Source organism: Oncorhynchus nerka, linkage group LG13 (genome assembly GCF_034236695.1).
Source record: "Oncorhynchus nerka isolate Pitt River linkage group LG13, Oner_Uvic_2.0, whole genome shotgun sequence".
Classification (NCBI taxonomy): domain Eukaryota; kingdom Metazoa; phylum Chordata; class Actinopteri; order Salmoniformes; family Salmonidae; genus Oncorhynchus; species Oncorhynchus nerka.
Window position 1 is genome coordinate 39,160,097 of NC_088408.1, and position 144,179 is coordinate 39,304,275.

The following is a 144,179-nucleotide window of genomic DNA, read 5'->3' on the forward strand; positions in this document are numbered from 1 at the left end:
TAAGTGTACGTACATTTACGACTTAAACTGATATATACTTTGCCACAAAGTTGGAAGTACACATATATATATATATATATCTCTGAAGACCTTTATGTTGCAGACAACCAGTGCAGAGCCACAGGTAATTGTGCAATAGATCGCTGCCAGATGGTAAACTTCCACCAGTGATGCAGTAATTGGAACTCTGCTTGTGCAGGCTAATTTTCTCTGGCTCGCAAGAGCTCTTCCAGAAGTCCCCTGTTCTTCACTGCAGTTGTCTCCGCCATCGGGTCTGGACTACTGCTTTTTCTGCTACTCAGTAGGCAGTCTGACCATTTTGAAGGGACAAAGGTTCATAGAAGTGCTGATAACAAGACAACAATTGAGGTATCACTTCAGCTGCAGTCATTAAAATCATTTCGAAGGGAATACTGTCTAGCAGTGCCATCCACCACCAAAACACTTAATCTACACAGTTCTGCAATATCCTGTATTGAAGGCCTATATTTCCCCGCTCTCCCCTGCTCCCACCACCTTCCTTGAAAATAACACCAATTCCAACCTCTATTGCAAAGAGAGAAAAAAAATGCACCTCTCCTCTCGTTCTTAGGCGCTGCAATTTTGCCAGGGAAATATTTATCTTGGGTGATCCGCTCCACATCACAGGAGTCGAAACACGACATCCCCTCCAGAAAGAGTTAATAACATCAGTGTACTCTTCCGGTCAAGGCGAAGGTCACAGCTGACATAAATTCACTGCTGTTCTATTTCAGTTGATCTCTAATAAAGGGCAACAGCCTTGCCCCTTCACACTCTACTGTCAGGGTGGCAGACCATGGTCAGTCCCGAGTTCCTCTGAACAGGAAATCTGTTAAGGTGTTCTGTCTGCCATGTTGTAACAAGTACGTTGGTTGTTGATGACTCAGGCGGCGGTGCCACATACAAATGTAGCTCTGAGCTAAGTATACCAACCAAAAATGTGTCACGATAGACTCAGAAACTGCAAAGGTTTTATCATGAGTTTTACACACTGAAATAGCCTGGATGTGCGGAGAAACTTACACTTAAGAGTAAAATGGATGACACTTGTCAATGGCCTATACGCCATACAAGAGCCATATCAAAGTGACATAATATGGCACATGCCATTGTTTTTATTGCAAATATATGGCAACATTTAATATGATAATAAACAACCCTGAATGAATGGCTTTGAGTTTGTCTCTTGGAGAATGCGGGCAGTCGATTTTGAAGAATCAGGACTGGGGCTGGGTATGCTAACTAGAGTCATTTGAGGTTTATGATGCAGAGGAAGGTTGTTCCCCCTTTAAGATGCCAATAGGCCTCCCACTACATTACATTCACAACAGTTGAAAAGACTGTTTGGTACACTTCAATGTCAACAAGTTTCCAGAGATGTGTATAAAGATTGCTTGAGAGTATTTTCTCACATACCGTAATGCACCATTCTCAAAGCAGATTTCCCAGAGAGGAAGGGACACAAATTGACAGAGACATGGAGGTGTAAGTATATCCATAGCCCACAACAATAACATACACACCACACAAACGCTAACTTGCTCTTAGCCAGATTTCAATCTCTTCCGTCTTAAAAGCCAGTCCCGAAATACGTCCCAGAAAACAGAATGCCTGGCAATTTGCCTGACAATTTACAAAATATAAAAGGTGGCAATTTGTCTGCTTTATTTTTGAAAACAGCCACCACAATGTACACACACCTTTAAAGTTTCTGTACTGCGGCAGCCGCCTCTGTGCCGAGGTTCCTTGACAAGGTAATCAGTAGCTGGCTCGGCTTCAAATAAGCCTGGGCCTGAGCTGTATTAATACAGCAGTAGACATGTTCAAGGTTATTACTTCTGATACAGACGGCTCGCTACTTTCTCAAGTGACTGCCAGAGTTGGAAAGTAGGTATATATAGAGCCCTCAAACTCAACTCTGTACCTCGAAGCCAGTTCCACTGCCATTTTTTTCTTTTCTTTCATTGTTGCTCTCTAATCAGGGACTGATTTAGACCTGGGACACCTGGTGGGTGCAATTAATTATCAGGTAGAACAGAAAACCAGCAGGTTCCATACCTCTGAGGGTAAGAGTTGAATACCCCTGGTATAGAGTATGTACTGGTGAAAGAGAAAAGTGAAATTCCCTTATTATACTCTCTCCTCACCTCTTCAGTAATCGAACCAAGTTCATATCATGAAACTCTGGACAATGGAATTGAATCTGTTCTCTACGAAATTAAATGAAGTCTCTTAGAATCTATATTGTTGGAGATTAAGGTTCTATTTGACAGATTTTTTGGTGTACCAGGAAAATCTATTTTTGTTCGATGTCAATAGCTATACCATGTTACTTGATGGTTTTAGCTCTACAGCGCTACAATACTTTGGTTATCAAAACTTTGATATTTTATCATGTGAATGGCTTCAGTTTGTGGACAGCAGTGCTAAACAGTATAACATACCCAAGTGATCTGTTCTTTGAATATCGCTTCAAGCTAAAATTACTCAAAATCAAACCCATAAATGAATTACCTTAATAATCTTCAATAGGCGCAACCACCAAGGGGCCAGGCAGTCTAACCTCACTTACACTGCCATTCCTGGCTAGAGGGCATAATTGACCTGCTTGGCTTCTGAAGGCATGAGATACACCCAAATTAATGGTTGGTTAATTGTGTCAGTCTACAGTCAACAGTTCTAGTCTAGCACTGTAGCCCCTGGCTCAGTATTCTATTTTAAAAGGGTTGTCTTTCAGAAATTAGTATATATCAACGGTATATATGATATTTTCTGATTAGCCTTTTATTAGGCCTTTAGATATTCCTTTTGGACTTTATGTTGCTCCCGGAAATCCCTTAGCTGTTGAATACCATCAGCACACTCTTTCCAACTGTCCCCCCACGAAGGGGAGAGAATCAATACATGTAATGTATCCAATCAATTACCAGAATGTTTTCTTTCACCTTAAGTGACTCCTAACATTTAGCCACTCAGTGGCATGGAGGCTGGAGAGTATATGGTGCTTGTAGAGAGGTTTGAAAAACCAAACTGTGAAATGTTTATCAGTATTCCCACCTCTCTTCTGTTTAAGACTTAGGTTTCAATGAAAGCACTCGGAGAATCACACAAAATCCCCAAGGCCCAAGATGGGTTACCATTAAATTAGCTTCAGGGCCATTATCAATGTTTCCATGTCTCCAATCCATTTAAAGCAATGCTCCTGTAATATGAGAATGCATAAATGTGCATCGTAACCACAGACTGTAAGCAGCCTGCTCTCTCTCCTCTGATGCCCAGCAGGATAGGCCTTTAGAGACATTACCTCTCCTCCATACACAATGCAGCCCCTTTGGCCCTGCGTGGAAAATAATGAAGACTCAATGTCCACGGACCAGCTGCTTCCAGTCTCCTCCTCTAACCGGGCCATTCCGGGGTGGTGTGCATTCCGGCCATCAGAGGAACAGCCAGCGAGAAGGCAATATGAATCACTCCTATCCAGAGGGAACACATAAAGGTGAGAATGGGAATGTTTTCATTGTCAAGGGGCTATTTACGGTGATGGCGTTCGGGATGCTTATCACAGGGGTTGTTGTTGTTTCTGGCTCTCTCCAATGAAAGACACCTGATAGATGGCTCCACTTATTGTGATTAATTGTCTGACTATGGGGTTTTATGAAGCTTCACCGTGTCAGATGACAAGGCAGTAAACCGAAGGTCATGCTGATTTGTGTCGGAGCAACATGTATATGAAGTAAAACTCTACACATCACTGGGCTCTGTTTACTGGCCAAATAGTGCTGACCTCAGGGGTCAATGGACTCCAGAAGCTTGTTCTAGGGGCCTTAGGGTGAAGTAGTGACCATGATGTGGCATGAAGTTTAGCTCATCTCTCATTCACTCACTGATTCGTATTTGAAAAAAACTAGAGTCGATTGATGCCCACTTGCGTCACACGGTGATTTTGAATATTGAATAACTCACCATGTGTTTATGCGAGAGATTACCGTTTGTTGTAGTGGCTGCAGCTCAGTTCAGTCTTTCCGCCGATTTAAAGTTTTCTCCTATTCCATAACATGGGGCTTGTGAAAGCGGCCTTTTTCTACACATGAGAGGATCCGAATGAGAAAATTGTGAAGAAATCGTCTGTAAAACCCAAACTGTGTAAGTTACAAACTAATATGTCACCAATATCGAAAGCGAAGACTCTCACAAATACAACAGTGCTGGTTGTTTGGCTCTATGACATCCAAAAGCTTTATGGCACGGACATCCTCATTTTGCAGAGGTCTTCTCACAAAACCGACTGTTCAGACCAAACCGTTGGAGCTACACAATGTCACTGGCCTACACACAATACCACATAATGTCAAAGTATAATTATGTATATACATGTTTGTTTTTTACAAATTCATTGAAGCTGAAATGTCTTGAGTCAAATAACTATTCAACCCATTTATTATGGCAAGCCTCAATAGGTTCAGAAGTTTACAAAAATCCTTAACCCTTGCGTAGTCTTAACATTCTGTATACCCCATTGTCCTAAAGGTAAAAAATGACCCGATTTCACTAAACGCCTAAAATAAAGCATCTTAATTGAATTCTAAACCCTAAATCTATTTTGCATGAAGAAACAACCTGTCATTCTTCACAAATGTTGTGAATATCTGTCTGTTTTTCCCCTCTTCACCATGCAGAAAGACTGCATTTAATCAGTGGACACCACTCATTTTATTACAACACCTGGCATAATTGTTTTCTCTACTGAAGTAGAAGTTTATTATTATTGCTAAAGGTACTGCATAGGTGTAAACATAACATTTCCAGCAAGAGGTAGCACTTGTATAGCCTAAGAAAGTAGCAGAAATGTGCAGAAGGTAGTTTTGAATGTATTTTTGGAAGGGAAACAATAACAGTAACTTTTTTGGCAACATAGTGATATATTCTTATATACTGTACAATGAGGAATTCAACTACAAAATACTAGTCTTCTCCCATTTTATGAACCATTGCCCCCAACCACAAAGTGTATAAACAACAACAATAAATAAGAATAAAATAAGATAATAGATACAAAACAAAAACATGAAGAACATAAATCAATCAACTCTAATTAGCACATGTAGGACAGTATGCAAGTGTGTGTGCATGGACTTTGCAGATGTATTTCTCATATGTGCAGCACATAGTATTTATTTTACAGTCCTTCTTTTGGGGCAGAATTGGCATGTCCTCCTCTTGCCTGCCCCAGCTGCAGCCTCAGGTGGATCAGGACAAGATTCAGCCCCCTGAACAGCTTTCACAAGCGCTGCAGAGGCTGCTGTGCGGGGGAGGCGCTCCCTTCATTGAATGTGTGGGGTTACAAGTGCCTTTCCCAGGAACACCCTCCTCTTGTTCTGCTTATCAGGCATCCAGGTATGGTTGATCTTGTTCCATATCACAAAGGCATTTTATGAGGACACATCAATGATGATACTTTTTCTAATGTTGGGGCCACTCTAGGAAAAGTCATCAAATTTCATGTTGAAAAAATGTAATTTAGGGGGTTATCTCTGCTGTTTTACATAGTGGCGGGTCATTTCTTAACCCTTAAGACAACACAAGGGTTATCAAGTCACATAATGAGTTGCATGGACTCACTCTGTGTGCAGTAATAGTGTTTAAAAGTATTTATTAATGACTACCTCATCTCTGTACCCCACACATATACTTATCTGTAAGGTCCCTCAGTCAAGCAGTGAATTTCAAACAGAGATTCAACCACACAGACCAGGGAGGTTTTCCAATGCTTCACATAGAATGCCACCTATTGGTAGATGGGTAAAAATACAAAAAGCAGACATTGACAATCCCTTTGAGTATTATGAAGTTATTAATGACACTTTGGATGGTGTATCAATACACACCATCACTACAAACATACAGGAGCCCATCCTAACTCAGGGATTTCACCACGAGGTCAATGGTGACTTTAAAGCAGTTACAAAGTTTAATGACTGTGATAGGAGAAAACTAAGGATGAATTAAAAACATTGTAGTTACTCCACAATACTAACCTAATTGACAGAGTGAAAAGAAGGAAGCCTGTATAGAATAAAAAATGTTTTAAAACTGCATCCTGTTTCCAACAAGGCACTAACTGCAAAACAAATGTGGCAAAGTAATTTACATTTTGTCCTGAACACAAAAGTGTTATTTTGGGGGCAAATCCAAAACAACACATTACTGCGTACCACTCTCCATATTGTCAAGCAAAGTGGTAGCTGCATCATGTTATGTGTTTGCCTATAATTGTTAAGGACCGGGAGTTTTTCAGGATAAAATAGAAACTGAATGTTGCTAAGCAGAGGGCAAAATCCTAGAAGAAAACCTGCTTCAGCCTGCTTTCCACCAGGCACTGGGAGATTAATTTACCTTTCAGCAGGACAATAACCTAAATAACCAGGCCAAATCTACACTGGAGTTGCTTACCAAGAAGACAGTGAATGTTCCTGAGTGGCTAAGTTACAAGTTTGACTTAAATCTACTTAAAACTCTATGGCAATACCTGAAAATGGAAGTCTAGCAGTGATCAACAACCAATTTGACAAAGCCTGGGTTTTGAAGATATATTTTTTTTAAGAGAAAATGTTGCACAACCCACGTGTAGAAGCTCTTTGAGACTTACTCAGAAAGACTCACAGCTGCAATGGCTGCCAAAGGTGCTTCTACAAAGTATTGAGTCAGGGGTGTGAATACCTATGTAAATTAGATATTTCTGTACATCATTTTTAATAAATTGGCAAAAAAATTCTAAAAACATGTTTTCACTTGGTCATTATGGGACATTGTGTGTAGATGGGTGAGAGAGGAAAAAACCATCCATTTTGAATTCAGGCTGTAACACAACATAATGTGGAATCAAGCAAAGGGTATGAATACTTTCGGGAAGGCACTGTATATCAGGAGGTCACCAACTGCTGTTTCCCAACTGTCCACACAGGTGAGTATAGGCTACATTTGATACATCCTTTGGAGATCTGTGTGTCTGGGAATTGAATGTCTGCAGGATTCAGTTCTAAATTCGAACTCCAAAAAAAACAGTCTAAATTACACTTCTTTGGCCTTTAGGTTACATGAAATACCAATGGTCTCATTATTCGGGGAGATAACAAGAGACAGGAGGAATATTTAAGCACGAATGCTAATGGTCACACTGCTTAAAGCAATCAGGCTTCGGGGTATTCAGGGTAACAATTCATCCTTATGACTCATAGCTATTGTATGAAACAATTTGTAAGTCGCTCTGGATAAGAGCGTCTGCTAAATGACTTAAATGTAAATGTAAATGTAAACATACAGATTTACATGTAAAATAATTCAAGTACAATAATATAATAACGATAGTATAACTGGTGCTTATATTTATATATGCTCTGGAATATATCAGGGATAGGAATTTTCAAAGGATTCAAGATTCACATTATATACTGCTTTTCTAGGACAAATAAAGCATGTCAAAATATATAATTTTGTCCTTGATCAAGGAATCTGCCCATTTATTCGAATGACACATATGCATGATAGGATTATGTATATAGCCGTATAACACATAATATGGAAAGACAAAGGAAAGGAACTGTGGAGGGCTTAGAATTTGTGTAGCCGACAGAGCCAAGAAGAGAGCCTGCAGCGATTCGCCAAAGACATTTCTGTTATTATTCGCTGGCATAAATATTCATTAAATACACACGCAGGGGACTCATGGATCCACCATTGATGAGGTCATGTTATTCAAACAGGAAAATGGAGGACATGAGTGATACCAACAGCAGGGGGCTTTGTTTATAAGGTGGGAAGTGTTTCTGTTCCTGCCATCTCCTTTACCTTGTGAAGAATTAGATTTTCTGGGCCAATATCCAGGCAGGAAAAACTTTGAAACAAAGTTCTTGCAGATACACTCAAGACAAATTCTTTGGGATGATACGTGTAGCTACTCTCTGGACTATCTTTATTCATTATTTGTGACTGTTCTGTGCGTGTTACTGTTCATGGGAGACTTGTCTAAACACAGGTTGGCTTGGACGGCAGCCAAAAATATGCTGGTACGTTGATTGTTTGAGTCAAGTAACGCTACGGCAATGTTACCCAAACAACGTGAAAATGTTTAGTAGACACTGAAATATTGCCCGAAACCACCCATGTGTAGGTGTACATGGAACATGAACAGAACTTGTGCCATACGACGGGCATATCTATAGTTCTGACGTACTTATCCAGAGAAAGGATGAGAGAATATTACAATATATGTTACTGATAAATACTTTGAGTGCACTGAAGTGGGATATTATTGCATAGCTCTTCATCATTGCTTTAGCTAATTGTGCTGGCCCTGTAACATGATTTCTTACAAATGAGAATATAAGGAAGAGCGGGGTTATGTGCCGGAAGATGCATTGTCTTCCCTTAAATGCCCCATTAGGCCTGAGCTAAAGGATTATGAGAGTCCTCATTAGTTAGCCTATTCCTCACATTGACATACCATCTCTTATGGGTATCTTTGCTGTCGAGGCTTTGTGAACTGTGTTTAAACAAGAGAGTTTAAAGGGGGGAATGTGGAATTATGAATAATACCCAATAGCGCCAATCTCTATTTTACTCTAATGTGGAAATGTAGCTGTAGTGTAACTAAGACATCATTCAACTGTCTTTGTTCTGGTAGCAAACCCGTTGGAAACCTCCTATGACTACCCTCTCATTTTGAAAGTTACTAAGATGGGGTTTAAAGGCAGATAATATTCTTTATTTACACTGAACCAGCCTGATCACACATTAACCAGTTATAAAGATTTGAATATGAATAAGCATCATGCACTCCAACTCCTAAAGCATTAAGTTCAGCAGTATTTTTTTACCTCTCTGATTACAAACTGACGCAGACACTTGTATCATTTCAAAAAGACGTACAAATAAGGATTAGTTTCCCAATAGCATGGAAGGTCAAGGAGGCTTAGAAGGATTAACATAAGTCATACAGAGTATCAATAGTATTATATTATATGCACTGCATGACCAAATGTATGTGGACAGCTACTCATCGAACATCTCATTCCAAAACCACTGATGTTGGGCAATTAGGCCTGGCTCGCAGTTGGCGTTCCAACTCATCCCGAAGGTGTTTGATGGGGCTGTGTTCTTTCACACCGATCTCGACAAACAATTTCCGCTAAGGCCTCACTTTGTGCATGGGGGTATTGTCAACCTGAAACAGGAGAGCCTTCACCAAACTGTTGCCACAAAGTTGGAAGTACAGAATCGTCTAGAATGTCCTTGTATGTTGTATAGTTCAGATTTCCCTTCACTGGAACTAAGGGGCCTAGCCCGAACCATAAATAACAACTCCAGATCATTATTCCTCCTCTACCAACTTTTACAGTTGGCACTATGCATTCGGGCAGGTAGCGTTTTCCTGGCATCCGCCAAACCTAGATTCATCACACCAGAGATCGCGTTTCCACTGCTCCAGAGTCCAATGGCAGCGAGCTTTACACTACTCCAGCCAATGCTTGGCATTGCGCATGGTGATCTTAGGCTTGTCTGTAACTGAGGACAGACTATTTAAATGCGCTACACGCCGAATCCACTCATTTAAAGGGGTGTCAACATACTTTTGTATATACACTACCGGTGAAAAGTTTGAAAATACCTACTCATTCAAGGGTTTTTCTATATTTTTTACTATTTTCTATATTGTAGAACAATAGTGAAGACATCAAAGCTATGAAATAACACATATGGGATCATGCAGTAGCCAAAAAAGTGTTAAACAAATATGTTTTACATTCTTCAAAGTAGCCACCCTTTGCTTTGATGATAGCTTTCCACACTCTTGGTTTCTCTCAACCAACTTCACCTGGAGTGCTTTCCCAACAGTTCCCCAATATGCTGAGCACTTGTTGGCTGCTTATCCTTCATTCTGCGGTTCAACTCATCCCTAACCATCTCAATTGGGTTGAGGTCGGGTGATTGTGGAGGCCAGGTCATCTGATGCAGCACTCCATCACTCTCCTTCTTGGTAAAATAGCCCTTACACAGCCTGGAGTGGTGTTGGGTCATTGTCCTGTTGAAAAACAAGTGATTGGGATGGCGTGTCGCTGCAGAATGCTGTGGTAGCCATGCTGGTTAAATGTGCCTTGAATTCTAAATAAATCACAGACAGTGTCACCAGCAAAGCACCCCCACACCATCATGCCTCCTCCTCCATGCTTCACGATGGGAACCACAAATGCGGAGATCATCCGTTCACCTATTCTGCGTCTCACAAAGACACGGCGCTTGGAACCAAAAATCTCATATTTGGACTCATCAGAACAAAGGACAGATTTCCACCGGTCTAATGTCCATCGCTCATATTTCTTGGCCCAACTAAGTCTCTTCTTATTATTGGTGTCCTTTAGTAGTGGTTTCTTTGCAGCAATACGACCACGAAGGCCTGATTCACGCAGTCTCCTCTGAACAGTTGACGTTGAGATGTGTCTGTTACTTGAACTCTGTGAAACATTTATTTGGGATGCAATTTCTGAGGCTGGTAACTCTAATGAACTTATCCTCTGCAGCAGAGGTAAGTCTGAGTCTTCCTTTCCTGTGGTGGTCCTCATGAGAGCCAGTTTCATCATAGCGCTTGATGGTTTTTGTGACTGCACTTGAAGAAACTTTCAAAGTTCTTGATATTTTCCATATTGACTGACCTTCATGTCTTAAAGTAATGATGGACTGTCATTTGTCTTTGATTATTTGAGCTGTTCTTGCCACAATATGGACTTGGTCTTTTACCAAATGGGGCAATCTTGTGTACACCACCTCTACCTTGTCACAACACAACAGCTCAAACACATTAAGAAGGAAAGAAATTCCATAAATTCACTTTTAACAAGGCACACCTGTTAATTGAAATGCATTCTAGGTGACTACCTCATGAAGCTGGCTGTGAGAATGCCAAGAGTGTGCAAAGCTGTCATAAAGGCAAAGGGTGGCTACTTTTGGTGGCAGGTAAGCCTAGTGGTTAGAGCATTGGGCCAGTAACCGAAAGGTTGCAAGATCAAATCCCTGAGCTGACAAGGTCAAGATCTCTCATTCTGCCCCTGAAAAAGGCAGTTAGCCCACTGTTCCTAGTCTGTCATTGTAAATAAGAATTTGTTCTTAAGTGATTTGCCTAGTTAAATAAAGGTTAAAAAAAATCACTAATATATTTGGATTTGTTTAACACTTTTTTGGTTACTACATGATTCCATATCTTCACTATTATTCTACAATGTAGAAAAACAATGAAAAACCCATGAAAGAGAAGGTGTTTAAAACTTTGGACTAGACTGTATATTGGGAGTGCAAATGCTTTTTTTTTTAGGTTGGATCATGTTGTTGTATAGTATTCTTTATGTTTTAATTCTGTAATGCATTGATTGTTGCTGCCTTCTTGGCCAGGTCTCCCTTGAAAAAGAGACTCTGGGTCTCAATGGGCTTTTCCTGGTTAAATAAAGGTTATATAAAGGTAAAAAAAAAATATATATATATATAGTATCTTGTCACCATCTTAGGCAGCCACTATGTCTGACATTGACTGGTCAGTGGTCGGATGAGGTAGCGGGGTAAAAGGGAAATTGCAGTTTTTACTGTCTTGGGCAGAGGATAAAATCAGCCACTGTCAAGGTTGAATAATTAGTTGAATTCTGCTTTTTTACTTTGGATCCTTAAGTAGTGTGTAATATTCCGGTGAAGGACCCTCTGTAAAATGACAGAACTGGCTCCATATTTTTATGAGCGTATATGAGCCATTGCCACAGATGATTTTCTTGCCAAAAACATTCTGTATTTCCATCCCACCCATTTGTAGGTCAGCCCTGCATTCTCATAACTCACATTGAACACAGAAATTTGCCATTTCACAATAATACCCAATGAGCCCTAATTACTTTTCTTCTTTTCTTTTTTTAGCTAGAAGCAACGAAAAGGACCTCATCCCTGAGAACAATTCTGATTGAGGTAGTGGCTCTGAAACACGTGTGTAATCTCAACCTCATCAACGGCCGACATTGATCACTGCCTATGAGAGAATACAGGTAAATCAATCAGCCGGCCAGGATAAAGATAGCATAGACACCCAAGATTAAACTCTCATCAATAAAGAAGCATGGCGATCGATGGCCCTGGCCCAAACTTCTTCAACAGCACGGTAGTAGCAGCAGAGTGCTGCAACTTGCCCTTGGAAGAGCGGGTTCTCAGGGGTATGATTGCTGCTCCCTGTCTGTTGTGTCACTGCATTCTTGCAATCAATAAAGCCGTGATAGTTAATAGATATCGGACTGTAATGGCCAAGGATATTTCCTCTCGTTTGGTTTTTGGCAGCCACACCAACATTTACACATTTGATGGTTGAATTGAGTGTGTATTAATTGAATGGAGTACCAGGGGTAAGGAAAAGAGCATTAGCAAGTTCAGTCCAAACCATCAATTTATTACTATCTAGACAGAGAGAAAAACAAGCACAGCCTGACTGCTTTCTGGGTGAACAGGTTCCATCCCCTCTCTCCAGGTTTATATAACCAAAGTGTACCTTCAGGCAAAACTTTCCGCCTAGTCTAATAAGTGTTGTTGTGGATGAAGGATGGCACCCTGGATCAGCCGTACAGGAATGGAACCAGCCTTATACACATACAATGGGTAACTAATGCCTATGAATGCCAGTATAGAAAATGGGATTATTCATATCAATGGAATAGTTGGTAATGGACAGAGCACATGCCTGCTTGTCCTTCAGCAATGTGTGCCTCCAACTCCTCAGAAAATATCTTCCGTTTCAGTCCGTGCGCTGCGTTATTAAGCCTGTGCACTCCTCTTGTCGCGGATATTTATTGGGAAACCAATTAATTTGAGTGATTAAAGCACTGGCTAACTAGACTGAAGTTAAGAAGATTGAGGTTAAACCGTGTTAATTTATTTTGCGTATCCTTATTTCTGGCTCCTCATACACAAATGATCAGAAGCACCCTGCTGCTTAAACACTGATTAATTCAACACAGATTATTTCCCAACCTTAATTGTTGCGTCCGAAAACTGTTTGTGAAGGATGGACAATGCCGTTTTTTCCCCCTTGCACATTTCTCCGTGCCAAATTGGCAACAATGACACGATACTGTAGAGGTCCTCCTCCGCCTCGCAACTCAAGGATGAGAAGACTGAAGCCTCACAGCAGAATTGATCATGTCACTGTCTGATCCAGACAGCTAGTCTGAGACACTTGTGTTGAAACAGATGACATGTCAGCTTGTAAGAGGCTGGAGATAAACAGCTTGTGATGCCCCTAATTGTTTCCGATTTCATCCCAATTTAACAACCACAACATCAGTCTTGACAAAGTGCATCTCAGAGATGAAATAGGACACTTGCCTCCAACCCAGAGGGCTAATTATAAAATGCTACTACACTTTTTGGCATCCTAGCTAAGCTTCGTTATCACAATGCTGGAGTGATTTTGGAATCCAGAGAGAGAGAGAGCGAGAGCTCTAAAAATCCTGGGCACTTGGCTGCTCTGACACCCTCGTTGAACCCATCCCCATTAATGCCGGATTACTGAGGAGAGGCCATGTTTCCATGACAGGGGAATGCGGCGGAATATTTGAGCCGTGATGATATCATCTCCCACTTTTTAATTGCTGTAGTATCTCTACAAGCACTTTCAAGATGCGCCAAGCAGCTTTTTTGATGCCCAGGGAAAAGTCAAGGTTCAGCATAAATAGTTGTTACCACATGCTACCACAGCATTAAAGTTTTATGCTCTTAAAAATCTATGGTCCCCTCTTCTTCACTGCCGTGACTTTTGAAAAAATGTTAACTGTTTAAATTAGAGTCTTTTGTAGTTATCTTGGATCAAGTATTTACTGTGGTACAAGCCTAATGTAAAATGTGGCATAATTGTCATATCCTAGTATTTATTTTAAGAGTAATTCTGTGATGCAACAACTGTCATTTGAAGCCAAAATGTAAGCGGATGACTGCTTTCCCTTTGGAAAAGTCTATTAGAAACTGCTCTTGATGATGTCATACTGTGTAAATTGTCAGATGATTAGACGCATGTATACTGTACATTTTTCCATAATCAATGAGGTATCTTTTTTTATTTATTATATTGCTGAGACCTTAGCAATGCCTGTTGCATGCAACATATCCATTGTATTCCTATGATGGGGCGATAAGTATCATTATCGAATATGGTCGACTGAACCTCATTCGACAGAGATAATGAGTCTCATGGACGATGTATCCTCAAAAAGCCGACACAATTATCTGCCGCTTGTTTGCTCGGTCACGTTCTGTAATCGTACATTCAATGATTCCGTCTTTTTTGTTGTTATATCCCTATGTACAATTTCTGTCTGCCCATTCCTCCAGCAGACACATTCACTTCATGTTGTACTTCACTTGCTCAGTAAAAGTATTGTTAGACTCTACATTATACGTAAAACATTTAAACGTACGTGCAGAAATGCTCAAAGGTTAAAGCCACTCGTTTTTTGAACGTTTTCTATTCCAACGCTGAGCTGCTTCCAAATAGTACACTGTAGGTCCAGTAGAAACATGGGCTTTGTCGTTTCAGGTGACATTCCTTTGGAAAGGAAACCCTATTCTGTGTCCCTTTCATTTGAAACAATGTCCCTGTTTGCTATAACTGGGGAGAGGAGTCACCCCCAGAGAGGTGACGCCGGGAAGAAGAAGCAAGCTATTTGTCATTTGCCACCAGATATAGTGCAACCTTGGCAAAGTGCAGCATATGAGTTACAAGGCAGATCATCACAAGCTAAAGTTTTTGTGATTTCAATTACACTGGTTAGGTCTTCCACTGGAGAGGTTTCACTCCAGCCAGCTGGTCTGCACATGCTCTGAAGACGCGGCTAGGGATGCCGTCTGGGCCAGCAGCCTTGCAACGGTTAATACGCTTAAATGTTTTACTCACGTCGGCCACGGAGAACAAGTGCCTACAGTCCATGGGAGAAGTCTGCATTGGTGGCACTGTGTTGTCCTCAAAGCGGGCGAAGAAGTTGTTTAGCTTGTCCGGGAGCAAGATGTCGGTGTCCGCGACGTGGCTGGTTTTCCCTTTTGTAAATCCGTGATTGTCTGGAATCCCTGCCATGGACATAACCCGTTTTAGTATGGACATTGCCATTGAGGGCTTCCCCCATGCTTCCGCCATTTTAAAGTAGTCAATTGGATGTGGATTCCAACTGTTGTGGTCATATGGGGATTCCATCTGGTGGGGTCGTAGCCTCAATAGTGCTGCCCATGCTGTCACAAATGTTATAATGGCACAGATATAAAGATGAGTCCTCTATCTATCTCTATGGCTTGTACTGATTCATAGTATGCTCCTTGGATATGCATTCAAACAATTTGCCTCAACTTTCTTTGAGATTTTTGACTTGGGTTAACATTTAATAATTACATTCATCTACTGTAGACTATAATCCCCTAATCCGTATTTGTCCTATCTCTAATCTCCCTCTGATCCTTGAAGAATGAAAGTAGGCACAAATTACAAGATCAGGAGCTATAGTTTTTTGAAATATTGGACGGAATGGCCTTTTTGTTGCAGAGGGAGCAAGCAACACAGGGGAGCCAATGGAAAGGCAGCAGGTCGTTTTTGTTAATGAACAGATTCATGTGAATATGTTTTATGGTGAAAATGATGTTGTTGGAAAAGGGAAGAGCTTGGTTTGGCTGCATGCTCCCTCACTGTGTTCTTGCCTCTTTTGAAAAAATAAGCTTTGGCAGAATGTGGGCATTCGTGGGAATTCTACAAAATTAAATTAAGACCACTAATCCATACTGGCTCCTTCTGCTGCAAAACCTCAAAAGAAGAATCATTGCTGTTGAATGGAAAAAAATATATTAAAGTCCTAGTGCAGTCAAAAAATGTGATTTTACTGTGTTTTGTATATATTTCCACAATATGAGGTCGCAATACTACTGTGAAATTATGAAAATTATGATCATGCCCTTGTTGTGTAACATACATTTTTGCCTGTTTTGTTGGGATGGAGTTTTGACATCACCAGGCGGTTATATCAGTTAATACACCAATAAAAGCGAGAGTTCCAAACCTCTTTACCAATAACAGCTAGTTTTCCGTTTTCCCTTCCCCACTCAGACCACTCCCACAGTTCTAGCTAAATTCTTGCTTGAGAAATTGCTCTTTGCTAAGAAGCTAATTTTGTTTCTTTTTGACAATTTTAATTGAAAACAATCATACTGTGATTGCACTTAATTGTTACCCAGAAATGATTTGATGTTGAGATAAAAACTGTTGCATTGGACCTTCAACCACTAGCTGCTAATTTCTAGGCAATATTCTATTTTACTCTTAAGGATTACCCAATTCTTTTAATTTTCGGCCAAAATGACATAGCCAAATCTAACTGCCTGTAGCTCAGGCCCTGAAGCAAGGACATGCATATTATTGGTACCATTTGAAAGGAAACACTTTGAAGTTTATGGAAATGTGAAAGGAATGTAGGAGAATATAACACAATAGATCTGGTAAAAGATAATACAAAGAAAAAACCAACCGTTCTTTTGTATTTGTTTTTGTACCATCATCTTTGAATTGCAAGAGAACGGCCATTATGTATTATTCCAGCTCAGGTACAATTTAGATTTTGGCTACTAGATGGCATCAGTGTATGTGCAAAGTTTTAGACTGATCCAATGAACCATTCTGTTCAAAACGTTGTATCAAGACTGCCCACATGTGCCTAATTTGTTTATTAACTGACCTTTCGGTTACCATATTAAGCATTTAACCCATTTCCTTTTAGAAGACTAATACAGCCATAAAAGCAGGCTTCCACAGTGGTATTACTCAAAATGATTAGCAAAATTATTAACATGTGTTGTGGTAATGTATTCAACTGACTGATAGTGGGCCTGGTCCTCTTTGGGAAGGCAGGCAGAGGGAACGTTTATTATTAAAGCCATATTAACAAGTCACAGGAAATGATTTTGGAAAGGAAGTCCTCCCCATACATCATATTGTCAAGCTATGACAATATGCGCAATAATGCTACGAAAAAAAAATTCATGTCTTTTTTGGCAAGTATTTGTTATTCATTTAATTTCCGTACATGCTGTTACTGTAGAGGAAGGAGGGATTGGCTGTGAAAGGCCCTGTCCAAGGAGGAAGGAGGGAGTGGCTATGAAAGGCCCTGTCCAAGGAGGAAGGAGGGAGTGGCTGTGAAAGGCCCTGTCCAAGGAGGAAGGAGGGAGTGGCTATGAAAGGCCTGTCCAAGGAGGAAGGAGGGAGTGGCTGTGAAAGGCCCTGTCCAAGGAGGAAGGAGGAAGTGGCTGTTAAAGGCCCTGTCCAAGGAGGAAATGGCTGTGAAAGATCCTGTCCAAGGAGGAAGGAAGAAGTGGATGTAAAAGGCCCTGTCCAAGGAGGAAGTGTCTGTGAAAGGCCCTGTCCAAGAAAGCAGGAGGAAGTGGCTGTGAAAGGCCCTGTCCAAGGAGGAAGGAGGAAGTGGCTGTGAAAGGCCCTGTCCAAGGAGGAAGGAGGGAGAGCTGTGAATGGCCCTGTCCAAGAAGGAATGAGGGAGTGGCTCTAAAAGGCCCTGTCCTCCCCCTCTGACCAACAGATCTTATTACTGCTCTCTGAGTGGATACGGTTGAACCCAGGGAGCTCTCAGGATCGAGAAGTATTCACTGGCAATTTCAAGAGGAATTGCGTGTCCACTTTGGTTTAGGGGAAAAGCCAGTCAAGCGTTGGCTGACAAGGCCCATTTTGAAATAAAGTGCCCACGCAAGGAGAAGCTGAAGATGATCTGTTTTTAAAGGCCTGACAGACATCCGTTAACAAGGTTGAGGGTTTTGCTGTATTTTTTTCCCTACGTGGATGTAGACCCATCCGGCCATAAAGACAAATAGAGAGCTTAAGACTAGTTTATATGAGGCTTTCCCTCAGCCGAATGGATCTCTGATAACCTTCACTTTGTAAAGCAGTTCATTAGTGCAGAGAGAAACATTAAGCATGTCTGGGGCACAGGCGCTTGTCTGATCTATGACACTGTAGTCCTCTGGATTCCTGTGGGTAATCAGTCTGCACTGGATTGGTCAGGGTATACATTTTGCACTGGATTGGTCCTGGGTTTCTTTATTAGACTGTTAGTATACAGCACAACATAAATCATGATAACATACAGAGGTCAATGTTGACCAGAACAGGAATTCATCAAAATCGTTTTTCGTTAAAGGCAGACTTAATAGCTGTACAGTATACAACCAAACATGGACAAGAAAGGTGACGTGTCATGGTTGGACAGTGGGAGTTTGCAGTTTGATTTTCTGAGTTTGTTTCACTTTTGTCCTTAGTTAACACTGGTTTAAGTGCTGTGCAGCATCTTAAATCGCATACAAAATTTCAAAATAGAGTATTTTGTAGCCTGGGGCGTGAAACACTCTTTCAACTCCTCTCAAGTCCCTGACTCTTCTAGGCACTACGCCACCGCAGGAAAGAGGCACGCTCTATGACTTATTGACAGATCATTTAATAAAGTGAGATAATAAGAACCTGGGCAGACAGTGCCTGAGCCTCCCTTTCAACTGCATGAACTGTGTCCTCTTCTCAAGGACAGAGGCGTTGCCTATTAGAGGGCCCAGACTGGTGCCCTGTCAAAGTCTGGAAACTTTCATCTTCCTGACAACTACTATGCATCAGCAACCTTCACACCCTGCCAGGGCCCGGACACAGTTCAGGACACAGTTCATACTATTAGCAATATCAGCAAGAAAAGAAAACACTCCCAACCTTGTAGGGGTTTCCAACCCCTAAAACAGTGACATAGTGTCATAGAAATGATGCTCAAAATCTCTCTCCTGACATGGTGCATTGTTTTCCAATTACATCGCCCCTAACAACCAAATAAAGAAAATTGGGAAGGGATGGGAAATCAATAATCCAAACATGATACCTTTGGAAGAAAAAAAAGTACCTATTCAACCAGAAGGACAGCCCAAATGAAAAGCTCCCAGACAGACCTCCATGCTGACTTTATTGGTCCCTAAAAGACAAACAGCACAAAGGAGAAGGCCAGTCTATTTCCTGTCAGCTCCCCATTGCACCATTTAATTTGCTCTGTGACAGTGGACCCACACCCAGGGCCACGGGCCAGGGCCCACTCATTTACTAGAGTATTAAATGTCAATATATACTCACAACAAAGGTATGCCACCTCACGTCCAAACCTGTGGCTTCATTCATTTAGGCCTGATCCCCAGCAGCATGCCTCTGTATACATGGGCAGTCCGGAGCCAAAGATTCTCATTACCACAATCTGTTGTCCACTTATTCTTTGGGGGAAAGATCAAGAGCTCTGCCAACACAGAGGGAGCTGGATTGTGTCCTCACAGGCCCAGACATCTGCTGGATTCTGCTCTTTTCTTAACTGAGAAATTGGTTTTAGTCACTTTCCCAGAGTTCCAATGAAGTTGAACCTAAGAATATGCACTGGGGGGAAAAAGGCTGTCTTTGAACAAGAGGGTAATAGAAATAGTGTATATACATTTGGAAATATTGGATTATTAAATGGAAATGAATATCCTGCTGTGTTTTTGTCTCTCCATTCCTATTCCAAGTGTGTAAATCTGCTATAAAAATAACTCCCTGATAATTTTAGCCACCAGGTGACATTGTCTGCGTCCCTTGAGTTCACAAAAGCTACCAATTAGCCATAGCAGGTGGAAGAGAAATCATACGGCCTCTCTGTGATTGCCTGAATCGTACTCCATATCAGTAATGTCTTTTAGAAGAGAAAAGGGAAAGAAAGGAATGATCAAACATTTTCCACACCCCATGTCATTTGCTGACAAAAAAAGGTTGTGGACATTAAGTTAATAGGCTTGCATGACAACAGAAACTGGGAGAGAGTAGAGGGAACTTAATAGCTCATTCACACATCTGTGGTCTGTATGCAAAGTGTGCTGCTCTGTTCGGTAATGCTATAGCTCATATCTCATTCCTTTCGATGTTCCCGAGGTTGGCAAGTCACTACACCTCCTTTCTGATCACTGCACTGGATTGGATTTAGCCCATCTCTTCTGGGATTCTCCTCTACCCCTATGCAAGCTAATATGTTTGCCATGTTTAATGATGCACAAAATCTTCCTGAGTAGAAGGTATTTATCTTTATCAGGGTTTCTCTCACAGTGCTCTGTCAGTTGGCAGCCCACAGTATGAGCCATTTACAGACCCTCCCGGGCAAAGCAGTACAAGACCAGCATCAAGACAAAGCAAGAGCTGGCAATCATTAGCAACGAATTCCCGCCAAGCCAATAGGGTACAGAAGTAGCACAAAGGCACTGATGTTGAATAGATGACCAAATGGTTGACTATCAAGCCATAACTTACTTCCTTAGTCCTCTTCATCCCAGGTGGCACATAAGGCTGCAACAATCTTCTACCACTGGAGTCTGTCTTTAGCCACAGCGTGTGTGCTGTCCAATGAGAGACGCATCTCTTCCAGCTCAGCCACCACTGTCAGATGCCATGTAGTTTGTGACCCTCACCGCTCGTGCTTTCCTGTTGGCGTCATAATAAACAGAAGAAAAAAATGTGTTTTCAATTTACCATGATTAGGTTAGGCTACACGGATTGCTTACCTTTTCATTCTAATCAAAGACACTCATAATACACATTCATCAGTCAGCCATTATAGACCGGTAGTTTACAATGACTATCCCACAATTTCATTAAGACGAGACAAATGAATAACACACACTGATAACATAGTCAAGGTCAAAATGGCTGGCTGGCTGACTGGCTGAAATAGTGGAGACCCTCAAGTAACTGGCAAGAGATACCATTGTTTGGATGCTGGATGATGAACCAGACAGTGAGACTTGACCTTGGCACTTCTAGCTGTTTACCATTCTTTTGTGCCACCAAACTAAAACGTCAAGATCCTCCCAAACATCCTCCACTTTGAACCACACAACAAAAGGATTGTTTTTGTTTAAGCTCAGAGACATACAGTAATGATCTTGTCTATTTATTGGAAGGAGGAGGAGATGTGGATTTCAGTGATGTGCATGGGAGGTTGATAGAGTATGTGGCAGGATAATGTGAATGCAATCAATAGTCGTTCCAGGTTTTGGGGGTTTGAACTTCAACCTTGTTTGGCAGTGTAAATCCTATGCAGACTAAATCCCCCAAAGGATTAGGATGTTTTGGATCGTCATCATAGCAAGCTCATATTAACAATACTGGGGCGTATCGGCACGGTCTATCAGCTGTTCACACTGTCTTCAGCTAAACACTTTGGCAAGACGTCAATCTGAATCCCTATGCCCCAGATGCTATATAGACATACTGTATCAAATGCAGTACCAAAGCCTTCCAGCCATCTTATAGATGGGTTGGTTGTTTAGCAACAAAACCGAAGCGTGCGCAACTATGGGACAAAACACACTGGGTTGGCTTAGATTGTTGACAACATGTAAACTATAGTTCTTCTCCAATGTTTATTAAAAACATAAATACATTTGCACAATGACCGCTTGTTGTCTCTCAAATACAGTACCAATCAAAAGTTTGGACACACCTACTCATTCAAGAGTTTATTTTTACTATTTTCTACATTGTAGAATAATGGTGAAGACATCAAAACTATGAAATAACACATATGTGATCATGTCATCAAAAAAGTGTTAAACAAATCAAAATATTTTTTTATATTTTAGATTCTTCAAAGCAGCCACCCTTTGCCTTGATGACAGCTTTGCACACCCTTGGAATTCTCTCAACCAACTTCACCTGGAATGCTTTTCCAACAGACTTGAAGGAGTTCTCATATATGCTGAGCACTTGTTGACTGATTATACTTCACTCTGCGGTCGAACTCATCCCAAACCACTTCAATTGGGTTGAGGTCGGGTGATTGTGGAGGTCAGGTCATCTGATGCAGCACTCCATCACTCTCCTTCTTGGTAAAATAGCCCTTACACAGCCTAGAGGTGTGTTGGGTCATTGTCCTGTTGAAAAACAAATGAAAGTCCCACTAAGCCCAAACCAGATGGGATGGCGTATCGCTTCAGAATGCTGTGGTAGCCATGCTGGTTAAGTGTGCCTTGAATTCTAAATAAATCACAGACAGTGTCACCAGCAAAGCACCACCCACACCATTCCAACTCCTCCTCCATGCTTCACAGTGGGAATTACACATGCAGAGATCATCCGTTCACCTACTCTGCGTCTCACAAAGACACGGCGGTTGGAACCAAAAATCTCAAATTTGGACTCATCAGACCAAAGGACAGATTTCCACCGCTCTAATGTCTATTGATATGTTTCTTGGCCCAAGCAAGTTTGTTCTGCTTATTGGTGTGCTTTAGTATTGGTTTCTTTGCAGCAATTCGACCATGAAGGTCTGATTCACGCAGTCTCATCTCAACAGTTGATGTTGAGATGTGTCTGTTACTTGAACTCTGTGAAGCATTTATTTGGGTTGCAATCTGAGGTGCAGTTACCTCTAATGAACTTATCCTGCAGCAGAGGTAACTCTGGGTCTTCCTTTCCTATGGCGGTCCTCATGAGAGCCAGTTTGATCATAGGGCTTGATGGTTTTTGCGAATGCACTTGAAGAAACTTTCAAAGTTCTTGAAATGTTTCATATTGCCTAACCTTCATGATGGACTGTCATTTCTCTTTGCTTATTTGAGCTGTTCTTGCCATAATATGGACTTGGTCTTTCCCAAATAGGGATATCTGCTGTATACCACCCCTTTATAATTTTTAAATTTTAAATTTATTTAACCAAGTAGGCCAGTTGAGAACAAGTTCTCGCTTGCAATTGTGACCTGGCCAAGATAAAGAAAAACAGTGCAGCCAAAAACAACAACAGCTTACACATGAACAAATGTACAGTCAATAACACAAGAGAAAAATCTATGTACAGTGTGTGCAAATGTAGAAGAGTAGGTAGGTAAGGCAATAAACAGGCCATCGAGGCGAAATATTTACAATTTAGCATTAAGGGACTAACTCTTCCTGGTCAGTAGGATACTCCATATTACATTGTTTAAGGGATATGTCAGTGGAGACCACCCCTTCCCGGGCAATAGGAGACACCATATTACATTGTTTAAGGGACTACCTCTTCCTGGTCAATAGGATACTCCATATTACATTGTTTAAGGGATATGTCAGTGGAGACCACCCCTTCCAGGGCAATAGGAGACACCATATTACATTGTTTAACACTGGAGTGATAGATGTACAGATGAAGATGTGCAAGTAGAGATACTAGGGTGGAAAAGAGCAAGAGGATAAATAACAATATGGGGATGAGGTAGTTGGGTGTGCTATTTATAGATTGGCTGTGTACAGGTACAGTGATCGGTGAGCTGCTCTGAAAGCTGATGCCTACCTTGTCACAACACAAGTGATTGGCTCAAAAGCATTAAGATGGAAAAAAAATCCACAAATTAACTTTAAACAAGGCACACCTGTTAATTGAAATGTATTTCAGGTGACTACCTCATGAAGCTGGTTGAGATAATGCCAAGAGTGTGCAAAGCTGTCATCAAGGCAAAGGGTGGCTACTTTGAATAATCTCAAATATTAAATATATTTTGATTTGTTTAACCCATTTTTGGTTACTACATGATTCCATACACTTTATTTCATAGTTTTGATGTCTTGACTATTATTCTACAATGTAGAACATAGTAAAAATAAAGAAAAACTCTTGAATGAGTGTTGACTGGTTCTGCACATCGTTACAGTTGTTGGTTAGCTAGCTAGTGAATTTGAGCCGTATTAGCATTGACATGAAATCAGTCAAAACACCTAAACAAAATACATGATATCAATAACAAGATTAAACTAGCTGAAATTAGTCTCTAATGATTCCCCACCTGGCAGTTTCTTGTCATTGTCGGTGGCTATCTGACCACCCCGAATCACAACAACCCACGAACTTCTGCTCCATTGAAGCGTGTGCATCGTTTTCATGACTTTGTCAGATAACCCATCTATAGTTACAGAAATAGATTATCTTCTGTTATTAGCATTTTGAGAGTATTGTATTTGTCAATCATCACCTCATCTTACTGTTTAGTATAGCAATCAGTGGGTTTTGTTGTTCCTTGTGATGTTTGCCGTTCTCTGTCTAGCCTTCACTTCTTCCTTTAGCGGCCTGTGCATGGTTCACAATAATTCAGGATTTGAGTTGGCTACACGTAGCATGTATGAGAGACATCTTTTAATTACAATGTCATGTACAGTATATGAGGCTTGTTAGGCATGCAGCCATCATAATCCTCAAGCTCAGTCATTTCAACTGTGAAGAAAACATGTGTTGCATGGAAAAACCCTCCAGTGCTCGGTCACCCTCACACTTGGGTTACAATTAAAAGTTGTTGAAGATGCAGTTGTTCAAACTCGACATAATATGACCTTGTACAGTGCATTCCCCCGGAATCATTCATACCCCTTGACTTACTCCACATTTTGTTGTGTTACAGACAATTCAAAATGGATGAAATATAATTTCTCACGCATCTACACAGAATACCCCATAATGACAAAGTCAAAACGTATTATTGTTATATATATATATTTTTAATGTATTGAAAATGTACAGAAATATCACATTTACATAAGTATTCACACTCCTGTTAGAATAACCTTTGGCAGCGATTACAACTGTGAGTGTTTCTGGGTAAGTCTCTAAGAGCTTTGAACACCTGGATTGTTCAATATTTCAAGGAGATTTAAGTCTGCTTACTTATTGACTCAAGACATTTCAGCTTTTCATGTTCTATTAATTTGCAAACATTTCAAAAAACAATTCCACTTTGACATGGGGTATTATATGTAGGCCAGTGACAAAAACAAATCTACATTTCATCATTTTTCATTTCCGTCTGTAACACAACAAAATGTGGAAAAAGTCAAGGGGTGTGAATACTTTCTGAAGGCACTGTATGTAACCAAAGCCGTATGTACAAAATGTATAGCACACACTTCACCACTAACAGCAGGCACTTCCAACACAAAACATCCACGGAGATTCTTTGACATCTGCTACACGAGGACACATCGAATTCCAGCTAAATATTCATTGTTCACATTTCAAAATTTACATCTGATTCAAAATGAAGCCTAGATATGCCATGCATTTCAGATTTGTAATGCAGAAGATGTCTTGTACAAGAAGCTTCCTCCCTCTCTCTGTAAGACTGGAGAAGACTGCTGCGGTATGATTATTAGGCTCTTCTCTCTGACTATGGCGAAAATACTTTGAGGCAGACGGCTTATTATGCTATTCCCTTTCATGTCTTTGGAATAAACTTATCACTTTAATGCTCTTTTCCAGATCTCTCATTGATTCACATCCCCTCTGGCTTGTCAGGAAACTTCCGATGGAGATGAAAAGAGAAAGAGAATAAATGCTCTTGGATATGCAAGCCTCCTTAATCAGCTGGAGAAAAACAGTCAAAGTTCACCGAAAGGTCAGGACCTAAGAGGAAGTCGTCCACAGTAGCTTCCTCGACATAAAGTATAGCCCAAGATTGACGCTGCTTAACAGTAAAGGTGGCCACAATATTATACTGACAAAGTCTCGCCTTCCTTATAACCGGTGACCTCATGAACTTGATTTCTCAGGTAAAGCCATGACTTCTGTCTTCTGACACATGCACTTTGCAAACAACAGGGAATAATATATTTTTTAAGATATTTGTTACTGTAGTTATTCCTCGTTTTCTTCAAAATGACGAGTGAAGGTGATCGGAAGAACGTGGAACAAGTGAGCCATCCATCCACATCAATGGAGATGTCCAATAGTCCAACTGACACAGTCTAAGAGCTGGTGTCCATTTACTTATCAGCAGGCTGTTGGTTTCATGGCAGACCGAGGCCAGGTTGATATGATTTCACATTTTCCACATAAGAAAGGGACACTGCTCTCTGTACCTGCCATGTTTTGGTGCTCTGATCCCGGCTTTGATGAGGTCATGAATCTGTCTGGCTTACCACACGCTAAACAATGGCTTCAAGATGAAGTCAACGTCAAGGTTGATTGACATGGAGAGCAGGATTTCCACTCAAAAGTTTCCATGCAGATATAGTAATGTCATAAAGCTGAAGAATTTTCTCTGTGTTGAAGCAATCTTGTGTGGGGGCTCTCTCTCTCCGCACATCCGATAGTTCCAGTTCTGTAACATCAAGGGCTGGAGCTGCCAATTCCCTCCCATGCGGCCTTGGAGCTGGAACGCCAATACCAGGTGAAAACGGCAGAAGTTTTCCATTAATCCTCGCAGTGGGCCTGTCTGGGCTGGGGAGGCTGGGAGGACATAGGACTGGGTCACCTCCACAGGCACGGCTGGGCTAGCGTTACTACCTCAAGACTGGGAGTTGACAGGAACGCTACTGTCTCCAGGGAGAAAGACTGGCCCAATTAGACAACCAAGCCACCTCTAGAATGAGCCGAGTGGAAGAGGAGAAGTACTTTATTGCCCCACAAGGAAGAGATTGAACGTGTGTGTTAATAGATTGGTTGATGGTTATCCTTTCAGTACTTCAAAGTACAGTAGAGGCAGACGCAAAACCGTTTTATGAGTGATGGCTTTCTTTGGACATTATTGCTATTTTAGCCTGTCACAGGTTGAGACAGGCTATAATTCAGGATGGATTATAGCCTTTGAGACTATAATGCTTGTCCAATTAAAGCACTATAGATAATCCTGTTGATTTGAACCTTTTATTTTGATATAAAGAGGAGTATAAAATACCTGTGATGACTCATCTTACTGCCATGAAACAGAGGAGTACAGAAATTAACAATAAATTGCACATCTGATCTGAAATCTCTTCTGTTAGACAGGCTAACTGTGGTATTAGTGATTCTTTTTTAAATATGTTTTTCCATAATGATCATACATTTTAAGGTCCCAGTTCTAGTTTCAGACACATTTGTCCTTAGCTCATATTATCAATTTGTAGCTAAGTTATGTCTCGGAAATCAATTAAGCGTGCACAGGTTACAATAAGGGGTTCAATTAACCAGAGCCATATGCTTGCTCACTCGTAAATAATCAAGCGACAGATCCTGGGACAGCCTGGAACCAGAACAAGAGCAACACAAAAAAAAGCCTAAATGAGGTGCGATTTACAGATCAATCAAAAGGCTTTTATGAAAATGCTCAAAAAAGGAAAGATGCTCAAAATCGACCTGTGATGAATACACTTGTGTATGTGTGGGGGAATCGATGTCAGATGATTCATTTCTGGGGTCATAATGGCAGTGAGCAGGCTCCCCAGGGAGTCTCAACCTTTTTATTTGCAAGCAATCCTGTGTGTTCGATCCCCCCTCTCCTCCGGGAAACCACCACAATACACCCCCTTGACTGGGATACAGCCGGTGACACACAATTTATCAAGAAACCAATAAAGGCTGTTAACGCAAAACGACATTTTCAACACCAATATAAATCACCCTATCAACTTCTTAACGGTGAATATAATGGTAACAATAGGTGTCAATGTCTCTCTCTAAATTAGAGAATGGTGACACCTGTCTGCCTTTGATTAGGCCTACATCAAAGAAAGCAACCCTAATCCACATAACAGCCACTTTGTGCCTGTAGTCAGTGGTGACCGCGTGTCTAATGTTCAGTCTGAACTGGGCTGGGGGGTTTCAAAAGGCAGAGAGATAGAGAAATCCAGTCAGTTCTGGCGAGAGATATTACACTGCTGTACCATATTTATCTTCACTCTGAGGCTTTTTGCCTTAACATTCTACAAAGCACTCATTAAGCCACTGTAAATTGCGGGTACTGCACTCCCTCTCTTTGGTTGCAGCCTCTTCCCCCTCTCTCCCTGGGCTCTATGTGATGTGTCACTTCTCTCCTGTCTCTCTCTCTCTCTCTCTGTTCTCTCTTTCTCTTTGGCTGCGGTTTCTTACCTCTCTCCCCGGGCTCTGCGTAGGGTGTGTGGTGTGTCACTTCTCTCCTTGTGCGTGGACTATACTACGCTGCCCGGTCACAGCCAGGCCACGTAATTGAACAGCTCTACTCCTGAACTAAATTTGATTCAAAGGGAAATAAGGCTGTGCTCCTGGGATAGCTTCAAAAGGAGCTGGGCTGGGTCGGGTCATGATTCTGCAGGTCTGCTGGGCGGTGGAGGTGCAGGGAGGTGTACCATGGAGGGAAATCTGGACAGGCACCATGCCTAAATCCAAGGTGAAATGTCAGTGATGTCGAGGCCTTTGAATTGGTTTCCTTTATATTGAATATAGCTATAGTTTGGACATTCCTGGGCATTTTTGGAGATAAAATATTCCCTCAGAATAAATGGGTCAGTGTCCACTCTCAAACCCCTTAGCTCCTCCTGTGGCTGACCCTGTGCATTATTCTTCAGTTATAACCCACACACTTAAAAAAAAGAAAAAAATGGGACTTCAAACATGTAACGGACAGATAATCAAGATATCTTCTCTCATTGCATCTCGCTGCCAAAGTGGCTCATTGAATGCAGACACACAGACGAGATTGCGAGAAGACTATCTACAGAACTCCTAAGTTTCGCAATATTGCTGTGATGAGATCTCACTCTGGGTGCTAGTCGGCCTTTTTTCTCCCTGTGTTTGCGAGCGTTGAAATGAGCACAGGGTTTAAATGGCTTTCTGTGCCCGCGGAGGTCTGATACAATTTTATCCTGACAAAACATTTGTCATTTCTTTACCGGCGAAGCTGATCTGGCAGGCTTTACTGTAGCTCTCCAAACACCTGAGCAAGCCACCATGAATACCAATACATCACTACACCTCGCCTGCCTTCCCCATGTCTGCAAGAGACACTATCTGCTTAAATGCGAGATGTCTGCAATCGTAAATTCAATTAAGTACCTACTCCCCAAATGCTCTTATCCCCATCAACGCTATTGTGAAATGTATACAGTATGTTGCAAATGTACCTGTGTCCATGATCTATACTTGTAGCATTACTTGCCATGTCCATTAAATGAATATTATAAAATGTTATCTGGGTATAGACTGTGGAACAGCACGGAGTGCGTCTGTTTGTGACAACTATTACCAAAAATGACATTTGATGGCTGCCTGTCAGTGGGGGGGAATCGATACAGTTACATATCAAGCTATTATTTTTTACAATATATCATATCGTTTCTGACAATATCGCAATATTATTTTTGCGCTAGTTGGCTGTACCTGCACCAAAACGCCAGTATTTTTCCTTCATAGCTTGTTCTCCATCTTCTTTTTAAATATGGAGCCAATTTGTTTTCAGTACTTTTATTTCCATGACCGACCAAATCTTGTTTTCTCATGGTTCTCTCTCGTCCCTCTGCAGCAGACATGTGATGAGCAATAGGGTTGGAACATCGAATTGCAATAAAATCACAGTATCGAATCACAATACATATAGAATCGTTAGAATCGCAATAGATATCTTATTGGCACCTAAGTATCGTAATAATATTGTGTATTGAGGTCCCTGGCAATTCCCGGCCCTTACAATTGAGCAGAGCGTGTATACTTCTACTACATGACTGAATTCCCCTGCCAGTGGCTTCAAGACCCTCCTTAGTCTCTGTCACTGCTTTCTAGACTTATAATACGGGAGTCTGCAGGAAGCCTGATGGCCATCATGGAGGTGAAGGGCATTTCAGGAGTATCAATGCTCCCCTCCCATTCCCGGATACTCCCTTCTAGCATCATGTCCCCTGGAGCCACAACTCAACAGGGGCAGAAAGAGACCTTCCCCTATCGAGGCCACATGTAGCCACGAGCGATGCGGTAACAGGCAGGTTCCGACTCATGTACAGAACCGCAAGCCTGTTAGGTTGCTGATTTGTTTGTGGCAGTAAATTAGAATCTCTTGAAGTTTGGCTTGATGTGTGGCTTGGGGGGGGGGGTGAACAAAAAGGAATCAGAGATCATAGGCAAGTAGGATGGAAAAAAAGAGTGGATACCGCTGAGCCAGATGTTGACTCCAGTCATCAGTGGGCAGGCTGCAGGGGAGGGGGGCGTATTAGACCCAGGAGCTGTCTAATTGTGGAGTCCAATCTTAAATCTGTGATAATTACAAGTGATCTGGAGTGAATTATAACAACCAGGAAGCACACCCCGGAGGAAAATGGAGGAGGCTACATTTCATGTGAAAACCCGGTGTGACTGCCTGCCAGCCCTGCACTGAGCACAGTGGTGGGCTTAATAAGGAAATATTAAGCAAATTACCTGTGAAAATGGGCAGTCATTTCCATGCCCCAAGCAGGCCTTTTTTTTCTCCACTTAGACCTTTAGAGTCATTCATCCGTGTGCACATGATTCTTCTCTGGTCTGACCGATCAATGGGGGTTTTGATGAAAGATATTACATTGTTTATTCATAAGGCCACATTATTAACGACAGGCTTATGAGCCAGAGGATGACACGGATGCATGTTTTTCCTTTCTAATCAACCTCAGGTGACTATTGTCCTCCCTCTTGCCTCATCCCTCTCTCCCACCTCAATAGCTCTCTATCACCCCCCCCTCTCTCTCCCTCTATCCCTCTTTCGAGCACACAGAAGCAGAGCACTGTAACAGAATGCAGTCGTTAGCACACGGCCATATCATCCATTTTGTCAGCTCTGACAAATCATTTAATGGGATGTGGTCTGGTCATGGACCCACGGAGTGATACCTCCTATTTACTGTCCCCGTGGCATGCTCCATTGCTCTGCCCGTAAATAGGAATCAAACAGAGTTGAGTCCCAATAAATGACAAAGAGGGACAGATTACCTCAGATATGTATATATTCCCCTTTAATCTTTCAGCTCTGTCATTTTCTCCTCTCCTTTCTTCCTTGTTCATAGTGTGCCCCCTATAGGGCAGTATATGTATTGCAGATCCCTTTGTTTGACGTCAAGCCTGCTACAGTATCTTATAATATTGGCTCAACAAATTACAGCAGTGCCAGATCTTACAATGGACGTTCACCTTGAGTCAGGTCCTCTTTTCATTTGTGGTTCGCAGACGGAGCTAATACTTTTCCCAAAAGAATCAGAAAATATGTTGTCTTCGGGGCACACAATATCCTTTGACATCTCAACATAGTAAATAGTCTTCCATTTAACACGCCTTTTCAAATCGGTTTAACAGCAGACTATTGAATATGAAATCTCTTCGACAATATAATAACCAGGGACTGTAAAGAAATAACACTTAGCTGGGATAGGCTTACAATGGAGAAAGGGATTTTGTTTTGGCTAGAAATAACAAGAAATATTCTAACTCTCCCTGGTGCAGTTGGTGGTGCCTCCACTTGATCTGTCGACTGACACTGCAGCGTAATACGCTATTACGCTGCAGTGTCAGTCGACAGATCAAGTGGAGGCACCACCAATGGCCAGGTTGATGTACTGTCATACCGTAGCTACCTTCACTGATACCACCTTAAGTTTCAAACTTGACCAATACCACTCACAATGGTTTCTCCACTGTGGGATGGAGTAGTGCTGCTTGAACTGATTTATGAGAGGAGATTGTTATTCTGTTGATGGTGTCAATGTGTAATCTGTACAATTGTCGAATGAAATGGTAAGCAATCATCTAATTTCGCAGACTGTTAGAGTCAGTGGTGAACATTAGAACCATGTAAACCACTGACAGGCAGCCATCAGACACATAGCATTTAGAACACCAGATAGAACATACAGCGTGCTGGGGGATTGAGAGAGGAGGATGAAATATAGATGAATTAAAGGTGAATCTGAGTTCAAATCAAATTAAAACCATTTTCAATCCTTAATTGATTCAAATCGGTGTTCATTGGATTGGGAACACTTTTTTTTAATGAACCCACCACTCTCCTTGATTATATTCACATGGGCACATTGTAGTTTCTCTCTGCATCTGCAGCTCATGTTGCCTAACAGAGGAAGTGCTTAAAACCACACAGTGGTGGCTATTTGAAACTACAGTATACTCCTGTATACAGCATCAGATGAGACTGTTTTCTTTAACTTCTCTTTCAAAGACCGCCACATTCACTCCTAACAACCCTGTAGCTGGACTATTATAGTATTACATCTGTTATAATCTACACCCGGCACAGCCAGAAGAGGACTGGCCACCCCACATAGCCTGGTTCCTCTCTAGGTTTCTTCCTAGGTTTTGGCCTTTCTAGGGAGTTTTTCCTAGCCACCGTGCTTCTACACCTGCATTGCTTGCTGTTTGGGGTTTTAGGCTGGGTTTCTGTACAGCACTTTGAGATATCAGCTGATGTACGAAGGGCTATATAAATACATTTGATTTGATTTGATTACATTACGACCTGCGACAATAAATGAATTTGAGCAGCTAAAATACTAGGGCCGGGACCATACCAGTATCGTGATACTCGTTAGTATCGTGGCAAGGAAACAAACACAAAGCATCTGTAGGAAAACAGCCCTAATGTTGGAAATAAACATCATTATCCAGAGTCACGTTTATTTATTTTGCAAGTTATCACACAATGTTTTACATATAGCAGGTTTTGAACGGACCAAAGAGTTTAGTCTGCTTTGTGTTTTCATTTTTTTGCCATGGAGAAAATATTGCCATACTGTTATCGTCACAGCCCTGTAAAATACTGCATTCATACACACACAGAGGGAAAGTTTTCAAAACACAAGTGTTTCGAGCAGGTGGGTACTATAGTTCTCCAGTGATCTTCAACCCATTTTCCATATCTGTATGATAAAGAGCATTGGCACGGCATCTCAACTCCATCATTTAGTACATTCAAAGATGTGCCCTGAGTGGCTCTGTGGGCACACAATCAACCAAACCAACAGAGTAGAAATACCCTCCGTGTGACAAAACCATATGCACACTTCGTATAGTAATAGCTGCAGAAAGTAATTGTGCAGGGAAAATCCTAAATCTTACATAAATTAAGTCTTTGGGATGCACCCGCTTTCCCCTAAGTGCTTTATATTAAACTCAGCTCCAACAACTCCTTGGCCGAGGAGCCTTGGACAAGGTCCTCAATGATATATAATACAATAAACAATACACTTCAGTGGGTAGGTGAGAGTCTTCCACCACCACATGAGCATGAGGCTTTTTAAAATAACAGTTGCTTCAGGCTTCTTTCTTTTTGTTATCAGATCACCTTTTAATTATTTCCAGGACAGGGAAACTGGTTTAAATGTTGTGAACTTAGCACAATGGGCGCAGCAGGCCACTTGCTAATCCTGTTTCCAAATGAGAGCCACTTGTCAAGGTCAGTCTTCAACTCTGTTATTAATTTGTCCCCTGACAATAACTTCCTGGGGGTATTCCCAGCCATCTTCCCATCAGAACAACCCAATCTCATGACCGTAAGTACAGGCATCGACAGCAACAGTGGCCTGCAGGCTACCAATTGAATCTCTCACCCTCTACATCTTTTTCAAATGACCATGTAATATCACTGCTGTTACACAGACATGATCAGAAAAACGTCTTGGAGACAGGGAAGGAAGATAACTAAGGGAAAATAGAGTGGAAGGGAGCTGTATAACCCCCAGTACACTCTCTAAAAAGCCTTCATAGTAAGGAGAAATTCTAAGGAATATGTGGGGCCTGTAGAGACCTATGCTGAATGTGTTATGAATTCTGTATAGCATAGTACATATTGCCTGAAGATAAAGAGTATCCAAGATGGCAAGAGAGATACTTCCTCCTGTGCAGCACTATGATCACAGTCCGCACCAAAATCAAAATCAATGCATCAAACCAAACCACCACAGCTGTCAGCAAACACATTTGTCAGGCTGCGACATCGCCACTGTGTCCTTTCTTTGAGCGTTCCCAGCTTGCAATCACCGTTAAAAAAAATTGTGCTGCCTGTCAGAACCAATAATGCCACCTCACACATTTAGCAGTCCTGACATCTTGGTGAACCACAACCATCAAATGCTGAAGTCTGGCTTTGGGTGTTGGAAGGGAGCCAATGGGTGGGCTGAAGAGTGAGTGAGTGAGTGAGTGAGTGAGTGAGTGAGTGAGTGAGTGAGTGAGTGAGTGAGTGAGTGAGTGAGTGAGTGAGTGAGTGAGTGAGTGAGTGAGTGAGTGAGTGAGTGAGTGAGTGGGAGGGAGGAGAGGGAGGGAAGGAGGGAAAGTTGAGCTGTATCTATGTGTGTTTTTAATTCTCCCCGGTCGGTCTCCATACTAGAAACAAATGAAGTCTTGTGGACTAGTGAACATAGCCGAGGTGAGGTTGGGAATAGGACATGAAGGGGAGAGAAGAGAGTGGCTCATAGACTCAACACTGTGCTTTTGTGAATAATTCAGTCACAGGCTCGGAGTGGGAATGCTCACTCCGGTCAAGACAACACCAGAGACCACCACAGCAAAAGAGCCACGGCCCCACAGACCGACAGTGAAGTCTGGTATTAGACATTGAAGGACAAGGAGACACTGTTTTTTTCCACCTGCGAAAACACCTTCAGAAGAACCCTGTGACAGCACACTGCTGAGTAGCTATTTTTTAAGAATGTCTATATTGAGGTCTGACAAGGTGTATAGATTCTCTTACACATTTATGAGGCAGCTCTAGGCAGGGTTGAAGTCGAAGAGCAGGAAACGACTTCATTAGCCCACCACCTATGGGATTCAGCAGCTCTCTATGGAGCTCTCAGCTGCACTGGGTAATCACAGATAAAGATAGATACTTAACAAGGCCTGGCAGGGCTGACATTACATTGACAGTGTGCTACCAATGTTACCATGATGGAAGCGCACGTGAGATTTGGTTCCGGGTGCCGACATTACCTTCACACAGAAAGACACTGTTTCCAACCTGCCATAATATAATTTGCTATTATGCATATATTCAAACATTCCAAATGATTAGACTCTATTATGAAACATTTGTGCACTATCTTATTCCAGGAGGGAAAAAATTAATAGACCTGCAACTTTTATACAGCACTTACTTTATCTTAATTCATTAATTGGTGTTCCTGTAGTGTACTATTGAAAGTTCGACCCAGGGGAGAATGGGGTGTGAAAACACGTTTGTTTGTTCATTGATTACCACTCAGACCCTCCAGCTGGAACCAGACCTGATGCGTATCTGCTGCTATGTTTGCCTTTGCACCTGCACTGTTGTTTACTAGTCCAGAGAAAGGGTTACAACCACATAAAAGTCAGACAAGTGAGGGATTGGCGATGCCTTTGAATCCAATGCCTGGATGAGTCCATGCATCACAGTACTGACAGGTGTTTCAGCACTTAAGGCCTATAGCACTCGGCTTGAGTGTGGCAGGGGACTCATCACAGCTAAATGCAGAATCATTTTTTGGGGCTTTTGTTATGAGACACAATTGATAGAGGATTTGTAATTCAGGGGACGTAGGAAAATAGATGTAATGAATGTTGATACTCAGTTGAAAACAGGAATTCAACCAAAAGGGGAAACAACTGCAACTGTAAAATGTATATGGTATGTATAAGCTGGAAGTAGATGCATAAGGGTTGTCCATTAGTTTACTCCAACTAGGGGAGGGATGGTATGGTAGGGAAAATATATAAAAAATATATGTACACTACTGGTCAAACGTTTAAGACCACCTCCTCAATCAAGTTGTTTTCTTTATTTTTACTATTTTCTACATTCTAGAATAATAGCGAAGACTATGAAATAACACATGGAATCATGTAGTAACCAAAAAAGTGTTCAACGAATCAAAATCATTTTTTAGATTCTTCAAATAGCCACCCTTTGCCTTGATGACAGCTTTGCACACTCTTGGCATTCTCTCAACCAACTTCACCTGGAATGCTTTTCCAACGTCTTGAAGGAGTTCCCACATATGCTGAGCACTTGTTGGCTGCTTTTCCTTCACTCTGCGGTCCGACTTGTCCAAAACCATCACAATTGGGTTGAGCTCGGGTGATTGTGGAGGCCAGGTCATCTGATGCAGCACTCCATCACTCTCCTTCTTGGTAAAATAGCCCTTACACAGTCTAGAGGTGTGTTGGGTCATTGTCTCGTTGAAAAACAAATGAAAGTCCCACTAAGCCCAAACCAGATGGGATGGCGTATCGCTGCAGAATGCTGTGGTAGTCATGCCACATAAGTGTGCCTTGAATTCTAAATAAATTACAGACAGTGTCACCAGCAAAACACCCACACACCATCCCACCTCCTCCTCCATGCTTTACGGTGGGAAATACACATGCGGAGATCATCCATTTTACCCACACCATGTCTCACAAAGACACGGCGGTTGGAACCAAAAATCTCCAATTTGGACTCCAGACCAAAGGACAGATTTCCAACTCCATTGCTGGGGTGTCTTGGCCCAAGCAAGTCTCTTATTAATATTGGTATTGTGCTGCCATCCTGTTAGAAGGTAACAGATTGTTGGATTTTCATTGTGTTCTATGGTGTCCACCTAGTGGAGCTTTCTGGTACTTAGAAAGACTGTACGCAAACAGGAAGTGGAGAATTCGTTCTGCACGCATAGAAGCAGCTACAAACAACGCTACGGTGCAGGTCTTTCGGTGTAGTTATTTCTTGTCACGATTCAGCCTCGGAAAATATTTGTTTGTAAGTTCGATTCAAGCATATTGCTAGTGATGATAATCTTGTTATTGATGGAGTTGCTTACGTATCAATGTTGGTTGGTTGCATTTACCCACACAAATTGCAATGACTTTCATGTATGTCGTCAGCTGTATTACTTTGCTCGTGCGTCATGCAAACTAATTGTAAAATATACAATACTGTAGTTTTGTTACTGTTTCTAGTGTTATATGCTTTGTTATTCTACAGAGATGGTTGTACATTATCAAATCAAATGTATTTGTCACATACACATGGTTAGCAGATGTTAATGCGAGTGTAGCGAAATGCTTGTGCTTCTAGTTCCGACAATGCAGTAATAACCAACCAGTAATCTAACTAACAATTCCAAAACTACTGTCTTATTCACAGTGTAAGGGGATAAAGAATATGTACATAAAGATATATGAATGAGTGATGGTACAGAGCAGCATAGGCAAGATACAGTAGATGGTATCGAGTACAGTATATACATATGAGAGGAGTATGTAAACAAAGTGGCATAGTTAAAGTGGCTAGTGATACATGTATTACATAAAGATGCAGTAGATGATATAGAGTACAGTATATACGTATGCATATGAGATGAATAATGTAGGGTATGTAAACATTATATTAGGTAGCATTGTTTAAAGTGGCTAGTGATATATTTTACATCATTATTAGAGTAATGAAAGGAGTTACCATATGAGTAACAATTAGCTATATGGTTTGGCGTCATTGCCAGATGCATGGTACCTTAGCACGTGCTTTGTATTTTCATGCAACTTCAACTTGAAAAGGCATAATGTACAGCAACAATATGTTGATTTGAATTGAACACTGAAGTATATTCTTTTCTGTATTTTGCAGATTCACAACATAAATGTTTTCAATATATTAATTGAAGAAAAGTCACGCCTTGGGAGTTTTATTGAAGATTTAGTTGTTAGCTATCTGTCTAGTTTTGCATGGGAATGCAACTCAAGGTCAGAATAGGTATCCTTTAGTAGTGGTTTCTTTGCAGTAATTCGATCATGAAGGCCTGATTCACACAGTCTCCTCTGAACAGTTGATGTTGAGATGTGTCTGTTACTTGAACTCTGTGAAGCATTTATTTGGGCTGCAATTTCTGAGGCTGGTAACTCTAATGAACTTATCCTCTGCAGCAGAGGTAAGTCTGAGTCTTCCTTTCCTGTGGTGGTCCTCATGAGAGCTAGTTTCATCATAGCGCTTGATGGTTTTTGTGACTGCACTTGAAGAAACTTTCAAAGTTCTTGAAATCCGTATTGACTGACCTTCATGTCTTAAATGAATGATGGAATGTCGTTTCTCTTTGCTTATTTGAGCTGTTCTTGCCATAATATGAACTTGGTCTTTTAGCAAATAGGGCTATCTTCTGTATACCCCCCTACCTTGTCACAACACAACTAATTACGTTAGCTCAACCGTCCAGCCAATCTTGTAGAGGTTTTAAGAAGGAAAGCACAACTGTTAATTGAAATTAATTCCAGGTGACTACCTCATGAAGCTGGTTGAGAGAATGCCAAGAGTGTGCAAAGCTGTCATCAAGGGGTGGGTATTTGAAGAATCTCAAACATAAAACACTTTTTTGGTTACTACATGATTCCATATGTGTTATTTCATAGTTTTGATGTCTTAACTATTATTCTATGTAGAAAATAGTAAAAATAAGGAAAAACCCTGGAATGATTAGGTCTTCTAAATCTTTTGACCGTTAGTGTATATATTATATATATTTATTACCAGTCTAAAGTTTGGACATACCTACTCATTCCAGGGTTTTTCTTTATTTTTACTATTTGAGCTGTAATCAAAATATTCTGGAACAATATATTTGGAGAGTCTCAAACAGGTGATTTCAATACAAACTGTTCAACCACTTATCCCCTAACCCTATAGTTATGTTTAATCAGAACGAAACAAACACTTGTTCACAGTTGAGGCTGCCATTTATCTCAACGAGTAGCATCTCACATAAAAATGGAAATAAAACAACCAAATCAACTAGTGTTTTCCGATATCAACAAAACAAACTGTGCAATCGATGATACAAATCATGGACGCTACACCGAACGATGAGTGCTGAAACAGCACAACACTTAACGCCTGTTATCGTTTGAGTACGGTGGAGGCTGGAATGGAGAATATGGAATGGCATCAAACACATGGAACAGCTCGAGCCTGTCCTCTCCAATTAAGGTGCCACCGCCTGTGCTTCAGTATCTAGCTATAGAATCCAAATAAAGGAATTGTAGCCTACAAAGAACAGATAAGACAAATGTGGGTCATTATGAACTGCTTATAGTTCAAAGTTATCAATGGCAGGGTTTGGGCAAAAGAGATTGAGAGAAAGAAAACCTGTGGAAATGAATTCTAACTGATGGGTGGAATAAAGGAAATGTGCCTCCTCCTACATGCTGTCAGGTGAGACCACTGGCTATATTTGACATATACTATACCTAGGAGTGTCATTGGCTTCTAATTGACAAACTACCAATCTACTATCAACATGTAGGCTACTTGCTACTGGATGGGTGTAGCTGTCCAACAGGTCCTCCACACACAGCAGATGGTAGGAACTGATTTTGTTTTTACACAGCTGGTGAGTCCTGTGGTGAGAATAGAACTGGCACAGCTGTGGTAGAGAGAGAAATGTTTGTTGCTTTGGTTCAAGAATATGAATGTTAAGTAGTTGTGTTGTTTTTTTCTTATTTTTGGGGGGGTAATTAAATGGCCAGACTGTTTTTATTCAGTTGTGTTAGCATGGTATCATTACAAATGTATTCAAATGCTGTCCCAAACTGCTGTTGAGCAGGAAATAATGGCGAAATACAATACAATTATTCCATAATTATGCATTTACAGATGGTGTACCACATTCAATCACAACTACGATTATTTTGTGCCTATTGTTAAAGTTTGTTTGGCTTTTATCAACGTGATTGAGAACCAAGCATTACAGAATGTGTAAATCTGCCATTTCAAAAGTTAAACAGATAAATCAAATGACAGAATACTTGACATAAGGTTCACTTCATGACCTATTGATATTGAAGCCAGGGGCGGTCTGGAACAGCCCACATTACACCACTCCCCCGGCGGGCCACCAGCCACATACACCCTGACCCTATAAGCCCTACTTAGACACAGGCAGCAGTCCTAACACATAACATTGTCAGTACAGTACAGCATTTCTCAACCATATCTACACAAGTGACTGGCGAGACATGGTCCTCCACCTCTTTTTTTAACCAGCTCATGTTTAAAACAAAAAAACAATATGTAAAAACAGCCACTGGAATACTGTTCCTCTGCTCTAGCCATTTTGCTTCCCGACCCGGTTGTGCTGTCTATCTGTTTCAGCATCTTCTCTGCTGTCACTCTGTGCTTCTTCTTCTTCTCGGTCTGTCTGTCTGCCTGTCTGCGTAAGCGTCATACGCTATAAAAGCCAAGCTAACGCCTTAGGCCGCATTGCAAATTAGTGCATGTCATATGTGTTCCCCTGAATCAACACTTACCCTAAGTGTTCATTACTATTATCAGGGCTCCAGACTAACATTTCCCCCCGGTGTCACTGGTGCCACCAACTTCTACAGTTGGTGGCACCAGTCCCCCATTTCATGAGTAATCATTTTATACAGTAATTCATAGTGCTTTATTAAGAACTGTAATAAATAGACTACTGAGTTATTCAAGAAATAAGTTATTTCATCAAACACGTCCAAACAGGAATGTATTTTTCAATACACGTGGATGTGCAACCTAATCCAGTGATTGTCTTGCATTTTGGATTGACAATTAGACTATAAGTAATCTATAAGTCTTTGCTAGGTAAAGCCCTGCCTTATCTCAGCTCACTGGTCACCATAGCAGCACCCACCCGTAGCACGCGCTCCAGCGGGTATATTTCACTGGCCACCCCCAAAGCCAATTCCTCCTTTGGCCGCCTTTCCTTCCAGTTCTCTGCTGCCAATGACTGGAACGAACTGCAAAAATCACTGAAGCTAGAGACTCATATCTCCCTCACCAACTTTAAGCACCAGCTGTCAGAGCAGCTCACAGATCACTGCACCTGTACATAGCCCATCTGTAAATAGCCCATCCAACTCCCTCATCCCCATACTGTTATATATTTTATTTGTTTTGCTCCTTTGCACCCCAGTATCTCTACCTGCACACTCATCTTCTGCACATCTATCACTCCAGTGTTTAATTGCTATATTGTAATTATTTTGCCACTGTGGCCTATTTATTGCCTTACCTCCCTAATCCTACCTCATTTGCATACACTGTATATATACTTTTTCTATTGTATTATTATTGACTGTATGTTTGTTTATTCCATGTGTAACTCTGTGTTGTTGTTTGTGTCGCACTGCTTTGCTTTATCTTGGCCAGGTCGCAGTTGTAAATGAGAGCTTGTTCTCAACTTGCCTACCTGGTAAAATAAAGGTGAAACCATTTAAAAAAATGTATAATAAACTATGACTACAGTTGCTTTATTTTACAGTTAAAATAGGACTCCATAATTTCCAGATGTTTTTTTTCTGTTCATTAGAGATGAATTACATACATCTTTATGTACACTAACTAGGCTTATTAATTTGGGGTTCAAAACCTGAGAAAGTGGAAATTCAAAACATATCTCTAACTCTAAATGTAATACCCAATGCTAGTAGCTATGTATTCATCCAACAGTAAATGTAATGTCCCCCCCAAAAAGTATACTACCCATGAAACCTATAGGCCTATACTCTCACAATGGCAGCTCCATATATCAAAGCCATATCAAATATCTTGGTTGTAAAATAGTTGCTCTTGAGCAAAATATTGAGAAATTAAAATGATACTTACAGAAGGCTAAGACAGGGTCAAGGCAACAGAGCTTCCAAAGCTGTGTTTTTCCCGCAATTGCATTTTGAAATGTTATAAGACGCATGGGGGGTAAAGGAGAGTGTCTGGGTCATCACAGCAGCAGGCCCCAGCAAAATGAGCACAAGGGCAGGCCAGACACATTCATTACAGAAATCATAAGCATAATGCACTTTACTGATTGACCAAATCATGGTTTTAGCCACTTAAAAAACTAGACGTTTTTGACTGAAGTGACAATGTAGAACGTGCTCTTTTTACGTTAATAGGCATCCTTTCCATTTTACGAGCGATGAACTTGGCTGTCTAACTGTTGACAGAGTTGGAGCAGGTCTCTTTGCTATGCCATGTTTGACTTTGAATGTGAGTTTGCGTGACCTCAGCTCAGTCTATCAGAAAACTGGGCTGGTCCATCTTGGTAGGGGTGGTGGTCATTGCCCGTTATTCAGACCAAGGCTCATTATAGACTAGTATAACTGGCCTCAGGCCATGTCACCTTCATCATCATTTCTTTCTTTTTTTATGTTTTGTTTGTGAATTTCGACCAACCCACCCAACTTTTTTTTTAAATGTCTAGGCCATCTGGCATTTGCCAGATACCAATCAAACCCGATTGAAGTTCATTTATGATTCATCATCAACTCGATGTGATGCCAACTCCTGTGTCATCAGACAGTCACCGGCCTCACTCAGCTGCCAATACGTTAAATGTGAGAGGCAAGGTGGCTCTGTTGTGAGCCTCTTATGCTGTGGGACCCTCACATTTCATGGAGCACAATAAAGCAGCACCATCCAAATATCAAGAAGTGCCGGTAGTGAAACATGTCTAATGAGATGGGAGAGCCCAAGTGGTTATCGAGATCCCTCTCTGAGAAAGGAACCTCTATTATTGAAGGTGACGACTTGGTCAACATATATTTCACAAGTGGCTGAACCTCTCTGTCTTAAGTAGGTTCAGCGCTAAAGGCCACGCCCCTTCCTGCCTGCCTGCAACCTCCTCTGTGTAATAACTTCCGTGAATGAACACGTTCTTCACCACCCAGATACAGTGCCTGCACATCATGTCTTATAGGTGGGAATTTAACACAGCTGCACGATGTCCATTTTAGGACAGCTGCATGTACTGTAAAGCAAGAGATTTGTCTGAAAGATAAGGAAAATGATACTGCCACTAATCTCAGCGTGATGTAAATTGAAGTTTCCAGGCCTAATAAAGAATTCATGTAAAAGCCAAAGTATCATTAATGGGAGCTGTGTTCATCTGACTAATGTGGAGTGAGGATCTAATCGAGGTCATCTCTTAACTGTTATTAGACTGCTCTCTCCCTCTCTCTATTGCTAACCAACATCTCTGATGAGACACTGCTTTGAATCCCCATGCATCCTGCTGCTGACATCTTCATTCAATTGCTCTTGGGCAGGTTTTATCCCTCTGTAAACTGTAAATCCATTTGAATTCAATCATTTTTTGACAGCATCCCTTATGACTTAAACAAAACTGTCCAGATATGTTTGCCCATGAAAGAAGTGCTCAGAAAGTGACTTTTTCAGGAGATAAAGGTGCTCAAAGTTAACCCATTTTGCATACCCAGCCATACCATGAGACGTCCATGTCTTCGTCACTTGAAAAGATAAAAGGTTACGTTTTTATATAATTTAAAAGCTTTACAAACAGGGCTGTCAAACTATTTTACCATCGAATGTCAACATAAATGGTCTATTCTATTATCTATATTTCTATGGAGGATTGAGAGTATAACTTAAAACAACAGATATTCCCATTCAAGTCAATATTCCTTGATGTGTGGACCTCCAACCATCTTTGTGGTACCATAAGAAAGTTGATATTTTTATTTTATTCCCATTTTAGTACATGTATCAGCAAAAACATGAAACCCACCCTATAATCAAGAGCATGTTGTGTCTTAACCGATAGCCAGCACAACACAAAAACCTTAGATGTTCAATAGGGTCTAAGCTACAACAATATGAAAAAAAATCTGATTTTACGTGTTATTAGATAATTGTCGATAAAAAGGAAAATAATATTTTTTTTTAATTCTCCAGAAATTATAAAATAGTTTGACAACCTTGTTGGTAAGCCTTTAAACGATATCAACCTCAAAAGTTTATCTGGATGCCTCGTGGTATGTTGGGGTATGAAAAATGTAACAACGTTGAGTACGTTTATCCCATGGATGTTTCGGCACTCAGGTCCAAAAAGTCTCTTTCTGAGCACTTCTACAATGGACTAATGTCTATGGAAGGTTTAGTTCAAATCAAAAGCGTTGCTGTCAAGAAGTGTTTGAATTCAAATGGATTTACCCTCACCTTCTTTTCGGGGTCTTTTGGGGGTTTGGAATCACCATATTTTGGCTTGTGGCTATGTCTAAATCATGTTTCATTCAGTTAGCGATGTGCAATGTCAGCTACTGTACACCAGGAGAAGCAGATGCGGTGGAACCTCTGAGGGCTTGGTTATGTAAGCGTATATTACTAATTTAACCACTTTTGAAATGTTAAAAATAGAATGTGGATACAGAGCAACAGTACTGTCACCTGGCCTTCCATCAAACTTATTACCCAAAGGTCACAGCGACAGAGGTTGAACCATGACAACGCTCCACCTCATCAATCCATTTATAGGGATGCATGCTATTCTGCAGACTCATTCAGGCGGTAAGTGTCTGGCTGCAACCGGTGCACTCATAAGGTGAAGTACCTGTGCTGCCTCCAGGGAGCGAGCACGATTAAGCAACTTTGAGAGTTATAACAACACGCTCTGCCGAGGTAGCAGGGCTGGGCTGGCCTCACCTCACCATCTAATCACAAAGGAAGATACTCCCAAAGTGATGAGTGAGCAGTCCTTCCTCATTATTTTTTCAGCTCGACACCGGTTGTTACTTTGGTACTGCAGAGGAAAAAATAAAATTTTGGATTTCTTCCCCAGACTCTCTCTGTAGTTTCTGGCTCTTTGCAGACATCTTCATTACTTTCCCTGAACATTGAGTTCCAATTTCTGACATTCCTGGGACTTACTGTCCCGGGAGAGATGTAATTCAATTGATAAGAAATGAAGTGAAACATCCCATCATCAGTGCCAACCTATTATTCAAGTTTCCTAGAAACAGCGGGCAGTAACTTTTAGTTCAGTTTCTCTCCAACGCAAACAAAAGCTATACTTTCACAGAAGGTCTTCCCATTATCACTTTGCGAAAAGCTGTGAAAGCACTGCCTAAGCGACTAGACGTGACTGTTTCATGTTTATCTAGTAGAATCAATGCTTAAGCAGGTGAGCAGGCAGCGTTGTGGGCACGAAGGGAGGGTGAAGCTCGGTCCCTAGACAGAACTGAAATTTTAATTAGCATTGCTAGCGGTTTTGGGTCACCAACATAGACATCCATCTGAGAGTGCTCAATATTTAATTAAATGGCTCTTGCTTTGCACCTTTATTCTCCCAGCAACATCTTTTATCCGGCCTCCCAATTAATCAGCACAAAACAGTTAATGAGAAACAGCTCTGTCAAAAACCAGCCCTCAATACTCCACAAATACCGTGTCTCACTGGCCCGATTCTCCTTCAGAGAAGATACAATGATGTTGAGTCATTCTGGCATGACATGTAAAGAATTATAGCACACACTTTGTGATGACTGAACAAACAGAGAACTGCTCCTAAATGTTGAATACTAGAAAGTATCAGTAAAGCTGTCAAAAATAGGATTTTTGCAGGTGCTTGGGAGGATCACCAAGGTGCCAGCAGGTGCTTGGGGGGGTCACCAAGGGGATGATCATGCTGTAGCACCAACTGGTAATTTGCTTGTCAAACATTTCATTCCAAAATCATGGGTATTAATATTGAGTTGGTCCCCCTTTTGCTGCTATAACATCTCCCACTCTTCTGGGAAGGCTTTCAGCTAGATGTTGGAACATTGCTGCCGGCAATTGCTTCCATTCAGCTACAAGAGCATTATTGAGGTCTGGCACTGATGTTGGGCGATTAGGCCTGGCTCGCAGTTGGCATTCTAATTCATCCCAAAAGTGTTCAATGGGGTTGAGGTCAGTGCTCTGTGCAGGCCAGTCAAGTTCTTCCACACCAATCTCGAAAAAAACATTTCTGTACAGACCACGCTTTAAGCACTGGAGCATTGTCATTCTGAAACATAAAAGGGCCTTCTCCAAACTGTTGCCACAAAGTTGGAAGCACAGAATCGTTTAGAATGTCATTGTATGCTGTAGCGTTAAGATTTCCCTTCACTGGAACTATAGGGCCTAGCTCGAACCATGAAAAACAGCCTCAGAACATTATTCCTCCTCCGCCAAACTTTACAGTTGGCACTATGCATTGGGGCAAGTAGCGTTCTCTTGGAATGCGCCAAACCTAGATTTGTTCGTCAGACTGCCAGATGGTGAAGCGTGAAACATCAAGTCCAATGGCAGAGAGCTTTACACCAGTCCAGCCAACACGCTTGGCATTGCGTATGTTGATTTTAAGCTTTTGAGCAGCTGCTCAGCCATGGAAATCCTTTTCATGAAGCTCCTGACGAACAGTTCTTATGCTGTTGCTTCCAGAGGCTGTTTGGAACTCAATAGTGAGTGTTGCAAATGAGGACAGATGATTTTTACACCCCACACTCTTCAGCATTCGGCGGTCCCGTTCTGTGCACTTGTGTGGCCTACCACTTTGCGGCTGAGCCGTTGTTGCTCGTAGGCGGTTCCACTTCACAATAACAGCACTTACAGTTGACCGGGGCAGCTCGAGCAGGGCAGAATTTTGACAAACTGACTTGTTGGAAAGGTGTCATTCTATGACAATGCCACGTTGAAAGTCACTGCGCTCTTCAAGAAGGCCATTCTACTGTTTGTTTATGGAGATTTCATGGCGTTTTGCTCGATGTTAAACACCCGTCAGCAACGGGTGTGACTGAAATAGCCAAATCCACTCATTTGTAGAGGTGTCCATATACGTTTGGCCATGTGGTGTGTGTTTCCAGTCTCGCCACATTAATAAAGGCTGTCAATAACTGCTGCATGACTTCTCCCCATTACTAATTCAACAGATGCATTCAGTTAGAACAACCAGTGTCAACACCCTTTGAAGATACATGTCTAAACATCTGAACATTTTCTGTTTGCTCTGAGTGTAACTCTTGAGTCCTTTCTTCCATTTGATCACGGGCATTATTTGGTAGGTTGACTCCGCTTGCTTCTATTTCACTTTCTCATTGAACTTTTTAGCATTTAAATGACTTTTTGTAATTGCCTGGGCGTATCTTGAAATAGCACAAGGTCCCCCCACTACACTCCTCCTCCTCCTCTGTGTTGTCATCCTCCCTATTCACTCTCAATTACGAGCAAACACAAAGTGCTCCAGATCCCTGTCAGGAATTTACCTCACTTCAAGTGACTCACGTCACTGTTGGTCGTCCGACTTTGATTCATTTCTCTGTGACGCAGCCCAATTGAAGTCGGCTAGCCCCAACATCAAGTAAAATATTTACCAATTATTCACACAACCCTTGGGAAAGGGCCTTGAGAAGCACACATTGGTAGCATGCTGCTCACGAGACTGCACAGACGTGTGTGTGTGTGTGTGTGTGTGTGTGTGTGTGTGTGTGTGTGTGTGTGTGTGTGTGTGTGTGTGTGTGTGTGTGTGTGTGTGTGTGTGTGTGTGTGTGTGTGTGTGTGTGTGTGTGTGTGTGTGAGGAAGACTGCAGATAGTCGCTGGCATTTACGAGTGATCCTGCCTTTGAGTTCCTTATCTTGTGTATAAGGACTTTCACAAAATTGGGCCGGGGCAAGGTTTCATATTAGATCCCTTAGCCTGAGCACTAAGATGCTATTAAAGCTCAATTGGGTAAATATACACTTATGTATGGCTTGATAGAGATCAATGTACATCAGCACTAAAGCCTTTCCCTTCATAGTACAGTACTACATCTAGCGCTGATTAAAACAACTGAAAATGAACACTAAGAGCACTGTCATTGATTATCAGGAAGACAATGTTCATAATTCAGAATTGTGAAGAAAACTGTGTGGTGCTGCAATAACTTCACTGAAGAATGGCATTTTGAAATCTGAAATAAAAAGCAGCGTTAGAAAGGATTACCCACACATATTGACCAGCTCATGTTATAGACAGAAGCGTGCTACATGGCAGACCAATCCGAACTCATCTCTCGGCATGTCCAGCCCACCCATTATCTCAGCCAATCATGGCTAGCGGGAAGGATCCTTTCTTTTTCTGTGGCTAAACCAACTGGGTTCGTAATTTAATAATTGTATTCGTATTTACAGATGGCATACAAGTTTGTTATTAAGGCACATGAAAGTTCACATGTTCCAGAAGGCATTTCTGTCCAAAAACGCATTTTGATAAAAATGTTCAAATGGCTCACTTGTGATCTAGTGACGTGTGACATACGCCTAGTTTCCTGAAATGGGTAACAAATATATTTTTATTTTTATTTTTTATAAGGTCATTCATTTGCCAATAGATCTGACCTGCTGAAAGAGCGAAAACAATTCTCTCTTCAAATGAATAATAAGTCACTCAAAATGAACAATGATCCTGAGATATTCTTCTCTAATAGAAATGTATAAAGTCTTCAAGAAGGTAGCCATAGTTTGAAATAATACACTTGCCATCTAAAAAAGAACTATGGAATATAATAGGAAAAGGAAGCAGAAGCTGCGATTAAAGAGTTTTACAGGCCCTGTGGGCACTTTACCTTAAATCAGAGCTTTCTAGAGAACACAAAGACTATTTATATTACAATATCCCACAGTCAAGATAAGCCTGTGGTTTAAATTGGCATCAAACACTTTTAAAATGTTGTCTGCAGTCCAATGAAAAGACGACAGGCAGTGTGTAAATAGAGTTAGTATCAGGCACTTGGCATACGCCAGTGAAGGGGAAGATGGCTCTCTCTGTGACGTACATTATGAAACTGTGAGAGTGACTCACTCTCTGATCATGGATCTGTGAGCCTACAACATGAATGCAAGGGCCTCCGTGTCATAGCAATTATAGGAAAGAATTTCACGAGACAGTTTTTAGACGACATTATTTGAACAGAACAGCCTCAATTCATCGCGGCATGGACTCTACAAGGTGTCGAAAGCGTTCCACAGGAATGCTGGCCCATGTTGACTCCAATGCTTCCCACAGTTGTGTCAAGTTGGCTGGATGTCATTTGGGTGGTGGATACACAATGGAAACTGTTGAGTGTTAAAAATCCAGCAGCGTTTCAGATCTTGACACAAACGGGTGCTCTTGGCACCCCGTTCAAAAGCACTTAAATATTTAGCCTTGCCCATTCACCTTCTGAATGGCACACATACACAATCCATGTCTCAATTGTCTCAAGGCTTAAAAATCCTTATTTAACCTCTCTCCTCCCATTCATCTCCACTGACTGAAGTGGATTTAACAAGTGACATCAATAAGAGATCATAGCTTTCACCTGGATTCACCACGTCAGTCTATGTCATGGAAAGAGCAGTACTGTATACACTGTGTACAAAACATTAGGTGTACAAAACATTAGGACACATTAAAGGGTTCTACTAAGCTAACATATGGAATTGTTTTAAGATGGTCATACCATGGATCATTTAGCTATTTGATTTGACATGTTAGGACCCCTGTAGGTATATCAATATAGAATTTGGCCTTACTACTATAGCACATAGAAACACATTGAACAACACATTCATAAATGGCAAAACAGTCAAAAAATGTATCAAGGCATAAGGTTTTGAAATGTCTGTCAGATATATAGGAGATATTTTAGTTTTTTGGTCACAAAACTACCTCTATACTTTCATCATTTTTTAAAACCAGTATCTCTAGCTTAAATTGATGGATTTTGATGGGGATTTTTGTATCACGTTACTTAGCTTGACACTCAGGTGCATCACTAGACTCTTAAGGATTAAAGTCCTTCAGTTTGTTACTCCGTTTGATGGCGTATCTCTCCAGGGAGACCAGGTCAGACAGTAAGCCAGTGTATAGTTGAAACATTGGGTCTGCTTTTCCAGCTTAACATATCACTTTTTTGGTGACTGTTAATGAAATCAACTGCTGTTTGTCCTTGGAGAGAGAAGAAACAAAGGGGTAGTCATCATCAAGATAGTGTATACAGAGTGATGTTGATGCAAGAATGGTAATATCGAGGATGACTGAGAGAATGCTCCAAACCTTTTTCCAGTAACTCTCAATGATGAGACAAGAGACCAGAATGCATGGAGGTGAGTGTCGGGAAGGTCTTTTTGGCAGAATGGACACAGAACCGAATCAACAAGCCCCATCAGGGACAGTTCTATTGGTCTAGTATTTTGTACTGGATACAATTTATTTTCGTATTACACGAGGTGCTATGGGTGCTGGTAAGTACATTCTTCTGGGCTTCTCTGTCAAGGGAGATGTCCAGATCGTTGGTCCATTTCTCTTGGAAGGATAGAGTATCACAATTTTTTTATACATTTTGAAAGTAATACCTCTTGAACTTCGGCTGTCTAAGAGAAATTGACTCAGCCCTGAGATACGTTGCTTTGGATCAAATTGCAATTTAGACTTCAGTACTGTAGCTGTTTAATCAGTAGCTATTGGAAACTTGAGGAGCTATTCAAATGATTCATTTCATGTAACTCCTTAATTGGAATGAACTGTCCTTTATCAAGTAACTGGTAGATGTACATAATTATTTTATTTTTCCATTGAGTAAATTTGAAAAACGGGATTGGACCAAATATGAGAGTTCATCGTTTCTTTGTGGGCTTTTGTCCATGCTTCCAGTGTATAAGGTTAAGGGATTGGAATATGGTGGAAATGACAAGATTATGTTATAATACTTTTACGGCATCAAATGGTTGTTTTATGCAACAGAATAGAAGGTTCTTATAACTCTCTATTGTGTCTGTGTGAACTGAAAGTGGGCCTCTGGGAGAGAACACCGACAGGATGTCTTTGGGGATACCACATTCCAGAGCAGGAGATAATGTTTCAGTACTGGGGTACCAGGGGGAGATGGCTCCAGTATGGAGTTGGGGGGGCTAGACACTGGTCTCTACACAATGAGAACAGTTTTTACAGCAGATACTGTCTGCTGTGAATTCTAAGTATATTTCATACAAATCTTAACCTTGTGACCCATTCCATACATCTGTTGTGTGTCATGTAGACTGAAGGAGGATGGGCTTTGCTCTAACATTCTGTGGCTCAAACCAGCTCATTGAGTTCTCAGTGATCACCTTCAGGGGTGATTACCGACCAGCTCCATTCCTGAAGTAATTAAATAATAAAGTTTGATTGTTTTGAAAAAATCGATTGGTCTCTCCTTTTGATTACAATAATTCTACCACAGGGAAAGGGCAGTTTTTTAAACAGATTGTGAAATATAAGGCAGATCTTGGTTTCACACAGAAGTCTTCTATATCAATCCAGGAAGGTGAGTTTACACTTGGATAATTGAGCCATTCGGCTATGTCATTAATTTGGAAGGCCAAATAATATTTTTGAAATGCTGGTGTTCCTAGTCCGGCTTTGGGCTTATGTGTAATGTAGTAAGTATAATTCTGGCCTTTAACTGTCTCAAATAAAATCTTGAGATGGTTAAGGGATATCAAACCATTTCTGTAATCATGGAGAAAATATAGTACATTAATACGACCGGTAAGGAACAGAGGAAGATAATTCCATCTTTCGAGATCTTCTTTGACCGATTTCAATAGTTGCAGGAAATTATATTTTGAACAATATATCTAGCTTGTGTGGTACTTGTACTACGAGATATATATTTTCTTTGTATTTTACCACCTTTTTCTCCCCAATTTCGATCTTGTCTCATCGCTGCAACTCCCAAACGGGCTTGGAAGGCGAAGGTTGAGTCATGCATCCTCCGAAACGCCAAATTTCTTAACACCTGACCGCTTAACCCAGAAGTCAGCCACACCATAGTGGCGGCGGAAAACACCGTTCACCTGACGACCGAGGTCAGTTGCTAGAGCACGATGAGCCAAGAAAAGCCCCCCCGGCCAAACCCTCCCCTGACCCAGGCGACGCTGAGGCCAATTGTGCACTTTCCTATGGGACTCCTGATCACATCAGGTTGTAATACAGCCCGGGATTGATGCCTCTAGCACTGCAATGCCTTAGATCAATGCAATCCCTTAGACCACTGCGCCACTTGGGAGGGTTACTCTGAGATATTGTATGCCTTGAGATTACCATCTGAAGGGCATGTTTTGGCTAAAGACTCCCAATTATTATTATTTTATTTATTTATTTAACCTGTTGCGACTTTAGGGGCAGTATTTTCATTTCACAGAACGTTCCCGGTTTAAACAAGATATTTTGTCACGAAAAGATGCTCGACTATGCATATAATTGACAGCTTTCGATAGAAAACACTCTGACGTTTCCAAAACTGCAAAGATATTGTCTGTGAGTGCAACAGAACTGATGTTACAGGCGAAACCCAGATAAAAATCCAATCAGGAAGTGCCGCATTTTTTAAAACAGCCTCATGCCAATGACTCCTTATATGGCTGTGAATGAGCTACAAATGAGCTTACGTTTTCTACGTATTCCCCAAGGTGTCTACAGCATTGTGACGTCTTTTCACGCATTTATGTTGAAGAATAGCCGTAAGGGACCACATTTGGCAAGTGGTCACATGATAGCTCCCGCAGAAAATCTGGCGTAAAGTACACAAGTAGGCATTTTTCCAATCGCTTCTTATGAGAAACCAATTGTCCCTACGGATATATTATCGAATAGATATGTGAAAAACACCTTGAGGATTGATTCTAAACAACGTTTGCCATGTTTCTGTAGTGACTGTTGTAGTGACTGTATTTTCCGGCCGATTTCTCAGCCAAACGTGAAGAACAAACGGAGCTATTTCGCCTACAAAAATAATATTTTTGGAAAAAAGGAACATTTGCTATCTAACTGGGAGTCTCCTGAGTGAAAACATCTGAAGTTCTTCAAAGGTAAATGATTTAATTTGATTGATTTTCTTATTTTCGTGAAAATGTTGCCTACTGGTAGCAGAGCCTAGCCATAGCATTATGCCATGATAAACTTACACAAATGCTTGTCTAGCGTTGGCTGTAAAGCATATTTTGAAAATCTGAGATGACAGTGTGATCAACAAAAGGTTAAGCTGTGTGTCAATATATTTAATTTGTGATTTTCATGAATAGGAAGATTTTCTAGGAAGATTTATGTCCGCTGCGTTATGCTAATTAGTTTGAGGCTATGGTTATGCTCCCACATGCGGGTTTGAGAGTCATGAGAAGTTAACCTTTATGTAACAAGGCAAGTCAGTTAAGAACAAATTATTATTTACAATGGCAGCCTACATTAAATTGATTTATGGGGAGAATTTCTGATTTGTCCCAGTTAATCTTATATCTTGATATACTACCGAATGCCTCGATTGTCGAGAGCAAGTGTTCTAATGATCGATCAGATTCTTGTACAAACATCAGAATATCATCAGCATAGAGACTTATGTTGTGAGTTATGTTTGTGGATCGGACTCCTATGGCTGTTTTGGCTAAATTTGTAAACAGAAGTGAAGATAATGGACAGCCTTGTCGGGTCCTTTTTAGTAATTTGAACAGATTAGAAATGATACTGAACAAAAATATAAACGCGACATATGAAGTGTCCCATATTTCATGAGCTGAAATAAAAAATCCCCAACATTTTCCATTTGCACTAAAAGCTTATTTCTCTAAAATATGTTTACATCCCTGTTAGTGAGCATTTCTCCTTTGCCAAGATAATTCATCCACCTGAAAGGTGTGTCATATCAAGAAGCTGATTAAACAGCATAATCATTACACAGGTGCACCTTGTGATGGGGACAACACAATGTCACAGATGTCTCAAGTATTGAGGCAGCGTAGAATTAGCATGCTAACTCTAGGAATGTCCACCAGAGCTGTTGTCAGAGAATTTAATGATCATTTCTCTACCATAACCGCCTCCACAACATTGTTTTATATAACTAGTATGTCCAACCGGCCTCACAACCGCAGACCACGTGTAACCACAGACCTCCACATCGAGCTTCTTCACATGAGGAATTGTCTGAGATCAGCCACCCTGACAGCAGAATGAGAATTTTTTATCTAAGTAGAACTTTTGTCGTTTCCCAGTAGCAGCGGTGTACAGTCAGATGTGCTATTGAGCTTAATGAATTTGTTCCATTCCTTATTAAAATACTGTACCTATCGAATTTGGGATCTGATAGAAGTGAGGTGTTAAATTTACACTGTGAAGGACGACGTTGTCCGGGGTTGATGGTTAAGGCAAGGCTGATCAATTTGTTATCGGAGGTGCTGATCAAATTAATCTTTGAGTTGGAAAATTGGGATAGCAAAGATGTATTTCAGATGAAAAGGTCTATAAGGGAATACATTTCATGATGGGGTGAGAAATAGGTAATTAGGGCCGATTCCAAGTTTTCATAACAATCGGAAATCAGGATTTTTGGACACCGATTTGGCCGATTTTATTATTATTATTTTTGTACATCTTTATTTAATCTTTATTTAACTAGGCAAGTCAGTTAAGAACACATTCTTATTTTCAATGACGGCCTAGGAACGGTGGGTTAACTGACTCGTTCAGGAGCAGAACAACAGATTTTCACCTTGTCAGCTCGGGGGATTCAATCTTGCAACCTTACAGTTAACTAGTCCAACGCTCTAACCACCTGCCTCTCATTGCACTCCACGAGGAGACTGCCTGTTACGCGAATGCTGTAAGCCAAGGTAAGTTGCTAGCTAGCAATAAACTTATCTTATAAAAAACAATCAATCAATCATAATCACTAGTTAACTACACATGGTTGATGATATTACTAGTTTATCTAGCGTGTCCTGCGTTGCATATAATCGATGCAGTGCGTATCGTTGCTGCAATGTGTACGTAACCATAAACATCAATGCCTTTCTTAAAATCAATATATATTTTTAAACCTGCATATTTAGCTAAAGGAAATCCAGGTTAGCAGGCAATATTAAGCAGGTTAAATTGTGTCACTTCTCTTGTGTTCATTGCACGCAGAGTCAGTGTATGTAATTATGTAATTATGACATAACATTGAAGGGTGTGCAATGTAACAGGAATATTTAGACTTATGGATGCCACCCGTTAGATAAAATACAGAAAGGTTCCGTATTTCACTGAAAGAATAAACGTCTTGTTTTCGAGATAATAGTTTCTGGATTCAACCATATTAATGACCTAAGGCTCGTATTTCTGTGTGTTATCATGTTATAACTAAGTCTATGATTTGATAGAGCAGTCTGACTGAGCGATGGTAGGCACCAGGAGGCTCGTAAGCATTCATTCAAACAGCACATTCGTGCGTTTGCCAGCAGCTGTTTATGACTTCAAGCCTATCCTGAGATCCCGAGATTAGGCTTGTGTAACCGATGTGAAATAGCTAGCTAGTTAGCGGGGTGCGCGCTAATAGCGTTTCAAACGTCACCCGCTCTGAGACTTGGAGTGGTTGTTCCCCTTGCTCTGCAAGGGCCGCGGCTTTTGTGGAGTGATGGGTCACGCTGCTTTGAGGGTGGCTGTTGTCGTTATGTTCCTGGTTCAAGCCCAGGTAGGAGCGAGGAGAGGGACGGATGCTATACTGTCACACTGGCAATACTAAAGTGCCTATAAGAACATCCAATAGTCAAACTCTTTTGGGATAGGGGGCAACATTTTTACTTTTGGATGAATAGCGTGCCCAGAGTGAACTGCCTCCTACTCTGTCCCAGATGCTAATATATGCATAATTATTAGTATTGGATAGAAAATACGCTGTCGTTTCTAAAACTGTTTGAATGATGTCTGTGAGTATAACAGAACTCATATGGCAGGCGAAAACCTGAGAAAAATCCCATCAGGAAGTGAGACATCTGAGGTTTGTAGTTTTTCAAAGCTTGGCCTACCGAATACACAGTGGGATATGGATAAAGTTGCACTTCCTACGGCTTCCACTAGATGTCAACCATCTTTAGAAACTTGAATGAGGATTCTACTATAAAGGAGGGGCTCATGAGACCTGTTTGAGTCAGTGTTCGGGCATAGTGCCTAGGTCTCATGACGCACGCTCCCGACAGAGTTACCTCTCGTTCCAGTGCTTTTCTTCAGACATAGGAATTCTCCGGTTGGAACGTTATTGATGTTTTATGTTAAAAACATCCTAAAGATTGATTCCATGTTTCTAAAGGACTGTAACGGAACGTTTAAAATTTTTGTCTGGATGAAGTGCCTGCGCCTCATGAAGATGGATTACTGGGCTGAATACGCTAACAACAAGTGGCTATTTGGACATAAATGATGGACTTTATGGAACTTTATGGAACAAATCAGTAATTTATTGTCAAACTGGGATTCCTGGGAGTGCCTTCTGATGAAGATCATCAAAGGTAAGTGAATATTTATGGTGTTATTTCTAACCTCTGACACCAAAATGGCGGATATTTCTCTGGCTGGATTGGGCTCTGAGCGCCGTTCTCAGATTATGCTTTTTCCGTAAAGTTTTTTTAAAAATCTGACACAGCGGTTGCATTAAGGAGAAGTCTATCTTTAATTATGTGAATAACAGTTGTATCTTTTAATGTTTATTATGAGAATTTCTGCAAAATCACCAGATTTTTGGAATCAAAACATTACTGCACAAAACGCGCCAATGTAAACTGAGATTTTTGGATATAAATATGCACATTATCAAACAAAACATACATGTATTGTGTAACATGATGTCCTATGAGTGTCATCTGATGAAGATCATCAAAGGTTAGTGATTAATTTGATCTATATTTCTGCTTTTTGTGACTCCTATCTTTGGATGGAAAAATGGCTGTGTTTTTTGTTTTCACTTAACATATGTTGTGCTTTGTTGTAAAGCATTTTTGAAACCGGACACGTTGGGTAGATTAACAAGATGTTTATCTTTCATTTGCTGTATTGGACTTGTGAAAAAATTGAATTTCGCGCACTGCCTTTTCAGCGGAATGTTGTCGAGGGGTTCCGCTAGCTGTAAAGATATTGTCTGTGAGTATAACAGAACTGATGTTGCAGGCGAAAGCCTAAGAAAAATCCAATTCGGAAGTGCCCCATATTTTGAAAGCGCTGCGTTCCAATGAGTCCCTATTGAGCTGTGAATGTGCTATCAACCAGCCTACGCTTTCTACGTATTCCCCAAGGTGTCTACAGCATTGTGACGTAGTTTTACGCATTTATGTTGAAGAATAGCCGTAGGCGGCTACATTGCGCAAGTGGTCACCTGATGCCCCCAGATTCTCACATAAAATACAGAGGTAGCCATTACTCCAATCGGTCCTACTAAAAAACAAATTGTCCCGATGGATATATTATCGAATAGATATTAGAAAAACACCTTGAGTATTGATTATAAACAGTGTTGGTAATGTTTCTGTCGATATTATGGAGCTAATTTGGAATATTTTTCGCCGTTTTCGTGACTGCAATTTCCGGACGATTTCTCAGCCAAACGTGAAGAACAAACGGAGCTATTTCGCCTACAAAAATTATATTTTTGGAAAAAAGGAACATTTGCTATCTAACTGGGAGTCTCGTGAGTAAAAACATCTGAAGCTCATCAAAGGTAAACGATTTAATTTGATTGCTTTTCTGATTTCCGTGACCAAGTTACCTGCTGCTAACTGGACAAAATGCTATGCTAGGCTATCGATAAACTTACACAAATGCTTGTCTAGCTTTGGCTGTAAAGCATATTTTGATAATCTGAGATGACAGGGTGATTAACAAAAGGCTAAGTTGTGTCTCAATATATTTAATTTGTGATTTTCATGAATAGCAATATTTTCTAGGGATATTTATGTCCGTTGCGTTATGCTAATTCGTGTCAGGCGATGATTACGCTCCCGCATGCAGGATGGGGAGTCAGTAGAGGTTAAAAGGAACCACCAGCTTTCATATGTTCTCATGTTCTGAGCAAGGAACTTAAACGTTAGCTTTCTTACATGGCACATATTGCACTTTTACTTTTTTCTCCAACACTTTGTTTTTGCATTTATTTAAACCAAATTGAACATGTTTCATTATTTATTTGAGGCTAAATTGATTTTATTGATGTTTTATATTAAGTTAAAATAAGTATTCATTCAGTTTTGTTGTAATTGTCATTATTACAAATAAAATACAAAAATTGGCCGATTAATCAGTATCGGCTTTTTTTGCTCCTCCGATAATCGGTATCGGTATCGGTATCGGCGTTGAAAAATCATAATTGGTCTACCTCTACTGGAGAGACGTGAAAATGTGTGCCGCAACGCTCCAAATCCAACCTGGCAGAGCTTGTGAGGATCTACAAAGAAGAATGGAAGAAACTCCCCAAACACAGGTGTGCTAAGCTTGTAGCGTCATATCCAAGAAGACTCAAGGCTGTAATCGCTGCCAAAGGTGCTTCAACAAAGTACTGAGTCTGAATACCTATGTAAATGTGATATTTCAGATGTTGTTTTATATAAATTAGAAAAAAGGTCTAAAAAACTGTTTTTGGATATTTTTTATTTTTGTGAAAATGTAAAAACAATTTTTTTTGCTTTGTCATTATGGGGTATTGTGTGCAGATTGATGAGGGGGGGAAACTATTTAATCAATTCTATAATAAGGCTGTAACCTAACAAAATGTGGAAATAGTCAAAGGGTCTGAATACTTTCCGAAGGCACTGTACATCCTTGTATACCATGGGTTATATGTGTACCAATGTTAGCAAATGTTGTAAGCAACCATGTGCAGGCCAACTCTGCTGGGTGTGCAAGCTTCTCTTCCAGCCCAGCACTAACACCTGATTCAACTTATCAAACCTAATTAGTTGATCATCAAGAGTGCCATTGCTGGGCTGAAATAGAAGTCTGTTCACCAAGTAGATCAGGGATCAATGGAGCGAAGTTGGCCACCTCTGGTATCATATATAAACAGTGTAACTATTCCCTCCGCAAGGCAATCAAACAAGCTAAGAGTCAGTATAGAGACAAAGTAGAGTCGCAATTCAACGGCTCAAACACGAGACATATGTGCAAGGGTCTACAGTCAATCATGGATTATAAAAATAAAACCAGTGCGAAGACACCGACATCTTGCTCCCAGACAAATTAAACAACTTCTTTGCTCGCTTTGAGGACAATACAGTGCCACTGACATGGCCCGTTACCAAAACCTGTGGGCTCGACTTCACCGTGGTCAAAGTGAGTAAAACATTTAAACGTGTTATCCCTCGCAAGGTTGCTGGCCCAGACTGCATCCCAAGCCGCATCCTCAGAGCATGCGCAGACCAGCTGGCTGGTGTGTTTACGGACATATTCAATCAATCCCTATCCCAGTCTGCTGTGCACATATGCTTCAAGAGGGCCACCATTGTTCCTGTCCCCAAGAAAGCTAAGGTAACTGAGCTAAACGACTATCGCCCCATAGCACTCACTTCTGTTATCATGAAGTGCTTTGAGAGACTAGTCAATAATCATATCACCTCCACCCTACCTGACACCCTAGACCCCTCCAATTTGCCTATCGCCCCAAAAGATACATAGATGACGCAATCGCAATCGCACTGCACACTGCCCTAACCCTGGACAAGAGGAATACCTATGTAAGAATGCTGTTCATTGACTACAGCCCAGCATTTAGCACCGTAGTACCCTCCAAACTCGTCATTAAGCTCGAGACCCTGGGTCCTCGACCCCGCTCTGTGCAACTGGGTCCTGGAGTTTCTGGCGGGCCGCCCCCAGGTGGTGAAGGTAGGAAACAATATCTCCACCCCGCTGATCCTCAACACTGGGGCCCCACAAGGGTGCGTTCTGAGCCCTCTCCTGTACTCCCTGTTCACCCATGACTGCGTGGCCATGCACGCCTCCAACTCATTCATCAAGTTTGCAGACAACACTACAGTGGTGGGCTTGATTACCAACAATGACGAGACGGCCTACGGGAAGGAGGTGAGGGGCCTTGAAGTGTGGTGTCAGGAAAATACCCTCACACTCAACGTCAATAAAACAAAGGAGATGATTGTGGACTTCGGGAAACAGCAGAGGGAGCACTCAGCCTATCCACATCGATGGGACAGTAGTGGAGAGGGTAGTAAGTTTGGTGTAAAGTTTTAAGTTCCTCTGCATACACATCACAGACAAACTGAAATGGTCCACCCACACAGACAGTGTGGTGAAGAAGGCACAACAGCACCTCTTCAACCTCAGGAGGCTGAAGAAATTTGGCTTGTCTCCGAAAACACTCACAAACTTTTACAAGATGCGCATCACCGCCTGGTACGGCAACTGCTCCGCCCACAGCCGCAAGGCTCTCCAGAGGGTATTGCGGTCTGCACAATGCATCACCGTGGGCAAACTACCTGCCCTCCAGGACACCTACATCACCCGATGTCACAGGAAGGACAAAAATATCATCAAGGACAACAACCACCTGAGCCACTGCCTGTTCACCTCACTATCATCTGGAAGGCGAGGTCAGTACAGGTGCATCAAAGCTGGGACCGAGAGACTGAAAAACAGCTTCTATCTCAAGGCCATCAGACTGTTAAAACGTTTTATGGCTGAGATCCCGCTAATGGGATCGATATGACAACAGCCAGTGAAAGTGCAGGGCACCAAATTCAAACAACAGAAATCTCATAATTAAAATTCCTCAAACATACAACTATTTCACACCATTTTAAAGATACACTTCTTGTTAATCGCACCACAGTGACTGATTTCAAAAAGGCTTTACAGCGAAAGCACCACAAACGATTATGTTAGGTCAGAGCCAAGTCACAGAAAAACACAGCCATTTTTCCAGCCAAAGAGTGGAGTCACAAAAATCAGAAATAGAGAGAATTAATCACTAACCTTTGATGATCTTCATCAGATGTAACGGACTCATAGGACTTCATGTATGTTTTGTTCGATAAAGTTCATATTTATATTTAAAAAATCTCAGTATACATTGGCGCGTTATGTTCAGTAGTTCCAAAAAGAGAGCCACATCAATTTACAGAAATACTCATAATAAATGTTGATGAAAATTCAAGTGTTATACAGGTTCTCAGGTTCTTGCTTGCCATATGAGTTCTGTTATACTCACAGACATCATTCAAACAGTTTTAGAAACTTCAGAGTGTTTTCTATCCAATAGTAATAATAATATGCATATATTAGCATCTGGGACAGAGTAGGAGGCAGTTCAGTTTGGGCACACAATTCATCAAAAAGTAACCATAACAGGTTAATGCAACCGCTGTGTCAGATTTTGAAAAAAGTTTACGGAAAAAACAAACCATGCAATCATTTGAGTACGGCACTCAGAGACCAAAACAACCCAAGCAGATATCCGCCATGTTGGAGTCAACAAGAAGTCAGAAATAACATTATAAATATTCACTTACCTTTGATGATCTTCATCAGAATGCACTTCCAGGAATCCCGGTTCCACATTAAATGTTTGTTTTGTTCGATAATGTCCATAATTTATGTCCAAATAGCTCCTTTTGTTAGCGCGTTCAGTTCACAAAACAAAATTCATGACGCGCTTTCCCTAGGATCAGACAAAGTCTGAGAGCTAAACTAAACTCGACATCGGTCAGACTTACCAGTGATGAAATGATCGGAGCAGACCCTGTACTGGCAGCTGTCTGGGTTCAGGTCTTGATGGGCAGGTTTCATCGCTTTTCTGACAGTTCTTCTTTCATGATTGCAGCTTTTCCATCCTCCAGAGTGGTGCAGCGGTCTAAGGCACTGCATCGCAGTGAGGTGTCACTACAGTCCCGGGTTCAACCCCAGGTTGTGTCACAGCCGGCCGTGACTGGGAGACCCATGAGATGGGATGTCATTGTCCCATCGTGCTCTAGCGACTCCTTGTGGCAGGCCAAGCGCCCACAACCAGGTTTACAGTGTTTCCTCCGACACATTAGTGAAGCTGGCTTCTGTGTTAAGCTGCCTCTCCCAAGTCCATACAGGAGTTGCAGCGATGGGACAAGACTGTAACTACCAATTGGATATCATGAAAAAGTGTATATTTTTTTCCAGTTGTTATTCCTGCCTTGTTAGAGCAGCCAAATCCTGCAAAGAAAATGAGTGGTGATGAATCAACTAGTTGTTGTCGGAAGAATTAATCCGATGGTCTTCCAACATGGCCGCCAGGAGGTGTCGTACATTGTACAACTGTAAGCCCTCTATACTGTATGATAACGTATCTGCCACTGGATCCTAGATCTCCATATCTGAATGGTAAATATAACATAGGCGTACTATTATGCCCGGTTTCTTATACATTTTCTACAGATTGCTACACAGTTTAACAAACTATTTCAACAACTGTATGATCAAAAGCATCGCTATAGATCATGAGTCATAGATCAAACTCATTCCAGGAAGGACCGAGTGTCTGCAGGTATTCGCTCCTCCCTTAATACTTGATTGATGAATTAAGGTCACTAATTAGTAAAGAACTCCCCTCACCTGGTTGTCTAGGTCTTAATTGAAAGGAAAAAACAAAAACCTGAACATACTAGGCACTCCATGGAATGAGTTTGCTATAGGTCAATCATTGAATATACCCAGTAAACCACAAAATAGCCCTTCCAGACCCATCTCTCCACTCACTCCTTCCCGGGCAGGATGTCCCAGTGATTCACAGAGCTACTTGCGCGGCGTTAAAGCTGTCTATGTTACAAGCCATGTGGAAACAAGTCTCACTTCTCACTGTTCTCCTCCAGCAGTTCCACACTTTCCACCGAAATAAATTGTTTCAAATGAGAGCTGCCACCGCCTCTCCACTCCACCGTGAGTGCCTCCTCCTCCCTTATGAATACCAGTCATAAAAAACAAAGGTGACCTAAGGGACTTGTGCTGAAAACCTCAACAAGCAGACAGTGTGCCAAGTCAACAGGAGGAGTTCGACAAAGAGAAAGGAAAATGTGACTCATTTAATGTTGACATTGGAAGCGGGATTTCTTTTAGTGACTGTGGACTATAAACTATCCCCTGAAGAGGAAATGCATTTTCCTTCAAATGACTTGTAACCTTGACACAGTGCTTTATGCAATACCTATTCAAACATAGATTCAGGGCAGTGGGGATAGGAATCATAAACTGTAACTGAGCACATCTCCATTTCAATACTCAAAACCGTACAGTTTATCATACAATAGATTTGATAATCAGACAATAGCATAAGGTCACTTATTGAAGGAGGCACCTGGACATGCAGATCAATGCCCTTTGGCTGCTTTCTGAGCTCCTTTTGATGTTTGCAGTTTGATGCTACACAGGCAGAATGGAGCTGGGTCGGAGCTATGGCTGCAAAGGGAGGGTATTTTACTGGAAACTTTTTTGGAGAATTTTATAAGATGTCATCAAGTGGCCTTTTGGGGTACATCAGTTTATCGAAGGTGTCTGTAATTATCTCTGGCCCTCTGTGTGGCCTTATCACATGTAAAATATATAAAATAAACCAAATGACCTGATACATTTATAAAAAAATGTTTCCATCAACTTGAAATCAAAGATTATTTGTCACGTGCGCCGAATATAACAGGTGTAGTAGACCTTACAGTGAACCGCTTACGTACAGGCTCTAACCAATAGTGCAAAAACGGTATTAGGTGAACAATAGGTAAGTAAAGAAATAAAAACAACAGTAAAAAGACAGTGAAAAACAGTAGCGAGGCTACATACAGGCACCGGTTAGTCGGACTGGTTGAGGTAGTATGCACATGTGGATATGGTTAAAGTGACTATACATATATGATGAACAGAGAGTAGCAGTAGCGTAAAAGAGGGGTTGGTGGGGGTGGGTGGGTGGCGGGACACCGTGCGGATAGCCAGGTTAGCCAATGTGCGGGAGCACTGGTTGGTTGGGCCAATTGAGGTAGTATGTACATATGTACATGAATATATAGTTAAAGTGACTATGCATATATGATCAACAGAGAGTAGCAGCAGTGTAAAAGAGGGGTTGGGGGGGCACACAATGGAAATAGTCTGGGTAGCCATTTGATTACCTGTTCAGGAGTCTTATGGATTGGGGGTAAAAACTGTTGAAAAGCGTTTTTGTCCTAGACTTGGCACTCCGGTACTGCTTGCAGGGCGGTAGTAAAGAGAACAGTCTATGACTGGGGTGGCTGGGGTCTTTGACCATTTTTAGGGGCTTCCTCTGACACAGCCTGGTGTAGAGGTCCTGGACGGCAGGCAGCTTAGCCCCAGTGATGTACTGGGCCGTACGCACTACCCTCTGTAGTGCCTAGCAGTCGGAGGCCGAGCAATTGCCGTACTCGGCAGTGATGCAACCGTTGCAGCTGTAGGAGGATCTCAGGACCCATACCAAATCTTTATAGTTTCCTGAGGGGGAATAGGCTTTGTCTTGCCCACTTCACGACTGTCTTGGTGTGTTTGGACCATTCTAGTTTGTTGGTGATGTGGACACCAAGGAACTTGAAGCTCTAAACCTGCTCGGTCCACCTTTTCCTGTAGTCCACAATCATCACCTTAGTCTTGGTTACGTTGAGGGTTAGGTTGTTATTCTGGCACCACTCGGCCAGGTCTATGACCTCCTCCCTATAGGTTGTCTCCTCGTTGTCGGTGATCAGGCCTACCATTGTTGTGTCGTCTGCAAACTTAATGATGGTGTTGGAGTTGTGCCCGACCATGCAGTCGTGGGTGAACAGGGAGTACAGGAGGGGACTGAGCACGCAACTTAGTGAATACCATTGGTGTTTAATATGAGCTTTTCAGCATGAAATATCCTTTATATTTTTTTTACACACTAACATTTATTGTACAATGTCAATATGTCTGTTGTAAATGTTTTGGTGCCCAAACTGGTAGCAGTTGTGAAAAAAGAGTAAATAGTTGGAAGAGTTTGTTGAAAATAGTGGCATTGTTGATTAGATGCTTTTTTCGTGAATTGGGCTATTTTCTCTTAAACCATATGGTCTATCCAGTAGAAACTCATGGGCAATATGGGCAGAGATATAAACAATGAATACTACATGTGCATACATTTTAAAAAGTTATTCAAGTATTCATTACCAAAGTTAACATAGATTGCCATAGATTACCTGTTAATTACCAAAGAGTCAAGTAACTTTGGTAAATTACCGGTATTTTTGCAAATAAGAATCCCTACTCGGAGCAATGAAGAGGAAAGGAGAGGAGAAGTGAGGAGAAGAGTGCTGTCTCTACATACTCAATTACTGTGAATTAATTTGGGTGAGATGGAGGAAGTCTAATCAGTCTCGCAGGATCTCCTGTGGCTCCAGCTCTATTCACAACATTAACATCTGGTCTCGCTAGCACAGTCAGACGCATGCCACTTTCTAGCCTTCTGCTTTTACATCGGAACAAGAAACACTCTACTCTATTTTCCTTCTCTTCTGTCAAAACACTGTGTAATTACTGTATGTTGAAAGGAAGTCCCGTTTCTAGAAGAGGCTGGTGTTTGTTGCTAACTTTCTATCCCCAGCTGTACTGGTAATCTTTTGTAAAACATCAGAATTACAGTACCAGCATGACTTGGTAAGTGATATCCAGTAAAGGCAAAACACTATATCCCTTTGAACTTTGTCTCAGATGTTTATAAAGAGTCCTTTAACAGAATGGCTTTCACTTTTAATGATAACCCAAGCTAACACGCTAGCAACTGTACATATCAGCTGAGGGAATAATCATCTTGATAGTATTGCAGCATTGTAGCGGTGCATTTGAAAATCTCTTGCATCATAATCAGAAATAATAGCCTGGTGGAAAATGTATTATTTATAAAAACCCAGTTTGAATTGGAGATACAGTACCAGTCAAAAGTTTGGACACACCTACTCATTCAAGTGTTTTTCTTTATTTGTACTATTTTCTGCATTGTAGAATAATAGTGAATACATCAAAACTATGAAAACACACATATAGAATCATGTAGTAACTGAAAACATGTGAAACCAATCAAAATATATTTTATATTTGAGAGTCTTCAAATCAAATCAAATTTTATTGGTCACATCACCATGGTTAGCAGAGTTAATGCTAGTGTAGAAAAATGCTTGTGCTTCTAGTTCCGACAGTGTGGTAATATATACCAAGTAATCTAACAATTCCACAACAACTACCTAATACACACAAATCTAAATGGATGGACTAAGAATATGTACACATAAATATATGGATGAGAGATGACCGAGCGGCATAGGCAAGATGCAATAGATGGTATAAAACACAGTATATACATATGAGATGAGTAATGTAAGATATGTAAGCATTATTAAAGTGGAATTATTATAATGACTAGTGATCCATGTATTAAAGTGGCCAATGATTTTAAGTCTGAATGTAGGCAGCAGCCTCTCTGTGTTAGTGATGGCTGTTTAACAGTCTGATGGCCTTGAGATAGAAGCTGTTTTTCAGTCTCTCGGTCCCAGCTTTGATGCACCTGTACTAGCCTCGCCTTCTGGATGATAGCGGGGTGAACAGGCATTGGCTCGGGTAGTTGTTGTCCTTGATGACCTTTTGGCAGACCGCACCACCCTCTGGAGAGCCTTGCGGTTGTAGGCAGTGCAGTTGCCGTACCAGGCAATGATACAGCCCGACAGGATGCTCTCAATTGTGCATCTGTAAAAGTTTGTGAGGGTTTTAGGTGACAAGCCAAATTTCTTCAGACTCCTGAGACTGTTGCGTCTACTTCACCACACTGTCTGTGTGGGAGGACCACTTCAGTTTGTCCGAGATGTGCACACCATATAACTTAAAACTTTCCACCATCTCCACTGCTGTCCCTTCGATGTGGATAGTGGGGGGGCTCCCTCTGCTGTTTCCTGAAGTCCACGATCATCTCCTTTGTTTTGGTGACGTTAAGTGAGAGGTTGTTTTCCTGACACCACACTCCGAGGGCCCTCACCTCCTCCCTGTAGGATGTCTCATCATTGTTGGTAATCAAGCTCACTACTAATTGTGTCATCTACAAACTTGATGATTGAGTTCAAGGTGTGCATGGCCACGCAGTCATGGGTGAACAGGGAGTACAGGAGGAGGCTGAGAACGGACTTTTGTGGAGCCCCGGTGTTGAGGATCAGCTAAGTGGAGATGTTGTTTCCTACCTTCACCACCTGGGGATGGCCCGTCAGAAAGTCCAGGACCCAATTGCACAGGGCGGGGTTGAGACCCAGGGCCTCAAGCTTAGTGATGAGCTTGGAGGGAACTATGGTGTTGAATGCTGAGCTGTAGTCAATGAGCAGCATTCTTACATAGGTATCCCTCTTGTCCAGATGGGATAGGGCAGGTGCAGTGTGATGGCGATTGCATCGTCTGTGGACCTATTGGGGCGGTATGCAAATTGAAGTGGGTCTAGGGTGGCAGGTAAGTTGGAGGTGATATGATCCTTGACTCATTTCTCAAAGCACCTCATGATGACAGAAGTGAGTGCTATGGGGCGATAGTGATTTAGTTCAGTTACCTTTGCCTTCATGGGTACAGGAACTATGGTGGCCATCTTGAAGCATGTTGGGGACAGCAGACTGGGATAGGGAGAGATTGAATATGTCCGTAAACACACCAGCCAGCTGGTCTGCGCATGCTCTGAGGACGCGGCTAGGGATGTTGTCTGGGCCGGCAGCCTTGTGAGGGTTTACACGCTTAAATGTCTTACTCACGTCGGCCACAGAGAAGGAGTGGGGTGGGGGCCGCAGTCCTTGGTAGCAGACCACATCAGTGGTACTGTATTATCCTCTAGGCGGGCAAAGAAGGTGTTTAGTTTTTCTGGATGCAAGACATCTGTGTCCGTGACGTGGCTGGTTTTCTTTTTGTAATCCGTAGACACTGCCACATACGTCTCGTGTCTGAGCCGTTGAATTGTGACTCCATTTTGTCCCTATACCGAAGTTTTACTTGTTTGATTGCATTACGGAAGGAATAAGTACACTGTTCATATTCTGCCATATTCTCAGTCATCTTTCCGTGGTTAAATGCGGTGGTTCGCGCTTTCAGTTTTGCGCGGCTGCTGCCATCTATCCACGGTTTCTGGATAGGATAGGTTTTAATAGTCACAGTGGGTACAACATCTCCAATGCACTTCCTTATAAACTCAGCAAATAAATGTATGTTATTCTCTGAGGAAATTTCCCAGTCCATGTGATCAAAACAATCTTGAAGTCTGGATTTCGATTGGTCAGACCAGCGTTGAATAGTCCTTGTCACGGGAACATCCTGTTTGAGTTTCTGCCTGTAGGGCGGTAGAAGCAAAATGGAGTCGTGGTCGGATTTGCCTGACGGTAGGTCAGGGGAGGGCCTTGTATGCATCGCGGAGGTTAGAGTAGCAGTGATCCAGTGTATTGCCCGCACGAGTGCTACAATAAATATGCTGTTATAATTTAGGTAGCCTTGTTCTCAAATTTGCTTTGTTAAAATCCCCAGCTTAAATAAATGCAGCCTCAGGATATATGGTTTCCAGTTTGCACAGAGTCCAGTGAAGTTCCTTGAGGGCCGTCGTGGTATCGGCTAGTTGGGGATATAAATGGCTGTGACGATGATTGAAGACCGAACCTCTGCCTTGATGACAGCTTTGTACATTGTTCACTAAACCATCTTCATGAGGTAGTCACCTGGAATGTGTTTCAATTAACAGGTGTGCCTTGTTAAAAGATAATGTGTTTGAGTCAATCAGTTGTGTTGTGATAGGGTAAGGGTGGTATCCAGAAGATAGACCTATTTGGTAAAAGACCGAGTCCATATGAGAGCAAGTGCAGCTCAAATAAGCAAAGACAAAACGACAGTCAATCATTACTTTAAGACATGAAGGTCAGTAAATGCGGAACATTTCAAGAACTTTGAAAGTTTCTTCAAGTTCAGTCGCAAGCACTATGATGAAACTGGCTCTCATGAGGACTGCCACAGGAAAGGAAGACCCAGACTTACCTCTGCTGCAGAGGATAAGTTCATTAGAGTAACCAGCCTCAGAAATTGCAGCCCAAATAAATGCTTCACAGAGTTCAAGTAACAGACACATCTCAACATCAACTGTTCAGTGGAGACTGCATGAATCAGGCCTTCATGGTCGAATTAATGCCAAGAAACCAATACTAAAGGACACCAATAAGAAGAGACTTTCTTGGGCCTAGAAACATGAGCAATGGACATTATACAGGTTCAAATCTGTCTTTGGTCTGATATGTCTTTGTGAGACGCAGAGCTGGTGAACAGATGATCTATGCATGTGTAATTCCCACCGTGAAGCATGGGGGAGGAGGTGTGATGGTGTGGGGGTGCTTTGCTGGTGACACGGTCTGTGATTTTTTAGAATTCAAGGTACACTTAACCAGCATGACTACCATAGCATTCTGCAGCGATACGCCATCCCATCTGGTTTGCGATTAGTGGGACTATCATTTGTTTTTCAACAGGACAATGACCAAAAAGGAGAGTGATGGAGTGCTGCATCAGATGACCTGGCCTCCACAATCACCCAACCTCAACCCAATTGAGATTGTTTCAGATGAGTTGGACCGCAGAGTGAAGGACAAGCAGCCAACAAGGGCTCAGCATATGTGGGAACTCCTTCAAGACTGTTGGAAAAGCATTCCAGGTGAAGGTGGTTGAGAGAATGCCAGGAGTGTGCAAAGCTGTCATCAAGGCAAAGTGTGGCTACTTTGAAGAATCTAAAAAATTAAATATTCTTTGATTTGTTTAAAAAATGTTTGGTTACTAAGTGATAACATATGTGTTATTTCATAGTTTTGATGTCTTCATTATTATTTTACAATGTATACAATAGTTCAAATAAAGAAAAACCCTTGAATGAGTAGGTGTGTCCAATCTTTTGAATTGTACTATACGTACCTCACAATGGGTAGACTTACCCGTTTGTTCAATTAAAACAGTTCCATTTCAATTTGTCACATGCACAGGTACATTGAAATGCTTAACTTGCCCTATCCAACAGTGCAGTACTCAATGTAAAAAAAATGTAACAAAATGAAAGAGAAAAAAGAGAGGAAGCTACAGTATATACAGGGTCAGTGGCAATACCAAATGTACAATGTGCAGGGATATTGAGATAGAGTATTGAGATAGATATGTACATGTCGGCAGTGATTAGGAGAAAGTGAGTGGTAGCAGGATTACTACTACTAATAATAGTAAACAGTATGGCAGCACCATAAGTGTGTGTGTGTGTGTGTGTGTGTGTGTGTGTGTGTGTGTGTGTGTGTGTGTGTGTGGTGTGTGTGTGTGTGTGTGTGTGTGTGTAGATTGATTGAGGGGAAAAATGTTTTAGAATATGGCTGTAACGTAACAAAATATGGAAAAAGTCAAGGGGTCTGATTACTTTCCAAATGCTCTGTACATGTATACAGGAGTAAGTCACCAGTAGCAGGATAAATTGATAGATACTAATTTAAAAGTCTTATTGCCAGGTGAAAAAAAGCTGTTTAGGAGTCTGTTGGTCTGAGCCTTGATGCACCGGTACCGCCTGCCGTACGGGAACATGGAGAACAGTCCATGTCTTTGGTGGCTAGGCCATTTTTCAGGCCTTTCTCAAAAAAAACTATATCGGTACACTAACATTTCAGATCAAAGTGGCAAGTGGCACAGAGGTCTAAGGCACTACATTTCAGTGCTAGAGGCATCGCTACAGACACCGTGGTTCGAATCCAGGTTGCATCACAACCGGTCGTGATTGGGAGTCCCATAGGGTGGTGCACAATTGGCCCAGCGTAAATAAGAATTTGTTCTAAATTGACTTGCCTAGTTAAATAAAAATAAATAAAAGTCTGGTTGGACATGAATTTTCTCTGCTGGCCGTCTGTTGCAGTATGATGGATACAGTGGATCCTTGCAGTCAGTCTTTGAGAATTAACAAAGCTGGGCGAGTAGATTTCCCCCAGAACATGTGGGCAATCATCTTGTGTGGGCTCATGTAATTTTTCACAGAGATAGTGTTTTGATTGCCTGGAGGGGAAATAGTATTATTTACTCCAAAATTGCTTGGCTTGATCCCCATTGGGTGAACTGTGCAAGCTCAGACTAAAAATATCTCCTCTCCCTCGCTTCTCACGTCATCTACCCCACTTTCAGGTGAGGCTCCATCTACTACAGTCCATTGCAGCACGTAGTAGTGGAGCAGCACAGCGGCCTTTAAGGCTAAAGAACTGCAGCTCAACCACCTCTCACAAACAGATGGTTATGTCAAGGACGTCTCTGGGAATGCTTGAGAACAGCAGGGGTTTAACTACTATGTCTCCTCAAATGAGCTCCTTACACTGGGATAGAACTGGAAAGCAGTGATTCAGTGCTTCTCATGACTGACCATCAGGGAGGAAAAATACACCCAAAAGTGTGTTCTGCTTTCAAGTGCATATTGCCTGGCAACAGACAGATATAGCTTTTCATTCTGATTGCTTCCATCAGAGGAACTTTTGTAATCACCAGGCAGAGAAATAAGGGCCCATTTTGTTTGATTGCACTTCAAGTGGGAATGTGTCAATGTGTTGGAGTTGGATAACAGGTGTAGAATGAATCATACTGTAGATGATATGCAAGACACAGTTTAATAAGACACACAGCAATAACACATACTGGAATAACTAACATAGCATCGAAAGATCCAATGCATGCGGGCAAAATGGCACATAGAAAGCATTCACACACACACACACACACACACACACACACACACACACACACACACACACACACACACACACACACACACACACACACACACACACAGTATTAAACCTATTAGGCCTATATACACATTCAAGTTCTGCAAGACTATCATATGAGAGGATGCACAAATACAGCAAATGGCATTTTGTTTCAATTGATAGACTATTCTAGTCATACTTTATGAGGGTCACTGCAACCAGCACCTGCCAGTGTTTTCCTCCATGTTCCCTGACTGTTTCCACACCTGTTCAGCCCCTTATCACCCTCAAAATATTATCCTGTCATGTTTTTTGCAAAAAGTTAGGCTTCAACAGATTGATGCTTATGTCAACTGGCCATGCTCCCAGCAAACTTTGCGGTGCCATTGGGAAAATATACATATCTACCCCAACCACTCCAGAATCCCTGCACATTGTAAACATGGTACTGGCACTGACCCTGGAATAGAACCTGTATATAGTTTACTTACTTTCTCGTGTTCTTCATAGTTCTATGTTTTTGTTCTTCTTTAGTATTTTTTATTGATATTAATTACTACATTGCTGTGAAAGAGATTGCAAGAAAGGCATTTCACTGCACTTGTCCACGTGATAATAAAAACTTGAATCTTGAGATGAGCGTCACCCAAAACAACGCTTATGTCAACACATTGCATTCAAATAGGAAAATATGTGTGTCAACCACTTGACGCTTCTGTCAATACATTGCATTCAATGGGAAAAGATGAAAAGATGACTCACAGACAGACAGGCAGACATTTCTCTCTCTATTCTCTAATCGCCCTCTCACCTTCTCCTTTATTTCTCTCTCTCCCTCCCTCCTTCCTCCTCTCCTTCTCTTTGCCTTCCGTTGTCTTTTTCTCTACCTCCTCTTTATTCCCCATTCCTCTTCTCTCTCTTCCCCTTCCTTTACCCACTCCCCTCCTCTCTCTCCCTTCCCTTCTTCACATTCTTCCTTTCTCTCCCCCTCTCTTCCCCTCCCTCCATGTCCCCATTATCTCACTCCCTCCTCCATTCCCTCTCCCTTCTTCCGCTACCCCATCTCTGTCTCCGTCCTCTCCCACATCCCTCCTTCACCTTCTCCCTTTCTCTCTCCCCCTCCCTCACTATCCACCCCTCCCACACCCTCCACCTTCTCTCTCTCTCTCTCCCTCCTCCCCACCCTCCATTCTCTCCCCTTCCTTCTTTCCCTCCCCTTACTTCTTTCCTTCCCTCCCTCCCCATCTTCTCATCTCTCTCTCTCCCTCAACTCCCCCACCTTCACAGACAGACAATTGACACAGGCAGGCACAGACAGATGCAGGCGGGCAGTCGGACAGACAGACACTTTCAAGTTAAGTCAATCCCCTCAAAAATTGGACCGATATCCTCTTCAGAATTAATTCTAACAAGGATTAGAATGATTAGAATTATCTTCAGAATTCATTCTAAATCTGACATTGTTCCCTTAAGCAAGGCACTTAACTCCAATTTCTTCAGTTAGTTGCTCTGGATAAAAGCGTCTGCTAAATGACCAAAATGTCAAATGTAACGTTCTTCGTTTCTAGAACTGCAAGACCCTTCTGTCCAATGGAGGTCAAAAAATGCTTCTGGATCGGTTGACTTCAATTTTCATAAGCTGGATCATGACAGTCACCTGGGCACAAATCACCAAAGAGCAAGCAATGTAGAAGCACTGTGGCTAGGAAAAACTCCCTGGAAAGGCAGGAACATAGGAAGAAACATAGAGAGGAACCAGGGTCTGAGGGGAGGCCAGTCCTCTTCTGGCTGATTATAACAGTGCATGGCCATTAAGGCTAGATCGTTCTTCAAGATGTTCAAAAGTTCATAGATGACCAGCAGGGTCAAATAATAATCACGGTGGTTATAGAGGGTGCAACAGTACGTCAGGAGTAAATGTCAGTTGGCTTTTCATAGTTGAGCATTCAGAGGTCAAAACAGCAGGTGCGGTGGAGAGGAGAGTTAGAGGGAGGGTCGAAACAGCAGGTCCGGAACAACGTAGCATGTCTAGTGAACAGGTCAGGGTTCCATAGCCGCAGGCAGAACAACAGAAACTGGAGCAGCAGCACGACCAGATGGACTGGGGACAGGGACAGCCAGGAGTCGTCAGGCCAGGTAGTCCTGAGGCATGGTCCTAGGGCTCAGGTCCTCCGGGAGGGGAGAGTGAGAGTGAGAGAGAGCTGGGAGAATTAGACAGAGCATACTAAAGATCGCAGAGGACACCAGATAACCCTTTGAAACCTCCCCTATGACTTTCTCTCCTCTATGGGTCGATTAACTTCAAATTTAATTTTGGGTCATGATGGTCCCCGGTCACAAATATGTAACATTGGGAAGATTCAACCCTTTAAGCCCTTCGAAACCGCACTTATGACCCCCAATTAAGTATTTTCCTGTAATTCTGGTGGACACTCTTTAACAATGCCCTGAGTTTCAAAAATATACGTTAAGAATTGTCTGTTCTAGAGAAGATGGAAGACAGTGTTTTTGTATAACTGCAGGAAGAAAATACAGCACCACGTTAAGGATGAATTAAGCCATTTCCTGTTACCACAGTAACCTGAACCTCAACACAGGGCATATTTTTAAGTTCACGATTGCTTGTGTGGAAGGATGGTTAGCGAGCTCAATTGTAGTCCATGGGTGCGTCATGGTTATGTTCGTACTGTGGGTAAATGCTTTTCTATGGTAGAAAGGCCTTGTTCTCTGTGGGACCAAGTTTGGAGCGTTTGTTGAATGATCCCATACCTGAATTTTGTTTCTAGCCTCAACCGGTCTGAGAGAGAGAGAGATAGAGAAAGAGCAGCTTGAAGTGATACAGTCTACTGTGTGCAGTGATACAATCTACTGTGTGCTCAATCCACCTCTGCTCTAACTCAATCTGCCCTCTTTTCTCACTTTCTCTACGTCTTGTCTGTTGCTGTCTGTGTCTTGTCTATTGCTGTCTCAGGTTCTTGTTTGTTACTGTCTCCTTTGTATAGCTTCCTCTGGTGTCTCTCGCCATCATATCCTATTCTTCTGTTGCTGTCTCTGTCTCTTGTCTGGTGTGTCGCTCTCCATCACCTATTATTCTGTTGGGGTCTCTGTCTTGTCAGGTGTCTCTTTAGTTTTGCAATCCAAAACGGTCAAGGGGATACTGGGGTTGCTTGACTTGTTTTGGGCCTGTGTCTGGGTCACCTAAATCATCCTCATCGCTACCATTTGCCCCTGGCTACTACTGTTCTAAGTGCTCCACTGGCCTGCTGTTCTCATCTATCCTCCTCCTTGGCTCATCTGAAAAGTAGCAAGAACATGCAAATTAGTTTTTAAGGGTGACTACACTTCCTGATCTGGCCTGGTTTTAGATTTGGTTCATTAAGAAACTCTAGTAGCCATGAGTGAATTCCAACATGAGTTTGTTTTAGGGTGTGATGTGGGTGTCTTGTCTGTGTTCGCAGGTGGTGAAGAGTTAGTCAATGATTTATCCAATTAGTTTCAGCCGGCTGGTGTGCGACCTGACTTTGGAGAGCCTATCTCCCGGGCTAATTATGGACCGTCAAATAAATTACACAATGTGAATGAGACAATATTTTCATGCTACACACCTTTAAGTGCTCATTAAATGCTTTCAATATTTGTATATGAATTGTACAATTAATAATTGATTTGAGGTTTTACAAGTTAATGACATTTTTAGCTATTAGAATTTTTATATATTGTCCGATGTGCATTGCGTAATTTACAGATGGTCCCTAACTATCCCTGTAGGGATATCTAAAGTCAACCCAGATTTACCACAGCTGCACTCCGATTTGATGATTACTTGTGTGCTTCCAGCTGTGGGCATGTGGGCAGGATTGGAACAAACTCAGCATTCATTTACGTTTCCCAAACTTTCCCTAGTTCGACACAGCTGATTCAAATAACCAACTCATCATCAAGCTTTGATTATTTGAATCAGCTCTGTAGTGCTAGGACAAAAAACAAATACGTGGTTATGGAAACTCATATCAGTCAGAAATGTTAAATATATCAAAATGTTGGGCTGGTTCCAAAAGAATATGGGTCTGAAACCTCTGAAGCCCACGCCTAATGACGCCACTGGTGAGGCCAACCTTTCTGTAATGTAGTAGGGGCCGGGGTGAGGTGAAATAATTCATTAAGGTTATTTCTAGGTTTAGTGGACAAGAACTTAAGGATATGGCTAAGGTTAGAGTTGAGCCAAGATGTAGAGATGAAGCGAGGGTTAGGTTTACTGTAGCCTCATTGAGAACCAGGCTTCCCTAAAACGTGAAGTTCATGGCACAACATCGCCTTAAAAAGGGGTGGATTCCGGGTGTAAATCAGTGATGCCTCGCAACAGGTGAACTTTTTTTGTTTGTTTATTATCCCAGTATAAATCATTAGACTCTTCATAGACTTATCATTTCTTACAGGCCAAAAAATTGTAGGCTACATTTAATAATATCTTCAGTTAATCATAGTGACAATTGTAGCCTAGATAATTTATACCGTTTTTGTCCTTGACAATTAAGTACCTGAAACTGTGACGTGTATTCCTGGATGCCAAAGAAAACCAGGCTTCCCCAAAAAATGTACCAAGAAAAAAAAAAAAAATTACAAAAAAATGATGCATCTTTCATCTCTGTGTTTCATAATTTCCCATAAATTCGCAAGAGACTGTATCTAACTGGAGAAAGTATTTGAGTGAACGAAGTAGCGCTCCTCTGCCTCTGTAAGTGGAGGCAATCTATCTGATACTGTCTGATCCAAAAGAGTATGACACTGTTGCCGCCCGCAGTATTGAATGCAAGGGAAGCCAGCAAGCATTTGGCCTCATTTAATAAAAATAAAAAATAAAATAATCAGCTTTGCGCTAAACTGAGTGAACTCAACTGTGAATTGTCCTTGCACACCAAAATAAAGTGTCAAAGGAAGCAAGTTTGGATTTGGTGTCACTCCTATCAAATCGCAATGAGAGCATACGTCATCGACAGAAACAACTCGTTGTGTTGTTGTCCTCCGGTGGCTACCTAGCTAGCTAAAATTGGTCCTTTCCTAAAAGCCATGGATGGAGATAGGGACTTGGACTTGTGGTTTTTACTTAATTCTCAGTTTTGACCAATGATTATCACGGTGAATCTGATCCAACTGTAAAGGAAATTTTACTTTGTGAATAAACAGTCCTGAAAATGTTAATATTCGCTTTGGTGTCATAACCAATCCTTGGTTCCTGCCTGTACCCTTAGGACCTGATGCTGATAATAAACAATGATTCATTTACGATTGACTTCGAGTGTCCCTGTGTAGAGCTTCCACAACACAAACATTAATTCATACATTGTGCCCCCTGGCACACAATATGTAGCTACATCGGAAGTTTACATACACCTCAGCCAAATACATTTGAACTCAGTTTTTCACAATTCCTGACATTTAAACATAGTAACAATTCCCTGTCTTAGGTCAGTTAGGGTCACCACTTTATTTTAAGAATGTGAAATGTCAGAACAATAGTAGAGAGAATGATTTACTTCAGCTTTTATTTCTTTAATCACATTCCCAGTGAGTCAGAAGTTTACATACACTCAATCAGTATTTGGTAGCATTGCCTTTAAATTGTTTAACTTGGGTTAAACGTTTCTTGTAGCTTCCACAAGCTTCCCACAATAAGTTGGGTGAATTTGGGCCCATTCCTCCTGACAGAGCTGGTGTAACTGAGTCAGGTTTGTAGGGCTCCTTGCTCGCACACGCTTTTTCAGGTCAACCCACAAATATTCTATGGTCAGAGCTTTGTGATGGCCACTCCAATACCTTGACTTTGTTGTCCTTAAGCCATTTTACCACAACTTTGGAAGTATGCTTGGGGTCATTGTCCATTTGGAAGACCCATTTGCGACCAAGCTTTAATAACTTCCTGACTGATGTCTTGAGATGTTGCTTCAATATGTCGACATAATTTTCCTACCTCATGATGCCATCCATTTTGTGAAGTGCACCAGCCCCTCCTGCAGCAAAGCACCCCCACAACATGATGCTGCCACCCCCGTGCTTCATCAGCTTGCAAGCATCCCCTTTTTCCTCCAAGCATAACGATGGTCATTATGGCCAAACGGTTATATTTTTGATTCATCAGACAAGAGGACATTTCCCCTAAAAGAACGATCTTTGTCTCCATGTGCAGTTGCAAACCGTAGTCTGGCATTTTTAAGGGCGGATTTGGAGTAGTGGGTTCTACCTTGCTGAGTGGCCTTTCAGTTTATGTCAATATAAGACTCATTTTACTGTGGATATAGATACTTTTGTACCTATTTCCTCCAGCATCTTCACAAGGTCCTTTGCTGTTGTTCTGGGATTGATTTACACTTTTCGCACCAAAGTATGTTCATCTCTAGGAGACAGAACGTGTCTCCTTCCCAAGCGGTATGACGGATGCGTGGCCCCATGGTGTTTATGCTTGCGTACTATTGTTTGTACAGATGAATGTGTTACCTTCAGGCGTTTGGAATTGCTCCCAAGGATGAACCAGGCTTGTAGAGGTCTACCATTTTTTACCATCAGTCTTGGCTGATTTCTTTTGATTTTCTCATGTCAAGCAAAGAGGCACTGAGTTTGAAGGTAGGCCTTGAAATACATCCACAGGTACACCTCCAATTGACTCAAATGATTTAAATTAGCCTATCAGAAGCTTCTAAAGCCATGACATCATTTTCTGGAATTTTCCAAGCTGTTTAAAGGCACAGTCAACTTAGTGTATGTAAACGTCTGACCCACTGGAATTGTGATACAGTGAATTATAAGTGTAATAATCTGTCTGTAAACAATTGTTGGAAAAATGACTTGTGTCATGCACAAAGTAGATGTCCTAACTGACTAGCCAAAATTATAGTTTGTTAACAAGAAATTTGTGGAGTGGTTGAAAAAATAGTTTTAATGACTCCAATGTACATTTAACATTTACATTTAAGTCATTTAGCAGACGCTCTTATCCAGAGCGACTTACAAATTGGTGCATTCACCTTAAGACATCCAGTGGAACAGCCACTTTACAATAGTGCATCTAAATCTTTTAAGGGGGGTGAGAAGGATTACTTTATCCTATCCTAGGTATTCCTGAAAGAGGTGGGGTTTCAGGTGTCTCCGGAAGGTGGTGATTGACTCCGCTGTCCTGGCGTCGTGAGGGAGTTTGTTCCACCATTGGGGGGCCAGAGCAGCGAACAGTTTTGACTGGGCTGCGCGGGAACTGTACTTCCTCAGTGGTAGGGAGGCGAGCAGGCCAGAGGTGGATGAACGCAGTGCCCTTGTTTGGGTGTAGGGCCTGATCAGAGCCTGGAGGTACTGAGGTGCCGTTCCCCTCACAGCTCCGTAGGCAAGCACCATGGTCTTGTAGCGGATGCGAGCTTCAACTGGAAGCCAGTGGAGAGAGCGGAGGAGCGGGGTGACGTGAGAGAACTTGGGAAGGTTGAACACCAGACGGGCTGCGGCGTTCTGGATGAGTTGTAGGGGTTTAATGGCACAGGCAGGGAGCCCAGCCAACAGCGAGTTGCAGTAATCCAGACGGGAGATGACAAGTGCCTGGATTAGGACCTGCGCCGCTTCCTGTGTGAGGCAGGGTCGTACTCTGCGGATGTTGTAGAGCATGAACCTACAAGAACGGGCCACCGCCTTGATGTTAGTTGAGAACGACAGGGTGTTGTCCAGGATCACGCCAAGGTTCTTAGCGCTCTGGGAGGAGGACACAATGGAGTTGTCAACCGTGATGGCGAGATCATGGAACGGGCAGTCCTTCCCCGGGAGGAAGAGCAGCTCCGTCTTGCCGAGGTTCAGCTTGAGGTGGTGATCCGTCATCCACACTGATATGTCTGCCAGACATGCAGAGATGCGATTCGCCACCTGGTCATCAGAAGGGGAAAGGAGAAGATTAATTGTGTGTCGTCTGCATAGCAATGATAGGAGAGATCATGTGAGGTTATGACAGAGCCAAGTGACTTGGTGTATAGCGAGAATAGGAGAGGGCCTAGAACAGAGCCCTGGGGACGCCAGTGGTGAGCGCGTGGTGAGGAGACAGATTCTCGCCACGCCACCTGGTAGGAGCGACCTGTCAGGTAGGACGCAATCCAAGCGTGGGCCGCGCCGGAGATGCCCAACTCGGAGAGGGTGGAGAGGAGGATCTGATGGTTCACAGTATCGAAGGCAGCCGATAGGTCTAGAAGGATGAGAGCAAAGGAGAGAGAGTTAGCTTTAGCAGTGCGGAGGGCCTCCGTGATACAGAGAAGAGCAGTCTCAGTTGAATGACTAGTCTTGAAACCTGACTGATTTGGATCAAGAAGGTCATTCTGAGAGAGATAGCGGGAGAGCTGGCCAAGGACGGCACGTTCAAGAGTTTTGGAGAGAAAAGAAAGAAGGGATACTGGTCTGTAGTTGTTGACATCGGAGGGATCGAGTGTAGGTTTTTTCAGAAGGGGTGCAACTCTCGCTCTCTTGAAGACAGAAGGGACGTAGCCAGCGGTCAGGGATGAGTTGATGAGCGAGGTGAGGTAAGGGAGAAGGTCTCCGGAAATGGTCTGGAGAAGAGAGGAGGGAATAGGGTCAAGCGGGCAGGTTGTTGGGCGGCCGGCCGTCACAAGACGCGAGATTTCATCTGGAGAGAGAGGGGAGAAAGAGGTCAGAGCACAGGGTAGGGCAGTGTGAGCAGAACCAGCGGTGTCGTTTGACTTAGCAAACGAGGATCGGATGTCGTCGACCTTCTTTTCAAAATGGTTGACGAAGTCATCTGCAGAGAGGGAGAAGGGGGGGAGGGGGAGGAGGATTCAGGAGGGAGGAGAAGGTGGCAAAGAGCTTCCTAGGGTTAGAGGCAGATGCTTGGACTTTAGAGTGGTAGAAAGTGGCTTTAGCAGCAGAGACAGAAGAGGAAAATGTAGAGAGGAGGGAGTGAAAGGATGCCAGGTCCGCAGGGAGGCGAGTTTTCCTCCATTTCCGCTCGGCTGCCCGGAGCCCTGTTCTGTGAGCTCGCAATGAGTCGTCGAGCCACGGAGCGGGAGGGAGGACCGAGCCGGCCTGGAGGATAGGGGACATAGAGAATCAAGGGATGCAGAAAGGGAGGAGAGGAGGGTTGAGGAGGCAGAATCAGGAGATAGGTTGGAGAAGGTTTGAGCAGAGGGAAGAGATGATAGGATGGAAGAGGAGAGAGTAGCGGGGGAGAGAGAGCGAAGATTGGGACGGCGCGATACCATCCGAGTAGGGGCAGTGTGGGAAGTGTTGGATGAGAGCAAGAGGGAAAAGGATACAAGGTAGTGGTCGGAGACTTGGAGGGGAGTTGCAGTGAGGTTAGTGGAAGAACAGCATCTAGTAAAGATGAGGTCGAGCGTATTGCCTGCCTTGTGAGTAGAGGGGGAAGGTGAGAGGGTGAGGTCAAAAGAGGAGAGGAGTGGAAAGAAGGAGGCAGAGAGGAATGAGTCAAAGGTAGACGTGGGGAGGTTAAAGTCGCCCAGAACTGTGAGAGGTGAGCCGTCCTCAGGAAAGGAGCTTATCAAGGCATCAAGCTCATTGATGAACTCTCCGAGGGAACCTGGAGGGCGATAAATGATAAGGATGTTAAGCTTGAAAGGGCTGGTAACTGTGACAGCATGGAATTCAAAGGAGGCGATAGACAGATGGGTAAGGGAGAAAGAGAGAATGACCACTTGGGAGAGATGAGGATCCGGTGCCACCACCCCGCTGACCAGAAGCTCTCGGGGTGTGCGAGAACACGTGGGCGGACGAAGAGAGAGCAGTAGGAGTAGCAGTGTTATCTGTGGTGATCCATGTTTCCGTCAGTGCCAAGAAGTCGAGGGACTGGAGGGAGGCATAGGCTGAGATGAACTCTGCCTTGTTGGCCGCAGATCGGCAGTTCCAGAGGCTACCGGAGACCTGGAACTCCACGTGGGTCGTGCGCGCTGGGACCACCAGATTAGAGTGGCCGCGGCCACGCGGTGTGGAGCGTTTGTATGGTCTGTGCAGAGAGGAGAGAACAGGGATAGACAGACGCATAGTTGACAGGCTACAGAAGAGGCTACGCTAATGCAAAGGAGATTGGAATGACAAATGGACTACACGTCTCGAATGTTCAGAAAGTTAAGCTTACGTAGCAGGAATCTTATTGACTAAAATAATTCAAATGATACAGTACTGCTGAAGTAGGCTAGCTGGCAGTGGCTGCGTTGTTGTTGTTCTATCTCTCTATAGTGCTGTTTCTTGTATTATGGTCTCTTGTTTCTTTTTCTTTTCCTTTTTCTTCTGTCCTTATTTTGTCTTCCTTTCTTCTGTTAACTAGATATTTTTTGTTGTTATTCTTTGTAAGCTAGCTAGCTTCTTCCAGGAGAGTCCCTAGCAACTGCTTAGCAACAAGTAAACAATTCAGCTAGCTAAGATAACTGTACAATTTTATGAAAAATAGTTACTTCTTCAAAAGCCTGTCTTTTTGGTTTGTTCCTTATTTTGTCTTCTATTGAGTCTTGCAGTTTCCTCTTGATTTTTTCGATGTACTTCACTCTAAAAAAACATTTAAATCTCAATATATACAGGAGCTCATTTTTCAGCAGCTGCTCAATTTGGAACTCCGTAAATGTAAACTTCTGACTTCAACTGTAGATGCAAAAAGCTAATGTTAACTAGCTAAAGTTGCCCATGAAAGGAAGTTAAGCTAGCAAGCAAGCATTTTAGCCAGGTAGCCTAAGACAACAAAAAATAAAAACATGTACTGTATGAGTCATAGACCGGTTCGACAACATGAAAGGGAGGATGGCAATGGCATTTCTCTATAAGTAGGGTGAGTCAACATGTTTTTTCTACTTGCACGGATGCACACACACACATAGCACACACATACGCACACAGATATCAGAACCATGGACAGCCACATCATCATTTAACTTACATTGATTGGACTAAATAGTTTTTGGTATCTTTTATTTGTCCCTGTATTAGACTAAGCATAGGTGATTTGATGAAATGTTAAAATGGTTGAAATAGTGCTGGAATAGTGGAGGCAGCTCCTGTTGTCTTTGCGACTTGCTGTAACTCTCTGTGGTTCTAAATCAATAGTTGTTTATTGGTCCGAAAATGTTGGAAACATTAACTTGCTTGACCATGCTGTAGGTCATGTAATTGTTTCTTACATGCAATATGCTTTGTGGACTACACCGGACAGAGGTTTCACTCCGGTATGGTGATGAAACAAAGGTGTGGTTATATTTATTTTGCCACTGTGTCTTCTTATTGTCTCTGCCTTTAGGCATATACTGTGCATTCGGAAAGTATTCAGACCCCTTGACTTTTTCCACATCAATCTACACACAATATCCCATAATGACAAAGCAAAAACAGGTTTGTGGAATTTTGCCTAATTTAATTTAAAAACATTTACATGGGTTTTATATAAGTATTCAGACCCAATAATTTGTTGAAGCACCTGTTGAAGCGATTACAGCCTCGAGTCTTCTTGGGTATGACGCTACAAGCTTGGCACACCTATATTTGGGGAGTTACTACCATTCTTCTCTGCAGAACCTCTCAAGCTCTGTCAGGTTAGATGGGGAGCGTTGATGCACAGCTATTTTCAGGTTTCTCCAGAGATGTTTGTTCAGGTTCAAGTCTGGGCTCTGGTTGGGCCACTCAAGGACATTCAGAGACTTGTGCCGAAGCCCCTCCTGTGTTTTATTGGCTGTTTGCTTAGGCTCATTGTCCTGTTGGAAGGTGAACCTTTGCCCCAGTCTGAGGTACTGAGCGCTCTGGGGCAGGTTTTCATCTCTGTACTTTGCTCCGTTCATCTTTCCTTCGATCCTGACTAGTTTCCCTGCCACTGAAAAACATCCCCACAGCATGATGCTGCCACCACCATGCTTCACCTTGCCAAGTTTCCTTCAGACGTGACGCTTGGCATTCAAGGCCTGACAGGTGTGTGCTTTTCCAAGTCATGTCCAATCAATTGTATTTACCACAGGTGGACTCCAATCAAGTTGTAGAAACATCTCAAGGATGATCAATGGAAACGGGATGCACCTGAGCTCAACTTCGAGTCTCATAGCGAAGGGTCTGAATACCTATGTAAATAATCTGTTTGTTTATTTATTTTTATTTGCTCAAATGTAAGAACCAGTTTTTGCTTTGTCATTAGCACTTAGTCTTCATGGTGCCTCTTGCTTAGTGGTGCCCCTTGCTTAGTGGTTTTGCAGACTCTGGGGCCTTTCAGAACAGGTGTATATATACTGATATATACTGATATATACTCATGTGACAGATCATTTAACACAGGTGGACTTTATTTATCTAATTGTGTGACTTCCGAAGGTAATTGGTTGCACCAGATCTTATGTAGGAGCTTCATAGCAAAGGGGTGAATACAAATGCATGCACTACTTTTCCATTTGAATTTTTTTAGAAGTAATTTTTTAAATTTCACTTCACCAAATTGGACTATTTTGAGTATGTCCATTACATGAAATCCAAATAAAAATCCATTTAAATTACAGGTTGAAATGCACCAAAATAGGAAAAACGCCAAGGTGGATGAATACTTTTGCAAGACACTGTATATAGCCATTGAAATGGGTTGATGGTTTATGTTCATTCTATGTCCGACTGTGTACAGTGCATTTGGAAAGTATTCAGACCCTTTGACTTTTTCCACATTTTGTTACATTACAGCCTTATTTTTAACCTCTTAGAGCTACCCCCCTACTTTTTTCAATTTCCGCCTGAAGACATACCCAAATCTAACTGCCTGGAGCTCAGGCACAGAACCAAGGATATACATATTGAAATTGATGAGGAAACATTTGATAATGACAAATGATAATGACAAAGCAAAAACAGGTTGCGACATTATTGTAAATGTATTCAAACTAAAAAACAGAAATAGCTTATTTACATACATTACCGGTAAAAAGTTTGGACACACCTACTCATTCAAAGGTTTTTCTTTATTTTTACGATTTTCTACATTGTAGAATAATAGTGAAGACATCAAAACTATGAAAAAAAACACATGTCGTAACCAAAAAAGTGTTAAACAAATCTAAATATATTTTATATTTGAGATTCTTCAAAGTAGTCACCCTTGATGACAGCTTTGCACATGCTTGGCATTCTCTCAACCACCTTCATGACGTAGTCACCTAGAATGCATTTCAATTAACAGGTGTGCCTTGTTAAAGTAAATTTGAGGAATTTTTTATGTGTTTGAACCAACCAGTTTTGATGTAACAAGATAGGGGTGGTATACAGAATATAGCCCCATTTGGTAAAAGACTAAGTCCATATTATGGTAAGAACAGCTAAAATAAGCAAAGAGAAATGACAGTCCATCATTACTTTAAGACATGAAGGTCAGTCAATCTGAAACGTTTCAAGAACTTTGAAAGTTTCTTCAAGTGCAGTATCAAAAACCATCAAGCTCTATTATGAAACTGGCTTGGAAAGGAAGCCCCAGAGTTACCTCTGCTGCAGAGGATACGTTCAGTAGAGTTACCAGCCTCAGAAATTGCAGCCCAAAAAATGCTTCACAGAGTTCAAGTAATAGACACATCTCAACATCAATTATTCAGAGGAGACTGCGTGAATCAGGCCTTCATGGTCAAATTTCTGTTAAAAAACACTAATAAAGGACAACAATTAGAAGAAGAGACTTGCTTGGGCAAAGAAACACGAGCAATGAACATTGGACCAGTGGAAATCTGTCCTTTGGTCGGATAAGTCCAAATTTTAGATTTTTGGTTCCAACCGTCATTTCTTTGTTAGATAGAGTAGGTGAACAGAAGATCTGCGCATGTGTGGTTCCCATTGTGAAGCATGGAGGAGGAGGTGTGATGGTGCTTTGCTGGTGGAGAGCTGCATCAGATGACCTGGCCTCCACAATCACCCGAGCTAAACCCAATTGAGATGGTTTGGGATGAGTTGGACCACAGAGTGAAGGAAAAGCAGCCAACAAGTGCTCAGCATATGTGGGAACTCCCACAAGACTGTTGGAAAAGTATTCCAGGTGAAGCTGGTTGAGAGAATTCCAAGAGTGTGCAAGCTGTCATCAAGGCAAGGGTGGCTACTTTGAAGAATCTCAAATTTAAAATATATTTAGATGTGTTTAACACTTTTTTGGTTACTACATGATTCCATATGTGTTATTTCATAGTTTTGATGTCTTCACTACTATTCTACAATATAGAAAATAGTCAAAAGGAAAAGAAAAACCCTTGAATGAGTAGGTGTGTCCAAACTTTTGACTGGTACTGTAAGTATTCAGACCCTTAGCTATGAGACTCGAAATTTAGCTCAGGTGCATCCTGTTTCCATTGATCATCAAAATGCAGATGCAGCAATTGGACATTTGAAAATGCCCTTGAACCCATGGACAAAGTGGAAGGCTTATTGCCTGCTGTTGCGGACTTCCAATGAGCAATGAACTTTACTGACCTTATATACAGGGAGTTCTACAAGACGGCGTCCAATTAACGAACATGGTGACCAGTAGAAATGTGACTCAATGTGCAGTTTTAAAGAAAGTAACAAATGTCTCCATCATCCCGGCTACACTTCGTTACTTTGGCATGGTTTCTTCAGTGCAGGACACAATCAGGGGTTGGAACCAAAATTATTTTCCAAATCGTTTCGTTCTGAATATAACCACTTTATTTTTAGTTCTGTTCCACTGTTCCGACCACCAAAATAAAGTTCTAAACCGGTTTGAACCCCCCAAAAGTATTGGTTTATATTGTTCCTTTCTGTTCCTTTTTTTAACCTGTGAAATCAATAGTTTCAATAGTCAGTTCTGATAGAGCAGGCAAGCTAGTTGTCTGTCCGTCATGCATGTAAACAAGTGTAGCCTACGGCGCAAGATGCAACTAAAATTCTTCGGGTGGGAAGAGAGCAACTACAAGTTCATTTACAATAAGGTCATACAATCCACTGAGAATTGAGTTTTCCAAATGTGGATTATTAAATCAAGTGAAGGAGAAAAACGAGCGATTCAAAAATGCACAAGTAACTGGGTGACAGGTTGGGCTGTGGAGATCACAAAATTTTGTCAGCCAGTCAAGCAAATAACTGTCTGCCTTACGGTAATTGACCGTCAATTAACATAAACACATTGGACATCTCATGACTTCCACACATAGCCTACATTTTTTTGTGCAGGCTGTACACACGACATCAGTCACTCATTCACAATTTGACAAGCACTTGATAATGTCTCAAATTTCATGGCGGCATCCCCTTTATGTGGCCGTAATGCACCCGATAAAAAATCCATTATCTTTGCAGCCAGTGGCCATTGTGCCCTTGGCCCGGAGTGCTGAGCGCTCCAAAGCACCTCTCCCTCACATGGCTCTCCATCACGGGATCAAGTCTTTCTCACAGGCTACAAGACACATCAGGGACACCACTATGTGTGTGCTTATCCAATTCCGAGGTGCATATTGAAGATATTGGAAGAACAGTCCACATTTACTTTTTGTCAGCCAACAAGATGAGTAAGCCTAATGAACAAAAAAAGCACTAGCCTATGTCAATCTATTAAACCCCATAGCATAAAAGTCGACATATTCTGTGCAAGAAATAAATATTCCAAACATAGTCTGGGACAGTTGTGGAATGCGATATATACAGTGGGGCAAAAAAGTATTTAGTCAGCCACCAATTGTGCAAGTTCTCCCACTTAAAAAGATGAGAGAGGCCTGTAATTTTCATCATAGGTACACTTCAACTATGACAGACAAAATGAGAAAAGAATATCCAGAAAATCACATTGTAGGATCTTTAATGAATTTATTTGCAAATTATGGTGGAAAATACGTATTTGGTCACCTACAATCAAACAAGATTTCTTGCTCTCACAGACCTGTAACTTCTTCTTTAAGAGGCTCCCCTGTCCTCCACTTGTTACCTGTATTAATGGCACCTGTTGTAACTTGTTATCAGTATAAAAGCCACCTGTCCACAACCTCAAACAGTCACACTCAAAACTCCACTATGGCCAAGACTAAAGAGCTGTCAAAGGACACCAGAAACAAAATTGTAGACCTGCACCAGGCTGGGAAGACTGAATCTGCAATAGGTAAGCAGCTTGGTTTGAAGAAATCAACTGTGGGAGCAATTATTATGAAATGGAAGACATGCAAGACCACTGATAATCTCCCTCGATCTGGGGATCCACGCAAGATCTCACCCCGTGGGGTCAAAATGATTACAAGAACGGTGAGCAAAAATCCCAGAACCACACGGGGGGGACCTAATGAATGACCTGCAGAGAGCTGGGACCAAAGTAACAAAGCCTACCATCAGTAAAACACTACACCGCCAGGAACTCAAATCCTGCAGTGCCAGACGTGTCCCCCTGCTTAAGCCAGTACATGTCCAGGCCCGTCTGAAGTTTGCTAGAGAGCATTTGGATGATCCAGAAGAAGATTGGGAGAATGGTTTCATCTGACCATATGACAAAATATAACTTTTTGGTAAAAACTCAACTCGTCGTGTTTGGAGGACAAAGAATGCTGAGTTGCATCCAAAGAACACCATACCTATTGTGAAGCATGGGGGTGTAAACATCATGCTTTGGGGCTGTTTTTCTGCAAAGGGACCAGGACGACTGATCCGTGTAAAGGAAAGAATGAATGGGGCCATGTATCGTGAGATTTTGAGTGAAAACCTCCTTCCATCAGCAAAGGCATTGAAGATGAAACATGGCTGGGTCTTTCAGCATGACAATGATCCCAAACACACCGCCCGGGCAACGAAGGAGTGCCTTCGTAAGAAGCATTTCAAGGTCCTGGAGTGGCCTAGCCAGTCTCCAGATCTCAACCCCATAGAAAATCTTTGGAGGGAGTTGAAAGTCAGCCCCAAAACATCACTGCTCTAGAGGAGATCTGCATGGAGAAATGCGTCAAAATACCAGCAACAGTGTGTGAAAACCTTGTGAAGACTTACAGAAAACGTTTGACCTCTGTCATTGCCAACAAAGGGTATATAACAAAGTATTGAGAAACTTTTGTTATTGACCAAATACTTATTTTCCACCATAATTTGCAAATAAATTCATTAAAAATCCTACAATGTGATTTTCTGGTGAAAAACAATCTAATTTTGTCTGTCATAGTTGAAGTGTACCTATGATGAAAATTACAGGCCTCTCTCATCTTTTTAAGTGGGAGAACTTGCACAATTAGTGGCTGACTAAACACTTTTTTGCCCCACTGTATAGGTTAATATTGTCACCCATCAGACTATTCTTGATGTAATCTTGTCTTTACATATACAAAATAATATGTGGGAAATTTGTTTTGTTTTAGAATGGACCGTTATCATGCACCTGTCTCGAAACAGGGGCAGCAGGAAAATACATATAATCTATGCACTTAAATAGCGAATGGAGGGCACTTTTCCCGTGGTTCATTTTCATGCCAGCCAGGTAGGCGTTACTCCTGTTGTAAAGATAAACAATGTGCTTAATATTAGTAAAGTTGATAAATAAATATAGTAGGCCTAGCCTATAGAAAGCTTATGGGATCCTCCTCTTTTTAGTAGAGGCCATCACTCTGTTTTCTAAGCAATCAAACACTTCATGGGCTATCAAGAAGTGTATGATTAGATTTTCGATCACATTTGCATTAATGTCAGAGTGATTAGAGGGACAATAGAGTGCTGAGTACAAGGCAGTTAGCAAGTTTGGTAAGCTACTAATGACCATCAGCAGTATCAGAGCTTGGAGAAGCCTAATTAACATGACTAAACGGTCATGTGGAATTTGACTGCCTTCATGACTCGTGACCGCCGGTGTGGCGGTAATATGGTCACCCCAACAGCCCTAGTGACAAATCACATCTTGGCCAAGTCTATACTTTAGATAACTGAAAATGAGTATTAGAACCAGTCTTAAGCGCAATTATTTATTTACATTGTGTGTATAGCATACATTCTACAATTCCATACAGGTCAATGGTAAAAGGACCATTGTCCACAACAATAATATCCTAAACTGCATACCGTAAGTCTTTTGAAGTGTTAAGCAGATGAGACAATACCTACAGTATTAATCAACACAGCATGTACAAGTCCTCATGTATAAACAGTCATTTTTGCAAAAGCCCCAAATTGTCCCAACACTGAATAATCATCACACAAGTGTTCATCATACCCCAAAAACCTTAGTGATGATTGACAGTAGGGCTTTTGCATGTCTCATGTCAGTAAAGGCCATGAAGATACATAAAAGATACATATCATTTGGTCAGTATAAATTCCATTTGGACATTTCTTATGCCATTTGGGTTCGGAAGCCGATTTCCTATGATCATATGTGGCAAATGGACATAACATCCTGATTTGGTACTTTCAATACTTATGTATGGCATTTGGACATTTCTTATGTCATTTGGACATGGTTCACTGACTTTTCGGAAGCCAACATCCTATGATCATATATTGTAAATGGACAAAACATAGGCCTCATGAACAAACTCAATAAAATAAGACAAATGTATGTCCATACGGTTATTACATATGAATAATTGACAAACAAAATCTAAATAATTTCGAAAAACGGTCCAAGAAGCACTTTTTTTAGGTTTTAAAAAGTTGAAAATGTTTTGAGATTTTCAAAATGTCACCCTTGGGACGTGACTTAGTGACCATTTGCCATATGGAAATCTACGGTGGAGCGCACTCCCTATCTTTGGGATTTTTGGGTTATGACACTTGGCATTTGCCATGTTCTGCTTGAAATACGGTTTTGATGAACTGTTGGCCATTTGAGTGGTATTTGCGATTGTGTATATGGTTCGCCCAATGCCAATAAGTTTGCCATTCATTTCATGGGGTCTTCCCTTACCTAGTCAGAAAGAGGTAGTTTCACTAAAGGTGATAGAGATGGGTTGGGTCAAGTTGAGCAGCAACACCTTGCAAACTTCAAATCTTCATCACAACAAACAAAGCAGCAGGAAGAGACCCAGACTGGTGTGGAGTCAAAGCTGCCAGCGAATGATGACACAGAGGCTGCTAATGAGACCACAACAAGAGCCACAAAGAGGTGGAGAGAGTCCGCAGGTTAACTGAAAAGGGCAGAAAACTTTGCAACGAAAGGTGGAGACAGCTTGAACATCATTTCAGGGTCAGCTATGAGAAGTGGAAGACTCTGGTAAAGGAGGCAAAACTGTCACTGACAGGTTGTTGCTCTTAAGATCTACTACCAGACCTCCTAAACAAGTTTAGACATAGCTCTACAGATCTAAACCTTGCCCATGTAAATTTGCGTCAAATCAATATTTCCGATAATGATATACGCCGCAGAGTTGATACTTGCAAAGCAGTTACAAAGTCTATTATCAAGACTGTAAGGTGTGATTTAAAAAGCAGAGAAGAATGTCAAAGTAACCAAATAGAAGAGCTGCACTGGAATGATAGCAATTCGTGCATGTCCGAAATCTCACATATGTCAAGTCTCAACTATCAGCATTCAAGTGCTTCCTCCCAGTCTCAAAGCAACTCAAAAGTCACCTCCAGACACTCAAGTGTGTCTTCTGTCAAGAAACAAGAGGCTAACCAAGCAGCTTAACCTTTTTGGGCAAGGGAGCAGTATTCAGAATTTTGGATGACTGACGTGCCAAAAGTAAACTGCCTGTAACTCAGGCCCAGAAGCTATGGATATGCATAAATATGAATTTGGAAGCATTGGATAGAAAACTCTCTAACGTTTCTAAAACTCTTAAAATAATGTATGTAACATAACTGATATGGCAGGCGAAAACCAGAGGAAAATCCGCTCAGATTGCAGTTCATATGGCTTCCACTAGATGTCAACAGTGTTTAGACATGGTTTCAGGCCTTTTTTTGAAGAATAAGACCTTTTGGTAAGTGGTCTATGGAATCATGCAGTACTGGTTTGCGCGCGTGACTGTGCGTGCTCTTCATTCTTTTTCCTTTCTATTGAATACGCTATTGTCCGGTTGAAATATTATCGATTATTTCGATAATTGACAAGCTGAGGATTAATTATGAACATTGTTTGACATGTCTCAACAAACTTCTACCGGTACTATTAGGATGTATTTGTCTGCATGTTTTGACCGCCTTTGAGCCAGTGGATTACTGAACAAAATACGAAAACAAAATGGAGTTTTTGGGATATAAAGATGGACGTTATAGAACAAACAAAAAACATTTATTGTGTAGCTGGGACCCTTTGGATTGACAACAGAGGAAGATCTTCAAAGGTAAGTGATTTATTTTAACGTTATTTCTGACTTTCGTGACACCTCTGCTTGGTTGGAAAATGTTTGTATGCTTTTGTAAGCAGGGCGCTGTCCTCAGATAATCGCATGGTATGGCCAGCAGCATACCACCCTACATACCACTGCTGGCTTGCTTCTGAAAGCTAAGCAGGGTTGGTCCTGGTCAGTTCCTGGATGGGAGACCAGATGCTGCTGGAAGTGGTGTTGGAGGGCCAGTAGTGGTAAAATAACGGATAAATAAATAAATTAAAAGCCTTTTTGAAATCTGACAAAGTGGCTGGATTAACAAGAAGTTAATCTTTTAACTGATGTATAACACTTGTATTTTCATGAATTTTTATTTTTACTATTTTTGTCATTTGAATTTGGCGCTCTGCAATTTCAACGGATGTTGTTGAGGAGGGACGCTAGCGTCCCAATGGTCCGAAAGAAGTTAAGAAGTAATGGTTAAGCAAGAACGCCAACTAGAAGAAGATGAAAATAAGAAGAGGACAGCGGAGCAAGAAGCTGAGGCTGTGAAACGCAGCTTAGAAGAAGCTAGGCTGCAAGTTAAGTTAGAGGTCGAAAACGTTGCCAGACAAAGGACACTTGACTACTTCCGGGTTGGAGCGAGCAGTCGCATCCGCACTTCGGTCCGCAAGTAGTATAACTTTTCATTACATTTCATTACATTTCATTATAGTACAACGGTTTGATTTGTCTAATCTTAGCAATTTCTTCTTAGCTAGCTACATAGCCGTCTTTGTATCAAAGATAATTGCGTAATTATCGTATTTCGTCGTCCTAACGTAGTCTACACTGCTATCTGCCCAGCAGCTAGCCAGCTAGCTAACGTCCACCGTCTACCGAATAGCAGCACTGTAGAAACTATTACCCTCAACTGAACGACTTGATTAGTGTAGTGTTAGCTAGCTACATAGTTGTCTTTGCTGTCTTCGTATCCAAGATAATTGTGTAGTTTAGAGTGTGTAGTTTTAGAGTGATTATCTTAATTTACCGAGGTTAGCTAGCCAGCTATTTGTCGTCCTTAACGTAGGAGACACTGCTAGCTAGCCAACAGCTAGCCAACGTCTACCGAATAGAACTCAACAACCCGGTCGCATTCCGCCTCGCTCCACAGGTAGTATCACATTTTCATTTCATTTCATTACAGTACAACGGTTTGATTTGTTTGATCGTAGCTAGCTACATAGCTAGCTACATAGCCGTCTCTGTATCAAAGATAATTGTGTAGTCTAGAGCGATTTTCTAGGTTAGCTAGCCAGCTATTGTCGTTCTTTTAACGCAACGTAACGTAATCAACACTGCTAGCTAGCCAGCTAGCCCCCCGAATCAACAACGCAGCCACTGCCAGCTAGCCTACAAAGTCAACAACGCAGCCACTGCCAGCTAGCCTACTTCAGCAGTACTGTATCATTTTAATCATTTTAGTCAATAAGATTCTTGCTACGTAAGCTCAACTTTCTGAACATTCGAGACGTGTAGTCCACTTGTCATTCCAATCTCCTTTGCATTAGCGTAGCCTCTTCTGTAGCCTGTCAACTATGTGTCTGTCTATCCCTGTTCTCTCCTCTCTGCACAGACCATACAAACGCTCCACACCGCGTGGCCGCGGCCACCCTAATCTGGTGGTCCCAGCGCGCACGACCCACGTGGAGTTCCAGGTCTCCGGTAGCCTCTGGAACTGCCGATCTGCGGCCAACAAGGCAGAGTTCATCTCAGCCTATGCCACCCTCCAGTCCCTCGACTTCTTGGCACTGACGGAAACATGGATCACCACAGATAACACTGCTACTCCTACTGCTCTCTCTTCGTCCGCCCACGTGTTCTCGCACACCCCGAGAGCTTCTGGTCAGCGGGGTGGTGGCACCGGGATCCTCATCTCTCCCAAGTGGTCATTCTCTCTTTCTCCCCTTACCCATCTGTCTATCGCCTCCTTTGAATTCCATGCTGTCACAGTTACCAGCCCTTTCAAGCTTAACATCCTTATCATTTATCGCCCTCCAGGTTCCCTCGGAGAGTTCATCAATGAGCTTGATGCCTTGATAAGCTCCTTTCCTGAGGACGGCTCACCTCTCACAGTTCTGGGCGACTTTAACCTCCCCACGTCTACCTTTGACTCATTCCTCTCTGCCTCCTTCTTTCCACTCCTCTCCTCTTTTGACCTCTCCCTCTCACCTTCCCCCCCTACTCACAAGGCAGCAATACGCTCGACCTCATCTTTACTAGATGCTGTTCTTCCACTAACCTCATTGCAACTCCCCTCCAAGTCTCCGACCACTACCTTGTATCCTTTTCCCTCTCGCTCTCATCCAACACTTCCCACACTGCCCCTACTCGGATGGTATCGCGCCGTCCCAACCTTCGCTCTCTCTCCCCGCTACTCTCTCCTCTTCCATCCTATCATCTCTTCCCTCTGCTCAAACCTTCTCCAACCTATCTCCTGATTCTGCCTCCTCAACCCTCCTCTCCTCCCTTTCTGCATCCTTTGACTCTCTATGTCCCCTATCCTCCAGGCCGGCTCGGTCCTCCCCTCCCGCTCCGTGGCTCGACGACTCATTGCGAGCTCACAGAACAGGGCTCCGGGCAGCCGAGCGGAAATGGAGGAAAACTCGCCTCCCTGCGGACCTGGCATCCTTTCACTCCCTCCTCTCTACATTTTCCTCTTCTGTCTCTGCTGCTAAAGCCACTTTCTACCACTCTAAATTCCAAGCATCTGCCTCTAACCCTAGGAAGCTCTTTGCCACCTTCTCCTCCCTCCTGAATCCTCCCCCCTCCTCCCTCTCTGCAGATGACTTCGTCAACCATTTTGAAAAGAAGGTCGACGACATCCGATCCTCGTTTGCTAAGTCAAACGACACCGCTGGTTCTGCTCACACTGCCCTACCCTGTGCTCTGACCTCTTTCTCCCCTCTCTCTCCAGATGAAATCTCGCGTCTTGTGACGGCCGGCCGGCCGCCCAACAACCTGCCCGCTTGACCCTATCCCCTCCTCTCTTCTCCAGACCATTTCCGGAGACCTTCTCCCTTACCTCACCTCGCTCATCAACTCATCCCTGACCGCTGGCTACGTCCCTTCCGTCTTCAAGAGAGCGAGAGTTGCACCCCTTCTGAAAAAACCTACACTCGATCCCTCCGATGTCAACAACTACAGACCAGTATCCCTTCTTTCTTTTCTCTCCAAAACTCTTGAACGTGCCGTCCTTGGCCAGCTCTCCCGCTATCTCTCTCAGAATGACCTTCTTGATCCAAATCAGTCAGGTTTCAAGACTAGTCATTCAACTGAGACTGCTCTTCTCTGTATCACGGAGGCGCTCCGCACTGCTAAAGCTAACTCTCTCTCCTCTGCTCTCATCCTTCTAGACCTATCGGCTGCCTTCGATACTTTGAACCATCAGATCCTCCTCTCCACCCTCTCCGAGTTGGGCATCTCCGGCGTGGCCCACGCTTGGATTGCGTCCTACCTGACAGGTCGCTCCTACCAGGTGGCGTGGCGAGAATCCGTCTCCTCACCACGTGCTCTCACCACTGGTGTCCCCCAGGGCTCTGTTCTAGGCCCTCTCCTATTCTCGCTATACACCAAGTCACTTGGCTCTGTCATAACCTCACATGGTCTCTCCTATCATTGCTATGCAGACGACACACAATTAATCTTCTCCTTTCCCCTTCTGATGACCAGGTGGCGAATCGCATCTCTGCATGTCTGGCAGACATATCAGTGTGGATGACGGATCACCACCTCAAGCTGAACCTCGGCAAGACGGAGCTGCTCTTCCTCCCGGGGAAGGACTGCCCGTTCCATGATCTCGCCATCACGGTTGACAACTCCACTGTGTCCTCCTCCCAGAGCGCTAAGAACCTTGGCGTGATCCTGGACAACACCCTGTCGTTCTCAACTAACATCAAGGCTGTGGCCCATTCCTGTAGGTTCATGCTCTACAACATCCGCAGAGTACGACCCTGCCTCACACAGGAAGCGGCGCAGGTCCTAATCCAGGCACTTGTCATCTCCCGTCTGGATTACTGCAACTCGCTGTTGGCTGGGCTCCCTGCCTGTGCCATTAAACCCCTACAACTCATCCAGAACGCCGCAGCCCGTCTGGTGTTCAACCTTCCCAAGTTCTCTCACGTCACCCCGCTCCTCCGCTCTCTCCACTGGCTTCCAGTTGAAGCTCGCATCCGCTACAAGACCATGGTGCTTGCCTACGGAGCTGTGAGGGGAACGGCACCTCAGTACCTCCAGGCTCTGATCAGGCCCTACACCCAAACAAGGGCACTGCGTTCATCCACCTCTGGCCTGCTCGCCTCCCTACCACTGAGGAAGTACAGTTCCCGCTCAGCCCAGTCAAAACTGTTCGCTGCGCTGGCCCCCAATGGTGGAACAAACTCCCTCACGACGCCAGGACAGCGGAGTCAATCACCACCTTCCGGAGACACCTGAAACCCCACCTCTTTAAGGAATACCTAGGATAGGATAAAGTAATCCTTCTCACCCCCCCCCCTTAAAAGATGCACTATTGTAAAGTGGCTGTTCCACTGGATGTCATAAGGTGAATGCACCAATTTGTAAGTCGCTCTGGATAAGAGCGTCTGCTAAATGACTTAAATGTAAATGTAAATGTAGAAGACAAGCGTAGAGAGCTAGAGAAACGAAATGCTGCCAAGGCGCGGATGCAAGTGTATGAGCAAGATGAATACTCAGAGGACGGGAAGAGAACTACTCACTAACTGCAAATCTGTGAAAGAGAAAGAAATCATGCACAGAAGTTGCTCATTTCACAGTCTCTCACCACAACATGTTGTAACAAGCACACAACAAGAAGATGGCACTAAGACCATGGTCAGGTTACTAGTAGATTCCATTAGTGTAAGCCGCCACCCCATACCAGAACCAGTAACATTCAACGGAGAACCACTCTCGTTGACTGACTGGAAGGTCTCTTTTCAGACTCGGATAGACAGGAAGAACATACCAGCAACTGAGAAGATATACAACTTAAGAAAATATGTCAGTGGCCCTGCCAAGAACACCATCGAAAGATACTTTCTGTTAGGAACAGAGTCAGCCTACCATGCTGTGTGGACCATTCTTGAAGAAAGGTACAGAAACAAATTCCTCATCGCCAAGTCCTTCAGAGATAAGCTTAATGCATGGCCTAAGAGGACAATCTTGAACTTAGAGAACTTATAGACTTTATTCCTAGCTGTGAGGCTGCTATGTCTCCGAATAAGGGCCTTGATGTGCTTAATGACTGTAATGAAAACCAAAAGACCCTCAGCTTCCAGATTGGCTAACTTCAAGATGGAATAGAAAGGTCATAGACATCTTTAGAAGAAACTGAGACCTTTCCTAGCTTCAGTCAGTTTCTCACGAGAGAAGCCAAGATCGCTTGCAATCCTGTAACATCCCTTCACGCTGTGAAACCAAGTGAAGATGGGAAACCTAAGACGCCAATGATTCAAAGCCCCGAAGGGTATTTGCAACTAACTCTGATGAGAAAGGTACTGTTACTAGTTGCGTCTTGAGAAGTTCTTGGATAAGTCCACCACAGAGCGACAGAAGTTTGTTCAAGAAAATAAATTGTGCTTCGGCTGTTTAAGGCCTAGACATCGTTCGAAAGATTTTGATAACAGGAACACCTGTGACATCTGTCAGAGGAGGCATTCATCCTGCCTGCACGAAGACCATACTAAATAAATGTCAAGGAATAGGAAGACAGAGCCCCCACAAGATAAGGGAACAAGGGCGTCAAGGATTTCACTACACTCGCATTAACATCTGCTAACCATGTGTATGAGACAAATAAAATTTGATTTGATTTGAGGCCATATCTAACAGATTCGTAAAGGACATTACCAACACTCACACCTCCAAAATCATTCCAGTATGGGTGTCAACCACAAGCGAGCCAGATTGTGAAGTTCTCGTTTATGCACTTCTTGACACCCAGAGCGACACCACTTTTATCCTTGAAGAGACAACAAAAGCTCTCAATACAAGGAAGGAGCGAGTACAACTGAAACTCTCTACAATGGCTTCAAGGAATACTATCATGCCCGGTTAGCAGGTTAGAGGATTTTACTTGGAGAAGAAAATCCTTCTGCCAATGACCAACTCGAGAGACTTTATTCCTGCAAACAGAGATCATATTCCCACTCCAGACACTGCAAGAGCATGGTCTCATCTTGAACACATTGCAGAGGAGATTGCTCCTCAACAGAGCTGTAACAGAACTGCTCCCAAGCTCTCCTTCCAAGATAAATTGTGTCTGCTAAGGGAAATCAGCTTTTTGCTCAGAGAACAGACCTTGGCTGGAGCATAGTCGGCTATGGAAACCCATGTATTGACTATGGCGACGCTAATGGAGTGAGTCATCGGGTTATCGTTAGACATGGCAAGTCTTCTATCCTCTTCCAACCTCACAAATCAAGTACACTGTGTTTGTAGAACACACGTAAGAGAGGTAATCGCAGCTCTAGACATTATCAAGAAGCTTGAATCCGACTTCAACAAGAGACCTGCAGAAGAGGACCTCATATCTCAAGACAATATCCAGTTCCTGAGAAAAATGAAAGTGGGCATCAGACGCAAGGACGATGGACATTACAAGATGCCACTGCCGTTTAAGGAAGAAAGACCCAACTGCTGAACAATAAGACATGTGCAGTTCACCGTCTCAAGTGCTTAGAAAGGAGCCTTCTTTGAAGAGGCCATAGCTTGTGGAGATGCTGAGAAGGTCTCCGAGGAGGAAATTAACAAGCATCCAGCACGGTACATCCTGCACCATGGGGTTTATCACCCACAAAAGCCTGGGAAGATGCAAGTCGTCTTTGACTGCTCAGCAAAGTTGAGAGACATCCTTGCATGACCATCTCCTTACCAGTCCAGAGTTGACAAACACATTGCTGGGTGTCCTTTGCCGTTTCCGTAAGGGTCCAGTCGCAATCATGCCTGACGTAGAGTGCATGTTCCACCAGTTTCATGTGAAAGCAGAAGACCAAGATTATTTGCGGTTCCTTTCGTAGGAGAACAGATATCTAGAATCTCAACCCTCAGTGTTTCGTATGAAAGTCCACTTGTTCTGCGCAGCTTCATCTCCTGGTTGCACCTACTATGGTCTCAAACATCTTGCTGCCGAAGGATGTGGAAGCATCAGCGAGGAGTCTATCCAGTTCATAGAAAGGAACTTTGATGTTGATGATGGGTTGATGAGCGTATCGTCTGAAGCTGAAGCGGCCCAGCTGGTGAAAGATTCAAGGGAGCTTTGCAGCATCTGCAAATCTCCAACAGCAAGGAGGTTATAGCCACAATTCCCAAGGAAGAACGTGCAGAGGGTGCCAAAGACCTGGATATGGCTCTGGGTGAACCACATATGGAGAGAGCGCTTGAGGTACTGTGGTGTGTCACAACAGACGAGTTCCAGTTCAGAGTAGTTATCAAGGAGCGCCCACTCACAAGAAGAGAAGTGTTGTCTACAGTAGCCTCTGTATATGATCCGCTTGGGTTTGTGGCACCCTTTGTCCTAGCAGGGAAGCTTTGTTGACTTTGTTGAGCCATTTTGCCACAACTTTGAAAGTATGCTTGGGGTCATTGTCCATTTGGAAGACCCATTTGCGACCAAGTTTTAACTTCCTGACTGAGGTCTTGAGATGTTGCTTCAGTATATCCACACAAGTTTCCTCCTTCATGTTGCCATCTATTTTGTCAAGTGCACCAGTCCCTCCTGCAGCAAAGCACCAGCACAACATGATGCTGCCACCCCCGTGCTTCACGGTTGTGCTGGTGTTCTTCGGCTTGCAAGCGTCCTCCTTTTTCATTATGGCCAAACAGTTCTATTTTTGTTTCATCAGACCCGAAGACATTTCTCCAAAAAGTACGGTCTTTATCCCAAACTGTAGTCAGGCTTTTTTATGGCGGTTTTGGAGCAGTGGCTTCTTCCTTGCTGAGTGGCCTTTCAGGTTATGTCGATATAGGACTCGTTTTACTGTGGATATAAATACTTTTGTACCCGTTTACTCCAACATCTTCACAAGGTCCTTTTGCTGTTGTTCTGGGATTGATTTGCAATTTTCGCACCAAAGTACGTTCATCTCTAGGAGACAGAACGTGTCTCCTTCCTGAGCGGTATTGTAACGGCTTTCTTCTGTGGACGAAGGATCGGACCAAAGCGCAGCGTGGTTAGTGTTCAACATGTTTAATAAAGCCAATAAACGTGAACACTACAAAATACCAAAACAACAAATTTGAAAAACCGAAACAGTCTTATCTGGTGCATCGACACAAAGACAGAAGACAACCACCCACAAAACCCAACACAAAACAGGCTACCTAAATATGGTTCCCAATCAGAGACAACGATAAACACCTGCCTCTAATTGAGAACCAATCTAGGCAACCGTAGACATACATAAACACCTAGACTGGACAACACCCCATAAACATACAAAACCCCTAGACCAGACAAAAAACACATAAATCCTCCATGTCACACCCTGACCTAACCAAAATAATAAAGAAAACAAAGATAACTAAGGCCAGGGCGTGACAGGTATGATGGCTGTGTGGTCCCATGGTGTTTATACTGGCTTACTATTGTTTGTACAGATGAACGTGGTACCTTCAGTTGTTTGGAAATTGCTCCCAAGGATGAACCAGACTTGTGGAGGTCTACAATGGTTTTCTGAGGTCTTGGCTAATTTCTTTTGATTTTCCCATGATGTCAAGCAAAGAGTCAATGAGTTTGAAGGTAGGCCTTGAAATACATCCACAGGTACACCTCCAATTGAGTTAACTTATGTCAGTTAGCCTATCAGAAGCTTCTAAAAGCCATGACATCATTTTCTGGAATTTTCCAAGCTGTTTAAAGGCACAGTCAACTTAGTGTATGTAAACTTCTGACCCACTGGAATTGTGATGCAGTGAATCATAAATTAAATAATCTGGCTGTAAGCAATTGTTGGAAAAATGACTTGTGTCATGCACAAAGTAGATGTCCTAACCGACTTCCCAAAACTATAGTTTGTTTACAAGAAATGTGTGGAGTGGTTGAAAAACGAGTTTTAATGACTCCAATCTAAGGGTATATAAACTTCCGACTTCAACTGCATATGTGGTTGTATTTTTTATTTTACTTTCACTTAGTTGGCTTAATGCAGCTAGCTAGTTTAGCCTACTCAAACCCCCTTAGCTAGCTGGCTATGGCTATCCAACACTGGAACTCTTCCAAGTCAAGGTAAGCTTTTGGTTTCATTATTCATTTATTGCCACCTGGGCCGTCCGGTGTAACTGTTAAACATGTAAAGCATTTTAGCACACACTTAGTGACGACTGAACAAAAAGAGAAATGCTTCTAATTGTTGAATACTAAATAGTGTCAGTAAAGCTGCCAAATATAGGATTTATTTTGTCAAATTGTTTTGGCAGGTGCATGAAATGGGTTTCCATGGCCGAGCAGCCGCACAGAAGCCTAAGAACACCATGCGCAATACCAAGCGTCGGCTGGAGTGTTATAGAGCTAGCTGCCATTGGACTCTGGAGCAGTGAAAATGCGTTCTCTTCCACCAAGGGGAGGATCATTCAGTGGAACTAAGGGGCATGGTGTTCTTAGGCTTCTGTGCAGCTGCTCGGCCATGGAAACCAATTTCATGAAACTCCAGAGAAATTGTTATTTTGCTTACGTTGCCTCCAGAGGCAGTTTGGAACTCGGTAGTGAGTGTTGCAACCAAGGTCAGACGATTTTTATGCACTACGCGCTTCAGCACTCAGCGGTCCAGTTCTGTGAGCTTGTGTGACCTACTTGCTCCTCAACATTTCCACTTCACAATAACAGCACTTACAGATGACCGGGACAGAAATTTGACAAACTGACTTGCTGTAAAGTTGGCATCCTAAGGCCATTTTACTGCCAATGTTTGTCTATGGATTGCATGGCTGTGGTCTCGATTTTATACACGTCAGCAACGACTGTGGCTGAATTAGCCGAATCCACTCATTTGAAGGGTTGTATAGATACTTTTGTATATACAGTGCATTGGGGAAGTATTCAGACCCCTTGACTTTTTCCACGTTTTGTTTCGTTAGACTTATTCTAAAATGTATTAAATATTTTGTTCCCTTATCAACCTACACACAATACCCCATAAAGAAATGTTTGCAAATGTATAAAAAATAACAAACAGAAATAGCTTATTTACATAAATTGAGCACAGGTGTATCCTGTTTCCATTGATCATCCTTAATTGGACATGATTTGGAAAGGCACACCCAGTTTGGCGGGCGACCAAGCTCTAGGAAGGGTCTTGTTGGTTCCAAACTCCTTAAATTCAAGAATTATGGAGGCCACTGTGTTATTGGGGAATTGTTTTGGGACCCTACGGACAATTCCTTCCTCATGACTTGTCTTTTGCTCTGGCGTGCACTGTCAACTTTTGGACCTTATATAGACAGGTGTGCCTTTCCAAATCATGTCCAATCAATTGAATATACCACAGGTGGACTCTAATCAAGTTGTAGAAGCATCTCAAGGATGATAAATGGAAACAGGATGCACCTAAACTCAATTTCTAGTCTCATAGCAAAGGGTCTGAATACTTATGTAAATAAGGTAACTTTTTTATTTATTTGTATTGGTTTATTTGTATTGGCAAAAAATTATAAGAACCTGTTTTTGCTTTGTCATTGTGAGGTATTGTTAGTAGACTGAGGATTATAAAAATAAAAATAATACTTTTAGAATAAGGCTGTAACGTAAAAGAAAAGAGGAAAAAATCAAGGGGTCTGAATCAGGGATGTCGCTAGGCCTATTCATATTCATTAGCCCCCCCAACTAAATCAATATATCAGTCAATATATTTTCTCAGTGATTTCTTTTTTTTTGTCAACCATTCCGGTGCATCTTAAACTTCTTACCAGGAAGGCACTAGGACCTGGGGAGGCTGCTGCTGCAGAGGGTGCTACACGCCCTTGTGACTGTTAGGCCTACTTGTAGCTAACATTTTGGTTAACGTTAGCTACTTCTGTGGCTTGAGACTGCTAGCTAACAGTAAACGGACAGGAAAAGGCTCTGACAGGACGGATTCATGCAGATAGGCTGCGATGTGAATTGTTGGTAAGTTTGTTAACCAAGATGTTTTTACATGAAGCTGCCTGAAAGTTACAGTGTAACAGACGTTGCGAGCTAGCTGACAGTAACGTTAACGGTGTCTTTTATATTCGACATAAGTTATGTGGCGGCGATATCTAATTAACGTTGTATTTAATGTAGTTTTGCTATCTGTGCCAGGCTATAAATGAGACTGATGACTTAACATCATGCACATGTCTTTTCATACTCAATTGCTTTCATTCAGTGGGCCATTGCAAAACAATTATCAGTAGGTCATGTGTAAAAAAAAGGTGACATAGTATTGATCACAATGTCATTGTATTATCCTCAATTTCTCAACTGTAGGCTAGCTAACGACTAATGTTAGATGGATATACGGAAATTCTTCGGAGGCAGTGCCAGCAGCTCTGTCGAAGGCCAATCCGGTGAGAAAGGAAGATTTTACCAGTTCAAACCAACAAATTAAAACTTAAACTGATTAATCACCTATTAAGCCTTGAGTTATTGTAAATATGAGTTTGAAACACAGCAGACAAGAATGAGGGAAAGAAGCTTAAGTTTGTCAGGGCTGAGGGAGCATGTCTGATGAAGTTTAGTGATAAAAAAGCGAGTAGATGTTTAAGCTTTCAGTTAAATTTGTACAGCATTTGAGAGCATATGTTTTACTTTTGTTAGGCATAAATAAATGATGTTCATGATTAAAGGTTAATGCAGAAAGAGAGGCTTCTGTGCAATGCAGCGATCAACATGTGAGCTGTATAAGTGAGAGTATGCCCAGACACCCCCCCTAAAAGAGGCTTATCCCCCCTATCCATGAATGACTATCCATTGATGATCCAAAATGGCGTAGCAGTCAGACGTCTTTGTCCTGTCCTGTCCCTTGTATATATCGTTTTACATCTTTTTCGTCGCATATCCTTTCAAATATTTTGCTAAACCGCAACATCTAAATACTCTCCTGCAACCCGCCTCACCCAATGTGGCGTGGATCTGCTTTTTTTTCCTAAAGTATTTATATTTACTTCGGATCCGGAATCCCTCAACTGAAGCTAGCCAGCTAACTACCAGCTATCAGTCAGCAAACCATTGCCTGCGGTCATCAGCTAACCTTCAGGTCGGAAAACTCTCGTCAGTTTGAAGAACGTGATTCTAACCAGAGCATAACGGACCTGTTATTTTTATCCCCGGATTCCTACCGCAAACTGAACATTTTAATCTGGATCTTCACAACTAGCTAACCGCAATCCCAGATGACTACTCCTGGCTAGCGTTTCCATCCCAAAGCAAGCACCAATTAGCTTGAAACTAGCCCGGCCAGGGCTCCTGTGCTACCACCAAAGTATACTCCTGGGGTCATGGAACCCCGCAGATCCCCACGACTGGAATACCAACATAATCTGCCCGAGGACTCCAACAGGCCCCTCAGGCGTGACGCCCGCTGAAGGCCCATTTTGCTAACCAGCTAGGCCTGCTAGCTACCTAGAGCTACTTGGAACCCTACTAATTCCATGACTGGTCTATCGACATCACCGCAAGAAGAGGCAAAAACAGACTCACCCCCATCGCAACGTCCCCCAAAGACTAACTTTCTAGCCCCTGCTATCTGCTTGCTTGCTAACCCGGTCTGCTAACTCTTGCTAACTGCTTGCTTGCTAACCCGGTCTGCTAACTGCTTGCTAACCCGGCCTGCTAACTGCTAGCTTGCCTGCCCGGTCTGAAACTGCTAGCCCATGCTAACTGCTTGCTTGCTAACCCGGCCTGCTAACTGCTAGCTTGCCCTGGTCTATTAGCTGCTAGCTTGTTTAGCCCCGGGCCTACTAACTGTTAGCTTGTTAGCCTGCTAACTGTCTGAATCGCCGTGTCCCCAGCCAGCCCAACCACTCACTGGACCCATATGTTCACTTGGCTACGCATGCCTCTCTCTAATATCAATATGCCTTGTCCATTACTGTCCTGGTTAGTGATTACTGTCTTATTTCACTGTAGAGCCTTTAGCCCTGCTCAATATGCCTTAACCAACCATATTGTTCCACCTCCTACATATACGATGACATCACCTGGTTTAAACATCTCTAGAGACTATATCTCTCTCTTCATTACTCAATGCCTATTTTACCTCCAATGTACTCACATCCTACCTTACCTTTGTCTGTACACTATGCCGTGAATCTATGCTATCGTGCCCAGAAACATGCTCCTTTTACTCTCTGTTCTGAACGTGCTAGACGGCCAGTTCGTATAGTCTTTAGCCGTACCCTTATCCTATTTCTCCTCTGTTCCTCTGGTGATGTGGAGGTTAATCCAGGTCCTGCAGTGCCTAGCTCCACTCCCACCCCCCAGGTGCTCTCATTTGTTGACTTCTGTAAACGTAAAAGCCTTGGTTTCATGCATGTTAACATTAGAAGCCTACTCCCTAAGTTTGTTTTACTCACTGCTTTAGCACACTCTGCCAACCCAGATGTCTTAGCCGTGTCTGAATCCTGGCTTAGGAAAACCACCAAAAACCCTGAAATCTCTATTGCTAACTATAACGTTTTCCGCCAAGATAGAACTGCCAAAGGGGACAGTGTTGCAATCTACTGCAAAGATAGCCTGCAGAGTTCTGTCCTACTATCCAGGTCTGTACCTAAACAATTTGAGCTTCTAAATTCACCTTTCCAGAAACAAGTCTCTCACTGTTGCCGCTTGCTATAGACCTCCCTCTGCCCCCAGCTGTGCCCTCGATACCATATGTGAATTGATTGCCCCCATCTATCTTCTGAGCTCGTGCTACTAGGTGACCTGAACTGGGACATTCTTAACACCCCGGCCATCCTACAAACTAAACTTGATGCCCTCAATCTCACACAAATGATCAATGAACCTACCAGGTACAACCCCAAATCAGTAAACACGGGCACCCACATAGATGTCATCCTAACTAATTCGCCCTCCAAATACAACTCTGCTGTTTTCAATCAAGATCTCAGCGATCCCTGCCTCATTGCCTGCATCCGTAATGGGTCTGCGACAAAACGACCACCCCTCATCACTGTCAAAAGCTCCCTGAAACACTTCTGCGAGCAGTTCTTTCTAATCGACCTGGCCGGGGTATCCTGGAATGACATTGACCTCATCCCGCCAGTAGATGATGCCTGGCTATTCTTTAAAAGTGCCTTCCTCACCATCTTAAATAAGCATGCCCCTCTCAAAAAATAGGAATAGATATAGTCCTTGGTTCACTCCAGACCTGTCTGCCCTTGACCAGCACAAAAACATCCTGTGGCATTCTGCATTAGCATCGAATAGCCCCCGTGACATGCAACTTTTCAGGGAAGTTAGGAACAAATATACACAGGCAGTTAGAAAAGCTAAGGCAAGCTTTTTCAAACAGAAATTTGCATCCTGTAGTACTAACTCAAAAAGGTTCTGGGACACTAAAGTCCATGGAAACACTGTCACCAGAATAATTGAGCACCTCCTCCCAGCTGCCCACTGCTCTGTCAAGGCTCCACAGAAACCCGCCAAAGCTCCCACCATTTCTCCTTTACCCAAACACTGTCACCACTGATAAATCCACAATCTATAATTGAGAATTTCAATAAGCTGTTTCTCTTTCGGTCTGAGGCCATGCTTTCCACATGGCTACCCCTACCCCGCCAAGTCAACTGCCCGGCACCCTCCAGCTGAATGCGTGCACCCGCCAAAGCTCCCACCATTTCTCCTTTACCCAAATCCAGATAGCTGAGGTTCTAAAAGAGCTGCAAAATCTGGATAATTCAGTGTGTCAAATTGGAGGGCCTGTTGTCCAGACCTCTGACAGTCTCTATGGGTGTGCAACAGGGTTAAATTCTCGGGCCAACTCTCTTTTCTGTTTACATCAATGATGTTGCTCTTGCTGCTGGTGATTCTTTGATCCACCTCTACGCAGACGACACCATTCTGTATACTTCTGGCCCCTCCTTGGACACTGTGTTAACTAACCTCCAGACGAGCTTCAATGCCATACAACTCTCCTTCCGTGATGCCATACAACTGACCATCCTACCGATCCTCGACTTCGGTGATGTCATCTATAAAATAGTCTCCAACACTACTCAACCGACTGGATGCAGTCTATCACAGTGCCATCTGTTTTGTCACCAAAGCCCCATACACTACCCACCATTGCGAACTGTACGCTCTCGTTGGTTGGCCCTCGCTTCATACTCGTCGCCAAACCCACTGGCTACAGCTTATCTACAAGTCTCTGCTAGGTAAAGCCCCACCTTATCTCAGCTCACTGATCACCATAGCAGCACCCATTCGTAGCACGCGCTCCAGCAGGTATATCTCACTGAATACTTTTTGAAAGGTACGGTATACACAAGGAGCAAAGTTATCATGCTGTTTTATATGGCTGCTATGAAAGTGAACTGTGTTTGCATGGGATCAGGGGTGTATTCATTCCACCGATTCTTATGAAAAACATTTCTTAATCGGAAGCAAAAGAAACGGGGATAAACATACCTGGATTTATGCAATAGAAACTTATTTGCAACTGTTGGACTAATGACTACACCCTTGATCAGCTAGATGCAGGCAAGTGTGTGCAAGGCGGTATTGAATGTGTCAGTGTCTGTCACCTTGATTACTCAAAATTCTCTCAACCTGTGCACCTACGCTGTAAACTTGAATTCATAGACTAGGTTGTAGCATGGTGGGTACAGGGAAAATTTGAGTATCATGTGGTAGCCTAAACCTATCAATGTTACTTTGAGCTGGGTGAATGGAATATGAATGACAGTCACCCAATATGCTGTAATAGAAATAAGGCCATGCTCATAAAAAAATAAGTAAATGGCACCGACCACTACTGGTGTGTTATAAGATAGAATTTTATAATGTATGTGGTATGCTTTTCTGACAATTAAAGGAAAGGTTGAACAATATATATTCCAGAAATCTAACAACATAGATTGATTATCTTGCATTTAAATTGCCTTCATGCAAAAGTTTAAAAAAATAGTATAATAGACTTCCATTTTCACAATTTGAATTACATTGATCAAAAACTCATATACCAACAATACATTGCAATACAATACTATACGTCATTGATATCAAGAAAAACACAGCCTGCTGTTGGCGAATCAGGTAAGTAGGTACTAAAGTGCCCAAAGAGTTTTGTCATGTTATGTTGCTAGCCGATGATTTAAAAAAAATTAAGATAACAGCTACAGTGGTTCCTCCTTTAAAAGTTGCGATCTTGCACAGCGGGACTTATAGGTACCCAGCGTCATGGCTTCATTGCTCCAGACCACCACAAGGGGGAGTAAGAGCACCCATTATGCATTTGGGTCCAAAGTTTTTTTTTTACCAATCATATCAAGTGGTTCCAATGACGAATTTGAAGCTAGCCACCCGTCCTTGGGGCTTTCTTCAACAAAGATGGCTGACAAAACATTACGATGGAACCAAATGTAAGTAGTTCTAACATTTTAACGAGTCAAGCAAAACATGTACAACTGAGAGGAATATGTTAGTTAATGTAGAGACAAACGTTTGTGCATTATTTTTTTGTCATAAAATTAATTTACGAAAATCACTATTTAGCAAGTTATCTGACTAGCTAACATTAGCTAATGTTATGACAGGATAATTCATTTGTAATTCATGTTGTTTAATGTTTTAGGAACTCCTGAGAAAACCATCAAAGCAGGTTGTCATCTTGTGAAACAGTGGAAATATAGAATCTAGCTAGCTAAAGCATTTACTGCAAATTGAATGTACAATTGTGTAAGCTTGCCTTGCAATGCAGCTGAAGTAACATAGCTAGCTAACTATTTAGTTGCTTATTGTGTAGTGGAGGATAAAAAATAACTGTATGCCTATGGATGTATAGCTAGCTACAGTATGTAGCCAATCTGTGTATGGACCCTAAAACGTTAAGTTCTGAACTAATATTCATGCCAATCTATGAACCTCAGCTATCATAGTTGAGTGGCATTAATGAAGCCTATGGATAGAATAGTATATAATGACTTTATTGTGCCAAGGATGCAAGCCCTATATACATGTACTGTATATAGATTCCCACATTGTAACCTGTACGTTGAATATATTCACAGTTCAGGTACTCTTCCTTGGCAAATAAAGGTGCAGTTCAATAATTCAATAATTCCTGTCATTCTTAGACTAGCTAAATGGTATAGTCGTTGTGCATTCTCAATGGACATTGGGGTGCTTTCGTAAATTCGCTTTGGCTATCTATAGGCTGGATATAGAAGAACGAGTAGAACGAGTCAAAATTCACCCAAGGCTGAAAAACGGCTTAAGAACGTTGGCTAAGCTGAAACACTAGCGCGAGCCCATAGCAAATGAATGGAAGCGAACGAGCCTGTTTTGACTGGAGTGATGCTTAGAATTCCATTTTGTCTAAATGGCACAAAAAAAATGTATCCTTTTATTATTTCACCACTACAATCTGTTCTTCGGACGAAACTGGGAAAAAAACAACTTGTGTAGAAAGTAAGCATCCACACCTCAATGGTGTCAACTGTGCTTGTCTGCGTAATGAGAAAGGAAAAATACAAACTTGACTATTTCTGGTCTAGCGATCAATGACAAACAAGCTCGCTGCCCAGACTTACATAATTACAAAGAGGAGATTTTCCTGATTAAAATTATGCCTGACTTGAAAAAATCTAAATATACACAGTGAGATATTTGACGAAATAGATCGGCATGCCTCTCCATAGGAAAACAATGGGGGGAGCTCAACAATTGTTTACAGACAGATTATTTCACCTAGAATTCACTGTATCACAATTCTAGTGGGTCAGAAGTATGCATACACTAAGTTGACTGTGCCTTTAACCTGTTAGTCCTATAGGGGCAGTATTTCATTTTTGGGTAAAAAGACGTGCCCGTTTTAAGCGCAATATTTTGTCACGAAAAGATGCTCGAATATGCTTGGAATTGATAGTTTTGGAAAGAAGACACTCTTACGTTTCCAGAACTGCAAAGATTTTCACTGTGAGTGCCCTAGAACAAATGCTTCGGGCAAAACCAAGATGTTTGACCGACCAGGAAATGAACAGGATTTCTGAGGCTACGTTTTCCATGATCGCCTTATATGGCTGTGAATGCGACAGGAATGAACGGACACTTTGTCTTGTTTCCCCAAGGTCTCTGCAGCATTGTGACGTATTTGTAGGCATATCATTGGAAGATTGACCATAAAGACTACAATTGCCAAGTGTCCCGCTTGGTGTCTGCGTGGCAATTGGTGCGCAAAAGTCAGCTCCCAGTATTTTTCCATTCGAATCAGAGAACAAAGCTTGCTTCAAGGACTGGGGTTTCAATGGAGAGATATATGACAAACCACCTTCAGGATTGATTCAAACAACGTTTTCCATGTTTCAGTCGATATTATGGAGTTATTTCGGATAAAAGTTCGACGTGTAGGTGACTGAATTTTCGGTTAGTTTCGGTAGCCAAATGCATAGTAACAAAACGGAACGATGTGTCCTACACAAGAATCTTTCAGGAAAAACTGGACATCTGCTATGTAACTGAGAGTCTCCTCATTGAAACATCTGAAGTTCTTCAAAGGTAAATTATTTTATTTGATTCCTTGGCTGGTTTTTGTGAATATGTTGCGTGCTAAATGCTAACGCTAAATGCTAAGCTAGCTATCACCACTCTTACACAAATTATTGATTTTCTCTGGTTCAAAAGCATATTTTGAAAATCTGAGACGACAGGATTGTTAAGAAAAGGATAAGCTTGAGAGCAGGCATATTTATTTCATTTCATTTGCGATTTTTAGAAATCGCTAACATTGCGTTATGTTAATGAGCTTGAGGCTGTAGTAACGATACCGCATGCGGGATGGGGCGGACTATGAGGTTAAACAGCTTGGAAAATTTCAAACAATTATGTCATGGCTATAGAAGCTTTTGATAGGTTAATTGACATAATTTGAGTCAATTGGAGGTGTACCTGTGGATGTATTTCAAGGCCTACCTTCAAACTCAGAGCATCTTTGCCTGACAATAGTACGCAAGTATAAACACCATAGGACCACGCAGCCATCATACCGCTCAGGAAGGAGACACATTCTGTCTCCTAGAGATTAACGTACTTTGGTGCAGAAAGTGCAAATCAATCCCAGAACAACAGCAAAGGACCTTGTGAAGATGCTAGAGGAAAGCAGGTACAAAAGTATCTATATCCACAGTAAAACGAGTCCTATATCAACATAAAAAGGCCGCTCAGCAAGGAAGAACCCACTGCTCCAAAACCGCCATGAAAATGCCAGACTACGGTTTGCAACTGCACATGGGGAGAAAGATCGTACTTTTTGGAAAAATGTCCTCTGGTCTGATGAAACAAAAATAGAACTGTTTGGCCATAATGACCATCATTATGTTTGAAGGACACCATCCCAACCGTGAAGCACGGGGGTGACAGCATCATGTTGTAGGGGTGCTTTGCTGCAGGAGGGACTGGTGCAATTCACAAAATAGATGGCATCATGAGGAAGGGAAAATCATGTGGATATCTCAAGACATCAGTCAGGAATTTAAAGCTTGGTTGCAAATGGGTCTTCCAAATGGACAATGACCCCAAGCATACTTCCAAAGTTGTGGCAAAATGGTTTAAGGACAACAAAGTCAAGGTATTGGAGTGGCCATCACAAAGCCCTGACCTCAATCCTACAGAAAATTTGTGGGCAGAACTGAAAAAGTGTGTGTGAGCAAGGAGGCCTACAAACCTGACTCAGTTACAACAGCTCTGTCAGGAGGAATGGGCCAAAATTCACCCAACTTATTGTGAAAAGCTTGTGGAAGGCTACCTGAAAAATTTGACCCAAGTTAAACAATTTAAAGGCAATGCTACCAAATACTAATTGAGTGTATGTAAACTTCTGAACCAGTGAGAATGTGATGAAAGAAATTAAAATTGAAATAAATCATTATCTCTACTATTATTCTGACATTTCACATTCTTTAAATAAAGTGGTGATCCTAACTGACCTAAAACAGGGATTTTTTTACTTGATTTTTTAAATTGATGATACAGATTTTTTTTTTTTAATCACTCGGTATGATGTGGGTCTTTACGGACTTACGTGGACAGTGGCTTCACTCCTGCTGTGTGTTCACTCGTGTGTTCTCTTGACGTCACTTTTCCTAACACTTTTTGACATAACTTCGGTCAAATTCTGATCAAATATAAATCTCTCCTAAAATGCAAATGTAACGTGATATGTTGTATTGGGACATTTAGTTGGAAGGATGAAACCAATCAGAATGTTTAACAGTAACCTAATTCTGCAATCTTCCCTTTAATTAACAGGTATTATTCTTATTATTATTCCCTTATTCGTCCACGTAAAAGTATACTGTTTGATATCTGTGAGATCACACAGTCTTCACACAGGCGGCGGAAGAAGTTATGAGAGTGTACAAAGTACCCTCCATTTATGTGGACAATTGATTATCTCGTGGCCTGCCATGTCACAATACAGGCGATGAACGGGGCTGACCAGCCCCAGGAACTATTCCTTCACCGGAGCCAATCACAGCTCTCCAGACAGGAGGCCTCACCTCTTCCTGTCCAGGACTATAAACTGAATATGCTAACACCACTCCTTGTGTTCTGACGGCAACCAGCCATATGGTTGCTGTCATTTATAAACTACAACATCATTCATGGACCACCTCCCCGCTGGGACCTTGAGATACTGGACTCCTTTGTTTTGATCTCTACCCCATGGAGAGTTCCCTGAAGACTTGGTTCCAGACAGGACATACATAAGAGTATCCAGCTCTATCTCACCTATCTTTTCCCTGATTTGAAAGTGTAAGCTGTATATGTTATTTTATTATTACTATCTACAGTATATTTCTCCTGTAATCCCTTCCTTGTTTCATTCTGAAATATCAAGAATGACTGTCTGTTTGATGTTAGGCCCTCTAATCCCCATTCGCTGTTTGTGATTGATTCTGAAGCTTATCACATTAGTATTTAATTTTGACATCACAATCTCCTTTATTCATTCATCACGTACATTCATTGCTTTACCGTAGTATCTCTAAATACATTTTTGTTTTATAAAACACTGTCTCCACTGTCTTCAAGAATGCATTTCCATGTCATTTTACGACCTTAAAAAAACTATAATTATAAGTTAATCAGAATTATAAGTTAACCGTAGTTGTAATTGTAACAATTTTTTTGTTTCTTGCTGACTCAATAGCAAGTGGTAACCCGTTAATAATTTCATAGTTATAAGTGTACACTCCCTTACACAGGCGTAAAATTAATGCTTGAGCGGGGTCACCACATCTGTTTTTTAGGGTAAAAGGAAGATAGGTTGAAGATACTGTATCCCTGAAAACCAGATGTTTCCGGTTTCTCTAGACACATTGGAGGGTGGGGTTGAGGCTAGATTTAGGATTGAGCCGGTATGTGGATATTAAGATAGGGTTAGGACTGAGGCTAGGATTAGGGTTGAGGTTTCAATAGACGCTCCCGATCAATGCAAGCCTACACCTAAACATGTGAAATGAACTCTTCACAGTGAAATCCTGGTCCCACAGAGAACAAGGCCTTTCTTCCATAGAAAACCATTACCTACAGCTCTCACATAACCATGACGTACCCATGGACTGCAATTGAGCTAGCTAACTGTCCTTCAACACAACCCACCATGACCTTAAAGGGGTGCCCTGTGTTGAGATTCAGTTTACTGTGGCAACAGGAAATGACATGATGCTTCATTCTCTCCCTGCAGTTGCACAAAAATACTGTTTTCTATCCTCTGTAGAACTGTCAATTCTTAACATAAAGACTTTCCATTGTTAAAGAGTGTCCACAGGAGGCCACACATTGAATTTCAATTGCAGGAAGTGACATAATTGGGGGTCATGAGGGAGGTTTTGAAGGGTTAAACATGTTGAATCTTCCCAAATTGTACATATTTGTGATCGGGGGACCATCAACCCAAAAGTATTTTTGACCTATGTTGGACACAATGTTCTTGCAGTTCTAGAAGCTAAAAGCCTTATTATAATTAATTCTGAGGAGGATATTGGTAAAAATAAATACTCTGCCTGCCTGTCTGTCTGTCTTTCACCAATTTACCCATTGGGGTGAAAGAAGGGGGATGAGAGAGAAGAGGAGGGGGATGAAGAGAAGGTAGAGAGAAAGAGACGCATCGAGGCAAGGAGAAATAGAGGGAGGGAGGATTAGAGAATAGAGATAGGGAGAGAGAAAGAGATGTTTGTCTGTGAGTCATTTTTCCCATTGAATGCAATGTATTGACATATGCATCAATTAGTTAACACATTTTCCCATTGACTGCCAATGTAATTGACATAAGCATCAATTGGTTGACACTCATATTTACCCATTGACTGGAATCTTCTGGTCATGTGCATCAACCTTGTGACACTTATTTTCCCATTGAAAATAATGTATTGACATAGACTGGCTTTCGAAAGTATTCACCCCCTTGGCATTTTTCCTATTTTGTTGCCTTAAAACCTGGCATTAAAATAGATGTTGGGGGGTGTTGTACCATTTGATTTACACAACATGCCTACCACTTTGAAGATGTAAAATGTTTTTTATTGTGAAACAAGCAAGAAATAAGACACAAAAAAACAGAACTTGAGCGTGCATAACTATTCACCCCCCCAAAGTCAATACTTTGTATAGCCACCTTTTGCAGCAATTACAGCTGCAACTCTCTTGGGATATGTCTCTATAAGCTTGGCACATCTAGCCACTGGGATTTTTGCCCATTCTCCAAGGCAAAACTGCTCCAGCTCCTTCAAGTTGGATGGGTTCTGCTGGTGTACAGCTATCTTTAAGTCATACCACAGATTCTCAATTGGATTTAGGTCTGGGCTTTGACTAGGCCATTCCAAGACATTTAAATGTTTTCCCATAAACATCTTGAGTGTTGCTTTAGCAGTATGCATAGGATCACATCTAAGACACAGTATGCTTCCATCATTCCTTCAATTCTGACCAGTTTCCAGTCCCTGCCGATGAAAAACATGATGCTGCCACCACCATGCTTCACTGTGGGGATGAGGTTTTCAGGGTGATAAGAGGTGTTGGGTTTGCGCCAGACATAGCTTTATCTTGATGGCCAAAAAGCTCAATTTTAGTCTCATCTGACCAGAGTACATTCTTCCATATGTTTGGGGAGTCTCCCACATGCGTTTTGGCGAACACTTTAACAATGGCTTTTTTTCTGGCCACTCTTCTGTAATGCCCAGCTCTGTGGAGTGTACGGCTTAAAGTGGTCGTATGGACAGATACTCCAATCTCCGCTGTGGAGCTTTGCAGCTCCTTCAGGGTTATCTTTGGTCTCTTTGTTGCCTCTCTGATTAATGCCCTCCTTGCCTGGTCTGTGAGTTTTGGTGGGCGGCCCTCTATTGGCAGGTTTGTTGTGGTGCCATATTCTTTCAATTTTTTTAATAATGGATTTAATGGTTCTCCGTGGGATGTTCAAAGTTTCAGATATTTTTTTATAACCCAACCCTGATCTGTACTTCTCCACAACTTTGTCCCTGATCTGTTTGGTGCCCCTTGCTTAGCAGTGCCCCTTGCATGGCAGTGTTGCAGACTCTGGGGCCTTTCAGCACAGGTGTATATATACTGAGATCATGTGACAGATCATGTGACACTTAGATTGCACACAGGTGGACTTTATTGAACTAATTAGGTGACTTCTGAAGGTAATTGGTTGCACCAGATCTTATTTAGGGGCTTCATAGCAAAGGGGGTGAATACATATGCACGCACCACTTTTCCGTTTATTTATTATTATTTATTTATTTAATTATCTTCACTAATTTGGACTATTATGTATATGTCCATTACATGAAATCCAAATAAAAATCTATTTAAATTACAGGTTGTAATGCAACAAGAATAAGAAAAATTATGATGAATAATTTTGCAAGGCACTGTAAGTGTCATTTAGTTAACACATTTTTTCCCATTGACTGCAAATTTAATTGACATAAGCATCAACCCTGTGACACATCTCACATTGACCCCCTATCACTATAGCTCTACTGAGCCACTCTCTTCCTCCCATGATTGCAAACCAATGGAAGCAATAGGATTCAATAACAGTTTTCTTTTTCACTGAATTGTTTTCTAGTCGATGATGAAACAAATATGTGGTACGTGGAACCATGATTGTAGAACAAAATACAAAAGCACCTTTAAAACATCTTGGCTCACCACTTACCGAAACAGTTTTAGATTGAATAAGATTTCACATTCACAAAGCAATTGGCCCGCAGTTAGGAACCGTTTAGTTAAATGAAACTGCTGGGTAGGCGGTCGCATTATGCCATTTGTGGAGGATATTACCATAATTTAAGAACAGTACAGACCTGATTGCCTCGGTACACTGTCTGTCGAGGTACATTTCCTGACGTGCTACCTTTGTTAAAACTTAAATTATTTTATTGCATTTGTATTCAACTATCTATAGGCCTAAACCCTCATATGACTGAATACCATTTAGCTTACAATCAAACTGAGACAGATTTGAATTCTAATCTGTATGTAATTACCTTTCCAGAAACGCAAATATCAAGCATGTGCATGTGAGTAACACGAAACTAAGTCTCCAATGACAAAGCATTAATTGTGAATATGCACTGTCAAATGTCATGTCAGGGTTGAGCCTGAACCCTCAGTTCAACCTATTTAATAATCAATGCCAATAAACCACGCTAATATCGCCGTATTTAATACTCAATAGGCAAACACTTCTTCACCTTTAACATACCACCTTTGAAAATCAACTGGTAATTAATTCCTAACATTTGTTAGAAATTGCCTCAGTGCTCAATATGCCCGGTCCTTTCAGTTAGCCGCCAGTCGCTTGTAGCAGCCAGGGGATGAGTGAGGCGTTAATGATGCTTGGTACACTACAGATATGCTTGCTGCTGTAGCCTGGCACAGCACAACCCAGGCCAGCGTTCTCTAATTAAATGCTACATACTGTATGCCATCATTACTGCTGGGAGAGGGAGCTAGCTCATCTGGGGCCTTCATATCATGACAGCAGGGGTGTTTTCCACTCCTTTAACTTTCAACTAGGTACTTCACACAGAACACTGAACACAAGCCACAACAGTCTTTATTTTTCTAACCACTCAAAACTATGATTTGTTTCTAATGGTTTGAAATGTACTGCTTACTTAGTATATATGGGGATATCACGACCACAGATCAGTTATCAAATATTGGATGATTGCTGGCCTCCCAACCCTTCGCCTTTAGGGCCAATTGTTTCCTCTTGTGTGATAGTCCATTGTTTGCCGAACCCTACTTATGTACCTCAGACAGACATTGTCTGGAACGTCACGAGTCAAGATCCACAGATCCTCTTTTTTTCATATTTCGCCTATCATCATCTCCATCTCAGCATAGAATATCAGTGACACTTGGATAACGATAAGCAGACAAAATAGATAATATTATTCATGAAGATTTGCTGCCCTCTGAACTACATTGTTTATGAGAGAAAAGGGACGCTCGTTCTTGATGGTGCACTTCAATGGACATCACAAATCCTCTAGGCCGATTGTCCTAATGCAGGGGAAAGAGTGGGAAGATTTCTTCTCTCATGATGATGGCCTCAGCCTCACACAGCTGTCATTGGTGTTCTTCTCATTAAAGATTAACAGGATTCTGTGCATAACGGTGTACACAGGTTGCCCCTTATGACTTTTTAGTAAAAAAAAAGAAAGAAGATGTCCCTTTCATGTTTCCTGAGACCAAAAGCATGGATAGGACCCACTGGCTCCACCTCCCTCACGCTCTCTGTCATTTCCTTTGTGGCTGGACAATGAAAAGTGTCTTAGATGTGAAATTCGAGATGTAACAAACAATGTCGCCGGGTCTCCTTTTTCTGGCACTATCTCCACCAGCCGATCGAGGAAACAAAGGGAGGATTAACGTTTTAAAAGATTTAAACAGCAGTGTTTCTACTCGGCCATATTTGATCTAATCCCCCCGTTTGAGTTTCCATTTCAGCCTCGCTCATCGAGTCATTCTTTTCAGACCAACAGAACATGCTGAATCTTTATTTCATTCATCCCCTCTCACTCCCTTTTTTCAATCCCCGATTGTGTCCCTCTATAGGTCGAGTTCATTTTGGTGCTCTTAAATGATTGGGGAGTTTTGTAAAACTAGAAATACAGAGTTCTTTTTCACAGCAAAACAAACTAAACTGCCAATGTCAACCTTGAAGGTAAATTGCTCCTCCTCCACGTTGACATGAATGGCACATCTGCATTGATAATGCCAGTTTCAAAGCACTGTACTGTAACTCTGGGAAATGACAACAGCAACTCAGCTGGCAATCTTCACAAATAAACTCATCTTAAAATGCTGGTAAAATGTTTTTCACATTGACTATGTCAGCATATTAATAGCATTGACATGGAAATATGTCAATGACATCGTTCAGCTGGTGGCCAGTGGGCACATTGCAATTGGTATTCTCTGATATGGTACAGTATGTCATACATAGGAATGAGAAACATGTTGGTCAATTATACTACGCCCATCCAACCATATCACATGACATAAATCGTTTCAGATGTTGGTCAATTATACTACATCCATCCAACCATATCACATGACATAAATTGTTTCAGATAGGCTCATTATGGAAATGCACAGGTAGTAAAACCGACGATAACGTGACATTAAAAGACAGGGTGAGAAGCTCTGGAGAAAAAAACCGCCTCCTACCCTAAGAACAGTCACTTTAACAGAATAAAGATCCTGCAAGCAGAGGGAGAAGGCATTCGGCCAGGCAATTGCTTGTCAGCCTACACGTATGTGGCATTTCACGAAATTGGCAAACTGATTTCCATAGGCTCCATTTCTCAACCTGGCCCCGGTAATAATTATAGGAAATGTTTCCTGTGCATGCACACCCATGGAGAGCCTGCTATGTGTTCCCAGCCTGTCGTCTGACAGCCACGAAGCTCGTATTAAAAACAAGTTGCCAGTCTGAAAGAAGACTCATATGGGTTGGTGGATACGCCAGCCAGCCGCACCCTGAAAATGCTCTGGAGATAATAATTGGACCCAGCTAGCTGGGAATTCAGCTCCGGCACATTTATATCCAAATGTGGTGAATTGTGAGTGGCTGGTGCTAGATTGCCTTGGATATAATCTCTGCGGAGGTTGAAAGAAGGCTCCAGAACATGGGCTGATGGAGAGACCGACAGGTTCCAGGTAATAGACATTGATTAGGAGGACAGTAAGGCACTCAACCACCAGTACTGAGGATACCTGTGCTGGACCAGTCAATATCAAACCATCTTGGGGAAAGCATCCCAAACCAATCAATCAATGGGTAAAGTATTCAATCAAGGAGCTGATGACATGAGTTCAGATCACTTTCCTGAATCAACATCATTTGTCACCCAGGTCATGTTTTGCTGGAACGAGAATTGACATTTATTTAATCTGAGCAGCAGGACGTCAGTGCTCGTTGGTAGAGGACCATATTGTGCCAATGGTGTGTGGAGATGACGTCTGTCTGTTTTTCGTGTGCATGTAGCAGTGTGTGTATCAATGTCAGTATGCAGCATAGGTCTCTGGGGAGTACAATGACACTCCCCATTGTTCTAAATTACACTGAACAAAAATAAAACGCAACATGCAACACTTTCAAAGATTTTACTGAGTTACAGTTCATATAAGGAAATCATTTATTAGGCCTTAAATCAACATCAATGAATTCCTAATCTATTGATTTTACATTCATTGGAATGCAAGTATATGCATTTGTTGGTCACAGATGACTTTTGAAAAGAAAGTAGGGGTGTAGATCAGAAAACCAGTCGGTATCTGGTGTGACCAACATTAGCCTCATGCAGCGCGGCATAGAGTTAATCAGGCTGTTGGTTGTGGCCTGTGGAAAGTTGTTATATTCCTCTTCAATGGCTGTGCAAAGTTGATGAATATTGGTCAGAAACTGGAACACGCTGTCGTACACGTCGCTCCAGAGAAAATTTGAGAGAAATAAGCTTTGTAGGGATAGAACATTACTGGGATCGTTTATTCAGCTCATGAAACATGGGACCAACACTTTACATGTTGCATTTATATTTTTGTTAAGTGTATATACATTTTACAGACACAGTATATTTGAAATCTTTATTTCTTTCTTTATTTTTTGCACCCTTCAGCTATCCTGAATCCCTCTCATCTATCTCTAGAAACCATCAATTTTTTATTACTAATTGCCATAACTGTGCTGTAATGTTTAATAAATGTTCTGAAACCTTCTATTCTCAGAGTTTGTACAGATTGTAAATTAAAGATACCATTTTTGCTAAGAGTATTATCATGTTATTGATCAGTTGACTATGACTTTTCAAAATCACCCAGCAGTGCTATTTGCAGAATTAGCTCCAGGTAAACATTGCGGCCATTCCTGATCCTGCGAATAAAAACAAGCTACATAAGGGAAGTCCCTAAACAAGTGATCTAATGATTATGTCTCTTCGCAGCAAAATCTGCAGAGCTGGAAAGGTGCATTCGGAAAGTATTCAGACCCCTTGACTTACTGCCTTATTCTAAAATTGATTAAATTGTTTTCCCCCTCATCAATCAACACACAATAGCCCATAATGACAAAGCAAAAACTGGTTTGTATACATTTTTGCAAATTAAAATTCACATTTACACAGTATCACAGTATTTAGCCTTTGTTGAAGTACCTTTGGCAGCGATTACAGCCTCAAGTCTACTTGGGTATGACGCTACAAGCTTGGCCCACCTGTATTTGGGGAGTTTATCCCATTCTTCTCTGCAGCTCCTCTCTAGCTCTGTCAGGCTGGATGGGGAGCGTCGCTGCACAGCTATTTTCAGGTCTCTCCAGAGATGTTAAATCGGCTTCAAGTCCAGGCTCTGGCTGGGAAACTCAAGGACATTTAAGCCACTCATGGGTTGTCTTAGCTGTGGGCTTAGGGTCGTTGTCCTGTTGGAAGGTGAACCTTAGCCCCAGTCTGACGTCCTGAGCACTCTGGAGCAGGTTTTCATCAAGGATCTGTACTTTTCTCTGTTCATCAGGCGGCCAGCTCTAGGAAGAGTATTGGTGGTTCCAAACTTCTTCCATTAAAGAATGATGGAGGACACTGCATTCTTGGGAAGCGTCAATGCTACATATTTACTTGATTGGAGTCCACCTGTGGTAAATTCAATTGATTAGGCATGATTTGGAAAGGCACACACCTGTCTATATAAGGTCCCACAGTTGACAGTGCTTGTCAGAGCAAAAAACAAGCAATTGTTTGTCGAAGGAATTGTCCGTAGAGTTCAGAGACAGGATTGTGTCGAAGTACATATGCGGAGAAGGGTACCGAAACATTTCTTCAGCATTGAAGGTCCCCAAGAACCCAGTGCCCTCCATCGTTCTTAAATGGAAGATGTTTGGAACCACCAAGACTCTTCCTAGAGCTGGTCGCCCAGCCAAACTGAGCAATCGGGAGAGAAGTGTCTTGGTCAGAGAGGTGACCAAGAACTCAATGGTCAATCTGACAGAGCTCCAGAGTTCTTCTGTGGAGATGGGATAACAATCCAGAAGGACAACCATTTCTGCAGCACCCAACCAATCAGGCCTTTGTTGGTAGAGTGGCCAGACGGAAGCCACTCCCCAGTAAAAGGCACATGACAGCCCGCTTGGAGCTTACCAAAAGCCACCTAAAGACTCTCAGACCATGAGAAACAAGATTTTCTGGTCTGAAGAAACCAAGATTAATCTCTTTGGCCGCGTAGTGTGTTACTGACGGTAGGCTTTGTTACTTTGGTCCCAGCTCTCTGCAGGTCATTCACTAGGTCCCCCCGTGTGGTTCTGGGATTTTTGCTCACCGTTCTTGTGATCATTTTGACCCCACGGGGTGAGATCTTGCGTGGAGCCCCAGATCGAGGGAGATTATCAGTGGTCTTGTATGTCTTCCATTTCCTAATAATTGCTCCCACAGTTGATTTCTTCAAACCAAGCTGCTTACCTATTGCAGATTCAGCCTTCCCAGCCTGGTGCAGGTCTACAATTTTGTTTCTGGTGTCCTTTGACAGCTCTTTGGTCTTGGCCATAGTGGAGTTTGAAGTGTGACTGTTTGAGGTTGTGGACAGGTGTCTTTTATACTGATAACAAGTTCAAACAGGTGCCATTAATACAGGTAACGAGTGGAGGACAGAGGAGCCTCTTAAAGAAGAAGTAACAGGTCTGTGAGAGCCAGAAATCTTGCTTGTTTGTAGGTGACCAAATACTTATTTTCCACCATAATTTGCAAATAAATTAATAAAAAATGTAAAATGTGATTTTCTGGATTTTTTTTCTTCTAATTTTGTCTGTCATAGTTTAAGTGTACCTATGATGAATTACAGGCCTCTCTCATCTTTTTAAGTGGGAGAACTTTCACAATTGGTGGCTGACTAAATACTTTTTTGCCCCACTGTATGCTTGGGATCATTGTCCATTTGGTAGACCAATTCGCGACCAAGCTTTAACTTCCTGACTGATGTCTTGAGATGTTGCTTCAATATATCCACGTAATTTCCCCCCCTCATGACGCCATCTATTTTCTGAAGTGCACCAGTCCCCCCTACAGCAAAGCACCCCCACAACATGATGCTGCCACCCCCATGCTTCACGGTTGGGATGGTGTTTTCCGGCTTGCAAGCCTCCCCCTTTTCCTCCAAACATAATAATGGTCATTATTTTGTTTCATCAGACCAGAGGACATTTCTCCAAAAATAACGATCTTTGTCCCCATGTGCAGTTGCAAACCGTAGTCTGGCTTTTATATGGTAGTTTTGGAACAGTGGACTCGTTTTACTGTGGATATAGATACTTTGTACCGGTTTCCTCCAGCATCTTCACAAGGTCCTTTGCTGTTGTTCTGGGATTGATTCACACTTTTCACACCAAAGTACGTTCATCTCTAGGAGACAGAACGCGTCTCCTTCCTGAGCGGTATGACTGCTGCGTGGTCCCATGGAGTTTATACTTGCTTACTATTGTTTGTACAGGTGAACGTGGTACCTTTAGGCGTTTGGAAATTGCTCCCAAGGATGAACCAGACTCATGGAGGTCTACAATGTATTTTTCTGAGGTCTTGGCTGATTTCTTTTGATTTTCCCATGATGTCAAGCAAAGAGGCACTGATTTTGAAGGTAGGCCTTGAAATGCATCCACAGGTACACCTCCAATTGACTCAAATTATGTCAATTAGCCTATCAGAAGCTCCTAAAGCCATGACATAATTTTCTGGAATTTTCCAAGCTGTTTAACGGCACAGTCAACTTAGTGTATGTAAACTTCTGACCTACAGTGAAATAATCTGTCTGTAAACAATTGTTGGAAAAATTACTTGCGTCATGCACAAAGTAGATGTCCTAACTGACTTGCCAAAACTATAGTTTTTGTTAAGAATTTGTGAAGTGGTTGAAAAATGAGTTTTAATGACTCCAACCTAAGCGTATGTAAACTTCCGACTTCAACTGTATACACCTGTGCTGAAAGGCCCCAGAGTCTGAAACACCACTAAGCAAGGGGCACCACCAAGCAAGCAACGCTATGAAGACCAAGGAGCTCTCCAAACAGGTCAGGGACAAAGTTGTGGAGAAGTACAGATCAGGGTTGTGTTGTAAAAAATATCTGAAACTTTGAACATCCCACGGAGCACCATTAAATCCATTATAAAAAAAATTGAAAGAATATGGCACCACAACAAACCTGCCAAGAGAGGGCCGCCCACCAAAACTCATGGGCCATGCAAGGAGGGCATTAATCAGACGCAACAAAGAGACCAAAGATAAACCTGAAGGAGCTGCAAAGCTCCACATCGGAGATTGGAGTAGCATCCATAGAACCACTTTAAGCCGTACACTCCACAGAGCTGGGCTTTACGGAAGAGTGGCCAGAAAAAAGCCATTGCTTAAAGAAAGAAATAAGCAAACACATTTGGTGTTCGCCAAAAGGCATATGGGAGACACCCCAAACATATGGAAGAAGGTACTCTGGTCAGTTGAGACTAAAATTGAGCTTTTTGGCCATTAAGGAAAATGCTATGACTGGCACAAACCCAACACCTCCCATCACCCCGAGAACACCATCCCCACAGTGAAGCATGGTGGTGGCAGCATCATGCTGTGGGGATGTTTTTCATCGGCAGGTACTGGGAAACTGGTCCGAACTGAAGGAATGATGGATGGTGCAAAATACAGTGGAATTCTTGAGGGAAACCTGTTTCAGTCTTCCAGAGATTTGAGACTGGGACGGAGGTTCACCTTCCAGCAGGACAATGACCCTAAGCATACTACTAAAGAAACACTTGAGTGGTTTAAGGGGAAACACTTAAATGTATTGGAATGTCCTAGTCAAAGCCCAGACCTCAATCCAATTGAGAATTTGTGGTATGACTTAAAGATTGCTGTACACCAGCGGAACCCATCCAACTTGAAGGAGCTGGAGCAGTTTTGCCTTGAAGAATGGGCAAAAATCCCAGTGGCTAGATGTGCCAAGCTTATAGAGACATACCCCAAGAGACTTGCAGCTGTAATATCTGCAAAAGGTGGTTGTACAAAGTATTGACATAGGGGGGGTGAATAGTCATGCACGCTCAAGTTCTGTTTTTTTGTCTTATTTCTTGCTTGTTTCACAATAAAACATATTTTACATCTTCAAAGTGGTAGGCGGGTTAACCTGATGGGTTAACTCAGTAAAATCGTTTACATTTTTGCATGTTGCATTTATATTTTTTATAGCTAATAGTAGACAACAAAATTCACAGCTATCTATGAGCCCATGGGCACATAGGCTACATTAGCCAACTGGTTAGACATGATTTAACGACAGGCAACAATAACTGGCGACTAGTTTTTTGTTTTTTTCAGACAAATATTTTAGGAGGATAGCGTATTACTTAAAATGTAGCTAACTAGATCACTGGCCAGACAGTAGCCACTAAGTGTGGACACAAGCACAAGCATTTCACTACACTCGCTATTCATAAACTATTCTTTGGTTAACTTGCTCATATTAAGCTGCACATACCAGAATGTTTGTGGAAAGGTAAAAAATTATTATTGGTTTTATTCTTATCGGACAGTGAAACTAGATTGGTAGCTAGCTGGCGAGGCTTTCGTTCATTTCACAACTAATTTGGTGATCAAAGTGAAGCTGGGTTTCCCAAGTTGCTTGGTCGGTGCTAACTGCTCATGCCGGCGGCAAGAGCTAGCTAAACAGACAGCTTCATAGAACATCTGTGTGACGTAATGCACTCGAAGGCTCAACCAATCACCTGACGGGTTATATGTCGAGACTCATAAATATTCATGAAATTGCACCCAGCCTTCCCATGGAAGGTAATTTTGCATACTGTAAACACCAAATAGCCAAGGAAACTTCCATTAGGTAGGGAGGGCATTGTGACAACTGATACATCAAAATGATTCGATCTTTGCTTAGCTTTCACAAAGTTCTATCAGCTGCATACTGACTCTTCCGTAAAAATCCACAAGAGCAAAGCCTGACAGGTCATCTTAAACCAGCTGATTTGTTGCTTTTACAAAACAAACTGAAAGGTTTATGCTGCCAACACAGAGAACGCCGACTGCATCGTGGGCAAAGCTGGAAAATAAGGCACTGGTTGTATGTGACCTTTGCTTGACAGTTTTGCTGATGTGCCTGCTGAGGCTGGCATGTATAAATGAATCTCAATTTCCTTTATTAATTGCATGTGTCACTATAAATTTGGTTCTAAGTGGACCTGTCCTGGCATTTAAGCTTGCTGCAGTACATTGAGAAGTCCCTCTCATTCTCAATCGCACGACATCATACACTTTTCTAAATGAGATCCCCAGTCTTTACCTTTAATAGCTGCAAACAAATGCCAGTCTTTAGATATCCAGTTGGAATTACACAACTAATGTCACTTTTACATACAGACTTTGCAAAGCCTTCACCTTTTAAACAATGAATAGCAATGAGGAATGGGGAGTAAATTAACCCTCTGTCTGAGGATTTTGTGCCCATCTGGGTTCAAAGATAGAGCCTTACCTAATCAACAGTCTTAGCATCTGTGTCATTTTAACAGACACCATGCCTCCCATTCCCTTCCCTATTGTTTGAAAAACAAACATAAACCAGATCTCAGAATAGCTTCACATGTGACAGGCACCAGCGTAGGGTAGAGTGGGGTAAATTGAGCCTTAAACATTTTTAAAACATTTGACCAAATAGTTCAGAAGAGGTCATCATTTCATGGAATCTTCATGGAAACAAGTTAGGTCAACATTTTCACCAAATCAAATAAATGTATTGTCTTTGAGATTTCATGATGCTTTTATCTAAACCAAAGTAGACTATTTTAAGATTGTTCTATACATCAGTTGAAGTTTCTATAAGCTTCAATATGAGGTCTTAAACCTAGCAAGGAAGTGCACCCTTACAGCTGTGTGGGATAATAGTCCAAAGGTTTGCCTTTGGGTAAGTTGAGCCAATAACCATGGGGTAAGTTGAGCTAATGGTTGAGTAAATTGAAGTGTTTTCTTCCCAGGCGTAATGCAAGGCATTATCACTGGGATATGAGGTAACAACAGGGCCTGGCCTATGTTAAAAGTGTTTGTTATATGTTAAGCCTGTGGTAAAAGATGCTTAACATTATTAAAAGACAAAAAAGCTATTTAGATTGTGTTGAATTGTGTTTGGAAAATAAAGATATTTTAATAAAAGTAGTGCTAATATTGAATGCAGTACAGAAATCTATAGTTAAACCTAATTTACCCTGCCCCATGTCTCACCTTGCCCAATAGCCGGGGTAAATTGTGTGGCAAGAGACCACTTTTTTTGGACAAGCTACACTATATATACAAAAGTATGTGAACACCACTTAAAATTTGTGGATTTGGCTTTTCAGACACACCTGTTGCTGACAGGTGTATAAAATCGAGCACACCGCCATGCAATCTCCATAGACAAACATTGGCAGTAGAATGGCTTTACTGAAGAGCTCAGTGGCTTTCAACGTGGCACCGTCATAGGATGCCACCTTTCCAACAGGCCAGTTTGTCAAATTTATGCCCTGTTAGAGCTGCCCAGGTCAACTGTAAGTGCTGTAATTGTGAAGTGGAAACTTCTATGAGCAACCACGGCTCAGCCGCGAAGTGGTAGCCCACACAGGCTCACAGAAGATGACTGCCGAGTGCTGAAACGTGTAGCGCGTAAAAATAATCTGTCCTCGGTTGCGACACTCACTTCCGAGTTCCGAAGTGCCTCTGGAAGCAACGTCAAACCAATAGCTGTTTATCGGGAGCTTCATGAAATGGGTTTACATGGCCGAGCAGTCTCAGACAAGCCTAAGATCACCATACGCAATGCAGTGGAAACGTGTTCTCTGGAGTGATGAATCACGCTTAACCATCTGGCAGTTCAACAGACGAATCTGGGTTTGGCGGATACCAGGAGAATGCTAACTGCCGCAATGCAAAGTGCCAACTGTAAAGTTTGGTGGAGGAGGAATAATGGTCTGGAGCTGTTTTTCATGGTTTGGCTAGGCCCCTTAGTTCCAGTGAATGATACAGCATACAATGACATTCTAGACTATTCTGTGTTTCCAACTTTGTGGCAACAGTTTGGGGAAGGCCCTTTCATGTTTCAGCATGACAATGCCCCTGTGCACAAAGCGAGGTCCATACAGAAATGGTTTGTCGAGATCAATGTGGAAGAACTTGACTGGCCTGCACAGATCCCAGACCTCATCCCCATCGAACACATTTGGGACGATGTGAAACGCAGACTGCGAGTCAGGCCTAATCACCCAACGTCAGTGCCCGACCTTACTAATGCTCGTGGCTGAATGGAAGCATGTCCCCGCAGCAATGTTCCAACATCTAGCAGAAAGCCTTCCCAGAAGAGTGGAGGCTGTTCTAGCAGCAAAAGAGGGACAAAACTCCATATTAGTGCCTATAATTTTGAAATGAGATGTTTGACGAGCAGATGTCCACATACACTACGTGACTAAAAAATATGTTTTCAAAACTGTACTGTTTACATGAATTCTGATTATTTCCAGGAATACACAACATCATGTAATATATCCTGTAATATATGTAGATATCTTTGTTAGAAAGAATACTATATTTCCCTTGACCGAGTGATGCTGAATGTAAAAAAAAAAAAAAACGACTTACTCCACTCTCCCCTACATATATTCTGGCTGTCAGAGTCTGAATGCCAGAAGGAGAGAAGGGGAATAACTTTATCTGAAATATGATGGCATCTGTCTCTCAGGCAGCAGAATCCTCATTACAGGCAGTTTCTTTGACTGGTTGTTCAGACATCAGCTGTCTCAGTTCATCAGCCATGCCAAGACAGAGGCAAAATAGGCAAAACAGCTGCCAGAAGAATGCTCAGTAGCATCAGAGCTGCAGACAGGCAAACACTGAGACAATGTTATTTAAGAAATTCTCCAAAGGCTGGCTGATTATGTAATAAGATATTGTTTGAACTTATGATTGTGAGGCCTCTCATACTATTGGGAAATAATAGCAATAAAATAAATACAAGTACAATACAATATACAATCTGCAATATTAAAGCTGATCTACCCCTTAATTTGTTTTTTACTAAATAAAATAAATAAAAGAAGGCATACAATGACCAGAATCTTTACATACAATGACCAAAATAAATCCCAACCTCAAGGACAGTAGTGAGACCCAAGGACCACCAAACAGCCCACCATAGGCCTTTAATATATGCTGTAAATAGCAACAACAATTAATGAAACATATGACCCGCCAAGTGCAAGTGGGTATGTAGAGGGCTGTGGGAGAGGTAGCGTTTATTTAAGAGGTGCTGTGAAAAGGTACAAAACCCTAGCAGGTAAAAGGGACCTAGCAGTCTGCCATGTCCTCCTGTCTGACCCTCTGTGCCTTTATCTTTGGGCCAATTTGATAAAGCCCTTATCCCTGCAGGGCTTTACTATCCTTCCATCCCATCGGCATGGAGGCGCTCCACACACCTGCTTCCACTCCCAAACGCTTCCTACTGATCCCACAGCCACATTCGGGAAGAGCGCGGAAACTGAAAAGCTGAGGCTTTGCTCGGACCACGGTCGTTAAAGTCAGTGGTCAGGCGGAAAGCTGTTGCTAAAGGGTGGTCATAATCCTCCTAAATCCTTGGAAGCTTGTATACCTGACCCGATGGCACTGAAAATAAATGAGTTCCCTGCTCTGTACAGATTTATTTGGGGAGGTTCCAACTCTGCCATGGGCTGCTCTCTAAGACTCTCTCTACTTTTCAGGCTTTTTCTTATCACCTCCAAAAAGGAGTCCTGCAGACACAGAGGAATCATCACAAATAACAAGGATGTCCTTGATCCCTGCCTGACCTCCCTCTGGAGGCTGTCCGTCTGTCTGACACATTCTGTCCCTCTGTGTTCTAGCCGTGGTCCTCCAAGCGTCTGATACAAGACTGACGTGTCAGAGGGTACATCCAAAAGGCACCCTATTTGCTATATAGTGCACTACCTTTGACCACCACTGGTCAAAAGGAGTGCACTCTGTAAGGAATAGGTTGCCATTTATGGCGCATCCTATGTGTATCTGAGAAACCTCCATAAAAGTCACTGTGATAGTTCCAAATGGATCATTCTCATGAAATGAAAAGCCAGTCTATCCTTCAGTGTATACATATTCATGCAATTCTTGGAAATCAACAAGTCAACAAATGTGTGATAAATTACTCTTTATCAGAGACTCTGGAAATGTAATCTTAATTTCATCTCACGACTCAATTCTAGAACATTCTTTTAGGCAATGTCATCTACGAGGCCTGAAATAACTGCACATTACATTTCCAATGAAAACAAAGCATGGATTCTGAACCAGTACTTACCATCGAATGTAATTTGTTTCAGCTATCGTCAAATAGATAGTCTAAATAACCTCACAGAGAGATATGTTGACCTGCATGGCTCTGAATGAAAGGGCTGTTTACTGAGATGGGTCTCAGGGGAGAATTTTTTTAAGCTAATCTATAACTCCTGCCACTGTCCATGAGTCTGAAATCACTTTAAATATGATTGATTCTTTATGAAATCAGATATAGGTACTCTGAACTAATTGGAGGAAATAAGAAAGAAACGAATCAAAAGTATTTCACAAAGACCAGCGCACAGGCAGAGATATTCAACAGGCGCATGATTCCTACATGTGGCTGATAATGGTGAAACCCAGACTGTTGGAATCAGGGCACTGATTGTAATGTGGTTTACTAAACATAGAACACACTTTCTAGTCTACATTCTATAATATCTTCCGTTGTATTATATGTCAAATTCATTAACATTCTGTGAGCAGAAAACTGCGAGCTAGATCTTTTTTCTATTGCCCTGTAAACATTCCTCCATGGCTAGGACTAACTCAAAAGCCAAGCACCTTTTCAATCAAAACCTATTTAACCTAGTATTAAACAACCTTTTTTTGTTTTATTTTTTACTTGTGCTGCAAGACTGTGCTTATGCCGTTTCGATTAAACATGCTTCAAAGGAAACTGAATTGGTTTGGATTGAAAATAGGGGACGAAGATCATGACGTCTAATGACACATATCCCAACTTGTCAGAGGATAAACAATTAGCCGAGTGAGAGACCTAGGGCTGGCACAATTATTATATAATCGTGTAGAGGACCATTATTATGGACTATAGACATATATAGACAGTCTGTATTAGATAGAACGTCTCGGCCCCGCCCCCCTGTGGGGAAAACAACCTGTGGTTACCTAGGTTACCCCACTGGCTCACAGAAAATACTTGGCCTTTCTCAAACACCATTTTACTTTTGCCTGCATGTTTTAGTCAATTGCAAAACTACATTTAAGCAAAGTACAACATGTCTAAATATTATTTTTCAACATTGCCTGCTCCAGAGTGTTCTCACTACTTAGAAAAATGCGTAATATTGTAGGGCTTCCCTCTTGCCCCTTTTCAAGACGGTGCTAGCAGCAACATGAGTGAGTGAGTGCTACATTCTTAGAAAAAAAGGGTGCTAGAACCTAAAAGTGTTCTCCGCCTGTCCCCATAGGAGAACCCTTTGAAGGGTTCCCCAGAGGGTTCTACATGGAACCCAAAAGGGTTATCCTATGGGGACAGCCAAAGAACCCTTTTGGAACCTTTTTACCGTGCAGCTATAGCTACCAAACGAAACATTAAGCTAGTCAAAAGCAACAACACAAACAAACAGACTAGTAGTGAGTGGCGTTACAAACTGACTATACTAAGCAAGTTAAATGTCTTACCTGTGATTATATGTTTCCACACACATAGCTACGCGTAGCCTACATGGACACCGGGGTCCCTACATTTCCCACTCTACCACGCTGAATAGTTTGAAGCCACAGTGCTCTTGCCTGTGACCAACAGATGCATATCTGTATTCCCAGTCATGTGAAATCCATAGATTAGGGCCTAATGAATTGATTTCAAGTGATTGATTTCCTTATATTAACTGTAACTCAGTAGAATCTTTGAAATTGTTGCCTGTTGCATTTATATTTTTGTTCAGTGTAGAAAGAAGCACACCTGTCTATATAATGCCTCGCAGTTGACAGTGCATGTCAGAGCAGAAACTATACCATGAGGAACTGTCTGTAGATCTCTGAGATAGAATTGTGATGAGGCGTATATGTGGGGAGGGTTATAAAACAGAACCTGCCAGAAGGACAACAGTCTCCACAGCACTTCACCAATCTGGGCTTTATGGGAGAGTGGCCAGACGGAAAAGGCAAATGACAGCACGCCTGGAGTTTACAAAACGAAGCACGTGAAAGACTCAGACCATAAGGCAAAAGATTCTGTGGTCTGATGAGACAAAACATTTATTATTTGGCCTGAATGCAAAGCACAATATGTAGAGAGAACCACATACAGCTCATCACCTGTCTAACACCATCTCTACCGTGAAGCATGGTGGTGACAGTATTATGCTATGGGGATGCTTTTCAGAGGCAGGAACTGGGCGACTGGGTAAGGGTAGAGGGAGCAATGAATGGAGCCAAACACTTGATGAGAACCTGCTTCAGAGTGCAAATGAACTGAGACTGGGGTGTAGATTTACGTTCCGACCAGACAATTACCCCAAGGATACAGCCAAAGCAATGCTGGAAAGGCTTCAGAACAGGAATGTGAAAGTCCTTGAGTAGCCCAGACTTGAATCCCATTGAATTTCTGTGAAAAGACTTGAAGATTGCTGTTCACCACCCCTCCCCATCTAACTTAACAGAGCTTGAGAAAATCTGCAAGGAAGAAGATCCCCAAATCCAGATGGGCAAAGCTGATACAGACATACCCAAGACGACTCAAAGCTGTAATCACTAAAGTATTGACTCAGGGGTGTGAATACTTATGTAAATTAGATTTCTGTATTTCATTTTCAATACATTTGCAAACATTTCAAAAACATGTTTTCACTTTGCCATTATGGGGTATTGTGTGTAGATGGGTGAGGGGAAAAAAAGATTGAATTCATTTTAAATTGCCTGTAAGACAAGAAAATGTGGAATAAGTCAAGGGGTATGAATACTTTCTGAAGGCACTGTATGTTGTAGCTCATTTTCAAAGATGCATTATGTCATATGTTTGTCTAGTCAGCATGTGTTACAATTATGATACATTACAAGCTCCAAAAACAAATCTACAAAAATGACCATTATGACAATAACCGTGGCATGATCGCTACCTAAAATTCCATAATCGTCACAGACCTAGAGAGACCATGTCCAAAAAGTTAATGTCACTGTTTGCGTCAAAATTATAAAGGTCACTCGCTCACCTCAGTTCTTTAAGCCTGAGCGGAGAAATTACAACAAAGGGACAATGGATGGAGGCCTTATCACTGGGATCGGAGAGGTGGCGGCATGACGTGGTGAGGTGCAGAGTGGAGAGAAGAGGGGCTGCTGCTGTGCTGGCCCCTCAGCCCACACGCACAGCACCGCCACTTATCAAGCGTGATGTATCTGAGCTTGCACGGAACAATCGGGAAAGGTCATTCTCAGCTGGTCCCCGTGTGCAACAGTCAATCTGTGAGGAGGAAACAGCAGCCACCAGCTGCGTAGGGGGAGATCAGCTTTGTCATCTGTCGGCCAGGAGGGCCTACCAGTCTGATTCAAATCAGCTCGCTGAACTAGAATGGAGGGCAGGAATTTTAAATAACATGGTCTATGAAGCCGGCTTCAAATAAAACCCTGAAGTTACCTATCAGTATGGACCATATTATTCCCTGGGCCAATCTTTAATCTAACAGTTCCACCCATTGATCTAGACTAGAGCTTTAGAGCTTCTCATTCGGGAGGGCCTCTTTGAGTCACAGGGGCTACTATACCTCAGACTAATAATAATTGGCTGCAGGATTATTTTTCAGTCAATTTTGTTTACTGTGTCACATAAATTCAGTGTAAATGAATGGAGCGTTTAGATAAAGTTAAAATGATTTAGCAAAATGACTGCATCGTGGTCCCTGGTGCCTGCGCTGTTTACTTGTCGGGGTGCAGCCCTGGGAATTGCTCTACTTACATTGAATAATTTGTGTGAATATTTGCAAAGAGTGGTCTTTTTTTTCTCACCACTCTAATTAAACAATGTTAGTTATTATTTAGGACATATATATTCATAATGCCAACCTAGGAGAACTGGTGGTAACTAAAAGCCATAAACATAAAACAAATGTTCATCAGCTGCAAGAGTGTTATGTCATCAATCTTGTAATTTATTGGATGAAACCGATTATTTCCAGTGTAAGAGAGTGCTGATCCTGGCATAACGATATTAAATGAAGGCATTCTAATTGTATAAGATCTATTCATATACCCAAATGCCTGAAATATGCGGTCATTTTTTTTTCACAGATTAGGCCTAGACCATAAAAGGAGGAGCCACATCACTCTCAGCAGAGACAACGGCCTCCTCTCTGAAGTACACCAGCATCACCCTGTGGTGATAAAACCACAGCACACCAACTGCAGGAGCTCCACAATTGCATATCGTAAGTCTGTGACCTTTTTGCTTCAGTTCAATTCATGCGCCATGATCATGAATGCTATATGCCTAATTAACATCACAAAGACAGTAAGCCAATAATGCTACAAAAGAGATAACAATTGGGGCAGACCTTTCAAAAGGGCCAACTGCAACATGATTAAATACCTCATCAAATCTACAAATATGAAGAAATTGACTACGACAGATGACTAAATGTGATAAGTTAATATAATTGGTCAATCATGATTATTCAAAACTTTAAATGTATCTGGCTACAGAGGGTAAACAAACCTGCGAGATTCTGAAGAGCACAGATCCCCAGCCATATGGCAATGTTGGTAGACTCAGATAACACTAATGGAAATGCATTTTAAACAACGTTTCAGTCAAGTGATTAAAAATGATTATTGCTGTGGGATTTGGATAGCACTTGCACACTTCCAGTTCAATATACAAAAAATCATTTATGCTCATTAGTACAAGTTATGCTTGCCTTGTGGTTTACCAAGCTTGATGTGGGAACTCCTTTGAGTGCTCTTTGTAAACAGAGATCCATGTGTTACTGTTTCATCGTGCACTGTGTTTCTAAATACATAGCCTAATTTCTCTTTTTCAAAGCGTGGTAAGCTATGATATTGGTTGTTAAAAGTTTACCACAATATTACTTATTTGAAATATTGTTCTTATGGAGCAGCACTGATTTACTTGTATGCGAAAATTATTCTCATTATCTGGACTGCGGTCTGCCTGAGCTAAGAAATTAGTTGGAAGGGACATCAGCTGTATCCTTTTTTGGACTTACATTTGGTCTGAGGGTCCTTCTGAAAGTGACATGGAGAACATCGGTAAGTTGGCCCAATTCCTAATAGATGTACAGTAGATATTAGACCAATATCAGAATAGCAAGTCGAAAATCAGTGTCTTTCAAAGGAACTACTATCGATGCTTCACCGATATTGAAATTTAAAAAGTGGATTTATTTATTGAATGTATTGTAGTGACTCAACATTGAGCAGTAAATCTAGCCCTACAGAGCTTGCCATCACGTATACAGGTACAGTTGAAGTCGTAAGTTTACATACACTTATGTTGGAGTCATTAAAACTTAAAACACTCCACAAATTTCAGGTTAACAAACTATAGTTATAGAGAGTCGGTTAGGACATCTAATTTGTGCATGGCACAAGTAATTTTTCCAACAATTGTTTACAGACAGATTATTTCACTTATAATTCACTGTATCATAATTCCAATGTCAGAGGTTTACATACACTAAATTGACTGTGCCTTTAAACAGCTTGGAAAATTCCAGAAAATGATGTCATGGCTTTAGAAGCTTCTGATAGGCTAATTAACATCATCTGAGTCATTGGAGGTGTACCTGTGGATGTATTTCAAGGCCTACCTTCAGTCAGTGCCTCTTTGCTTGACATCATGGGAAAATCAAAAGAAATCAGCCAAGACCTCAGAAAATAAATTGTAGACCTCCACAAGTCTGGTTCATCCTTAGGAGCAATTTCCAAACGCCTGATGGAACCACATTCATCTGTACAAACAATAGTACGCAAGTATAAACACCATGGGACCACACAGCCGTCATACCGCTCAGGAAGGAGATGCGTTCGGTCTCCTAGAGATGAACGTACTTTGGTGCGAAAAGTGCAAACCAATCCCAGAACAGCAGCAAAGAACCTTGTGAAGAGGTTGGAAACCGGTACAAAAGTGTCTATATCCACAGTAAAACGAGTCTTATATCGACATAATCTGAAAGACCGCTCAGCAAGGAAGAAGCCATTGCTCAAAAACTGCCAGAAAAAGCCAGCCTATGGTTTGTAACTGTACATGGGGAAATGGAAGGAGAAATGTCCTCTGGTCTGATGAAACAAAAATAGAACTGTTTGGCCAAAATGACCATCGTTATGTTTGGAGGGAAAAGGGGGAGGCTTGCAAGCCGAAGAACACCATGAAGCCATGGGGTGGCAGCATCATGTTGTGGGGGTGCTTTGCTTCAGGAGGGACTGGTGCACTTCACAAAATAGATGGCATCATGAGGCAGGGAAATCATGTGGATATATTGAAGCAACATCTCAAAACATCAGTCAGGAAGTTAAAGCTTGGTCTCAAATGGGTCTTCCAAATGGACAATGACCCCAAGCATACTTCCAAAGTTGTGGCAAAATGGTTTAAGGACAACAAATTCAAGGAATTGGAATGGCCATTACAAAGCCCTGACCTCAATCCCATAGAACATTTGTGGGCAGAACTGAAAAAGCGTGTGAGAGCAAAAAGGCCTACAAACCAGTTACACCAGCTCTGTCAGGAGGAATGTGTCAATTCACCCAACTTATTGTGGGAAGCTTGTGGAAGGCTACCCAAAACGTTTGACCAAAGTTAAACTATTTTAAGGGTTTCTACCAAATACTAATTGAGTGTATGTAAACTTCTGACCCACTGGGAATGTGATGAAAGAAACAAAAGCTGAAATAAATCATTCTCTCTACTATTATTCTGACATTTCACATTCTTAAAATAAAGTGGTGATCCTAACTGACCTAAGACAGGGAATTTTTACTTGGATTAAATGTCAGGAATTGTGAAAAACTGAGTTTAAATGTATTTGGCTAAGGTGTATGTAAACTTCCGACTTCAACTGTACAGTCGTAGCCAAAAGTTTTGAGAATGACACAAATATTAATTTTCACAAAGTCTGCTGCCTCAGTTTGTATGATGGCAATTTGCATATACTCCAGAATGTTATGAAGAGTGATCAGAACTGAATCTCCAAAAAACATTTCCACTGCATTTCAGCCCTGCCACAAAAGGACCCGCTGACATCATGTCAGTGATTCTCTCGTTAACACAGGTATGAGTGTTGACGAGGACAAGGCTGGAGATCACTCTGTCATGCTGATTGAGTTTGAATAACAGACTGGAAGCTTCAAAATTAGGGTGGTGCTTGGAATCATTGTTCTTCCTCTGTCTGTCAACCATGGTTAGCTGCAAGGAGGCACGTGCCGTCATCATTGCTTTGCACAAAAAGGGCTTCACAGGCAAGGATATTGCTGCCAGTAATATTGCACCTAAATCAACCATTTATCGGATCATCAAGAACTTCACGGAGAGCAGTTCAATTGTTGTGAAGAAGGCTTCAGGGCCCACAAGAAATTCCAGCAAGCGCCAGGACCGTCTTCTAAAGTTGATTCAGCTGCGGGATCGAGGCACCACCAGTACAGAGCTTGCTCAGCAATGGCAGCAGGCAGGTGTGAGTGCATCTGCACGCACAGTGAGGCAAAGACATTTGGAGGATGGTCTGGTGTCAAGAAGGGCAGCAAAGAAGCCACTTCTCTCCAGGAACAACGTCAGGGACAGACTGATATTCTGCAAAAGTTACAGGGATTGGACTGCTAGGGACTGGGGTAAAGTAATCTGATGAATCACCTTTCCGATTGTTTGGGTCATCCGGACAAAAGAGCACTACCATCAGTCCCGTGTCATGCCAACAGTAAAGCATCCTGAGACCATTCAAATGTGGGATTGCTTCTCAGTCAAGGGAGTGGGTTCACTCACAATTTTGCCTGAGAACAGCCATGAATAAATAATGGTACCAACGCATCCTCCGAGAGCAACTTCTCCCAACCATCCAGGAACAGTTTGGTGACTAACAATGCCTTTTCCAGCATGATGGAGCACCTTGCCATAAGGCAAAAGTGATAACTAAGTGGTTCGGGGAACAAAACATTGATATTTTGGGTCCATGGCCAGGAAACTCCCCAGACCTTAATCCCATTGAGAACTTGTGGTCAATCCTCAAGAGGTGGGTGGACAAACAAAACCCCACAAATTCTGACAAACTCCAAGCATTGATTATGCTAGAATGGGCTGCTATTTGTCAGGATATGACCCAGAAGTTTATTGACAGCATGCCAGGGGCGGATTGCAGAGGTCTTGAAAAAGAAGGGTCAACACTGCAGATATTGACTCTTTGCATCAACTTCATGTAAAAGCCTTTGACACTTATGAAATGCTTGTAAATTATACTTCAGTATTCCATAGTAACATCTGACAAAAATATCTAAAGACACTGAAGCAGCAAACTTTGTGGAAATTAATATTTGTGTCATTCTCGTAACTTTTTGCCACGACTGTATATGTACAGTTATTTTAACAGTAACTTTGTGTGGTGACTTGACTTTAACATCAGTCTGAAGACTTATGTATCTAATTAATGAACTGTTTAATTATTACTCTATTAAATTAATCATGTAACAATTAACTCATTAGGATCTGGGGCACCACAGGAGTGGTTCTTTATAGAGTTACCATCTCCTGAATTAAACTCTAAAAGGTCTTTACCTATCACATCTATAAACAGTCAACTTATTAATAATAACCTTGTGTCATATCATCATTCATTCGTAACCTCCTTGCATCTGCAAAAACCTGAGCCTTACTTATGATTCAGTACTACACAAATTGGTTTAATTATTTATTTACTCGCTAAATTAAATGGGAACACAGGATAAACACACACTACACCGGTTAATGACTGAAAACAGGTCCCTAGCGGAATGGCAACAGTATGGATGCTTGTTAAAGAAGAGATGGAGAGAGAGAGGGACAGAGACACTTAGCATTGCCACATTCAGTAACTACTCTCACCTACAATAAACATGTACTTTGCACAAGAACCGCCGTCCACTTTGTAAGGCTCTCACAAGGTACCCGGTGACTTGTCGTGTAGTCCTGAACAGAACTACAGAGTTTATTTTTCTTCCATTCGCTCTTGAAGATACTTCTTTGTAGATAGGTTAGCCAGCCATATCGATGGTTCCCCAGTGGGGTGATGAGAGTAGCGTAACGTGATGGTTTGAGCAGAGTAACAGGATAGTCCTACTTATATTAGCTTTCGAAGATACTTAGGACAGCTAATCAGCCGTACCAGTGATAGTCTCCACCTAGTGTTGAGATTCAAAGTTCAAACCATTTTAAACGTGTAGCTGCAGCTTCACACTTTTTCTGGTTCAATGTGGGTTTTTTCTTAACCCATCATTTATACCTTTTGCTTAAAAAGGGGAGGTTTTGGCAGGCTGGCATGCTCCCTGACCTCACTCCAGGGCGGTGATTACTCACTGTGCAAAGTTATGGAAAACAGTTCTCTCTTATACCTCCTCAAATCACATCCCTCTCTTAACAAAAACACTTTCATAATTTGTCATATTATATGCACAACCCATAGTATGGAATCTTTATCCATGTACTGGGTATACTTTCCAAGTTACAGTATTTCCTTTATAAAATAATTTATGACATCACAAAATAACAAACAACATGACATTAGTGTTCTATAGACCGCCTCTGACCATTCCCCACGTTCTTCATTCGAAATATTGTTCCAGTATTAACTTTTGAACGTGTTAGAGTTTCAGCGTGAAAGGGTCTGCTGAGACAAAGAGCACAGGCATCGATCTTCTCCCTTGATTTACAACAGGACGTGAGTTGTTAATCCACACTAGTCCTTTACTCCCCCCTCTGTGGGTGAGAGGGGGTCTGACTGAAGTTATTCATTGCAAACCTGATCTGACCTATTTCGATTCTTGTGGACGGTCATGAAAGTTCCTTCTTAAGGCTTAACATTGGAGAAACGTTAGAATTAAGGAAGCAGCAAATTACTGTACCTGTTTAGCAACACGTGTCGACATTAGAATGTACAGTGCCTTAAGAAAGTATTCACACAAATGTACTTTTCAACACTTTGTTTTGTTACAGCCTTAATTTAAAAGGAATTAAATTGAGATGTTTTGTCACTGACCTACACACAATATCCCATAATGTCAAAGTGGAATCATGTTTTTCGAAATTTTTACTAATTAAATTACTCACTGTGGGCAGTAATTGTGTTTAACATGAGTTTTTTATGATTACCCCGTCTCATTATCTGTAAGGTCCCTCAGTCGAGCAGTGAATTTCAAACACAGATTCAACCACAAAGGCCAGTGAGGTTTTCCAATGCCTCGCAAAGAAGGACACCTAATGGTAGATGGGTAAAAAAAAAAGTTTAAAAAGCAAAGATCCCTTTTGAGCATGTTGAAGTTATTAATTACACATAGGATGATGTATCAATACACACAGGCACTACAAAGATACAGGCATCCTTCCCAACTCAGTTGCCGGAGAGGAAGGAAAATATTTTACCATGAGGCCAATGGTGACTTTAAAACAGTTACTTTAATGGCTGTGATAGGAGAAAACTGAGGATGGATCAAGAACATTGTAGTTACTCTACAATACTAACCCACATTTTATCAGGTAAGTTGACTGAGAACATGTTCTCTTTAAAAACAAATGACCTGGAGAATAGTTACATGGGAGAGGAATGACCCAATTGGAAGCTGGGGATGATTAGATGGCCATGATGGTATGAGGGCAAGATTGGAATTTTGCCAGGACACCCCTATGATTTAACACCCCTATGATAAGTACCACGGGATGTTTATTGACCACAGAGTCACGACACCCGTTGACGAACAAACAATGCACAAATATTGTACAATCCAGGTGTGCAAAGCTCTGACAGACTTGTCTTTATAAACTTGAGAATTCATTTTTCCGTAGATGATAGCAAGCTGTGCAGGCCCTGGGGCAGCAAAGCAGCCCAAAACCATGATGCTCCCTCCACCATACTTTACAGGTTGGGATGATGTTTTGATGTTAGTGTACTGTGCCTTTTTTTCTCCACACATAGTGTTGTGTGTTTCTTCCAAACAACTCAACTGTAGTTTCATCTGTCCACACAATATTTTGCCAGTAGTGCTAGGGAACACCCAGGTGCACTTTTGTAAACTTCAGACGTGCAGCAATGTTTTCTTGGACAGCTGTGGATTCTTCCATGGTGTCTTCCCATGAACACCATTCTTGTTTAGTGTTTTACATATCGTAGCCTTGTCAACAGAGATGTTCGCATGTTCCAGAGATTTCTGTAAGTCTTTAGCTGACACTCTAGCTGATTCTTCTTAACCTCATTGAGCATTCTGCACTGTGCTCTTGCAGTCATCTTTGCAGGACGGCCACTCCTTCAGAGAGTAGCAACCGTGCTGAACTTTCTTCATATATAGACAATTTGTCTTACCGTGGACTGACGAACATCAAGGATTTTAGAGATACTTTTGTAACCTTTTCCAGCTTTATGCAAGTCAACAATTCTTTCATTTTAGGTCTTCTGAGATCTCTTTTGTTCGAGGCATGGTTCATATCAGGCAATGCTTCTTGTGAATAGCAAACACAAATATTGTGAGTGTTTTTATAGGGCAGGGCAGCTCTAACCAACATCTCCAATCTCGTCTCATTGATTGGACTCCAGGTTAGCTGACTCCTGACTCCAATTAGCTTTTGGAGAAGTCATTAGCCTAGGGGTTCACATACTTTTTCCAACCTACACTGTGAATGTTCAAATGATTTATTCAATAAAGACAAGAAAAATACAATAATTTGTGTGTTATTAGTTTAAGCACACTGTTTGTCTATTCCTGTGACTTAGATGAAGATCAGATTCAAATTTGATTAAATTTTTATGCAGAAATCCAGGTAATTCCAAAGTGTTCATATATATATACATACACACAGTGGGGAGAACAAGTATTTGACACACTGCCGATTTTGCAGGTTTTCCTACTTACAAAGCATGTAGAGGTCTGTACTTTTTATCATAGGTACACTTCAACTGTGAGATACGGAATCTAAAACAAAAATCCTGAAAATCACATTGTATGATTTTTAAGTAATTATTTTGCATTTTATTGCATGTCCTCTGGTCTGATGAAACATAAATATAACTGTTTGGCCATTGTTATTTTTGGAGGAAAAAGGGGGAGGCTTGCAAGCCGAAGAACACCATCCCAACTGTGAAGCACGGGGGTGGCAGCATCATGTCGTGGTGGGGTGCTTTGCTGCAGGAGGGACTGGTGCACTTCACAAAATAGATGGCATCATGAGGCAGGGAAATCATGTGGATATATTGAAGCAACATCTCAAGACATCAGTCAGGAAGTTAAAGCTTGGTCGCAAATGGGTCTTCCAAATGGACAATGACCGCAAGCATACCATCCAAAGTTGTGGCAAAATGTCTTAAGGACAACAAAGTCAAGGTATTGGAGTGGCCATCACAAAGCCCTGACCATAGAACATTTGTGGGCAGAACTGAAAAAGCGTGTGAGAGCAATGAGGCCTACAAACCTGACTCGGTTACACCAGCTCTGTCAGGAGCAATGGTCCAAAATTCACCCAATTTATTGTGGGAAGCTTGTGGAAGGCTACCCGAAATGTTTGACCCAAGTTAAACAATTTAAAGGCAATGCTACCAAATGCTAATTGCGCATGCAAACTTCTGACCCACTGGGAATGTGATGAAAGAAATAAAAGCTGAAATAAATCACTCTACTATTATTCTGACATTTCATATTCTTAATATAAAGTGGTGAGCCTAACTGACCGAAAACAGGGAATTTTTACTTTACTTCATTTTTAGGATTAAATGTCAGGAATTGTGAAAAACTGAGTTTAAATGTATTTGGCTAAGGTGTATGTAAACTTCCAACTTCAACTGTTTATGTGGAATGAGTAATGTAAGATATGTAAACATTATTAAAGTGGCATTATTTAGAGTGGCTTGGTATAAAGTGACTAGTGATCCATTTATTAAAGTGGCCAGTGATTGGGTCTCAAAGTAGGCAGCAGTCTCTCTGAGTAAGTGATTGCTGTTTAGCAGTCTGATGGTCTTGAGATAGAAGCTGTTTTTCAGTCTCTCGGTCCAAGCTTTGATGCACCTGTACTGACCTTGCCTTCTGGGTGGTAGCAGTGTGAACAGACAGTGGCTCGGGTGGTTTTTATTTTTATTTTTTTTATTTCACCTTTATTTAACCAGGTAGGCTAGTTGAGAACAAGTTCTCATTTGCAACTGCGACCTGGCCAAGATAAAGCATAGCAGTGTGAACAGACAACACAGAGTTACACATGGAGTAAACAATTAACAAGTCAATAACACAGTAGAAAAAAATGGGCAGTCTATATACAATGTGTGCAAAAGGCATGAGGAGGTAGGCGAATAATACAATTTTGCAGATTAACACTGGAATGATAAATGATCAGATGGTCATGTACAGGTAGAGATATTGGTGTGCAGAAAAGTAAATAAATAAAAAACAGTATAAAAACAGTAAGTTGGTGAGGGAGATAAAAGTCTCCAACTTCAGCGATTTTTGCAGTTCGTTCCAGTCACAGGCAGCAGAGTACTGGAACGAAAGGCGGCCAAATGAGGTGTTGGCTTTAGGGATGATCAGTGAGATACACCTGCTGGAGCGCGTGCTACGGATGGGTGTTGCCATCGTGACCAGTGAACTGAGATAAGGCGGAGCTTTACCTAGCATGGACTTGTAGATGACCTGGAGCCAGTGGGTCTGGCGACGAATATGTAGCGAGGGCCAGCCGACTAGAGCATACAAGTCGCAGTGGTGGGTGGTATAAGGTGCTTTGGTGACAAAACGGATGGCACTGTGATAGACTGCATCCAGTTTGCTGAGTAGAGTGTTGGAAGCCATTTTGTAGATGACATCGCCGAAGTCGAGGATCGGTAGGATAGTCAGTTTTACTAGGGTAAGCTTGGCGGCGTGAGTGAAGGAGGCTTTGTTGCGGAATAGAAAGCCGACTCTTGATTTGATTTTCGATTGGAGATGTTTGATGTGAGTCTGGAAGGAGAGTTTGCAGTCTAGCCAGACACCTAGGTACTTATAGATGTCCACATATTCAAGGTCGGAACCATCCAGGGTGGTGATGCTAGTCGGGCATGCGGGTGCAGGCAGCGATCGGTTGAAAAGCATGCATTTGGTTTTACTCGCGTTTAAGAGCAGTTGGAGGCCACGGAAGGAGTGCTGTATGGCATTGAAGCTCGTTTGGAGGTTAGATAGCACAGTGTCCAATGACGAGCCGAAAGTATATAGAATGGTGTCGTCTGCGTAGAGGTGGATCAGGGAATCGCCCGCAGCAAGAGCAAAATCATTGATATATACAGAGAAAAGAGTCGGCCCGAGAATTTAACCCTGTGGCACCCCCATAGAGACTGCCAGAGGACCGGACAGCATGCCCTCCGATTTGACACACTGAACTCTGTCTGCAAAGTAATTGGTGAACCAGGCAAGGCAGTCATCCGAAAAACCGAGGCTATTGAGTCTGCCGATAAGAATATGGTGATTGACAGAGTCGAAAGCCTTGGCGAGGTCGATGAAGACGGCTGCACAGTACTGTCTTTTATCGATGGCGGTTATGATATCGTTTAGTACCTTGAGTGTGGCTGAGGTGCACCCGTGACCGGCTCGGAAACCAGATTGCACAGCGGAGAAGGTACGGTGGGATTCGAGATGGTCAGTGACCTGTTTGTTGACTTGGCTTTCGAAGACCTTAGATAGGCAGGGCAGGATGGATATAGGTCTATAGCAGTTTGGGTCCAGGGTGTCTCCGCCTTTGAAGAGGGGGATGACTGTGGCAGCTTTCCAATCCTTGGGGATCTCAGACG